The sequence below is a fragment of the Physcomitrium patens genome, chromosome 24, assembly GCF_059467195.1.
Source record: "Physcomitrium patens ecotype Gransden chromosome 24, ASM5946719v1, whole genome shotgun sequence".
Lineage (NCBI taxonomy): Eukaryota > Viridiplantae > Streptophyta > Bryopsida > Funariales > Funariaceae > Physcomitrium > Physcomitrium patens.
This window is the reverse complement of record NC_143433.1, coordinates 4,222,777-4,365,352: the sequence shown is the minus strand read 5'-3', so window position 1 is coordinate 4,365,352 and position 142,576 is coordinate 4,222,777. Positions and strand designations below refer to the sequence as shown.

At 35.1% G+C, this 142,576-nt stretch overlaps 13 protein-coding genes and 2 long non-coding RNA genes across 47 annotated transcripts in view; 8 read left to right on the top strand and 7 right to left on the bottom strand.

The window, feature by feature from the left end:
• Positions 1-2,359: 2,359 nt before the first annotated feature.
• LOC112276971 (mitogen-activated protein kinase kinase kinase YODA) lies at positions 2,360-10,094 on the top strand. Of its 2 annotated transcripts, none has more exons than XM_024508828.3 (12): positions 2,360-2,660; positions 4,222-5,495; positions 5,682-6,437; positions 6,583-6,670; positions 7,042-7,104; positions 7,228-7,388; positions 7,534-7,609; positions 7,867-7,926; positions 8,084-8,191; positions 8,366-8,605; positions 9,096-9,190; positions 9,345-10,094. In XM_024508828.3, exons 2-12 carry the CDS (start codon positions 4,957-4,959, stop codon positions 9,823-9,825), a joined length of 2,667 nt encoding a protein of 888 aa, XP_024364596.1. In that variant the 5' UTR covers positions 2,360-2,660; positions 4,222-4,956; the 3' UTR covers positions 9,826-10,094. The 2 variants fall into 2 exon arrangements, with proteins under 2 accessions (XP_024364596.1, XP_090103152.1); XM_090247026.1 differs by lacking the exon at positions 2,360-2,660 and adding an exon at positions 3,035-3,219.
• A 4,721-nt stretch (positions 10,095-14,815) lies between these two features.
• On the top strand, positions 14,816-21,245 carry LOC112276468 (amino acid permease 3). The gene is made up of 7 exons (XM_024507833.3): positions 14,816-15,680; positions 16,695-16,928; positions 17,928-18,021; positions 18,378-18,592; positions 18,947-19,101; positions 19,318-19,545; positions 19,905-21,245. Exons 1-7 carry the CDS (start codon positions 15,551-15,553, stop codon positions 20,322-20,324), a joined length of 1,476 nt encoding a protein of 491 aa, XP_024363601.1. The 5' UTR covers positions 14,816-15,550; the 3' UTR covers positions 20,325-21,245.
• Positions 21,246-33,640: 12,395 nt separating this feature from the next.
• LOC112276429 (exonuclease V, chloroplastic) lies at positions 33,641-37,551 on the bottom strand. Of its 3 annotated transcripts, none has more exons than XM_024507722.3 (9): positions 37,415-37,551; positions 37,229-37,284; positions 36,055-36,762; positions 35,737-35,841; positions 35,348-35,469; positions 34,993-35,142; positions 34,708-34,861; positions 34,506-34,588; positions 33,641-34,184 (listed from the first exon to the last, which is right to left on the bottom strand). In XM_024507722.3, exons 3-9 carry the CDS (start codon positions 36,613-36,615, stop codon positions 33,896-33,898), a joined length of 1,464 nt encoding a protein of 487 aa, XP_024363490.1. In that variant the 5' UTR covers positions 36,616-36,762; positions 37,229-37,284; positions 37,415-37,551; the 3' UTR covers positions 33,641-33,895. The 3 variants fall into 3 exon arrangements, with proteins under 3 accessions (XP_024363490.1, XP_024363491.1, XP_090103242.1); XM_024507723.3 differs by having other exon boundaries at positions 37,431-37,532; XM_090247116.1 differs by having other exon boundaries at positions 37,229-37,543.
• Positions 37,552-48,896: 11,345 nt separating this feature from the next.
• On the top strand, positions 48,897-51,624 carry LOC112276654 (cyclin-U1-1). The gene is made up of 2 exons (XM_024508145.3): positions 48,897-50,210; positions 50,519-51,624. Exons 1-2 carry the CDS (start codon positions 49,672-49,674, stop codon positions 50,880-50,882), a joined length of 903 nt encoding a protein of 300 aa, XP_024363913.1. The 5' UTR covers positions 48,897-49,671; the 3' UTR covers positions 50,883-51,624.
• Positions 51,625-54,128: 2,504 nt separating this feature from the next.
• Positions 54,129-57,895, top strand: LOC112276653 (cyclin-U1-1). The gene is made up of 2 exons (XM_024508144.3): positions 54,129-55,388; positions 56,138-57,895. Exons 1-2 carry the CDS (start codon positions 54,862-54,864, stop codon positions 56,541-56,543), a joined length of 933 nt encoding a protein of 310 aa, XP_024363912.1. The 5' UTR covers positions 54,129-54,861; the 3' UTR covers positions 56,544-57,895.
• Positions 57,896-59,573: 1,678 nt separating this feature from the next.
• LOC112276313 (acyl-coenzyme A thioesterase 2, chloroplastic) lies at positions 59,574-63,390 on the top strand. Its single transcript, XM_024507498.3, has 6 exons — positions 59,574-60,407; positions 60,834-61,011; positions 61,253-61,491; positions 61,696-61,929; positions 62,114-62,242; positions 62,529-63,390. The coding sequence occupies exons 1-6, from the start codon at positions 59,688-59,690 to the stop codon at positions 62,691-62,693; spliced, it is 1,665 nt and encodes a 554-aa protein (XP_024363266.1). The 5' UTR covers positions 59,574-59,687; the 3' UTR covers positions 62,694-63,390.
• Positions 63,391-65,531: 2,141 nt separating this feature from the next.
• LOC112277002 (nicotinate phosphoribosyltransferase 2) lies at positions 65,532-72,080 on the bottom strand. Of its 2 annotated transcripts, none has more exons than XM_024508916.3 (15): positions 71,251-72,080; positions 70,441-70,588; positions 69,634-69,753; positions 69,204-69,338; positions 69,023-69,084; positions 68,569-68,644; positions 68,337-68,438; positions 67,992-68,108; positions 67,721-67,779; positions 67,377-67,551; positions 66,997-67,131; positions 66,797-66,895; positions 66,560-66,668; positions 66,150-66,259; positions 65,532-65,825 (listed from the first exon to the last, which is right to left on the bottom strand). In XM_024508916.3, exons 1-15 carry the CDS (start codon positions 71,466-71,468, stop codon positions 65,748-65,750), a joined length of 1,743 nt encoding a protein of 580 aa, XP_024364684.1. In that variant the 5' UTR covers positions 71,469-72,080; the 3' UTR covers positions 65,532-65,747. The 2 variants fall into 2 exon arrangements, with proteins under 2 accessions (XP_024364684.1, XP_073387201.1); XM_073531100.2 differs by having other exon boundaries at positions 70,446-70,588; positions 71,251-72,062.
• A 3,862-nt stretch (positions 72,081-75,942) lies between these two features.
• Positions 75,943-81,368, bottom strand: LOC112276948 (aspartic proteinase 39). The gene is made up of 10 exons (XM_024508782.3): positions 80,645-81,368; positions 79,727-79,856; positions 79,059-79,303; positions 78,550-78,762; positions 78,025-78,184; positions 77,614-77,696; positions 77,222-77,318; positions 77,009-77,087; positions 76,612-76,683; positions 75,943-76,251 (listed from the first exon to the last, which is right to left on the bottom strand). The coding sequence occupies exons 1-10, from the start codon at positions 80,917-80,919 to the stop codon at positions 76,061-76,063; spliced, it is 1,545 nt and encodes a 514-aa protein (XP_024364550.1). The 5' UTR covers positions 80,920-81,368; the 3' UTR covers positions 75,943-76,060.
• A 3,722-nt stretch (positions 81,369-85,090) lies between these two features.
• On the bottom strand, positions 85,091-88,865 carry LOC112276945 (uncharacterized). Of its 2 annotated transcripts, none has more exons than XM_024508774.3 (6): positions 88,587-88,865; positions 87,573-87,736; positions 86,843-87,073; positions 86,602-86,692; positions 86,128-86,467; positions 85,091-86,013 (listed from the first exon to the last, which is right to left on the bottom strand). In XM_024508774.3, exons 1-6 carry the CDS (start codon positions 88,754-88,756, stop codon positions 85,594-85,596), a joined length of 1,416 nt encoding a protein of 471 aa, XP_024364542.1. In that variant the 5' UTR covers positions 88,757-88,865; the 3' UTR covers positions 85,091-85,593. The 2 variants fall into 2 exon arrangements, with proteins under 2 accessions (XP_024364542.1, XP_024364543.1); XM_024508775.3 differs by having other exon boundaries at positions 86,843-87,067.
• Positions 88,866-90,386: 1,521 nt separating this feature from the next.
• Positions 90,387-94,415, top strand: LOC112277042 (serine/threonine-protein phosphatase PP-X isozyme 2). 2 transcript variants are annotated; one of them, XR_002968222.3, is made up of 8 exons: positions 90,387-90,833; positions 91,777-91,929; positions 92,221-92,283; positions 92,502-92,587; positions 92,836-92,911; positions 93,215-93,480; positions 93,563-93,660; positions 94,011-94,415. XR_002968222.3 is itself a non-coding variant. In XM_024509005.3 (8 exons), the coding sequence occupies exons 1-8, from the start codon at positions 90,693-90,695 to the stop codon at positions 94,059-94,061; spliced, it is 915 nt and encodes a 304-aa protein (XP_024364773.1). In that variant the 5' UTR covers positions 90,387-90,692; the 3' UTR covers positions 94,062-94,415. The 2 variants fall into 2 exon arrangements, 1 of the variants encoding a protein (XP_024364773.1); XM_024509005.3 differs by having other exon boundaries at positions 93,582-93,660.
• Positions 94,416-95,855: 1,440 nt separating this feature from the next.
• On the top strand, positions 95,856-97,272 carry LOC149986363 (uncharacterized). The gene is made up of 3 exons (XR_016500720.1): positions 95,856-95,965; positions 96,420-96,502; positions 96,685-97,272. It is a non-coding gene; the product is annotated as an uncharacterized LOC149986363 (long non-coding RNA).
• An 11,128-nt stretch (positions 97,273-108,400) lies between these two features.
• LOC112276335 (uncharacterized) lies at positions 108,401-111,650 on the bottom strand. Of its 2 annotated transcripts, XM_024507563.3 has the most exons (6): positions 111,523-111,650; positions 109,942-110,202; positions 109,796-109,851; positions 109,350-109,454; positions 109,109-109,156; positions 108,401-108,956 (listed from the first exon to the last, which is right to left on the bottom strand). In XM_024507563.3, the coding sequence occupies exons 2-6, from the start codon at positions 110,114-110,116 to the stop codon at positions 108,717-108,719; spliced, it is 624 nt and encodes a 207-aa protein (XP_024363331.1). In that variant the 5' UTR covers positions 110,117-110,202; positions 111,523-111,650; the 3' UTR covers positions 108,401-108,716. The 2 variants fall into 2 exon arrangements, with proteins under 2 accessions (XP_024363331.1, XP_024363330.1); XM_024507562.3 differs by having other exon boundaries at positions 109,796-110,202.
• Positions 111,651-114,523: 2,873 nt separating this feature from the next.
• LOC149986362 (uncharacterized) lies at positions 114,524-115,994 on the bottom strand. The gene is made up of 2 exons (XR_016500616.1): positions 115,757-115,994; positions 114,524-115,583 (listed from the first exon to the last, which is right to left on the bottom strand). It is a non-coding gene; the product is annotated as an uncharacterized LOC149986362 (long non-coding RNA).
• Positions 115,995-127,737: 11,743 nt separating this feature from the next.
• Positions 127,738-137,445, bottom strand: LOC112276600 (autophagy-related protein 18h). Of its 26 annotated transcripts, XM_024508049.3 has the most exons (12): positions 136,689-137,445; positions 136,394-136,452; positions 135,453-135,499; positions 134,679-134,994; positions 133,990-134,463; positions 133,205-133,660; positions 132,742-132,987; positions 131,815-132,639; positions 131,372-131,544; positions 130,935-131,143; positions 130,080-130,337; positions 129,160-129,917 (listed from the first exon to the last, which is right to left on the bottom strand). In XM_024508049.3, the coding sequence occupies exons 4-12, from the start codon at positions 134,880-134,882 to the stop codon at positions 129,910-129,912; spliced, it is 2,853 nt and encodes a 950-aa protein (XP_024363817.1). In that variant the 5' UTR covers positions 134,883-134,994; positions 135,453-135,499; positions 136,394-136,452; positions 136,689-137,445; the 3' UTR covers positions 129,160-129,909. The 26 variants fall into 26 exon arrangements, 20 of the variants coding, with proteins under 20 accessions (XP_024363817.1, XP_024363813.1, XP_090103039.1 ...); XR_012216673.2 differs by adding exons at positions 127,738-128,018; positions 128,517-129,101 and having other exon boundaries at positions 129,812-129,917; positions 134,679-137,445; XR_016500486.1 differs by adding exons at positions 127,738-128,873; positions 128,994-129,101 and having other exon boundaries at positions 129,812-129,917; positions 134,679-137,445.
• A 4,232-nt stretch (positions 137,446-141,677) lies between these two features.
• LOC112276637 (ras-related protein RABA5c) overlaps positions 141,678-142,576 on the top strand; it is a 1,671-nt gene continuing 772 nt past the window's right edge. The window contains exon 1 of the mRNA XM_024508114.3: positions 141,678-142,486. Within this exon, the coding sequence (XP_024363882.1) occupies positions 142,153-142,486 (334 nt within the window). The 5' untranslated portion in view covers positions 141,678-142,152. The remainder of the gene's footprint in view (positions 142,487-142,576) is intronic.

Sequence of the window (142,576 nt, the reverse complement as noted above, 5' to 3'; positions counted from 1 at the left end):
ATAAAAGATGTAAAAATAGAGAAATTAAGGTCATTTTCTAATTCTTAGATTTATAAAGGTTTGACCATTAGATGAATTAAAAATTTGAAATATTGATGCAAGAAGTGGGATTTAAGCCACATACTAAATTACAATAAAAATTAGTGATACTAAACACATGATTTAGCTACAACATTTTTTTGCCAAACTTAAAATAAGAAGCTAAATTTCATCAATAGATATTTTTGGCATTATTTTTATACTTGTAAGTTTTATCTTTTTTTAAAACTTGTATATTAATATATGACTTATAGAGCCCATAGTGCGAAAATTTTAAACTAATCTAATGGTCTAATTAGGAGTTGTTGCCTATTGCTTAGAAATAAGGATCTCTAAGGATTTTTGTAAGACTTAATGAAGATTTTTTTATGGTTGGCTTTAGATTTCTTAATGCTTCTTTATGATTTTCTTTTGATTTACTTTAGATTTAACTTTGATAGCATACATTTTTTAGGATTTACAAAGCATAAAATTTAAGCTTGATAAGGATTGGAATATAAGATTTATGACAACTTGGATTTAAGATTTCTAAAAGGATAAAGAATGTTAAGTAGGATATTTCTAAACAATTTGATTATTATTTTTATAATCATAATACAATTATATGTAATAGATTATTTTTTCCCACATCCAAATGTCTACTGGATTTTTTAGTTACACTTTGCAAAAGGCAATAATAGATTTTTAACAACTCAGATAATAATAATAAATTTAAAAACTTAAAACTTATTATAATTGATTTTCAATTCCTAGATCATTTATATTTATTAATTATCTAACATCAATATTATAAGATCTTATTTAAGAATAAAATAAAATAAAAATTATTATATTTTATTTTTTATTTAAGATTTTATTTCTTCTATTTTAAAACATTAACATCTAAATATGTGAAAATTTCTAATTTAAAATGTGTGCATTTTCATAAAAATATTTGTATCTCAATGTACAAAAATATTTATTTTAATTGTATATATAAAAAATTTGCAAGAATTTTTTAATACAAATTAAAATAACATGTTTTAAATCAAATAAAAAATTATTTAAATATAAAGTGGAGAAAAAGAAAGAAAGATATATAAATTAGACTAAACAAGATGATGTGAGGCAATGCAAGCAAGGCACTTATAAATACATAATTATTAAAATACAAGCATGTAAACTCTTTAGCTTTGTTCTTAAAAACATTTATTAAGAATATATCTTTATACATGATAAAATTATTTTATTCTCTTGCTATAAGGTTAATAATTTAAAATTTTCTATTATATGGATCTTCATAAATAATGATCATGTTAAGTTTTTCCAATGGGCTTGTATAAAATCATCTATCCATATACTAATATAACAAACTAATATTTTAAATCTATCAATTTTATTTTCACTATATTCTATGAGAATCTTGTGGCATATTTTTAAAATATGTAATACAAAGTTATTAAGCTATTATAAAAAGAGTTCTGAAAACAACAAGAAGATGTTTAAAACCCTTTCAGAGATACCTTAAGGAACATTTGATGGTTAAAAATCAATATTTTGAGCAAAAAAAAAAAATGAGAGGTTGTAATATGCTTTGACATATCATAACTGTTTCAATGAGATAAATGAAGATGCCATTTTTAATGGTTAAGTCTATAATATAGTATTATCATTGATTTATTCTATGTAATATTTATTCTATATATTTTACAAGATATTTATTTTTATTATTATGTATAATATTTATTCTATTAAATATTATTAAATAAATAGTTTAATAGATTATAAAACATTGAGGATCCTTTAAAGCTTTTTCATTAAAGCTTTTTCATTTAGGATCCTTTAAAGCTTTAATTTCGCATTTTCTTTAGTTCATTTCATCTTAAGCTACTTAATTTTTCCGACATTACATCCAAATGAAGAATTATATGGAATTAACTCATGTAGATTTAACCTTTATTATTCCCATATCTTATTGTATTAAACTACTACAAATCTCAAACATCATTATAACACATTTCCTAGTAGTAGATCTAAAAAATAAAACACTGTAATTCATGTGTAAATTGAGTATTTTTTTACATCAAACTTCCCTCATTCAATTTAATTTATTTGAAATGCTGTAAATTTTATTAACAAATCAAGGGACAAATGAAGGTAAGAAAGGACTCCAAGAAACTCACGCACAACCGCGGCACGTTGCGTCACTTGGCGTCACGGCACGGTACGACGGGCAGCGGCAGCGGCAGCGGTCACACCGCCGCGCTCGTTGCGTATGTATCCATCGCTTATACTTTTAACCTCAAGTAGATTTCATTTAAGTGATCCAGTGTTTCGATGCAGCATTGTACAGTTTCGCACATCACTGTGGCGTTGGTCCATCTCTTCTACTCCCTCTCCCTTTCCTCTCCAAGCGCTCATCCACTATTTCGCAATGTGCTTTGTAGCTTAGTGAACGAGACAGAAAAGGAATGGAAAGGAAAGGAAAGGAAATCTAATGGGAGAGCGAGAGTTGAAGAGGAAGAGGAAGAAGAAGAAGAAGAGGACGAAGGAAGTAGTTACCGCTTGGTTTGGATTCCATTGTCTTCATCTTCAAACATAGAAATCTCATGGACAGAGGCTCCAGCTGCCTACGTTTCGCGGTAAGAGTTGTGGGTCCTCACCCACCAGATGAAGATGCCAACTGCTATTAGTGGCCATGGCCGTGAATCTGGGATGATCCTCAGATGCATCATTGTGTCGAAGGGACGACGGTTTCCCTCTGACATTCCTGGGATATGTGATGGCATAACATGGTCGAGTGAGGAGTTTCTGCATACCGAGTTCATGAGAGTTTACATGATCGAGAGTGTCCGTTTATCAGGGAAACAAGTGATTGTAGGTGGTTTGCCCTAGATTCTGTACTTTCCCTGGGGGATAGTTTTGGTGTACGTTGGTGCTTCTCGTCTTCTCCATTTCGAACTGCTGGGTATAGGGTTGAAGTCCCACGCACAGATGCACTTCGTCGGTGTAGGTTTTTGATGCGGGGTGTTCCTCGCGAAGAGTGGGGTAGCGTAGATTTATCACCTCGCAGGGAGCTTGCATTTGAGTACTGTCCATTTTCACACTCTTGAGCTGGGTCCTGATCTTTTCAGCACGTTTGCATTAGAAAAGTTCACTCGAGTTAGCAGCTTCTCTCGATTGGTAGTGCGTGGTATCCAGGTACCAAACCTTCATCGTTGCCGGTCCTCCACGTACCTGCATTTTCTTGGACGTTGGCTATTGGCATTGCAATCTGTTGAATCAGTTCACTCATTTTTAATTTTTTTTAAAAGAATCTTCCTCAGCTGTCATGGTTTTCGAGTCACTTTGGCAAACATTAGGGTTTTCAGTGCTAGAGATGTACACATCCAGAGTTGTTAAGCTCCATTAATTTGGTGCGTTGTGGCCTATGCTTTATTTCGTGATCAAGCTCTTTATGAATACGCTCAGGTTTACGTCATTAGGGCGCAATCTGTGTAGATGCTCATCACTGACGTTGGGATTCCCTCTCAACGTTCATTCTAATGTCAGATTTTTAGATTCGGAAGCAATCTCAATTCATATTTCTACGACTGAATGTCTCGTGGTGCTAGCTAATTCACCTGACAAAAATTCACTAGCGGAGATGATTTCTACACACGCTGGCTTGTCTAGACTCCCTGGTCTACAACTTTCTAAATTCTATTGCTTGATCTGACAGTATCATCCCCGCAATCTGAGTTTTTTGCAAGTTTGAGTTGGGATCATATAATCCTAACCTACTCATGGTAATATTATCAATGAGGAGTTTTATGCCTTGAGGATATACTCTTTGCCATGTGGTGAACAATTGATTCCGTTCGTCAGCTAATAAAATTAATCGCACTTAATCTATCTTTGTGATTACTTCCAGAGAGTTGGGATATGATTGGGTGCCTGGTATGTCTCAAATTATCCCTTCAAGAGAGTTGAATTGAAAAGTCTAGTGATTAGTGAGGTTTTTAAAGATTTGTTTGACCTGTATTGGAAAGACTGTCAATGTTTATGACTTCTACAATCAGCAGTCTAAAGTAGTTGAACTTGAAAGGTATTGTAAGAGTTTTCTATAAGGAATTGGCTTGACGTATTTTTTTCACTTTGATTGACTGTTTTGTATTGGCATTTGGGTCAGTTACTAATTGTGTTTCTACTTGATCTCGGCAGACCTGAACAATTCGAAGTCAAGTTGCTACTGGCTCACGTCTTTCAAGACTAAGAGGTTGCATGTATTCGGATGAGGTTTAAGCTTCTAGGAACAGAAGCTGGGACAATCGGTGCAGATTTACAGGCCTCTATCTGAGTTGCTGATTCAAGCCCGCACTAGCTGGTTATGGAATTCTGGTCCGACCGTTAACAATGGCATGTTTTTTTCCATGGTCTCGCATCGATCTACTTGAACCGGAAGGGTTGGGTTTTTGAGAAAGCTCAATGCAGGAGAATATAGCTAGCTTATAGCCTATGGATTCCGGACAGATTCAAATATTTGATTATCTAGCCGGTTTTTGTGGAGCATCACAAGGTCTATTTATGTGGAACATGAGAGAAGGGCTGCTTGCGTTAATACACGAGTGATGTGGGTCACTTGAAGCGCTCTTCTATTGGAGGAAATGTCTCGGCTAGACTTGAGGTGTGACTGATTGCCGTGAATTTGCTTCTGAATTCGTCGATTCTCTTTCGCGTGTTAGTTTCGAAATGCGGTTCTCTCATTCAAACGAAAAAGTCGCAATACATCTTCATTGCGGCTGCGTTTCAAGTCTCGTTTTAGTAAAAAGTGACTACAAGAAAATGTGTGAGTGCATTGACGACTGTCGCATACTTCCAGCATGTGGTGGGGGGAAAACTCATAAATATTTCTTGTAGTGGAGCCATATTCAACCAGCAACCATTTCGGCTTTAAAGATGCCCTGGTTTTCCAGGTCGAAGGATAAGAAGAAACCTACGACCGGTGGTCGTTTATTTGATGGGCGACGGTATAGACGGTCACATGCGGGGAATGAAGACTTTAGAAGTAAGATCAACACCCGCCATAGTTTAGATTTGGTTTCGGGGGCAGGTTTTGGCTCCGGTAAAGGTTCGCGATCACCATCTCCTTCATCTCCTAGTAACAGCAGAGGAAGGCATTCTTGTGGACAGCCTCTTCCGTTGCCATGTGCACCTCCCATGAAATCCATGGAGCAGACCTACCCAGGGAGTCAGTGTTCCAGTGCTCCTTTAACTCCGTTGCATCATTTGTCATTTATGGCGTTACCTTCACCAACCCAGGTCGTACTGCCGATGGAATTCCCTGCTGAAGCTGATTATGTATCTGGGTCTTCTAGTGTAAGCTCGCTTGGCAGCGTTGAAGTAGCAGATTGTCGGCATGGGCGACTAATGCCGTTTAACTCAAATCTCAGACCAATGCAGCAGGAACCTCCCGATCAGCCACGGCCGGCATCTCAGTAAGCGCAACCACCTTACTTTGACTTCATTTCTTTAATTAAAAGAATAATTTTATTACATATTATGTTACATTTTATAATAATTTTTGCGGTGATCTTTCTAGTAAGAGTCCACCAATTGAGTTTTCACTGTAAAACTTGATGACTGTGCTTGTGCTAGTTCCCTAATAAATTCTCCTTTGTCAGAACGGGTCAAATCTCAACAACACCGCGGGGAAGAATGGCTAGAAATGCGCCACCACGTATTGAGACATCCCGCTCCATGAGTCCTCTCCCCGGGAGTCGCCAACCTGTCTCCTCTCCTACGTCACGGGTTTGGTCTCCAGTATGGCAGGGAGAAGGATTATACCCCCCACCTGTTCTGAAGATTCCTCAATCCGACAGCTCAATGTTGAGCCCCGTCCCCAGCCCTCGCAGTTTCTTGCAAGCACAATGCAGTGCAGAGCCTGTAATGTCAGGATCAGTTAGTCCTCGCTCAGGCAACACTTCCTCGTACAATTCTTGGCAAGGTGATGTAGCCCCTCCGTGGCCACCTCATCAATATGAAGAAAGGTCTCCTAGTCCCAGTCCACAGTTTAGAAGTCCTGGTCTCAGCCTCACCCCTAGTGCTACTGTTTCTCCTCTGCATCCACGAGCTGTAATTCGAACTGGCGGCGGACCTGACTCACCCACAACTCGGCAAGAGGAAGTTCAGGGTCGGTCCCCGTACCCACCAATGCCATTGCCGCTGCCTCCCGTGCCCATGGGCAATAATAGCCCTTATTCTTCTCCGCCTATTACTTCAGGACCAAGCACACCGACTGTGCACTCTCGTCATCCATCCAGGACTTCGGAACCTTCCAGGAGTGCGGATTCACCTGTATCTGGGACCCCAACAAAATGGCAGAAGGGGAAGCTTCTAGGGAGTGGAACGTTTGGAAATGTTTATGTGGGTTTCAATAAGTAAGCTGCTATCCTGTGACCACCATCGCTTACTTCAATATGATTATTGGGATTTCTCTTGATGTGAGTTGAGGTCTTAAATCTCAACAAAATCAAAAGCAGTTTGAAGCGTTTAACATCTAGTACTGTATTGTGCATCTTGCAGCGATAGTGGAGGCTTCTGTGCCATGAAAGAGGTTCTCTTGGTTTCTGATGACCAAAAGTCGAAGGAAAGTGTTAAACAGTTAGGGCAGGTGCGTTGAGCCATTCCTTATATGGCTGACGGTTCTCTGATTTTTGCTGTTTGTTATTAGATAATACATGCAGGTGTTCAGCATTCCGTTATCTCGCTTCAGCGTGGTCTGTAGTGATTTGCTCATGATCTGTCTACACTGTTGTTTTATCTTCTGCCTCTTGGTGAACATCCTTGAATAGCATTGAGTGTCAAGAGTTGCTAAGGAGTACGTGTTTTTTGGTGTGCTATTTGTCTTTTAATAACTGTTCATCTATTATCTACGCATTTATTATTATTATTTCAACATCATCTGAAGGTGATTCTGATATAGCAAAGCTTGTTGAAAATGTCACGGTTTCTTACGAGTTGATTCTATGTGTTGTGGACCAGGAGATTAGTTTGTTGAGCAAATTAAGGCACGAGAACATTGTACAGTATATTGGCACTGAAATGGTACATCTAAAACGTTTATTTGCTCATAGTTCTCGACATGACTGGGGTAACATCCTGGTGAATTTCCGCTGCTGTGGGGGATTAATTGTCTTGATCTGATTATGTTGCTGGGAATCTGTGCAGCTGGAGAACAGGTTGTATATATATTTAGAGTACGGTTCAGGAGGATCAATCTATAAACTGCTCCAAGAGTATGGCGCTTTTAAAGAACCAGTTGTACGAAATTATACTCGCCAGATCCTCTCTGGCTTAGCTTATTTACACAACCAAAACACTGTCCATAGGTACTTCTTGAATTCAATTCATTATTTAGAACTTTTGTTGTTTTTATTCCACATATTCTTCAGTGCTACTAAAACGGTTAGTGGTAGCCATAAATTGTAATGATTGAGGTTGGTTCTAAAAAGACACGATGGACTATTCTTTCAGGGATATCAAGGGCGCCAACATTCTTGTAGACACCAACGGGATGGTGAAACTTGCCGACTTCGGCATGGCTAAGCATGTATGTCTGCCCCGTTGTTTCTGGGGGGCCGAATTTTGCTGTTTGAAATTTGCTCAATCAACTATTGCCTTTTGTAAAATAACCATGACTACCGTTGCTTCGCGATTTTTTAAAATTTAGTTTTGAGTTCTTTCAAGACGGGTGCTTCCAGATTCATGTTAAGTCACGTAGGATAGGCCTTCGTGTTCCTCACTGTCAGCAGTCCATGCTGTCGCAAGAGTATGGATCTCACGTGCTCCTGGCACGTTGCTCTGCAGATTTCTGCTCAATCTTTTCTCCAGTCTTTCAAGGGAAGCCCTTATTGGATGGCTCCTGAGGTAAGTGATAAATGCACACTTGGCTAGTTTCATTTGTATAGAAAGCATGTAGATGCTCTTCAAGATTGATTGTATTTTGCTTATCTTCTATACAATTAGTTTTGTTGCTGTTAGGACTTCCTCTCTAAAAGAGCTTCACATGGCTCTCTACTGGCAGGTGATCAAGCACACTGGAGGTTACGATTTAGCTGTGGATATTTGGAGTCTTGGTTGTACTGTCCTTGAGATGGTGACTACTAAGCCTCCATGGCACCAATACGAAGGGGTGAGCAACACAGATTCCAGTTTTGTAATCACCTAGGTTTACTGCTACGCATTATCTGGACTTGTATTACGATTTGAAACCAGGTCTTGTCTATACAATACTAGATTCGTTGCTCAGACATTTATTACCTCCTTTTGGTAGAACCAAGCACTGAGTGCTCAGTATGTGTAACAGGTTGCAGCAATGTTCAAGATTGGGAACAGTAAAGAACTGCCTGCTATTCCAGATTCATTGTCCACAGAGGGACAAGACTTTGTGCGGCTGTGCTTGCAAAGAGATCCTGCACATCGGCCTACAGCTTCTTACTTGCTACAACACCCGTTTGTTCAAGATCCCCCACGTGTCTGTAGACCAGATGATATTCTTGCCGGAGCCGATTTTCCTCCAAGTACCGTTATTATAAACAAATCTGCGGTAAGCAGCCCTATCAACCCGTTCAATTGTTTCTTGCTCATCGTGTAGCCGTAGCATTTTCTCAATTGTTGTTGAATCTGATTGCTGTACTGGTGTTCTCTCCTCATCTTGTTTCATGTCAGAAGAGTGTTTTTATGTCAGAAAAGTCTTGTGATTAAACCCTTCCTAATCCATACATCGACATGTCAAGATGATTTTAAAGAACCTCTATTGGCTTAATCATGTATTTTCGTCCGAGAAGTCTGTGAGATTTTACACTTTAATATTAATACAGAACTGAGGTGAATCAACCGCCTTTCGAATAATATGAAATGTATTTCTTGATTGTGTACCATTAAAGGTTCACTAGCAAGGTAATACAGAATCTAAAACCATCTATGGAAGTACATCCGCGTTTATAACTTTCACTTCATTTCTTAATTATTCTTGTTCCATTATTAGTTCTGCTGTAACGTCATCTAATGTGCCTACTCGATGGGAGTGACTGCAGAATTCGACACCGAATGCGGGACGAGGAAATGTGTCTCCTTTGCATGACACTGATGCGGTCAACTCTACCCAACATAGGAAAGTGGCTTCGACCAGGTTATATTCGCATCCTACATATCGATCCATCCAAAACCTGCCACTGAATTTCTGTTGGAACACACGGCTTTTGGGATTGTTGCTCTGTAGAGTGAAGGACTCAAATGGAAGTGCTATTGAAGACGTGGCTTAACCGCTGTTTGCTTTTGTGCAGTGAACTTTTACCGCGAGGGCATGGTCTATCTTCACCTTTCACTCTTAACGCCAAGGCCTCAGGAACTCGAACAGGGCACCAAGCTTTCAATGGAACGGCAACCCAGATGATGAGCTCTGGGTTGTCGACTCCGACCCGTGGAGGCTATGGCAACTCATCCCTACCCCCAAATCAGGTGGTGTATGGCGTACAATCTACTCATTTCAATGAGGGGTATTCAGGTCAAAGGGGACAGAATGGAGGCCATGCAGGCCTCTCCATGATGAACGGAGGTGGTGGGTTTCCTGATCCTCGAAAAGACTATTCTCGGAACACACCTCCCCAACAACGGACACCAGAAGGTAGCCCAAGGGGACGTTCACGTTATAATTCTAATGTAGATACTAACCTGTTAGAGATTAACATATTTGCTCTAGGTAGAATGACAGTATCAGAAGATGAGACGCTGCGCCTTGGGCATGGAGCTGTCGGTGAGCACTAATTCCCCTCAACATACTCTCCATAGTCAGCCTAGTCTTACTATTCCTCCCCCACAGCAGCTTAGTTGATCCAAGAGCCCATGAATCCAATCACCCACTTAGCCATAACCTTGAGTTTTGTAGTGCTAGAGGGGAGCCCAGACACATTACCTGTAGGTGATGTGATTAAATTTGCTTACCACATTTTGTAGTAGAACTGATGATTCTATTTGTGGATGGTCTAAATTTGATATGTAAGAATTGGGACTGAAAGCACGATCCTCGTTTCTCAGTTTTGTAGTTTATGGATCATCTGCTCTGAAACTGGATGGCTCCAATTCTAGTCTTGGTTTCTCCTCTCCATATATGACGTCGGGCCCAAGTGATTGTTAAGTGCTCTCTGCCTTCGATTGAGAGTAAGTCAATTGAAACTTGACATTACTGTTTTTTTTACTGCTTTGTGTCGAGGAATTCATGCTTGCTGTTCATTGTTGTGAAAGATTTCAAGGATCTGGTTTTTTCTCCCAATCTTAGCAAACTTCTTATTTTTGTTTGGATCCTTGAAGGTGGACATCAATTTGTTTAAATTTGTATTTATTATTATTATTATTATTATCATTTTTATGTGTTTATTTTTTAGTGTACTTAGTGTTTTACTATGTTTTGGAAAATAGTGCCAAAACAACCTATGTTGTTTTCATTTGCTTTGTCAATTTTTTCTATGTGTCCTTATATAGATGCTAACAAGTACGGGGGAATAGATATTGTAATAATATATTGTAATGAACAAATCATTTCTTATTAGTACTTAACAAAAATCTCTTTACACACAAATTCACACAATGAATTTTTGGTGATAAGATGTAACTGTTATTGTTATTATATTATTTTGATTTCATGCATATGTTTTTCTGTGATTAGATTTATTTCACAGGTGGTGTTTAGATTTAGAAGCCCCTTTTGAAAAATCATGATCCAAAAACTTTACTAAGATCTCTTATTTGGCAAAGAATAGAAACAAGGAAAGACCATAAAATAGATCAAATCAATTATTTTATTACAAATTTAAATATCTCACCTTATATCTTAATTCTAACAATTATACAAAATATAAAAAAGATTGATTTCTTCTTAATGGTTGTTATTTATAGCATTTTTAAAGACATCCTTCCAGTTTGATTATAAAACCTCTTCTTGACATGGGCCAAATAGGAATTCCAAGAAATAACATCATTCATATCATGTAGAAAAAAAAAAAAGGTACATTCTAACTTATTTTTGAAAAGTGAGGCTTCATAACCATGGCACTTTAAATTAGTGAAAGCCTTGAAATTAGCTTATTCTAGAGTTGCAACAACATTTTATTTTAGATAAACTAGAAATGAATAAAACTTTGTTATAGAAGTGTCCAAAAACATCTTTATCCATCAAATTTGACAAATACAATTGAACTGCTTCAAGTGCAAAATGCTCTCAAGCAAAAAGTTGATAAGGCATTGACAATAACTGTCTTTCTCTCATCCAATCACAAAGAAGTCTGATTCAATAATATTGGTATTAGGAAAGATGGAGGCCAGCCTACCATAGAACCTTTGAAGTTGTGAAAAACAACTATTGCAATAAGCCCATCCAACATTAAAATTTGTTTGCAAAACATTGCACTTGTCAATGGTGGCCTTGAAGGCACTTTCCTTTCGGAAGGCACACACCATTGCTCTATGGTTGTTCTCAATATCCTTGATTGCCTAGGTATCCTATCCAACTGATTCCAACTATATCTTATATTGACAAATCAAAATGCATAAAAAAGAAGTCCGTAGTTGACAAAGATTGTAGGGTAGGATTTTGGGAATATCATCATTATTAGCATCATTGTTTTGATCACATTGGACAATAATGGTAGAGATGCCATTGATGAGACCAACAAACAAACTCACCACTGAATGAACTACCCATTCAACATCTTCTTGAGAGTTTCTTTATGAATGACCAACACATGTCCATAAACTTTGGTCATGTACAATCCATCCTTCTAATAAGATTGAACTGCTAGTAAAGATAAAATATAAGGCATGTCAAGATGTTCACAAACTTGTCATTATATAACTTTAGCTACTCCACTTGGACCATGAGGTCAAGTTAATGTAGAGCACATCACATATAAACAATATTATCAATAGCCATACTGACTATCCTCATCATGATGCCAAAAAGTCACCTTATCATCGTTTACTTGTCATTTGTGCTACTCACAGCAAAGATGATGTTGATTGTCTTGCAATCAAATAGCAGAATAGTAAGAAGCTGGAGGTTGTGCAACTTTGTTTGATGCTCTAATCAAACTTAAAAGTCAAGATATAAAGTGCCCTACTTTAAGCCAATGTCAAGAGTAAGAAAAACTACCTATTAGATGCACAACAACTCCGTGATCTTCTGTAGGTTCATGACATAGACCACTTTGAGAAACAAAGTAGTGGGATTTTTACTACACCTACTAAAACAGCTTATGTGCAATACAATTTTGGTGACATCCACAAGACATGCTACCATTTGGAACAAAGCTCCACAAGACAGGAAACTGATAAAAAGATAGAACAAATGTGAAGATTTAATTTTGACCTTGTATGCTTCCTAATTCAGGTCTTACTCTCTAGTAAATTCATTGCTATTGACATTTGAAACTTGGAAGAACTTGAAGATACTAAGTGCTTATTCACATATTAATGTAGATTCTTTTTATCAACATTGAAAAATATATCACCAATAATGATGTCCACAATATCTCAATTGATTATAAACATGAGTGCATTCTCGTTGTCAAAATGAATTGTAAGAATATTATTGAAATTCATGCAATCAAAGAATTGCTTCTTTTTTGCAACAAGAAGCAAGCTATACTCTGCCTATGCCTTAGCATGCTACAACTTCATATGTGCCATGATATTGTTAATATAGAATAGAATTATAAATAATTTTACATTCATTGTCTGCTTTTGCTTATGCCCTATGAAATTGATTTCTTTATGGCCAAGCTTCTTATAAAACAAGCAACGTGGTGAAATAATAGCATCAGTGTTTTCATCTTGTGGATTAGGTGCAAGACCAAACTTGGTCCCTACAATAGCTTTCTAAGGTGTTTGCAACTCCTTTACTATTGTGAAATTGATGTGTATATCCTAGAATGTGATTGGTGTGACTGTGCAGTTATTCTAAGGTTCCTCCTCAACCATGCAGAGGAAGACTATTGAGGCTTTATTTTAAGGCAACTTCCAAAGCTTATTCTGAGAAAATTAGGGCATTTGTCCAAAAAATCCTAATTTAAAGTGGCATACTTATAACTTCTCACCTAATGTCTTAAATGTAAAGATCCCTACTATAACTCTATTTTTATTTCAATCATTTCAATTTTTAAGCAATAGAGTCTTGAATTATTTAAATGCATGTTGATATCCTCATTACAATCTCAATTAAAGAATAATATATGTAAAATAAAAATAATTTTAAATACCAACGAATAAAAATAGGATTATTTTTTAATTTTAAAATTATTATGCGATTTACTGAATAATTTAATTTCTTAAATAAATCTGTTTGTTATGTTATATTTGTATTTAGAACCATAATATTATTATTATTATTATTATTAATTTTTTTACAAAAATCAGCACTGCAATTCAAAATAGATGGTTTTTTTTGTCAACATTATTAGTAAGAATTATTTTGGTTGATTAAATAATTAAAAATATAAACCAAAGTAAAAATATAAGAAATAATTTTTAACTATAAAAATAGCTAGCAATAATTTTGGAATTGCAATTATTTATCATTGAGTTCTATAAAAACTCAACTATAAAAATCATGATTCATACATAAATATATAAATATAAATATATCACACCTGATCTGATTCACAAAAATCAATAACTAAGAGCAAGGTAAGAATCTCCATAATAGTTTGAAGATATTTTGGCATTCACATCATTTTTTGTAAATTTAATTTTGAGTGTCAATAATAATAAGTTGTGAATCTTTGCTTGTAACTTGTAAAGTTTTTCCAAGTAAGTTTTATTTATTATTTGATTCTATTAATTAGCAAATTGACTATTGATAGTATAGTATTAGGATTCAATTGTTTAAAATAAATAATAAAAAAATTCAATGAAATATTTTGTCTCTTAATAGAAGCATCTTCGTTATTCAGAAACATATCTTTTGCTGATTTTTTTACCTGGAAATGGTGTAAAAATAGAGCATATTCAAGTTTTAATGTGCTTTTGAAGTTTTATGTGAACTAGTGCATTGTTTCCCAAATAAAAAAATACAATTACATTGCAGATTTGGGTTTGACACAAAATTATCATAAGCATAAACCATCCACGTAAGCATAAACCATTCACATAGGCTTAAAGCATCCACATAAGCATAAGTCATCCACATCAGCGCATATTTTGAATGGGTGGTTGAGTGAGAGGACGTGACGCAATTCAGAATATGCGCTGATCAAGTATCCCTGGAACCCATCATGGGACAGAGTGAAAGAGCACTCATGGGCTGAAACTCTCTGGACGGCATCCAGCCTCCTCCATCCAACGACGATTAGCCATCGATGAATGAATGATCATGGAATGATGACGACGACAGTCCCCCGTAGCCGCCCGCCGGATGAAACGTCAACGACGACCGTCACATCGGAGACAAGAACCCCGCCATTCTTGGATGAACGCACGATGACATCCGTGGGCAGTAATGACTCCCCCATGCTACAGTTCACGGTAGCTGTCGCTCTCCACGCACGTCTCTGTCCATTAACGGACGACGAAGAGGCCCGCTGGCGGATGAGAGTCCAACGATGTTCGTGAAAATATGAACGTAGATGGAAGAGTCGGTGGCGCCAGTTTCAGTTAGGCGCCCCCCCCGCCCCGCCTTTCCTCTTCCAATGGCGTTCTAACTAACCCACTAATGTAACTTCCTTTGGTACTCAGTTGCCGTCTTCTGATGATACAAGCGCGCTTTGCCTTACACACTCCAGTGACCTTGCGACACCTGCGAAACTCGATCGGCACTTCTAGTGTGGCGACGATCAAGCTCGGCAGGCCGTAGGAGTGATCCGTCCGGTCTTGGTTAGTCGTAATCTGGAAGTGGAAGGGACTGGTTTCGATTAGTAAGGGAGCGGTTGGATTGTGTTGCAGCTGTGCGGGACAGGGAAGATTTGATTTCATTAGAATGCATGGGGAGAGTAGGTTGAACTGGTGGCTCGTGGCGTCGTCGTAGGGGTAGTGAGTTTTTTTGTAGAATTGTGTGTTGTGGTGAGAGGGGTTTGGATGTGTAGGATGTAGGTGAGTGGGCGTTAGGATGGTGTGGAGATTTGGTGGTAGGGGAGATATTATTTTTCAGACTGTGGGAAGTTGGGGAATAGATGCGGTGGGGATCCGAGGGTCGGTCGACACGGGTAGGGAGCTCGTGAGAGGCGTTTCATAAGAAGTGGTCGTGTTTTGATGAGCGAGAGTTTGTAGAGGGTTAGTAGGAAGTACTTGGGGGAGGATATTGAGAAATTGTGAAGAAAGTGTGGGATATAAGCTGGTCGCAGTTATGAGCGTTGGAGTCGTTTGGTTCGGTAGGTGTCTGGGTTGCCTTGACGCTGGATGAGGGGGAGGAGAAAGTCGAGTAGGAGTTTTCAGTTGGGAGGGGTTTGTAGAAGGCGAAGTTCCGGTGCGGAGAAGTGATACAGAGGAGGATATTGGATGCAAGATGATGGCGCAGTGGCATGGAGATCATGACAAACTTGAATTAGGAAGAGTAAATGCTTGTATTGTCAATGCTGCACCGCCCTATGATGACAGCAACAAATTTGATGATGATGGGAAAACGCGCCGCACAGGCCTGGAACTTCTTTCTTTTCTTTCTTTATTTCTCTGTCTTCTTTCTTTCCCAAGTGAATTCCCATTTTATTGTTTAATGGTTTCTGTTGACAAGGCTGCGAAAGCTGTGCGCTGGTATCTGATTCCTGGTCGAAGTCTCAACAAGTTTGTGAACTTTTCCTCTGTGGCAAGTTTATGTTCTGGTTTTCGATCATACTAGTAATGACATTCCGACGAATATAAAAATCAATATGAAATCACGAGGGGAAAAGGTCCGCCAATATGGATGCTCATGACCTAGTCTGGGGATGTCCGTGTCGCTGCAAACCGGAACATTTTTGAAATTTTTGAGGGATCTGAGAGATCAGTATATTCGAGTTTCACGTCGCAGTTGGCTTCGTCGTTTGTTTCGAGAAACACCATGAGGACTTTCGTGATAGAAGTATCTACATTCCCCTCGGGTATCGTAGTGCCTATATTCAACTCATATCCAGATGACTTTTTAAGTAGGTAGAGGAAATACGCTTAGGTGAGGAGCACCAGTAGTCAGAAAGTAAACTTGCAAGGTTGTAGCAGCATGCATGAAGAGTAATGAAGGAGGAGGTTAAATTTAAAAGAGTAGGTTTCGCCAGTGCTTTGACAATGGGAAAATATTGACACCTGCATGAAGTAGCAACTGGAACAGTTTCTTCGTCCCGAATTCTTAATTAAAAAGTTTTTGTCTGGAAATGCTTCTAATAACAGATACGACTCAGAGTCCGTATTCATCACCAATTTCTAATGTTGCGGACAGCCAGAAGTGGATACTGAGTTTCAGTCTGTTTACCCTTGGGAGAGCCTGGAGCACTGTTGTCGGGGTTATGACAATATCCTCGTCACAGCTTCCGTCCCCTCGATTGTTCATGTCCCTTAAAAGTAGTGCTCAGATAGCTGCAGATTGGTGGTCTTCCTCAACTATTTTAGAAAAATTATATTACACTCATGCAGATGGAATTCTGTAATGTTAACAAGAGTAGGTGGCTTACATTGTACAGGATCTTTCTGGACAGCCTCCGCGCATGTAATAACTGCTGTGATAGGGTCCGGGGTGCTATCCCTAGCGTGGAGCATGGCACAAATGGGGTGGGTGGCTGGGCCCTTGGTGCTTCTACTTTTCTCATTCGTGACTTACTATACATCTTCGTTGTTGGCGGACTGCTATCGCCACCCTGATCCGGTTACTGGCAAACGTAATTACACCTACATGGATGCTGTGAAAGCTAACTTAGGTATACTACGCCAACTCTCTTCAGTTTATACAAAAATCAGATCCAGATTACTTGAAAAGTTTGATTAAGAAATGTAGTGAGAGTGAGCCAATTCCAAAATTTTAGGCAGCCGGACGAAGGGGAAACTGTTTGCTACATGCACTGCTGTTTAGGTTCTTGCTGTAATCATATTGTATTACAGAAATGATTCTCTTGAGTGTATATTATGGATTGAGTTACACTCGTAGTCTCTTAAATCCTCCCAAGCAGGTCGATAAACTCCTCTTTCTGTATCCAAGGAGTACCTCTTTCTCTTCCAAACATTCGTTATCTGCCTCAACTGCCCAACACTTGCTCACCAGAAACTTGCGTAAATTAAGGAAGAGTAGAATTGTCAATTCCTTTCTTCCCTTCTACTCCTAGCTCTGTTTTCCTGTTCTAGAAGCTACATACTCTTTTATGCTCAGTTAATGGACATCACATGTATCACCCGTCCCTTGAACATTATCCTATCTCACTCTGAATCATATTTCAGAGCGAAGTAGGTCTTCCTTAAACAGCCGTCCTTTAAAAAGATAATTAAGTTCCCCTCACTGGTGTGCATGAAGTTCTGTAAGGCAACCCAGGCAATCCTAATGTGCCACAGGTCATGAGGACCAGCATGCAACTCTCTACGTTGAGTCCAGAACTCATCGTTTTCTTTCTAGATAGTAAACGTTAAGCACACATATTGGAAAAAACTAATTTCTACTCACCAGAAGAAAATTCCTTCAGCAACTTCCCAACATCTTTCTAGACAAATAATAATGAATAAATAATAGGAAAAAAGTGTAGAGGGGAACCGCGGGCAGAAAGGGCGGAAATCGTTATGAACAAAAGGATTACGAGAAGAGAAACATAGAACTGAGTAGGCACTTCAGACATGATTTGAAGTGATAAGTAACAACTCTAGAAAATAATGAATTTGTAGTTTCGAACTGGATACCGAACTGACGGCATCTTTCCTTTGAATTGATGCAGGACCTCGACAAGTACTGCTTTGTGGTGTGGTGCAATATGCTAACCTCTTGGGAACTTCAATTGGCTACACCATTACTGCAGCATCAAGCATGGTGTACGACATATCACTCGCTTGCTCTTAAGCCTTAACTGCCATGAAATTTGTCTTTTAATGGCCCTAGTCATTGTTAGCTTCACAAGAGACCATCCTCACGAATCACAACGAAATATGTTTAGATATGTTCAGACAAAATTTGATACTCATTCTACTAATTTGAATTCGTGCTGTGCACATTTTTTGGAAAGAATATCATATCATTCTTCGGGAAAAGGAACATTCTGCTGCAGATTGAGCTTCATCCTGAAAACTACATGTAGTCAGTGGAAGTCCATCCACTTCCAAGGTTGATACATGTGTTCAACTGGAAAAATCACTGTATTGAGGGTGAACTTTCGCCTTTTTGGGTTCAGGGCTATTACAAGATCGGACTGCTTCCATCACAAGGGTACCAAAGGACCATGTCAAGCCTCGAACATTCCATACATGAGTATGTTTGGTTTCGTACAGATTATTCTGTCCCAGATACCAGAGTTTGGAGAGCTGTGGTTCCTGTCTGTACTAGCTGCCGTAATGTCCTTTCTATATTCCACAATCGGCTTGGGACTCGGTATCGCCAAAGCTGTGGGTGAGAATTGTGACTTTTTTAATTCAAGCCTATCTGTCATTGTTGCAAGATAATCAATGGAATCGTTGACGATGTGCAAGCAACGAAACGAAAACTATCAGTACTCATTAGCGCATGAAACAAAGCTTTATGTATTGTTGAGATCTTCACACTAGCTTTGTCAAAAAAGGGACACTTAAGAGCACGCACTACGAGGAAAGACCCCCCTCGTTTGATTAGAAATTTCCTCGCAAATCGTTTAGAAGGGTATGATCTAATTTTAAGGCGTGCTAGTGAGCTCATCAACTCGTCTTCGTCTCCAGCGTTAAATTTGCCGTGCTATTACTCAATCAAAGCGCTCCATGATGATTGCAGACCACCAGCATGGATATGGGTCAATAACCGGGATTTCAGTTGGCGATCCATCGGTAGGATATGTCTCCATGAGCAATAAGATTTGGGGGATATGTAGCGCACTCGGCAACATAGCATTTGCTTACTCGTTCTCGATGATTCTAATCGAGATTCAGGTATCTATACTTCTAATTATATTGTAACTTTATTTTGGTTCCCTGTTGAAGTTTGTAGCCTCTATTTTTAAACTTTAAAACGAAAAGTAAATAGATCAAACCACGTCGCAGATCCTCACTTAAAGAGTTCAAATTAGGTGGGGCAATGTTAATACACTGATTTTGTTCTCATTCCCACCTCATGTGCATTACATTGCATTCCATCTTTCTGATCAGGACACCTTGAAATCTTCGCCCCCTGAAAACAAAACAATGAAGCGGGCTAGTCTGTTTGGTATCATTACCACCACCATATTCTACATGTCGGTGGGATGTGCTGGGTACGCAGCTTTTGGAGATAATGCCCCAGGCAACTTGCTGACCGGATTTGGATTCTACAACCCCTACTGGTTGGTAGACTTCGGCAACGCTTGCGTTGTTGTTCATCTGGTTGGAGCCTACCAGGTATGTATATCAACCATGTATGGTAATTTGTAGAATGAAACGAATGACTTCATGAACCATAAACTTTTGGGGTGGTGGTAGTTTTAAGCAACCTTGATGTCAGCAGTACGTTCTTTGCGTGATTGGAAAAAAAAATATATATAGAATGCGACACATACTGAAAGGAACCGTGCCTCATGCTTCAATTTCTTACTAAGTAACTGGAATTTCTTTTTTTAGTTGTTCAGCGGCCATATCAACCAGAATAAAATGTGAAAAAAATTCTTGCAAGAATATATGGATTTCCTTGGAATGATCACAAACTTTCTGATGAAGTTTCTAAATTTTTTAAGTTATTGGAAAAACTGAAATGAATGCAGGTGTATACACAACCACTGTTTGCATTCTTCGAGAATACGCTTTCAAGCAGATGGCCTAAGAGTCAATTCATCCATAAAGAGTATTATTTGAAAGTTCCATGGGGTGAACCCTTGCACTTCAACCTCTTTCGATTGGTATGGCGTTCCATGTATGTGGTTGTAACCACGGTGCTGTCAATGGTTCTACCTTTCTTCAACGATGTTATGGGTCTGATTGGGGCATTTGCATTCTGGCCTCTAACTGTCTACTTCCCAGTTCAGATGTTCATCGTGCAACGACAGGTCCAAAGGTGGAGCCCAAAATGGTGCTGGTTACACCTTCTCTCGGTTTCCTGTTTTGCTGTTTCCTTAGCAGCAGCATTGGGATCAAGCGAATGTATGATCAGTGATCTGAAAAAATACAAACCCTTTCAAGGTTAGGTCAAGCCGGAGGGGGGTCACGTCGCACTTCACTGAGATTTATTTTGTTCCTTGGAGATAGATATTTATCTGGTACTCCTCAGAAATGTCTGCGACCGAGAACCTCAGTTAGCCTGCATACCGTTGCTCTGGGTAATACGGTAGGCTACCAATCATCGTCGAACATGTCAAGGTCTCTGTTACCTATTGTGTTACAATTGGCGGGTCCTGCCACCTTATCTATGTAGGTGGCATTCGAGTCTCGAGAGACACGTTCAGTTGTACCATTCCTAGTTCTAGGTTCCCCTGAAGCCCGGGTTAGTCCAAGCTTCATACTTTATCTGCTAAATACAAAAATTTGTAGAGTCCAACTTGAATGCTTTCTGTGAGAAATCGTGGTCATTTTCTCAATGTAGTTGGAGAAAATTTAGAGGTTGAAATTGTATATTGTCTGTCTATCCAACGTCTTCCGTGCGTGTCTAGATTTCTGCATGCTAGATCACCTTTGTACAGGCCTTTGCTTAAGGCTATGTGGACAACCCCTGTTGTAGTTGTACTCTTACATTTATCCTTGTACTCCTCGCTGTTTGTCTCTAGCGAAACCTTTTTGAGAAGAGGTAGAGCTATTCAGGTCTTCTGATTAGTGATCACTTGCGAATCGTCGATCTGATCCTGCGTTTAATAGAACATTTGCTTCTCAAATGCTGTGCTTTTGATGCTTTCTTGGTTTGGGTTCGGATAAATTCTTGAAGCTGCAGGAGGTTGTAAAGTATTGACGGGTTACAAAGTCGGAAGTCCAGTTTACCTTGTCCTTTTATTCCGGACCTCAGTTGAGGATGTGGTTTTAAGTATTGTTTATAAACAATAATGAATGTTACTTAGGAACATCTGTAATCCTGTAATTCTGTAAATGTAAACTAATGTAAATATTGTGTTTCTAAATGTTTGCATGTAAGCACAGATGTACATGTCAAAGTCCTATTTCTTCTAAGTATATATTCCAAGCTTATTTCACTTCCATTATGAGTCTACTCTTGCTACTACATGATGCTTTGCTCCAAGTTGTGTAGAAACCTCACTGCATGTCCTCGTCGTTCCATGAAGTATCTATTCTACGAATCCTGAGAGTAAGCGCCAACGAGCTCAAAAAATACTCACTGAACGGGCCGCAACGGATCTAATCTCTGAAACTTTAAGGGCTGCATCTTTCTTCCATCTAATTTGAGATTCTAATGTTTTCAACACTTTGTAGTCTTTCTGATACTGCTGCTGTTCAAATCCAAGTAAAAACTAGAAACTATTCAGAGAATGGAAAAAAACAAAACAAATCAAACAATAACACCGTAAAACCACATCACCCATCATTCAGTGACAGGCATCATTCTAAACCTGCTTAAGTACAGACAATAAAAAACTGGGTAAAATTCCACTTTTTGAACAGGTGGTAAGTCTTTGCATGATATACCAATCTACTGCCCATTTTATCCTACAATGTGGGTTAGTGTCCTTTGTATGGTTCTACTGATGCGATTTTACAAATAAATCTCCAAATTTAATTTGTGGATGAATATTATAGGATGTTGCTAATACCACCATGGTTTTTGCTATTACCACTACAACTTTTTTATTTTTTATTCATATTTTTTTCTATATAATTTGAAAAAATATATATTATAAATATTAATAATTTTATTTTATTGGAATACAAAAAACTAAAGAATTATGTTGAATAGATGGCAAATTGTGCTGGCAATTACAAAAATTGTGGTGGACATTACTTGTATTATATATCAATAAAATTAGATGAACATTGATTTTTAAAATATATTCTTTGTAATGTTTAGTGTAGGATTCATTCTCATATGCCTAAAAAATCCATACACACTTATAATTCTTTAACTTAAAATAGTGAAATATATATTAAAAGAATACACTTGTTGTCATTACAATCATATTCAAGATTATGCAAGATTCTTTAAATATGTTCTTGATCCTATTATATGTTGCTAAAGAAGAAGCAAAATTTTAAATATAAATTTAATAAATTATTATATAATAATCATAAATATATTTATTATAAATAAATGATAATATTTATCTTTTATTTAGCATTGATGACTTAGATTTTTATCAATGACCAATGGCAAAGTAGAAAGTCTAAACTTTGGACTTTGAGCTAATTCTATAAGACTTGCAAATGTCACTTAGGTTGTACTATGTAGTTATAATCCAAGATTATCTATATCAATATAGAATGAAGTAAAGAATATTAGTTTTGATTTGATATAATTAATATATATATATATATATATATAGTATTTTTAAAGCTAGGGCAATAAAGATGGCAAAGTACATTGAGTCATTTAAGCTTTATATCAAATCCGTGATAATATTTGATATATATGTATTTTTTTTTATATTTTTATTTATTTAGATTATAGAAGATCTTATTTCAATATAATAAGGCTCTATCTAAAGCCAAAGGCTAGATTAGATTATATACTTTAGAAAGAAATTAACTACCTTTTGTTGTTATCCAACTTCTTATATAATATAAAAGAATAGAGGAAGATAAAAGGTTTCTTTTTCTTTAATTTACAAAGATTAAATATTTCTAATATTGGCATTAATAATATTAGCTAATCAAGAAAATCAATCCACAATAGATAAAGAGAATCAAATTGAGAATTATTTTTTAAATTGTTAGAGCGGCTCTTAAAACAAGTCTTATAAAGAAAGGAACTAATAGACTTAATTTTTTCTATGGTGTGGAAGTTAAATTTAATTTTTATCCTAAATCATATTCTTTGGCTACGAGAAGAGATTTAGTAACCTACTTTGTCAAGCTTGTATAAAAATTAATGTAAAAAAACTTTCTGTCTTGTAATATTATAATAAAAAAAAATCAAACATTCTACTTAATAATTACTTTTTTTTGAAATAGAATGACATTTAGTCTCATCCTTGTGTTTGTATAAAAAGCTATATTCATTTGACTCACATAGCATAAAAAATAGCAAATAACACATAAAGAGGACAAGTTAGCTTGTATATTGACATACATTGTGCTATTTGCTTTCCAAATGTCCAAAACCATCTTGTATTGATTTTGACAACGTAACCAAGTACATAAAATTTGGAATTGATCCACTTCCATCTTATATAAATTATCGATTAATCTTTAGAAATATAAACCTTCAAAAGCCTTCACATAAAAATAAGCCATATTTGCTAAATAGATATCATATTATTTTAAATAAGTTTGTAAATTTGGTCTCTATTGAAAGGACTTTATTTATAGACCATATAGATTAAAAGAAATAAATATATGTATGATAAGAAAGTATTGAGTGATCTCCACATTAGAACCATAATTTAATAAAATTTAATTGAATATAATTAAATTTATTAGGTAATTATAAGAAATTAAAATAACACCTCAATATTAAAGCTAACATCCCTAGGTAATGGAACAAGTTTTGGATGCAAAAAAATTGATAAGATTTAGAGTATAATAAGTAATCAAATAAAACTTTAGAAAAACAAAAGATAATTATAAATAACTAATTTTTAAAATCATAGATTTAGAATTTTAAGATAATAATAATAATAATAATAATAATAATAATAATAATAATAATTTAAAGTAAAAAAATCATTTTAAACTTAAAGTATTTTTTTAAAAATTAAATCATATTTATTTAATACTATTAATAGTTTTAGAATATTACAGATTTAAATTTTTTACTTTTTACTTTATAAATAAAATTTATTTTTTATTTTTTTTAAAGTAATATATATATATATATAGTAAAATTTTAAAATATAATTTAAATAGAAATAAATAATCTAATAAAATATTAAAGAATATAATTTTAAATATATTTAAGATTTTTAAAAAATAAATATAAATAAAATGATTATATCTAATAAATCTATCAAATTAAATATTAAAAAAAATATATTTTTAAGAAAATTAAACTTTATTCAAAATAGTCTATTAAATAAATAAAAACTATAATATAATTTTAAAAATTAAAATATAATTTTTTAATAACATATTTAAAAAAACCAAAAAATTATATACAAATAAGCCATGTAATAAAAGAAGAAAGTATAATCTAAAGATAATAAGAAAATAAAAACAAACAAATAAACCAACTAAATAATTAACTTATTAATTAATAAGATGATCTATTAAGAATAAAATATGGTAGATGTGTGTGAAAATTATAAGTGAACCTATATATTAAGATTGCTTAAAGAGAAAAGTAGTGGCTTTCATTCACCACATGCATCTCTCTTGGTTTTTATCAAATACTCTCTAATTAGTTGCATGCCTTATCAATTTTATCAAAAGTAAAACAAAAATGTAGAATTAACTCAAATTTTTATCAATAAAAAATCAAGCAAAGTGCCTAGATCACTAAAAATTTATTAATTATTTTTGAATTGCTTCAAATCCATAAATATACTTACAAGAGTGTATGTGAGCTGATTTATTATTTTTTTGGCAGCATCAAAAGTAAGAGTTGAAAATTGTGCTATGTCAATACTATTTTTCTTTTAGAAATAAAAATTATTATAGATTATTTAATAAATCATGTCAATATACTGCTATTAGATTTGATTATAAATTTTCTGACTAAAAATAAAATTGATAAGAACATCTATTTTTTCAGTAAATAACAAGAATTAGTTTCTTAACCTTTACTGAACAAACTATGGTCTTATAAAGGTGATTATATGTATAGTTGCAAGCCTTGGCATGTAGTATTAAAGAATTAAAATTTTCCATTTTTGAAATTAGATGTTGATTGCTTTAATTTTCAATTGGTAATTTTAAAGCTTATCAATTTTGGATGAGTATAAAAAAGATCACACAATCTATACATAGATACAAGTAAATTTGTGGTTTGCATATTAGGCTTTGATGTTTGTAAGAAGCTTTTGTTATATTTTCTAAATAGAATAAAGATTTTGGTTGTTTAGAATTTGTATGATTGAATGTTGGTTTTTTTAGTTTTTTATCAACGGATTTAAAACTTATCAATTTTAGTATTATTTTCTTAAGAGAAATAGAGTGATGATTCAAAGTTTATTATGCTTATTTGCATATTTTGAATCCTTTTACAAACTTGCATAGCTTCCTCTAGTAAATATTGCCACAAACTAAAGATTTTGAAGTAAGATAAGTAAGCATGTTCCTCAAATTCTAACATTGCTTATTTTTCATATATTTTCAAGGATTTATATATTTGATATTCAAAAATGTCTAGATGTAAATATTGCTACCAATACTTTAGATAAATAGATTGCATTGCAATGATTTGAACATACTAGAAAAGTTTAAATTAAAAAACTTTAGATTTAATTAATTCTTATAGATTTCATCAATATTATGTAAAGCTATTTTGAAAAAAATTGAATGTCAAAGATCTACAATCATTGGAAATTTATAGCTTTGAATTAAAGAGCAAGAAAAGAAACTTCATTGTGATAAGAAATGAGGTTGGAGACAAGCTAGAACCAATTGGAGTTGTTTAGGATAGCACCACTCAATAAGGCCATCTAAAACTTCATAACTAGAAAGAACTATAGAATTGGATAAGTAAGATTGATCTAAATTGCCTTCCTCAAGCTTAACATTACCACATCAAATGAAGTCCTATTATGAGGCTCTAGAAATACAACATCAATATTTGGCTGCTTCATTATATTAGTCAACTCAGTGCCTAATTATCCACTCCTTGCTTAGCATAATGTCATCTAGCAAACATATATATTAAATGGACAAATGATCATTAAATTTAATTAATGTGATATAATGATATGCAAGTCCTCAAAATTGCTAAAGAATCCGTTATCTTTAGCTACTTTTGAAATAAGTACGATATAGTTAGAGGTGAAGAAGCTTAATGTGAGTGTAGAGCAATTGTCTATTATAATTGCTAATTATACATTCTTCCATATGATAGGGCTAGAAACATTGTTCTAAGTGATATAGAATTTAATTTTAGAACTATTTTTATTCAAATCAAACTCCAGTGAAAATATTGTGGATCAAATTGTTTGTCACCAACTCATTTTATCACACTTTAAATGATGTTTTTAACAAGATAAGACTCTATCTATGTTGTCGTCAATGATATTATTATGAATGACATTATATTAATAATATTGATTTTTATCAATGACATTATATTATTGTAACAACCAATGATATATAGAGTTTATAAGGCTTATTTTTTTTCTACAACTGAATGCAATTGAAGGTGAATGCATGATTGAATGTGAGGCACAAGTTGTGAGAAAAGAGAGGTGATAGGCATGTTGCATAATAAGAATAAAATTTTACCTCAATCCATCCTAATAAGATTATTTTTCAAGGTCAAGTATGTTGCATGTTGCATGTTGCAAATTTAGTCAATTTATAGAGAGGGTGGAGAATCAATATTTGTTATTATATCATCTTTGTTGCTACAAAATTTGTATATTTTTTTTTGTCAATCTTGACATTGTGACTGCAATGACAAAAGCCATATTTTTTTTGATTGTTAGAAGACATTATTGATGTGGAGTAGAATAAGGAATTATTAGAAATTGCAGCAAGGAATTGTAGTGAAACAAGTGTTGAGAGGAAGTCCAAAACTTACTCAAGAGCACTCTGAAGTAGACAAAATTCTTGAGCAAAACTCTTTTATATTATATTTCATATTATATCTTCAGAGTGCTCTTGAGCAAAATACTTTTAAAATTTCAATAAAATTATAAACAAAATTCTTGAGCAAAAAAGTTTTATTGAAATTTTAAAAGTATTTTCAATTACAATAAGATTTGCTATACAAAAATTTAATTGTAGGAATTTTATTTCCTGCTTTTATATAACAATTTTTATATTCAACTTCATACGTGTATATATATATATATATATTTATTTATTTATTTAATAAATAAATAAATATTTAAATATTTATAAATTCTATTTTTATTTTTATTTTTAAAATGTAAAATTTTGAAAAAATTGAGTTTTTTGATGTAACAAGTTGTTGTAAAAATATATATAATCCTAATTACTAGGAACGCATGTATATAAAATATTTTTGTTAAAGTGCTATGGCATTATAATTTGATTAATTAAGCTATACATGCTCATTTTTATTTTATATGTATTATATAATTTTAATAAAATACTTAAATAACAAGATTTTATTAGAATTTTATGAAAGTGTATTTTGGCACTTACAAGCTCATTCAAATTTATTGATAGAACTTGTGCTATTGTAAACGGTACAACTTTAACAATGAATTGGAAAGCAACAACATAGGAAACATGTGAGAGCTTAAAGAGAAGCTGAAATAGTTACAAGTCTTAAAGCTATACATAATCTATAGAAGATGAATATTTTGTATCTTCATTCCAATGCATTGGATTAGTTTGATCTAATTTTAGCTCAATAACTAAAGGAATTGCCATTATTTGGATAATTTTATCATCAAAGAAAATTTTCTCTACCATTTTTATCTTCTCCGCTTTTGCTTTTGACACACTTATTTGAGAACCAAGATGTAAGAGTAAGGAAGTCCTAAAAAAACATCCATCAATAGAATGTTGTATAAGTGTTTACATCGTTAGGTACAAATATTGATCAATCTTTGTTTTACAAAAATACTCCATACAATTTTAGAATAAATAGAGAGTTGTACTATTTAATAGAAGCATTGTTATCCAAAGAAGGTATCAATCCAACTTATGCACAACTCTATATCGATGATGCATCATTTGCACAAGATAGAAGAATGAATCATAATCGTGGTTTATTGAGCCAAACCATGTAAAAAAATTAGAAACATTTTGAGGAAGAATAATCCATTTATTAGATCATATAGATAGGTATTTAAAATACTATCTCAAGCATGGAATGAAGGAGTAGTAGAAATAAATCTTATTGCTTCTTTGCACTTTATGAATGATAGTAATAGATGCTAATATAATTTTTTCACTATTTTTGAAAACATTGTTGATATATTGCCTACGGATGGATCAAAGCATAATGCACTTTGTGGTATTATTATTTGCTAGCATAGAAATGGGCTATAAGAAAGAATTCATGAAGCTTATCTTGTTTATTTGTCTCTTTATTATATTCTCTTTTTTCTATATAGAATCCTTAGATGACATTTTAACCTAAGAGTGCAAAATATAATAATGGATATCATTGAAGAAAGAAAAGGTGCTAGACAAGAGAATTGGAGATGCAACAATCTTATACAAATGGATTATTTTGCTTATTAATTTTTTTTAAGGCCTACCAAGTATTTCACAATTTGAAACTCATTTCAAATTTGTAAAATTAAAATATGGGTTCAAACTCAAATATGTATGAAAAATTTGTGAAACTCAAATACAAGATTTATTAAACTCTATGAAATCTATTTCAAATTTGTGAAACCTCAAATAAAAAATCCCTAAATTTGTGCAATCATAGCCCTTATAGATATGCTTATAGATATACTTGACAATACAAATAGATAGAAATACTTCAATATCTAGATGAATTTTTATTTTTGTCACAAAAAGTGTGATTCAAATGAATCATTGTTTGAGTCAAAGAATATTTTTTAAATATTAATATAATATAATATAATACAAAATGAAAGAAATAAAATATACTATAGAAATTTTAACTATGAAGTAGGACATGTAAATCCATATTTTTGTCACTAAAACATCAATGTGACAAGAAAGACATGGATGTTATAAAAACATAAATTTGATATTTAAAGATTATATTTTGTAAATCCGGCAATAAAAGAAAGATTCTATTATTTGAGGCTTCTATTAATCCACATTAAAGCTCCACAATTATTTGAGCACTTAAAGACTATTAAGAAAATTTTCCATCCAATATTTAAAAGTGCATGTACAACTTTATAATTGTTTGAAGTTGATGGAAAGTAACAATGATGTTTGAAAGAGACATCAAAAATACAAACTAGATCTCAATTGAGGGCATTCTTTGTTATTTTGCTACTCCACAAAAATTAATTAAATGTATTAAATCTATGAAAAAGGTTTTGAAAAAACATCTTAAATGATCTCAACGCCCATTTGGAAAGAATACATGGAATTTGCAATCCAATAGAAGAACAAATTAAGGATTTTTGACTTTTCTTACTGGATTAGATTTTGCAAGACTCTGACAAAATGCTTGCATAGTTTCTTCAAATGACATTATCAAAAAAACAATTGAAATACAAAAATTAATGGAAATTAATTTATTATTGATGAGAAGACATGAGATATTTAATAATTAGAAGAAAATTTGGAGCAATATGTTCTACAATTGAATCTTCAACAAAGAAAGGTATATGATGATATTGTGGCCTCTATAATAGAAGAACGTAGCCACATGTTTTTTTTCTAAATGAACATATAGGAACTAGTAAGATATTTGTGTACAATACTTTGGCAATTAAAGTTTGATTGATGCAAAAGATTGTCATATGAGTTGGATTATTAGGAATTATTGCATTACCACCTGAAGAAGGAAGAATTACCCATTCTACATTTATAATTCCATTAGATTGTAACAAAGATTCTTTTTGTTCAATTACTAAGAATTTCAACCATATTGAATTTATTCTCCAAATTTTGCTTATTATTTGGCATAAACTTCTAATGCAATATCATTATTATTTTGAGGCAATTGATTGTTCTTTTCAAGATATTTGAAATATTGATTGTCCATTTGGAGGAGCTACAATAGCTTTTGGTGGAGATTTTTGTCAAATATTGCTAGTAATTATAAAAAGAATTTGAAAAAAAATTATAGTAGCATCTTTTTGATATTTAACTTTTTGGACTCAAATAAAAATCCATACATTAAAAAAAACATAAGGTTGAATTCAAGAGCATTTCAAGTAGATATTGAGTTTCTTAGTTGGCTTCTTTAGATATAGAATACATACATTTATTATATATATTAATTATGGTACATTTGAATTCTTTATGGTTGTATTATTATTGATTAATTTTTCTATTTTTTACTTATCAAATTAAAAATAGTACAAACTTATTATCCAATAATGTAGTTATACTTTTTGATCACATGATTGTTGATTAATAATTAATGTCTTTAGTTGATGTTATTTATTCAAGGCTAACAAAAGATACTATAGCAAATGATGCCGTTCTAAGAAATAGAATCATTTTATCCAAATGGAATGATGATGTAAAAGATATTAATGAAAAGATTATGGCCATATTTCTTAAGAAAGAACAAGAATATCTAAGCACCAATGAAATTCTTATAAAAGATGGTGTCAATAATAATAATAATTTTTATCTAGTTAAATTTATCAAGTCACTTAATCTATATAGAATGCCTACATCAAGGCTTTGTCTCAAGATTGAGACTTTGGTGATTCTACAAAGAAATATTGTTCTTTGCCAAAGACTTTGCAATAGAACTTGATTAGTAATTACATGACTAATGGATCAAGTTCTTGAAGCAAGAATTCATGGTAGAAAAGTTGTTAAAAACTTGGTGTTTATTCGATGGATTATATTAACTTCTACAACAAAAGAACTTCCATTCATTCTAAAAAGAAAGAAATTTTTAATCTATCTTACATTTGCAATAATAATAAACAAATCCCAAAGATAATCAGTGAAGTATATTGATTTGGATCTATGACAATCTATTTTATTTCTTTCTTTTTATTTATAATATATATTTTATTTTATTTCTTTCAACTTATTTTATATTATATTTGAATTTAAAAAATATTCTTTGACTTAAAAAATGCTTCATTTGAATCACACTTTTTGTGACAATAAGACAGTGTCATGATGTAATACAACAATATGGTGAAAATATAATCAAAAATAAATTTTTAATTAATATTTAATTATCTTGATTCAATTATAATTCAAAATATTTAAACATGGATTTTATAAAAGCTTCTTAGTTTATTTTCTTGTCTTAATAGTTAGTAGGCTAAAGATTGGTTAATAATTTTACCTTATAGATTATAGAGATTCTTTTACAACATTAGAAAGACCATAAATTAATAAAAATTAGATTAGAAGAGATAAATAATTAGTATAATTGATACTAGAATTAAGTTGAAGGTAGGTTTGGATTAAAAAATCGCTAGGATACATTAGATTGATATCCAAGGATCCACCATTTGTGAGATAGGATCAAAATCAGACATCTAGCCACTAAAACAATGACCTAGAGCAAAAGAAGGTTTCATTTGAAGATTGGCAATTAGAATTCAGGAGTTAGCTTAGAGCTTGTTTTAGAAAGATAAGACTTGTTTTTATAAGATTTTTTTAGATTTAGAAATTTTTATTCAAAATCAAGGTTTGTATTGGCAACTTAAAATTTATACAATACAATTAGAGCTAGTACTCTTGGCTAGTTTGTAAAACTAGTATCACATCTATGGTTCAAAATTTGATAATACTTGGTTCATTGGATGTACTAAGCGTTTGTAAAATTTGTGAAAATCTAACGGTGCAATTGAAAGATATCTAGATTTTGATACAAGAAGGTATCAAAAATTGGCAATTTTGGATTAGATAGAATTTCTATGATATCTGAAGTTCTACTTTTTGGATCAAAGTAAAATTTGGCATGGTATTAGAAGACTTGAAGATCGAGTTATATATCAATTTTGAGTTGAAGTTAATAGTTGTAGAAGGAGAAATCACTACTAGAACATATGCATCAACTTTCAAGTTGGTAGCCGAGTAACATCAGTGTAGTTTTTGGGTGTTTTCTCACAATCTGTAAGTTGGATTGAGATGAATTCTTTTGAGCACATAGAAGACTTATAGTGGCATTTGTATATAAAATTTTGCTCCAAGTAGACGGTTGATTAGGAGCTACAACTTACTAAAGCTTATTGATTAAGATTAAGGTGTGCAAAGAAAAATCAAAATTGCCTAATTATGAAAGTAACAAAGCAATTGGAATTTATATATGGTTGAGATTACAAAGAAGAATGTTTTTGAGCACTTTGTATTGGATTTAAGCACTTTTGAATTAAAATTCAAATTGCATTCTTCTTATAAGGGTGAAATATATTAGGATTTTTTTATACTTGTAAAACACAATCCCACCTTCCACATCCATATGCCCTGTGTATTTCCCAACAAGACAATATGTAATACAATAATGTGTTCATTTAGTTATAAGATTGAAGATGCTAACAAGATTAAAATTATAAAAATAAAAAAAATAAAAAAACTTTGTTTAAAGTCAATAAAATCTATTTGTTAGATTATTATATTATTCTTCTCTATCAATGTCTAATTTTCAACCTCTAAATTATTCAAGAATCTCATTTTTTAGATTAGTAAATCATCTTGTTCTTGTCTCTCTCTCTCTCTCTCTCTCTCTCTCTCTCTCTCTCTATATATATATATATATATATATATATATATTACTAAGAAGGTTTTGTAGAAGCTACAAAACTTGTGATCTAAGCATAAAGTTTTGAGTTGCTTCTAACATAATTTCTTAAAAATAAAAATAACTTGAGAGAAAAATTTCAATGGTTACACAATGTATCTATAAAAATCTGATGATCTAATTTGCATTTGGAAAACTTCTTTAAATTTTCTTATAGAAGATATTATCTACATAACATATTCTACTTACTTTTATTTGTTTCTATTTCTTTAAGTAATATAGGAATTTTTTATAATCTTTTTAATAAATTTCATAAAAAATTAGTTAAGAATCTTTTCATAAAACTATAATTTTTTTAACCTTGCAAGTAACATGAGTAAAAATAATATTGAAGACATCTTCAATCTTTCCAATTGTCTTCTTATATTATATTTTTTGTTGTTGGCTAAATGCATTGCTATTTCATAATTGATATTCTATTGTTGTACTATAAAAATAAAAATAAATTATGCTTTTGCTAACAGGACTCTATCTTTTAATATACAAAAAAATTATTGGAAAACAATTAATTTCAAAATTGACATCATCACAACATTACTAATAGATTCATATGAATAATTATAACTAATATTTAAATGAAATATAAAAATTCAAAATAATGAACAATAAAATCACTGATCTCAATATCTATATAATTAAATAAAATATAAAAAATCTTAAATTTAACATTTGTAAGATTCAAAATAAAATTATATTGCCTATCCTGTAATAAACTATTTAACAAAAATTCATTAAAACTTGCACTACCTATTTTCATAAATATAAACATAATAAGGTTGTGATTTAAATTCGTATCATTGAAAACATCATTAATCAATTAATTAACTAATTGAACAACTTTTAAAACACTACTGAGAACAAGGCTTCAATTATTACAATTGAAGACCATATAGATTTAAAATAAATTGTGTACAAATACCAATAATAACAAATACAAGTTGGATTCAACTTCAAGTGAGAAAATAATGGATAGTCCCCATCTTCACAGGGAGAGCCAATAATAGATGTAAATACCCAATTACCAAGCTGTATGTTGTCATAATTTGATGTTCAATTTGAACTTTTGAAACTCTATTTTTTAACTTGTCTATTAGAAATATTGGATCAAGGCTTTTGGCTGTGCCCACTGCCACCATTTAGCTGAGAGTTCTGATTTTGTGTGTTCTGTTCCATAGCCTTCGGTTCATTGCCCAGGCTGAGTGCTTGAACTGCTGGGCATAACTCAGCGAAGGTGCAATAGCGACATTTCCAAGTTTCATCTTCAGGTACATAGGCCGGCTCCCTAAGCCCATGCCAGAACTCGAGGTGCCAGTTTATTCGGAGATCCAACCACTCACGCTCGATGTCAAACTCATCCTGCCCCAACAATGATCGATCTGCTTGCCATTCATATCTGTCACACAACAAAAGTAGAACATGCAATTAGAGCAGATTTTGAAGACGAGAACTCTTACATCGTTTGCATGGTGACGAGTTAAGACCAAGGCTCAGCATCAGTAATACTGCCAATTTGCCAAAGAAGTTGGCCATGCGCAGTCATGGTATCCTCTTCAAACCACGATTACTCTTGTTTATGGACAAAATTTTGCACAACCCGACTTGTACATCAACCCAAAGTACACAAGTTCACTGAATCGCCTTTGTCCGACCAAAATTGAACACCAGTTCCTTGACGAATTGGTTGTGAGATAACAGAAAGAAAGCACACACGCACCTCAAGAGAAGCAAGCTGTGAGACTCTGGAAACGTAATACACTCTTTGGAGTACATCCGAGCAACATCTTGCAGATTTTCGACCTGCATCATATTATCAACAGGAAGTCTGAGATGAAGGGAAATAATAGGCAGCACCAGAGTGGGCAGTTATGAAACATTAAGAAGAAGATAACTGAACCTGAAGTGACTGCAAACAATACCTTTGCATCTGGAAAAACTTCTGCTGCATGAACCCTGATATCCTCCGAAAGAAGGTGTTGAGGACGCAACCTAAAGTGCTCAAAGAAATCGTTGAAAGGAATCCCCGATGTTACTATATTGTCCCACATGCATTTATACACCATGAGCTGCATCCTGCGGATATCCAAACCCTTCTGTGGAATATCAGAATGAATCTAGAAAAGAATCGTTCTGACGCCTATTCGTCAACAATGTGAAGTTAGATACAAATAAAAGCACTACAAAGCATGAACTTCTTTCAGTACCTTCCATTCTGTTTTTGAGGTGATGATGGTGGTGTAGGCTTGTTGCGAGTTTTTGTGTCTATTAATTGGGGACGGTGCATACCGTCTCGATCGCATAGCTTCAGTTCATCAATAATACCAACTACCCATGCCCCTCCAATCAAACCAACTCTGCATATCCGTGATTGATCGTAGTGTCAACAGAGTATCCAACATCAGATCTCACATCCAGGTTGTATTTGCTGTAGTATAATTCCAGAAAAACGCATCAATACTTTTCAGTCTCGTTGCTGTTTGAAAATTTAAATATCCAGCGTACAAAGTGTAATCCAGGGCCTATTGCGAGATTAATTTCAACATGTGTTGATCCACTTACACAGGCAGCTCTCGCGTCATTCCTTCGGCTAACATTTGTCGTGCACCAGTAATAAAATTGATTAGCCGCATTGCCCAAGAGTCCTCCTTGGACGTAATTTCTACTTCTACCTTTTTCAATACCTGTCTCACGAGTGATGAAATATGAATTAAAATCAACGACCAAAAAATTGAAAGAAAAACAAATAGATGGACCTGGCAAAGTAAAAGGAGACGCAGACTAAATGCGTTCTGAATCTCTACTAAGCGTTTTCATTATACAAAGAAGGTATAAACACTCAAAATGAGATTGATGGAAATACTTGGATTATAATCTGCAGAGTTTGTGTCGAACTAACGTGATCATTAAACGAAAACCCACTTCTGTGTGATCATACTAAACATTCTTACCTCTACTTCAAGTTCGGCGTGCCGAGCACTCCCTGCTTTCATGGCTTCCGTCTGTTTAGGCTTCCCCAGCCTCTTCGCAAATTCCACTTGTTTTTCACACCATTCCTGTCCAGTCCAATAGCACCTTATCCTTAATATGCCTCTCTAAAAACGCTACATTGGTCAAATTTCTTCCATGATAGATAAGACTAACATGATGACATCAAATACCACATACAAAGTAGCTTGACGTGTATGGTGCCACATTACCGCTAAAGAGGGACATCAAGTATCAAAAAAAAAAAAAAAAAAAAAAAAAAAAGGGACAAGACTTCTTACAAATGCAGTGAAATCCGTGACAGATAGGCATCTCGGCTTGGGCTCAGGAGGTGCCTCTTCTGCCTGGCTTTTATCTCCATCTTTGCAACATGGTAGGTCTTCAATATCCGGAGCTACTGTGTTGCCTACCTCATGAGTATCCCCTCTAGGTGGTTCAACTTGAATAGCTTCTGTCTCATCCTTGGAATCCAATGCTTTGTCCCGTGAATAACAGCACTCAACAGATGGGTGTAATGAAATTTCAGTGGAACGAGAGGTAGAGGAGGTGGAATGCACTCCGATGTGAGTCTCGGAATTCGTTCCTCCTTCTAGGATTTTTGCGCGGTCTTGTACGTTAAGACATTGCGTTAACCAATAATTGGCAGACTCCGCTAACGAGCGCACTCGTCGCAATGGTGGGTCACAAGTCAAAGGAACATAAGTTTTAGGATGGGACAGAGCGGACTGCACGGAAGAAACTTGGAGAAAGGCTGTCTCGATAGCAGCCAATTCGTCGTCATCCACAATCTCGATAGGGATGCTGCTATCCACAAATGTTGGCCTCTTGGTCACAGTCTCCATCGTGATGTAGTTGTGGAGTTCGGGAGTGACTCTCGCAACATCTCAGGTGAACCCAAAACAGTCATCCATCGATAACATTGCCAACATACCTCGTATTATCTTTCCATTTTATATGACCTCCCATAAGCCACTAGTTAATGAAGCTCACTGCATTCAAACATCCCACACATAACCAGAAATACTTAAATACCACTCACCCCATCAGTAAACAACGACCGAGTAAGCAATACGTAACCACATGGATACAACAGGCGAACATGAAACATACGACAAATCACCCTCTTCTTCGCATCCATGCCAATTTCAGAGCAATTCCTAAAAAAAAGAGGCTAAATTTGAGCTGCCATATTGTCCAATACCGGCAAGAGCCCAATACAAGCCCCAATGACTCACGGAAAAGCCCAAACATGACCCTCGAATGTTGAACCTAATCGAACCAGGAAAACACCATGACAGTTCCATACTCAATCAAACAGTGTGCAGTGCACTAGCACTTGCATGAGACAAAGCAGATTCCACGAGCAAAACAACCCACCTCTAATTACAACTTCATATAATCACGAACATCAAAAACTACTTCACCAAACACAAGAGAATGAGAGAGAGAACTTACTGAAACCGACGGCAGAAACATGGAAACAAAGCTCTAGAGTCCCATACAGCAACCACCTATTCAGCGCACATTCGGTGAAGCATTACTACGTGATCCTAGGGTTCGAATCGCTAATGGAAGCCAAATCACGAGGCTCAACACGGAAAAAAACAAACAACAACAACAACAACAAGGAATGTGCCACACTTCGTGCGAACCCAACTCGCATGCGAGCGCGGGCACGCAATCTGTGATTGTGGGGTGCCGGGATAAAAATGTGGAGGTGAGATCCAACGACGCTGTCGGCCGAAAATTTTCAAATCGCGGCACTCTGGGTGGGTTGGTCACGATCAGATTTGCACATTGGCCTCACTTGATCTCCCGGCACTTTCGTCGGATTTGGCGGGAATAGTGTGAAGCTTTGCCGCGAAGGGCCTGGTTCGCCCGCGCTTTGTTCAAAGGGACGTTCTCACGTTCCCAAGTGAAGCTTACTTCCTGTAACTAACCTTGCCTCGGAAATCCCACTCAACGAAATATTTAAATTCGAATTTCCTCAAAATATAAAAAATCAAGTAAGATTTTTACCATGGCCCGTATTTATATTTACTAAATATAAATAATGCATTAATTGTTTCTACAGGTAGCATGTGTTTTGATCATTTATTTATTCTTATATGGAACCCTTTTTGTGTGTGAAGAGCAAGCCAAAGAAAGTGGGTGTTCTAGGGAAGAAGAAAAGGACTGATGAATGTTTTGATATAAGAGAATTTAAAATGTGAAAATAATATTAACTCATGTAAAGTATTTGTTGAAATTTAGGTGCCTCAACTTACGAAAATTATTAATGAAGTCATCACAGTTCATATATCATTATTTTAATGTTATGGAATTATAACCAAACTTAGTCACTTGAGATTGCAGAAGCTTTATTAAAAAGAGATAGAGAAGAAAATTATGTGGATGCAATGTTTATATTTATTGGGTATTATTAGCAACAGTTTCACCATTTAGAATTTTTTTAAAATATATTTTTATTTTTAAGTTCTGATATCAAAAAAACTAATCTATTTATTTACGATAATTAGATTATTCTGATTTTACACCAAAAAAACAATGTACTGTCCAAAGTAAATGTTGTCCTTATAGTATACCATAGAAGTTACTAGTTAGTTGTTATGATTTTTACTATTATATTATACATTACTGTGCGTACCTTGCATTACAGTTTGAAATATTTACTAAATACAATTATCACTAAATTTTTCATCTGTATCTTGAATTTTAATTTCACAATATAATTTATCATATTACTTTTAGCATCAGGGAAATACAAACAAAAGAGGTGGTTCATTCAAATTATATTTTTACTGAGTATATATATAAATAAATAAATGTATTTTAATTTTATTTACTGTACCCTAAAAATATTTTATAAAAAATCTGTTTATTAAATAAAATCAACTTGACCATAATTATTCTTACCCAAATGCTTGGGCTTCCGGCATATAAATATTCTGCAACGTGCCCTTTTAAATTATGTTGATATTGGCTGTTCTGACACATGTGTCGACTTTTCTTGCTCATGACAGTATTTATTTACAGCATACTTTATTCAAACCACATGTAAATTTATCATTATAATTATTCAACGGTGCATATTTAACAATGACTGTTTTATTCAAAAATTAAATAGCATTTCTTCGTCAGAATGAATTAATGGCTTTTTAATGATGTTCTTTATATATATATTGTAATGTGTCAAAGTTTTGGTTTTCATTTCACTGAAATAAAAGCATGGATATGTGTATTGTCGAGAGTCTGTCAACGAAATCTGAATTTTTTTACAAAGTTTAAATGTAAAATTGGAACTCAAAGGTAGATTGGTAAAATTCTTATAAAATAAACGTAAAAAAATTAAATAAAAAACAAACAAAAAAAAAATCCTAAAAAAGAAATTTATATTTAATTAGGTGTTTATAAACTTCTAGATTAAAAAAGAAATTATATATAATTTTATATATAACAATATATATATATATATATATATACATACATTGTTATTTTTAATTAATAATATTATTTTCATGGCTTTATTTTTAGTATACTTAAAAATCTTTTATATTTGAAATAACATCAAGATGTAAAAGATTAGTCAATCAATCTTAGTAAGAAGACTTTAAATAAAGAAATGTCTTATTTCACAATACATTGTATTCATATAAACATGCATTTTTGGCACATGGACTTTGCATGATTAGAGATGTTAATCCTTAAACTTATAAAGAATCTATTACAAATAAGAGAGAGTATTCCATGGACTTTTTGTCATACTCCACAATAGCTTATGATATCACTAAAGGTCAATGTTGTTTCTTTCTAGACTAGGCAATGGATCTCAATACTTTAGTATGGATTTTTGGCATATGGCTTGTTGTTCAAAAATACCATGATGACCATTTATTTACTATGGAATTAGATGATAATGGTTAGGGGGTAGAGGAACCTAAATTTATTGAGGTTGAGAAATCTAATTTATTTTTTTGCTTAAAATGACATACAACTAAAGAGCTATAATTCAATGTGTTTTTGCTACTTTGACCAAAGATCTTAGAAAATCAAAGATTGGTTTTAGCTTTAAAAACCTTCAAGGCTATAGAGACAAACTTATTTACATCTAATTGGAATATGATTATCTAATTTTTTGATGACCTTACAAACTTAGTATCTTGAAAAAAATTGGTGTCAAGACTTATTATTAAGAATTATTGGTTATAGGCTATCATGGATATACTCTCATAGATATACATATTTACTCTAATATTTATTTATATGATTAAATAGAAGTAGTTAAAAGTAGTTTTATTTTATAATATTTTCTAAAAAAGCTTTCTTGAAGCTACATAGATGTTGCTTTGACTTTACATGTATTTGAAGTTGATTAGTAGATTAGAAACTTGGTCAATAAGTTAACCATGTATTGATAGCTTGTGAAATAAGTTAATTATATGGTGCACATATAAAAAACTTGCCTTGTAAGTTAAGATATGTGTCTTGCATAGTCAATATATTTTGGAGGTCTTATAGGACACCATCATATAGCTCCTAGTTAAGAGTATATATGGAGGTAAGAGTGAAGCCTTCTTCACTCTTGTCAATGACTTTCTAGTCTTTAGTCTTGTCTTAAGATTTTTTAGTCTTCTTATCTTTGGCAATAGCCATTCTAATTTAATACTATATCATCTTTGAATGATTTTTTAGTCATTTTAAGTGGCATAAGAGTGTATTGATATTTTAGTTCTTTGAGATTCATGTCCGTGACAGTTTGACAAGAGTCATAATTTATTATTCTTATTTTATTTTAAAAGTGAGTAGATTATCCGACTTCTATTGTTGTATTTTGAAGGTTATGGATTATCCACCTTTAAATAAACTATTTAAATTTCTAATACGATTTTTTTTCCTTAAAGACAATGGATTATCTTTCTTTGTAGAAATTTTCATTCAATATTAGAAGTTATACATTATCATTTTTTAATTTGATTTATAGATTTATTAAGTTATTTGGAATAGAAGAAAAAATTATGGATGCTATACTTGATAGAAGTAAGAATAGATTTGCAACTATTGCAAATCTTCACAAACTTGTCAACACTTTTAAAGTGAAAATTTCATGCATTATTAGCACCAATTATGAAAATATTAATCCTACACATATGGAAGAAGTTAAAAATCTACAGCAAGAAGTTGTATAGTTGAAGGAAGTAAATACATCAAGCTCAGGACCCAATTCAAAAAAATTTACTTCTATAAGTATGACAAGGACACAAATTAATATGCCCAATAAGTTTAATGGAACAAAATCAAAATTTTGAAAATTTTTGGAATAAATCAAACTCTATTTAAAGTTTCATCTCTTTCAATATCTTAATGGATTTATTGAAGTTGGATTCATAAGCATACTTCTATCTAAAAATGCTCTTTTTTGGTTTGTACCATTAATGAGAAAAAACTCACTACTCCTTTATGATTTGAATTGATTTAGAGAAGTATTTATGGCTATATTTGGAAATAATAATTAAAAAAAGTAACAAAGATCAAGCTCTTATTTTTACAATAAGAATCACAATCAGCTATCATATATACTGTTGAATTCCAAAAACTTGCTTGCAACATGGATTAGAATGTCAAAGCCCTCATCAATGAATTTTGATATAGGTTGAAGGATAATCTTAAAGATTTGTTATTGATAATGTTGAAAGCTAAATCTTTAGAATAATTTATTACTTCACTCATTGCAAGTAACAATCAATTATTTGAAAGGTATCAAGAACAAAGATTTGGTTGGAGAGGAATAAATGAAGTAATGACAACAGCTTTCATGTTTTTTGAAACTTATTCATCAAAGTTAGAACCAATACAAATTGAAATGGTACATTTTAAATCCCTCGTTGAGCAAAAAAAAACTTGATATTATTAAGAAGGTTTATGCTTATATTAAAGAGAAGTTAAATACACTCTTCAATATTATTCAAAGAATCAATACAATCACAAAATGATGAGTATGATTGCCAAAGAAGATAATATGTCAAAAATGAGTTTTTTTACCTACAATAGGAACTATGTAACTGAAATCATGTATAATACTTAGTAAAGGTCCTATTCTCTCTTTAGATCCTTCACCTTGTTTTACAATAGATATTTGTTTAGAACCTAAAAATCACAAAGTTTTTGCATTATTAGATTTAAGAGCCTCAACTTATTTTTATTGATTAAGACTTTATCAAGAAACAAGAAATATCTTTAGACAAGAAAACTAAACCAATACATGTGGAAGACATAGATGGTCATTTGTTATCTTTTAGAAACATTATTTATGAGACTATTTTTATAGATGTAGTAATTAAAGATAATAATAATGTAATAATATTTAATGTTATAAGATCTCTTTTTAATCTAATTATTTTAGGATTATTGTGGTTAAAAAAATATAATCCTTAAATAAATTGAATTTCTTATAACCTTAACTTTTTTGTAATTTAATCCAAAATTTTAATAGTGAAGTAGAAATAGATAAGTCTAATACATTCAAATCCTTACTAGTAGGTACAAGAGCTTTTATGCATGTGGAAAAAGAAAGGTCATCTTTTGTTATATATGCCACATTTAGTTCTGATAGTAGAAAGATGCCAAGTGGTATTTCTAACCAATATTAAGATTTTTAGGATGTTTTTGAAAAGAAAAATGCAGATATTCTTTTGGAGCATTATTCCAATAATTGTTCAATTGATCTATAAGAAAGAACTCAACCACCATTGGACCAATCTATAGCTTATTGCAAAATGAGTTATTTATACTAAAGGAGTAAATTGATGAGAATTTGGCTAAAATTTTCATACACCATTCAAAATCTTCAACAAAAGCTCCTAACTTATTTGTTAAGAAGAAAGATAGATCTTTGCAAATGTGCATAGATTATTGATGACTTAACAAGATCATAATAAAAAAATGATATTCCTTATCTTTGATTTCATCACTTCTTGATTAACTCAATCAAACAAAGATCTATACAAAAATAGATCTATGAATAGCATATAATTTGGCATACATTAAAAAAATAAAAAATAAAAAATAGAAGATTCTTTTTTGAACTAGGTATGGATATTTCAAATATTATGTCATGTCTTTTTGACTCACAAAGTACCAATTACTTTTCAACATTTCATGAATGATGACTTTCATGAGTTTTTTGATGATTTTATTATCTATTATTTAAACAACATTCTAATCTACTTTAAGAACATAAAAGTATATGAACTTCATATTCATCATGTGTTATAAAAAATTTAAAATATAAGATTATATGCAAAGATAGAAAAATATATATTCTATACTATTCATATTGATTTTTTAAGATATATCATTTCCAATAAAGGATTAAGAATAGATTCTAAGAAGGCTAAGACTATCATAGATTTGATGGTCCCAAAAATAATTAAAGATATGTAATATTTTTTGGAATTTTTTAATTATTATTGAATCTTTATTAAGAATTTTTTTTCAAGTTATAGCTCCTCTTATACATCTGATATGTAAAGACAAACTTGAATGGAATAAAGAAGCAGAAACATCTTTTTAAGCTTTGAAGATATCATTTATTTTTATATCAATTATGTATTGTATAAATTTTTATAAGGTTTTTTATATAAAAACAAACACATCAAACTTTGCTACAGATATTATTTTATCACAAATAGGAAAAAATAATAAGCTCCACATAGTTGCTTTTCATTCTAAATTTTTTTCAATAGCTGAGATTAATTACAAGTTCTATGACAAAGAACTTCTTGCAATTATAGATTCATTTTAAGAATAACATCATTATCTAAAAGGTAATTTTAGTCCAATTATTATATATATGGATAACAAGAACCTCAAGTATTTCATGTCAATATGTATTTTGATTTATTGTCAAGCTAATTGAAATATGTCTTTAGCAAGATTTGATTTTAAGATCACCTATAGACTTATAAAAACAACAAAATTTATCAGATGCGCTTTCTAGATATTCTTGTCTTACACTAAAAGAAAAAAATGGAGCTTTTGAATAACAATAAATAATTCTCTTAAAGCTAAAGCATTTTCATCTTTGAGCAATAAAATCAACATTGATTGTTGATTCAACCTTTGTTAAACAAATTCAATCAAATATGTCTTTTGATCTTATTGTTTGTGATATCAAGAATATATTTTTTAAATCTCATAATACTTCTAAGTTCAAATTTAAGAATAATCTATTCTACTTTGAGGGATGATTATATATTTTAGAAGGTAAAGCATAATTATGTATTCTTTAAGCTCGTTATAACTTTTCAACAGCTTGACATTTTAGATGCAACAAGACTTGAGAACTAATTACTAGAGATTTATAGAAGCCTCAAATGTAGAAGGCAGTTAAAGACTGTGAACAATCATGTGATATTTATTCAAGATCCAAAATTCTTTTTCATCAACTTTATAGACTTCTTTAGCCATTACTTATTCCAAAACAACCATAGTCTTCTATTTTTATCGATTTTATTATGGATCTTTCAATCTTAGGTTTGTATAATTTTATATTTATAATAGTAGATTATTTTACTTAAATGGAATATTTTATACCATATACAAAATCTATCATAAGTAGAGAAATGACTAAGTTTTTTCTCAACAACATCTATTACTATCATGGATTATCTAAAGATATTATATCAGATAGAGTAACTCAATTTTATATCAAGATTTTAGAAAATCCTTTCTAAGATATTAAAGGTCGATATAAATTTTATTTTGGCTTTTTATCTTCAAATTTGCAAATAAATAGAATGGATGAATGAAATTCTCGAGCAATATTTGAGGTATACCATTAATTATCATAACTACTTTTCCTTCTCATAAGTTGGACTATCGTAGGCTTAAATCTTTTTATATTAGTAAATAACTCAATCATATTGCTTATCAGTTAAATATACCAAAGTCTACAAAGATTCATCTTATATTCTATGTGTCTCTTTTTAAACCATATAAGACAATGAATATCTCGAGAAGAAGACAAATGCCACTTCTTTCTATAGAAATGGATAATAATCAAGAATTCAAGATAGAAGAAGTCTTAGATTCAATGCAACATCAAAATAAGTTAGAATATCTTATTAATTGGCATAGATATGATATTAATGAACATACATGAGAGCTAACAAAAAATCTTATAAATACAATAAAAAAGGTTGATATTTATTTTTATCAACGACATCCATCAAAATCAAGATAAAGAATAACAAATCTTTACTATAAAAGAAATAAGATTTAGAGAAGATAGAAATCTATCTTCTCCTCTTGTTTGGTACTTTTGTGCATTTGTGATGCTAAAGAGATGGAAAATCAACAACTAGCATATTCAACTCAAGAGCTATGACTTGCTGACTTATCAAACAAAATATTACAATTGTCACAACCTTCAAGATGATGTAATTGAGATAAAGATCCTCAAGAACAACACATTCTTCATCAAATAGATGGCAAGATATAATATATTTGGTATCATGATCTCAGAAGAGACTTCCAATATTTGGTGATTTAACTAGAAGTTAGAACAACTCATAATAGTCTTCCAAATGTTTTATTTGAAGGAAGTTACAAAGGCCTCAACAACAATCAAATAATAAGGTGGTCTTTTCACTCTAGTATGGGACACTATTAATGGTTGAGAGGACCTATCAACCATCTTTGAAGAGAATAAAGATCAGAGTATGTAATAAACATAAATTGCTGCATTTTAGATTTTCTCAACATATGATGATTATTCTTGTGAAATTCGTTACTAGAAGAGAAGAGTGGGTAATGTCACGGACATACATATATATTCTAATATTTATCTATATGACTAAATAGAAGTAAATAAAAGTAGATTTATTTTATAATATTTTTTAGAAAAGCTTCTTAGAAGCCTTGTAGATGTTGCTTTGATTTTACATGTGTTTGTAGTTAATTAGTCAATTAAAACTTTGGTCAAAAAATTAACCACATATTGATAGCTTGTAGAATAAGCTAATTATGTGGTATAAATATAAAAAACTTGTCTTATAAGTTAAAATATGTTTTTTACAAAGACATCACTTTTTAAAGGTCTTATAGGACACCACCATATAGCTCTTAGTTAAGAGTATATATGGAGGCAAGAGTAAAGCCTTCTTTACTCTTGTCAATGCCTTTCTAGTCTTTAATCTTATGTTAAGACTTTTTAGTCTTTTTGTCTTTAGCAATTGTCATTATAGTTTAACATTATACTATCTTTGAGTGATTTTTTAGTCTTTTCAAATGATACAAGAATGTATTGATATTTTTATTCTTTGAGGTTCATGTCCTTGATATAAGCTTGATTGAACTTTTCAATGGCAAGTATACTTGTGGAATAATTATATCTTCAAAAAATGATTATTTTAGCAATTAGATAAAAAATAATACATGTATAAAGATTAATATCTTATTAATTAGAAGAAAAGGCTTGTTTGATATCTAATGCCTATGCCAAAAAGATATTTTTTTCTTACAATAGGATTTTTTTGAGTATTAAACATTTTGGACTTAAGATCTACATTATGATGTAAAAAAAAATTCTTATAATCATAGTTCTTTAGAAAAAGACTTCATTGCAGCTTCATGGCATAGAAATCATGATAAAGAAACAATTTTTGGATTGTATGCAACTACATACATAACTTTAATGTTAGACTTTACAACTGTAATACATGATTAATGCTTAGATGAATAATTTGATAGAATCCAAATAATTAGCAATATGTTAGATGACCTTATCATCTTGCACAAGCTTCAACAAGAAAAATTTTCTTTGACTATCTTTGTTATGAAAAGAAATAAGACTAATCACTAAATAACAAGGTTTTGTTTGAATTTTATTTTTTTATTCTTTTGTTTATGGTTTAATAAAATTAAGCAAATAGTTTCAAGGCTAGATTAAAAAAATTCTTTGGTGCAACAAGTATATGAGGAGCTTAGACATTTTTGAGTGTACAAGATTAATTTTATATTATAAAACTAATATTTGTAGACTATCATATATCAAGAAGTTGAGTCATATGTTTTTGAATGTAAAGTGTGCAATTGAATTAAATCAAATTTTAATACTTTATCATATTAATTGAGGTCTTTACTTTTTATGGATTTGGATTACCATTAATCTTTGGAATTTTTTGGGCTACTTATTGTAACCTCATATAGAACTAAATATGTATTGATGGTAGAATATTTTAATAAGTATATTAAATTTATAGCTTTGCTACAAAAAAATTCAAATTTATAACTATGACTTTTTTGATTATGTGTTGGCACGTTTTAGAGTACCTAATAAAGTTTGAATACATCAAAAGAAAGAAGTCTTTGGAGCTTTTGATGTTTTGTATATTTAAGCTTTGATAGATCATTGCAAAATTTTTAAAAATCATTTGGAGGTAGATGGCTTAAGTGACCTTGTTTTTTAGACTATTAAGTGTGGTTTATAAAAGTATGGATTACTTCATAGCAACCATTGTGATTGAGACTTGATTTTGCTATAGATTGTGATAGATTATTACTTTAATAAGTATATATATATATATATATATCATAAAAATATATAATTAATATGTTTTAAAGTTAAAATTTAAAATATGTTCTTTTAAATATATATATATATATATATATATATATATATTTTATTTATTTATATTTCTTGCCAAGCTTGAACTTTTAAATTTTCCAAGCTTAAACTTTTAAATTTGCTACATATACATTTTTTTGTGCTGCCTTCAAATACTATACAAATTATCCAAGATTTTGCTATTAATCTTTCAAAGTTTTCTTCCTTATAAATTTGTTAATCAACTTGAAAGGTGACGTCTTCATATCCTAAAAATCCTTTGAGCTTTGCAAATAGCATCTCTAAAGCTTCAATAAATTGTCCAAGAATCACAATCATCTATGGCATCAAAACAAATTATTAGGCTTGAATTTATTCATTTATATATAAAAGTAGTTCAATGATGCCCTGCAATAAGATAAAGACAAGAAATTAAAGATTGCATAGAAATCCACTACAACCATAGAAACAACATTGCTTTTCACAACTTCAATTAGGAACTTCCAAGCTCCATGCCTAGTGATCTTGCAATACTACTCTTAAAAATTTGTAGTAACAACATATAGATGTTGATTTCTAATTCATCAAAAGTTGAATTGTGGCTTTACTTTTGCTTCACTTTTAATAAAAATAATAAAATATGTAATTAATGAAGGATGTTTTTTTGTCTCTTCCGGTTAATTCTCTTAGTTCATCTTTGTTAGCTATTTCATATTAAAGATACATGGTATAACTTTATTAGCTATTTCAAATTAACCATCTTAGAAATAAAAATACAAAAAAATATCATTAAAATGTTTCATATATATACTATAGAATATTTTAAATAATTTTTTTGAATTTCTTGTAATGTAATTTTTATATCAATTTGAATTGTATCCAAAACATATAAAGAGAGAAAAAATAAAAATAATCTAACTACCATCAAAATAAGAATTTTTATGATGTAAAATATAAAAATAATTTAAAAAAAGTAAAAAATCTAAACATAATCCTTAAGAAACAACACAATTAAATAACATAAAAATGCAACAACAAATATTCATGTGAAATTTTGAATTGCAATAGTAACAATATGGAATTATAAATTGGTAGAATCTCATATATTTGTTTAGGTTGTTTTCATTACACTTTCCTTGGCACAATGATTGGGGCTCATTACTCCAAAGAGTATCATTAACTCATTCCATGTCATTGTTGTCAATATTCTACCCTATTATTCTCTAAATGTGATGTCACATGAGGAGATATTTCTTGTGAGAGCGACCCTCACACCGGATCGAATGACTTTCATCCACATAGAATGGAAACCGTTTGGATGTACAGAGACATCGCCACACCGGACATGGAGGTGCAGATGGGCTACAACGGCAAAGTGGAGGTCAATGCAATCTGGTCAAAGGGGGAAGCTAGTGATGTGGCTGTAGGGGGAGAGGCTGGAGCGGTGACAGGCCTGAGAAAGTGCATCGCTTATTGTCGAGCATGGCACGTCACGCTGGAGCACTGCCGCGGCTATGGAGCAAAATAGCAGCAGCAGGAAGAGGAGCATAATTGTGAGCTATGCCGGCCGAGACCGGGCTGTATCAAAGAGAGCCAAATTTTTCCGGGCATTCGCTGGGCTGGATGGCTGTTGTGAAGGGATGGCCTAATCAGTGATTGGATTCTCTGAGAGTGGGTGGGAACATGTGTCGATGCTGGAGCCGGGCGGTGGTGCTCTGTTTCTCGTACTTTCTTTTTCCAGCAGGCTTGCGATCCGATGAAGAATATGCGTCCTTGTCTGATTCACGATGACGCAGAGTTTTCATGTGGAGGTTGCATAGTTTTTGTCGTCTTGAGAGGTTTCACGGCGTTGCCCGTGGGGCATATTCGAGATGTCGCTGTGTGCATCGGATTGTGAGCGATTTGAGTCGAAGCGAGGGGATTCGGTGGAGATGAGCAGATTTTGTAGGGAGTTGAGAGGTGTTGTTGTGGTGCGCGCGGAGGTTGAGTGTAGACTTCGCTGGAATGCCGGGCTGCGCAGGGTTGCATAGTGATGGGAGAACACGTCGCGCCGTGTGCTTGGCAGGGATAGTGATAGGGCATGGTGCGAGGTAGTGACCAGTCACAAATCTTGCCCGAGGAGGAACACGATGGAGCGTAGCGCGTCCTTGAGATGTGGTTGTTAGGTCTGTAACCCTAGTGTGAAGAATTGTAGCGTAGGAAAGAGCCCGAGTTGCTCTATTATTTTCCGTTGTAGATAAGCAGCGGCATAGAGATCCAGGCTGGGTGCGGAGATGGCTTAAAGCTGGCCAGAATGCCGCCCGCGTGCTCCGTACCTGCGCTTCTGGTGGAAAACGGTAGCACCGGTGAGGACGGAGTGCTCCATGCAGACGTATTGCGGATGCATTCCAACGGCAGCCATCCCAAAAGTGTGGGTAAAGGTTCTTCGAAAGACTCCTCTTCCCTTACCTTCGGCACTACTACAGACAATGACGAGGAGAGGGTCACGGCCTCCGAGCGAGAGATCCCCAAGGTGATCACTGTTCTAGCCTCAGTGCTAGACCGTCTTGTTGCAAGAAACGAGCAGTTCGCCAACACCCCGTCCCAACCAGGCGTCTTTAATTCGAAGAAGCTCACTATTTTTCACGGCCTGCGGGCGCCCAGCATTAGCATTGCGAAGTACTTGGAGCGCATCTTTAAGTATACAAATTGTAGCGCATCGTGCTTCGTTGTTGGATATGTCTTCATTGATCGTCTCATCCATCGTCAGCCAGATTTGCTTGTCACGTCTCTCAACGTACATCGTCTGCTGGTTACAAGTGTTATGGTGGCCACCAAAATTCTGGATGACGTGTAAGGAACACCTTTCGCGGCTTACATTTTTGCAATCATGCATTTTCTGGATTTTGTTTTTTGAAGGCTGAACTGCACATTAATCTTTGCTGTCATAAGCTTGAGGTGATGATATGAAGCATGCTCGTTAATGACTAGGAGTAGACATGATTCTTGATGCGACCATTGCCAACTTAACTAGAATAGGGTGGCATTCACTGCATGAGTCGAGTGCTTCCGAGAACTTCAGCAATTCTCATTGGGTTCTTTTCGACGCTGATCCTGCAACTGCGATGTCATGGATTGCTTCTGGATCGAATGTTTTGCAGGCACTTCAACAATGCTTTTTTTGCTCGAGTGGGAGGTGTGAGTGTGGGTGAGCTGAACAGATTGGAACTCGAGTTTCTGTTTCGCCTAGACTTCAGGCTCACTGTGACAGTCAGTATATTTGAGAGCTATTGTTCTTACCTTGAAAAGGAAGTGATGGCTACAGAGAAGAAGATAGAGCGGGTAGAACGAAGGCTGCCCGCGTTCGATAGTGCCTCCACAAGTCCAGGTGGAAAGTCACCTGTGCATTGGAAAAGATCATCACCTGGACGCCAGAGAGAGTCATTGGATTCAAACCAACTTCAGACAGAGTATCACCAGACTTTTGCCAGAATAATGGCTAGAGATTCGCCTCCAAGTTGTTGATATTCTCTCCTTTCTCTGTTATTAGAATATTTAGGTTAACAGAGAAAGAGATTCACGAGGAAGGATCATGTGACATCGAAGAGATAGTGTTCTTCAATTGCTATTTTCTGGGAATTGCATCTATGCATTCAGGTCGATCTTTTCTTTTTCAAGGATATATCAGTCGAAAAGAGCGCACCGGATGTTTTCTACGCTGTCATCGATTATGAGCACGCCTGGTACAGGCAATGCAATGTAGTGAGGCATCTGCAAAGTGGTGCCAGGGATGACCGACGAGTTTAAATTTTAAAATCTCATCGCCATCCTGTCTTTCAAGTCCTAATTTGGGATGAAGTTGTTTATCCGGTTAGGGAACATGTGTTGCACTATCATCTAGTTTGGGTACAAGGTAAGGAATTCAGCAGTTAGGGATTTATACTTGCATCAAATGCCTAGAGAGGGAACTTTGGCGTGTGTCCGTTCCTTCTTGGTTGTCAATATCAGAAGACACGTCCTTCTCATTCAGTTCAGTCTGTGTATGAAACGTCAAATTTATATACAGAAGAAACCGGATTAGAGTGTCAAGTGACTAGTTATGTAGTAGAGCTCAATTTTGAATGTAGCCGGAATGAATTTGGTGCGGGAATTTGTCGCCAATGACTGGCTTTGATTTTGCATAATGTGTACCACACATTGGGAGCATTCGACTATTTTGTACTTTTAATGCTCTTGTATCTACATAATTGATGTACTTGTTTAAGGAGTTGAGATTTCTGAGTGTTCCTGAATTTCATCCAATCTGCCACCAAGTCGAGTCAAGAATTTCATGTGCAGACTTGTTGATGTGACGATGAAAGCCATTCACCCTTAGATTTGCTTACTACCCATGCCAGGTGGTTTGCTTATTTGCTTTGATTCTTTGTTTCGGCTTTTGGTCGAATGTTGGGGGCTTTGGTCGATTCCTCTTGTGCGTAAAGTACTCGTTTCATGTGTTCGGGAGTGTAGACACACTTTTTATTCATTTTTATTTTTAAAATTTTTTGTTTTTGTTGTTTTCACACATGTGATACAGATCTATGATAAAATAGACGCTGTCTCCTCTGACGCGTTTGAGTAGCCAATCAATTCTCGAACTCAGTGAATGCCAGCAACGAATTATAGCATTCAATTGACACGGTTTCACCTGATTTTACTGTCGCTTTCGACAAATTTTGGAGGGCTCAAATTCCTTCCTAGTCTTCGTGATTGCCAGTGTGGCAGGATGAACTGTATCTGGAGTCGTATGGGGTAGACCCTTGTACAGCAGTTAAAGTATGAATCGTGTGATGACCCTGGATTTCCAAATAAAGATTAGCTGGAAGTTCGGCCTCAGAGGCTTTCTCGTTTGTTTTGCAGCTGGAACCAGAATTCAGGCCATTAATAGGAACCACCGAAGCATCCGATTAGGTCTCTTCAAAAGATGCACAGCATTGAACAGGAGAGTTAACAGTACGTGAACTTAAATACTCAAATCAAGTAGATGCAATGGGATTCTTTCATCCGAGATATGTCTTTCCAATTATATCCGCTACAGTTGATAACAGCACTGCGTTCTGGTGTCATCCACTGTGCTCGTCGTTTATGTTTAGCTATTACTTTTGGCACACTCTCGAATTAGAGTAGAAGCCCTATCGGTGGATCTAAAAAATCCATGTGCTCCAACATTTAAGCGGATCATGAATAATGACTTGTGCTATCTGTGACCCGACTTGACGATCCCAAGTTGGGCATCGTTTAATGTCATCTTCTTCCTCGGCACCCACCTGAGCCTTTCACCTATCTGCTGTCGCCGTCAGTCGCCGCTTAATCGGAGATAACTTTTCAAGAAGAAACTGAGTGTCGAAAAAAATAGTCGATTGAGCAATGCACTATCTCCTCGGTAGACCACAGAGAAGCTTCGCAGAACACCGAATTTGAGATGCTCAACTGTTAAAGTTGGGGGTCAGAAATTAGGGCATTTAACCTTTCTCGCCTACAAATATTTCAAGCTGAAGCCGATGTAGAACATGTCCAACTGGCTCACGTCATAATGGTTTCGGCGTGATAGTTCTCTGCAGTATTGTAAAAGAATTCAGACCATAAATACAGAATGTAGTTGAAGCTACATGCGAGGGAGGATAGGCCAAACGCCAGCAGGAGAACATTTGGGAAAACGAGTCTTAACAACTTAAGTGCAAAGTTCTAGCTCGGGGAGCTGGAGCTACGGTTAGGTTAGGGTAGGGCAGCTTGCTTCACCTCGATCGTCTGCCACTTCTCATCTCATCTCTGATTTTTAGTCTCATGCTTACTTGGACAAATCATTTTTTTCGTTGTGAAATGCAGACACATTTCTGAATCATGAAAGCTTTGACTGCGAATTCCACGGAATGATATGGTTAGATTGTCTTCTTGCTGCCAGAGACATGTTTGATGTAGCTTAATTGCCTGATTCATTCGCTACTTCAATTAGCTTCGCGTACAGTCCTATTATTCCTCGTCTTCCAGCTAGTTCCAGTTGCGTTGTATTGTTGCCTGTCTGTCAGGAAGAGAGTCAGAAACTATTGAAAACATTGAGCTGGAATTACAGGCTGCCACTGTTTCATCGAATTAACTTTCGACTTCAGTAACAACGCGAATGCTTACCCGGCGGTGCAGATTTCATCTTGTGCATCTGTGCGTTTGTCATGTATGGATTTCGCCCCAGCAGTCTGCACCTCTTAGTGTTGTTGGATCTAACCATTCCAACAATCCGTACCAGTCTCAAGTTCCAGGGCATAATGTCTTGTATGTATATATATATATATATATATATATATTTCTTCTTTCGGAAACTTTTGCGCGTTTCCTTACTTTTCAAGATACAAAATCAGTGGCTCTGCCAGCTTTATCAAAAGACTGGGCGTCCTCTCCATTGTTCTCACTTTCGCTTTCCCCCTGAGAAGCTTCCGATTGCTGGGAGTTTAGATGCCTTTCCCGATTCTCATCTAAGTTCTAAGTGCGGACGTCCAGGTCAAGAATATTGTGTGTTGGCGTTCGAAATATTTCCACAATTGTAGGATTTTTCACATGTGCTTCAAAGGAAAAGATGGGTGTGGCTGTCCAGTTTTCGCAGGAAAGGTGCGTGGCTTCTTTGTCTTAGAGCGCAGGGCTGCGACGAAGCGGTTGAATGTGGGCCCAGCAGACTCAATGATTCAGTGGTTGAGATCTTCGCAACCTTTTGTGCTTTCTTAGAATTCCATTGGTTTATTTGCCTTCCACATCTTTATAGTTATTATGCTACTTACTGACGTAGTCACCCCCTAGTGTTTCATTTCTGACAGCCGTAGTCCTCTACCACAAATCTCAGGGCCGGCTTCTTTTCGTCTCCCATCAACAACTGGATGATATGCAGCAACCATTTTTTCCGTGGGTTGTCAGCTCACAAACCTTATGAGTACAAGTCGTGTGTCTTCGTCGCTCTCAGCAAGCACTTGTCTCACTCTGGAAGCACTGCTCTCTCCTGCACATCCTGCCCCATGTTTCGCAATAGAACTATTGTAACTTATACACCTCGCAATTCGAAGCTCAATTCATCTGCCTGTCGAGGATGGATAAGCCTTTTTCAGGAGCGTTGAGTCCCTCTTATCTGGCTGGAGTGCTGTTTACGCACAAGTGTCTACGACAAGGTCTTTTGAACTGCTTGCAAGATGAAGGGTATCTACGACGACGATGTTGATCATTCTTTGGGGGGAATAATTATGCAGCTTGTCGAAATTCGATCGTAGTGGGAATAGTGAGGAAATTTGCAGGTGAAAATGGTAGAATTCATGAATCCTGTTGAGTGATGGTTATGGAGGTCGAGGGGAACGAAATGCGTGAAAGTGTTGCGGTCCCGAGCGGATTAGGCATCTGGGTAGGGTTGGACAAACAGCTTTTGACTTAGTTTGGAAGTGAGAAAGGGAGCGGAAGATAGGTTGTGACACAGGCATTCAAGACGGGAAGGATGCCCCCCGCTTGCAGAACACCGGGTTTCCTAGGGAACAATGGGAGGGAAAACGAGGACGATGTGCCCTACGTAGACGCGCTGCGGATGCAGTTGACTATCAGTACTGCCAGAAGCACTGGCAAGGTATCGTCCTCTCAAGGCTCGTCATCGCTCTCTATCGAAGCCTCTGATGCAGATGAAGGCCCCAATACAACTTCTGAGAGAGAGATTCCTAAGGTCTTGCATGTTCTCGCGGCTGTGCTTGATCGCCTCGTTTCCAGGAATGAACAATTTGCCAACGCACCGTCCCAGCAAGGCAAGAAGCTGACAATTTTCCATGGTCTAAGGGCGCCCAGCATTAACATCGCTAAATATCTGGAGCGCATCTTTAAGTATACTAATTGCAGCCCATCTTGTTTTGTGGTCGGATACGTATACCTTGATCGCCTTATCCATCGACAACCAGATTTGCTTGTCACTTCTCTCAACGTGCACAGGCTGTTGGTGACAAGCGTTATGGTGGCCACTAAAATGCTCGATGACGTGTAAGTCTCAGCTAACCAAAGTCGGACTGCTCTTACTCAATTCTGATGTGGGGAATCGTATTGTTTTGCAAACATGTCCTCACTCGTCAGTCTTCCTTATTTCCTTCCCGCTTATTTGAAGTTTGTTGGCCTTTAGTTAATTCTGAAGATGTCGTTTGAGAAGCTAGATACTTTTTCGGCGTATCAGTTTATTTGAAAGCTGTGTTTTTATCAGCTGTATTGATATGTCGTCTGTCATCTGGAGGAAGTTGTGCAGTGATTGTGAATTCGTCATGTTTTCTTTTGATTGTCATGGTCGTTATTGTTCATAGATAGAAATTTAGACTTAAACGTGGACTGGAAGCATCATCCATCGATCAAATCAAGAAAGTCAGTAATTTCGAGTAGCATGAAAATTCTCCTGCCTCGTGTGGTAACTTGGAAATCGACATCCTGTTTGTGTATAACAAATTTCAAGTGCAGTCGTTAAGATAATATTGTTTAGTGCTTGTCAAGGTTTCTGAAGTGACATGTCTCCGTGAGTGAAAATTGCGGTTGTTGTAGTTGTGATCGACAGCACGTTAGATCATAGTTATGGTTCCCGTGATTTGCTGAATTTTTGCCCAGCGTATGGTCTTTTGTTACACGTAATACTCCTTGTGTCAGTGTTGCCGATAGTTAAATCGTATAGATGAAATTTCTAGGCTTCTGACTGACATTTTATTAGAAGTTCAGCCGTAACTGATCTATTGTGAATCCCTTGTATGCAGGCACTTCAACAATGCCTTCTTTGCCAGGGTAGGAGGTGTCAGCGTTGTTGAGTTGAATCGCCTCGAGCTTGAGTTTTTGTTTCGCCTGGATTTCAAGTTATCCGTCACAATTAGTGTTTTCGAGAGCTATTGTTCATATCTGGAGAGGGACATAGCCGCTATCTCTGAGAAAAAACCGGAACGAAGCTTGCCAGCATTTGGCAGTGCACCTGTAAGTGCATATGGCACTGCCCCCGGAACCCCTCGGGGAAGTGCTCCACAGACCCCCACAGAGATGTCTCCCAGGTATAATAAACGAGTAACTTCTGGACTCCCAGCGTCGTATGTGGGCAGTAAGCAGAGTTCGTTGCGGTATCAGCAACCTCTGTCACAATATTTTGCCAGAGATTCACCACCTAGTCGTTGAAAGACTTCTTAACCAGTTCAATGCCTCCTGAGGCATTTAATGCCCAAGGATCCTCACAGCCCAGCTAGTGTTGTAGATATGGGGACTGCTTCCTTTACACACGGCGTGCTACTTTTAACTGTGCTGAGAGTCGATTTAGAGTGACAGTCATATGCAGCCACTGATTCCAGCAAGACTTTCTAGGGAGTTCTAAATATGGTGCCAAGAATGTGGTACCTGAACATATCAATGTGCAGTTCATGCTCAAGGTAATCAATGTCGGTATTCGTGGCAAAGGATCACCTCCTCAGTGCCGTGGAGGGCCCGACGTGGCGGGTACGCAATGCTGCGTATGGGAGCTCGCGTAACTTAAGATCGCTTTAACAGGGGGAGTAAATCTTCATAGGTAACGAAAACCGTTGGAGCTTCTAAGCAAGCATGAGAGTTTTATGTCAATATGCAATGTTCTGAAGCACTCCAATTCTTGGCGAAGCAAACGTGAGCTGCTTCAAACCATTCAGCCATGTCCTCAGAAAAAAAGCAATGAAAGAGACATCGTGCAAGTGTGTGCTCACATACGACGCTGCTCAGAAGCATTCATGACTGTTGGTAAAGGGCCTTGTTGCATTCGTAGCTACATCACTGGTTCAGCTCGTCCAGCAGGAATGGCTCCCGAGTAGTGGATGTGTGGGGTGCTAATTTACAGAATCCAGTTACTTGCGGGTTCAGGTTCTGAGGTGAAGACAAGAAAAGAGGGGGGGGGGGGGGGTCAACAACTGCAAGACGCTCCCGCTGCACAGCTGATTGCGAAGCACGGTAATTGCTTGAACACCAGGGTTGTGACGATTAGTGCTTCTCAAGAATCCTTCAGTGATTTGGGTTGCAAACTCGGAGATCCTTTGATCTCCAGAATTGGTACGCGCCCCACAACAGCTTTCGTAACTTAATCCTCTGGAGTCCAGGCAGCTGCAAGTAGTGAACCATTTTATATTTTAATGTACATTGCGAAATGCGAGACAGGTTTCTCGACATCGATAATTGGTCAATGATTGTAAACCAGTGGCATTGCGGCCTCGAATTGTGAGACCACTATTGAGAAACTATACTACAAGAGTTTCATGTATCAGCATGATGTTGTGAAAATTCTACTTGCCCTTTAAGTGTGAATCGTGACGAGATAGCTTGTTCTCTGATGAGAGACTTGGGTAGAAGCAATTAGGTTAGCTGATGTGTGAAGGGGCATGTGAGATGATTTTGGGATTGCAACGTGATGTCTCATTTAATACATCAAAGTTGATAATCTTTCTAAGTTGTAACGGAGGTCATTTTTCAAAAGAATAAATATTTTTCTCAGGGTTTACTGATTGAAAATAGCTGCAAGATTCATGTCTCCTATGCGTTTTTAACAGTTTGAAACTTTCTTTTCATTTCTTTTCTTTCAACAGTTAAGTATATGTCTTCATCAAAATAATGTGTGTACCAGTTATGTTATAGAGCTTGTAAACGAATTAGTGTTTGTAAGTATGGTTTTGTTGTCAGTAACTGTGTATTCGTAAGTGGGGGTTCGATTGACAAGTTTGTTTTTGGGTAGAGAAATATACTTTTGATTGTTGACAAAGAAACTGAAAACTAATGGTATAAAATAGTTTATATATATATATATATATATATATATATATATATATGTTTATTAGAGTTGCTTACAAATTAAATTCTTATTTTAGCTCACATAATATTTTACTTTGTCATTAAGATTTTATGTTTACAGGATATATACACATGTATGATATTTACTTTCAAAATTAATTATATTATTTTTTCAATTAAAAGTAAATTTCTAGATACTAAATCTGAAATTTAAAGAATTTAATTCTTCATCACATTAAACAATGAATCCAGGATTGTTGAATAAATTGTCAAAGTATCATCAAATTACATTATGTCTATATACTCTATTAGATTGATGCAATTTATGTTTACAAAGAAATTTAAACATGGGTTTTATATATATATATATATATATATTTTTATTTAGATGTTTAATCAATTGAAAAATAAAATAAAAAATTTCATTCTAACCATATATTTAAATAAAATTTTAGCATTTATTAATTAATAATCTTAATCAATCGTAACATTATTTAATTATTTATATTTATAATCTTTGACACTTCCATCTTGCATTAGAAAATATATTCACAAGTTTTAATTTTATAATTTCTTAATGTGGGACAATGTGCACTGACTTGCTAAAACAATTTTTATTGATATAATCTTGTTATGCCAAGATTTAAAAAAACTTGTAATGAAGTTCATAAAATCATCTTTACATAATCTAATTAGAATTAGAAAAATGTGTAAAAATCCAACTTACTTTTGTTAAAAAGCTTTGCTTTGTTACTATTTTGCACAAGTTATTGCAAAAATGTATATTTTTATTAGTACTTGAAATAATATTTTCTTTACAAAAGTCATCAGTATTGTTGTTGTTGTTGTTGTTGTTTGTTTGTTTGTTTGTTTGTTTGTTTGTTTTTTTTTTTTCCTTTTTTTTTTTTTTTTTTACTTCTAAATTATATTTATTATATTATATATAAAACGAAATTTCCAATTACCAACTCTTGCCACCATCATTTTTTACATACATACACATACATGTAATTGTGAGTCTTAATAACTACAAAATTTTTGTCTCACTCTTGAAATAGAACATTAAAAAACTTCAGAGAACATCATCATTGACAAATCAATTAGGTCAAATCTAATGAAAAATCAAAGATTCAAACCAATCCATTTTTTAAACTGAAAAGAAATTCGTTCGCATATTCCTCATCAAACTGCCTTATACATCATAAAATGACACTAATAATCCAGGCCACGAGTAAGCCATCGATACGCACAATCCTCGAATGTCTATGTATCCTATTAAATGTAACCCTAAATCCAGCTCAGCTGCCTTGGCTGCTGACGTGTCCAAGACCTTCTTCCCACGGTGTGAACAGAGCTACTTTGAAGGCGGCTAAGGAGACCGGCGAGGAGGAGGAGCTCAAGCAATCCCAACGTCCAGAGAGCCGATCTCTCATTTTTGTGAGGGATCGCAAGCCATTTCGCGGCATGGATTGTGTTGTGTTTGCGTGCCGTAGAATTTGTTAGGTTGCAGAGGCAGCAATGGCGCCATTGATTCGTGGCTGCGGGAAGAAGGACGCCATGAGGAGACTGGCGCTGCAGAATCGCGTGACGTATCATGCTGTGTTGAATCGGTGGATTTCGTGCGTGGCGGAGCATGTTGGATGTGGAAATCAGACGGAAAATGTCTGGGGAAATAATGGAGCGTTCGCTGAGGAGGTTAAGGTGGCGTTACCGAGAGTTGGAACTACGTTGCAAAAGGGATTGAGGTTGGAGGGGGGGATAAGAGGCGGACGTGATCGAGGCGCGAGGGCGACGGCATTTTCGACCTCTGCGAAACCGCCGTCGTCGGTGGAGGATGATGTTAGTGAGAAGCACGAGGGGCAGAGTGTTGTCCCGTCGCGGCGAGTGTCGTGGACCCTGGGCCCCGGGCAGCAGCCGGTGCCCGTGGCAGCGTCTGATGGAGGAGAAGGTTACGAGGATATGTCTTCGAGCTTGTGGCCTGGCATGTATCACTCGCCTGTGACAGCCGCATTGTGGCAAGCTAGGGCGAGCATCAGGGAACGGGATGGGAAGCGTGGTGCAGGTTCTTCCCCCACGGAGCTGATACGGCGAACGCCATCTACGAGCCGGACGACTGTGTTGTATGGGTTAGCGAGTGATGCAATTTTGAGGGAGCAATACCGGAATCCTTGGAACGGGTGCCGCATTGGAAAGCTGCTCGAGGATTTGGATGCATTGGCGGGTACCATCGCTATGAAGGTATCGTACTGATATCGTATTTTGTTAAAGCGTTTGTCTGAATGTATTAGTCCTTACGGTTTTCGGTTTCAGATGTCGGTGGATTGTTCTATGGATTGCGACAGCCATCTGGTCTGTCGGGATCTCATACGCCATTGGAGCTTATGCAACTGTATTTGGCTATGTGCTGAGCAACCCAATCTGTGACTTAAGGTCTACTAATTTTTATGTGCGTGGAGATCCTATTATCTTATTCAATCATTTGGAAAGTGTCTTGAATGAATGAATGAATATATATATATATATATACTTAATGCCTTTTCGTTTTTTATTTGAAATACAAGAGGATTTTGAAAATTTGCGCATTCTAGTGGAAATTGCTAAAATAAAAATGCTTGTGAGCAGTCCTGAAATTTTACTCGAAAATAAGAGCAACTATACTGGCAGCATTGTTCAGATGACAATCACATGACTCAGCCGCTGCTTTTAGTAACTGCCTCCGTCGACAAAATCAGCACGAAGAAACCCCTCAGCGTAGAGATGGATCTTATGATGAGAGGTGTAGTTGCATGGGTTGGTCGATCTTCCATGGAGATTCGGATGGAGGTTATTCAACCAGTAGCAGGTATGTTTCATGGAGCAAGAACCTCATCGAACCTATTTTCATCCACCGATTGTGTAGCTTGGGAAGGTCAAATTGGCTTTACCGGTTCTGCAATATGGAATTGATTTTTGTATTGAACGAAATTTTTGACTGAAGCTAGATATTCAAAAATCATCTTTATTTCGACATCAAAAAAGAAAAAGAAAAAGTATAGATAAATAGATATATAGATTTTCCTAGCTCACGTGCTCATAATTGACAGAGAAGCCTGAGAAGGAGAATATTGCCTTGGTTGCGAACTTCACGTTTGTGGCACGGGATTCTGAAACTAAGAAGTCAGCTCCTGTGAACCAGCTGGTTCCAGAGACAGAAGCGGAAATGAGCTTGTTCGCAGAAGGGGAGTCTAGAAATGAGCATCGGAAACAGCGTCGGCAGCAAGGCAGTTTAGACGCGTCCAAAGAAGCAGTAAATCAGAAAAGGCTCAAAGATATACTAGCTGAGGTGGGCAGAAGGTGCCTTAATGTAGCTAGTCGTATCTGTGGCAAGATCGTGTGGAAGTTCATTATCACTAAATTTCTTTAAGAGTAACTGTCAGACAAAGCACGTGTGGTGATAATAGATTATGAGAGTTTAAATGTGGACTCAACGGAGTGCGTGATACTTAGGTATTAATGTCTTCAAGGGTTCGATCCGCATTTTTGACAGGGCCGCATATTGTGCGACATGCCAGCGCTTGCAGACCGTGACACTGTGCTAATTCGCCAGACAAAGCTTGAGAATGCATTAATTTGTCAACCTCAGCAACGAAATATGCATGGACGGATCTTTGGGGGCTTCCTCATGCGACGTGCCTACGAGCTAGCTTTTGCTACATGCTATGTGTTCGCTGGGGCACGTCCTATTTTTCGTGAGGTTGATCATGTAGACTTTCGAAAACCGGTGCGTGAAGACAATCATCACTCTGCATATCTGTGTTCACATTTTTAGCCATATTATTTATCCAACTTCGTACGTTACAGCACTTCCTGTGGTGTAAGATTTTGCTGAGTTTGGCATGATTGTGTAACCCCATCGCAACCCTCTGTAGTCATCGATTCACCTCAAGAGGAGGTCTGTTGTACAGGTGGATGTTGGAAACCTGCTTCGATTCAAGGCATGCGTTCTTTACACGGAAGTAGACAGAGTGGATCGGCCTCTCATACATGTTGAAGTTGTTGCCAATGTCACTCAACCTGAAGCAAGAACCAGTGAGGTATGTTGCACAAAAAATCTTCCGGTCATTATTTTGATTGTTTCGATAACTTCTTTGGGTGGATCAATTCATTAGTAGTCTGAGTACGAGGAATGATTAGTGTTTCAGCAGTATCAACTTCATCTGCAATTTACTAACCTTATCTCTTGCCACAAGTTTATTATGCGTAAACTGGTTTATCAAACTGTCGTCGTGTACTCCTTATCGCATGCATCACTCGCTGGAATACAGCTCTCAGAAGCGAAAGTTCACCAGTGAACGACTGAAAATCCGTTCACTGTGACAGGTCTCCAACACTTTTTACTTCACCTTTTCAGTCGACTCTGAGATTTCAAAAACTGGAATCATGCCAGTGCGGCGTGTACTTCCAGAGACTGAAGAGGAGGCACGAGGTTATCTTGCACGATATGATGCCGATCACGTGGTCACACATACTGCGCCCTCTCCCTGACTTGTTATGTATTTAAATCAAGAAGCTTTGAGAGTTCTGCTTTGTGAAATTGAAAGTAAAGGCCCGTCCAGCTCAGAGGTTTCTTATGCCTGAATATCATCTCTTGCAGCGAAGGCCTTCCCTCCATGTGTATCTTATGTCAACCTCACTCTCCGCATTAATCACGATAGACAGCGGGAGGGATTTCAGGTGCATATTGACAATTGTGCGCATGCACAATTGTAGCGTACAAAATTAAAGATTTCTGGCATATTTAGAACCACACAGATAGGAAGACATATCTTTCATCCATGTATACTGTTGGGCCCAAGTACTGGTGCAGGCTTCCATCTCTAAAGACATGGAACAAGACCATTAGAGTGAGATGATCTTGTGCGTTTTGAGGGTTTATAAAATGCAATTTTGCATTTGAAAGGTGGATTGTCTGTTAGTTGCAAAAAAAAAAAGAAAAAAAAAGAAAAGAAGTTGATAGATGGTAACAATGAAGGAATGGAGAGTAGTAGGGCCAATAATCATTTGAGAATTTTAAAATCCTTGAAGAGTTTAGATTCTGAAATGGATCTTGTAGGTTCTTTAGATGGATTATTTACCATTGATCTTAAGACAAAGTTGACATAAGGGGTGGCAATGTGTTTGGGAGGAACTTACTTTTAACTTACTCATTTATGACAAAATCATTGGAAACGACTTGACAAAAGAGTTTTTATGATAGTCAGTGAACTTAATTGTACATCGAGCATTTAATGTACAGTAAGGCCTTATAAGTATCAAAGCCAAATTTATTGATCTATAACACACATCATATTTTATGAAACATAATACAACTTATTTGCCAAGAACATTAATTCTGGGGCTATGTCATTTCACAAACAATGAGTGCTTTCATACAATGCTAATTAATTTGCTAAAACAATTGTTATTATGATAATAACAACAATAAGAGGACTATTGTTTTTTGGAGCATGGTAGCTTAAGTTTAATCCAAATATAATCTTTATCCAAATCTAATTTTTGTATGTAAAACAAAGATCATCTACAACTAAAGTTCATTCACAATTTCATCTACCAAGGTTATTTGACTACAAATTTCATATTTGTTTGTAATCAAAGATGTACAATGGAAAGAAGTTGAAGTGTCTTTCTTTTAGAAAAAACTCAAGATTTAGTGTCAAGATCCCAAGTCTTGCTTAGCACCTTTTTAACTTAAGATCAAAGGTATTAAACAAAGCTTATTAAGAGATAGCCCAAAATTAAAATAACGCACAATGTCATTTGTCACATATCAATAGTAGAATTGATACCAAGTTTCCATATATTTTAATTGAGGTGAAATGTGTATTATGTAGATAATCCTACAATAATTTTGTATAATATTTATTCTACAAGGTGGCATATGGATTGTTTAAGTCCACTATTATAAGATTTTTTTTTATAGTAATTGGTCATGTCAAACTTTTCAAGAATAATGAACATTCAAAATATATGTGATGGTTTTTATTTGGATTATTTTTTGTGCCTCATGAAGTGGATATTAGAGATTTGTCAATATAAAAGAAACTTGAATATAAAGAAAGGAAGTAAATAAAGATGGTATTATTATATTTTATCTTTAGTTGAGATTTAAGTATTTAAATTCTTCCAATGCATCTTCCTTATTATGATGACAATGTGTTTTATGTATTTAGTCATTACATGTTGATATTGCAATTGTACATTATATTCTAACTATATAGTATGAATGTGTGTAGCTAAGACATGCTAATCAAGTCAGATAGTGTATGAAGTGGTTGTGGCTTATTATTAGAAGCAACTTGATGTAATAGTAGTATGGTTATTACTACAATTTACTTAGTGTAGAATATATGTGACTATTGCTAATTTTTATCAACCATGCAAATAGTATGGCAATGCACATGGCACAGGAAAATATATATATATATATATATATATATATATATTTTTATTAGTTATGAGATCATCAATTATCATCTGACTATGCAATGTGGCATTTGAATAATGTATTTGTGCATAACATGCCTAATATTTTAGAAGTAGACTAAAAATTGGATATTGTTTGGTATTTTTAGTTGGAATTTGCAATAGATATTTGATTATTGTTGATTTGCAATATATTGTTGATTATTCTTATATACATTAATATTATTTCTTTGATTCATATTCTTAGATATTTTATTAATTAGTTTATATTATACTTATTTTTATTAGTAATGATCTTTTATCTTGGTATTAACTTTTTCAACTTTCTTGTAGTAGGTACTAACTCACTATAGAAGAAAGAGTCTTTTAGTTTATAAAACTCTTTCCAAAATCTTTTTCTATAATATATAATGTCTTTCTAACTTCTCTTTGCAACAAGATTTAGGCTTAGTAGTAGAGATGGAGGGTAGATAGGGACACTTTCTTAGCAACAAAAGATCCATTACATACTATATCTAATAAATTATCTAGTGACTTCCTTGTAATAATAGTGTAACAAGATGCAAAAATATGGAATTTAATTTATTTTTTCTATTTGATATTAATTATAATTTCTTTCACAATGATATTGTAATAAGTAACAAATCAATTGTATTATAACTCACAAAATTAGTAGGTCTGCTGAAACTCGTTTGATTATTATGAAACCAAATAATCTAATTTGTAATAAGTATTTGATTATATAAAAGATTTTTTTTAAAATCAATATGTTGTATTGAAAGAATCTACTATAATTTTTATTCTCCCAAACCAATTTTTATGCAAGTATATACACTTATGTATTGTGTCTAATAGACATTGCCTTTTAAACATTGAAGAAGAAATAGGTTATAATGCACATGTATAATAGGTTTTAAAACAATTATTGAGCAAAACTTGTTACAAGGTAAATGTGCTCTGGCACAATATATATTTGAAAACAATTCCTTCACTACAATTTAGTACAGTAAAACGTAAAAAAGTTAAACCAAGAAGCTATCTAGTCTCAAAGTTTTTACACTATTGAACAAAAGGCACCAAGTGTATTAGGGGTTAACTAGTAGCTTCGTTATTTCGTTACTGCAACTCACCGACAGGAGCCTCATTTAACCACAAGAAGTGGATAAAATCATACAGCTTCACACTCACGCTCACCTGCAAAGCATCGAACACAACCAGCACTCAGAAAACTTCTCAAATTAACTTTTTGAAGCATAAATATAAACAAGGCTCATAATTCTACACTTGGATCTTACAATTGAGCAACATACTCAGGCTAACTGAATGCCACAGAACCTGAACATGCGATGTTACAATCACGAAGATGGAGCACATTTTAAAGTAACTCTTTCCCAAATCCTAGTAATCAGCTTTGCCCACATTCATGCCAATACAGGGTCTTGGAATATTTAAGAAAAGCAACTTGCTTTCACATAACGTGAAAAAAATACAAAAGGACAACATAAAGCAGGAAATAACCTTATAAGGGGTAGGATTAAGTGATCGCATGTGGTCTGTGCGCATTGCATCTAGTTGTTGCGAACAACGTTTTCTAAGCTCTACCAAGGAAGGTAAGCGCTCTCTTTTCCCTGAATAAAACAATGAACAAGTCCAGCACATTGTTAGTCTGAATGTAATAGTAGAGAAAGGTCTAACTATTATAATACCAGATTCAAAAACCAAACCTGTATAGTTGTCTGAGAATCTGACCACTGTCTACTGCACAATTGGAAGATGTTATCCATGTGCGCCATTACATTATTATAATGACATGAGTGGATGAAAATCTTAAGTAATGATCGCACAACAGATAGTTAATGACCCGTGAATGTCAAGAATCTCATGGAAATTGAAGACAAGATTCTGTAGCGTGGGAGAATCCAACTTACCACGTAAGCCATTCCAGTAGCACTTATAGAGAGGCTCAACACGAGTAGGCACAACGTATGCTCGCTTTGATTCACTGAAAGGATGGCGGCACAAAATCCGCTCACCAGGCTGCATAGGTTCAGTGCAGTAAGTTTTATCTTCCATAGCCATGGGTTTCAACTGATCAAAATCAGCACCATAAATGACCTAGCACAAATAATAACTACAAATCTTTGGTTAAAAGTAGAACATGGCACCTTGGGATTAGGTTCACTTTCTCCAATAAGGAGATCCACCAAAGCAACTCCTTCTTTTCCATACAACCTAAACGGTTGTTTCTTGCATGGAATCGTCACCTGCCACAACTCACGTTATTCAAGAGCTGGGTTCCCAACGCAAATCACCTGGGTTAAAATTATTCAAAAAAATGCAATAGTCTCAAGTCATGGTTTCACACCTTGGTTAAATCTTCCGAAAGTTTCATCCTTGGTTGTCCTCTGATTTCAACCAGCTTGTATACACAACCAAGTGCTGGTTGTGAGAAGCACGTAACTAAATGTGTGCCAATCCCGAACGCATCAATTTCATGAGTCTACTGGCCCATCATCAAAATAGTTAACATAATTTGTCATGGTTAGAACGAGTGAGGAATGCACCTACTGTTTGTGGTCATCAATGTTTCTAAAACTTTCAAAGACATTGATGGAAGTCCAAACAGACGACTCAAGCTCTAAAAAGAGACAAGCTCCAAGAGGATCCTACAACACAATGCATTTAGTACAGCATATTAATTGCACAATTGGCACCTCAAAAACAACTTAAAAGTTTGATGAGGACCTGTTTGTTCAAAGCATCTAAAGTTCCCTCGTTGATGTCACTACTAGCTACAATGACTAGTTTCCCAAATCCAGAGACATTGAACTCTTCCTCAATAATCCGAAAAATACGCCGTGTCTCAATAGAAAAATACGATAAATCACCAGAGTCCAGCCTGATCCCAAGAGCTTTGTATCTGCATGTACACAGAACTCATATCCAACGATTAAAAAACCTGAGTGTTGCAACTAAAACAGTGTTCTACAAGAATGTTATTGAAAGTAATTTAAGTTATTTATGAGCTTTATAAGCTCCATTCTATAAGAAAAGGAGTCAATCTGAGACCTGAAATATGACATCCCTACCCGAGGTCATGAAGTGCAAGAGCTACGGCACAAAAATTGGGAACACCGCTCCTTATTACCTGTGATAACACAGCAAACATCAAATTCCGGGAGTTATTTCCACTGGGGAGCAACCAAATTTATATTATTAGAATTTTTTTCACATACAAACTGACATTGTTCACATCACGAACAGAATGTAAGCAAAAAGTGGTTCAAATGCTACAGAACTTGGAACACAGGTTGTATCAAATAGTGAATTGTGCGTAAGGAACACCGTTAAGGTACATACATCGTACGTGTCGACAAGAGCTTGAAACGCTGTAGGGAACGCCAGGGCATACGAAGTGAAAGCTGCTAACTCGCTGTGATTGGTCTCAAGAAAAAATTCTCTTAGTCTAGACGATTCCTGGATCACACAACACGTGACAGCAAATTTACGGTGAAAACACGCAATAGCATATGCACTAAGTTTTCAAGCACAAAAGCGTACATTCAACTACAATTATTCCATGGTAGGAAAGAAAATCAATTGGAGGTAAGTAACTAAATGAGACTCAAGTAATCGAATTAACAGATGTTCTCTTGGCCCCTTTTAACAGCCTAAGTTTTCTATGATGGAAAATGTATAAGTTACCTGCATGCGGCTAAGCCACAATTGTGTCAAACGAACAAAGTCCTCACATTTGCTCCCGCCCTTAGCATATTCAAGGGACCTCTCTGTAATTTCATCAAAACTCTGCAGAGCAGCAATAAACGGTCATTGATCATGTAAGCTACGTAGTACAAGACCAGATTTCTGAAAAATGCGTTTGCTTAATCAATGAAGATGGAGGTAATAAATGTATAATCAAATACTCGTGCGTTACCGTGAAAGAGCTAACAAATGCATGCGAGTGTGTTCCTCGAACTGGAATCCCAAACCTTCGTCCTGCATCAACATTACTACAAGGACCTCACACCATCAGGCGTATCCTCTAATACTCTAGAACTGAATAGCTACAAGACCTTACTAATTATGGTCAATAGAAAAAAATCAAAAAAAAATCAAAAAAAAATCAAAATACAGTGTCACTACCTTAAAAATTCAAATATAACACATTTAAAATGCTCTGTTCAACAAACAAAGAAACACCAAAAATTTCAGCACAAAAATTGTGAGAAAAATACAGTAATAGATATCAACGTAAATTCAAGTACATGTTCGGCAGAAACTACGGACATTGTGCTTCCCCCGAGGCAACATCTTAGAGGTATCGGTGTATAGGAAACGAGCATCTAAAATATTCAAGCGTTTCAGCATAGAATATGATTGGCCTTTACCTAGTGGCATCGAATCCTCCGAGGTAACAATACTTTGATGCACTGATGCCCCCATCTGGACCCTGCACAGAAACGCTACCGTTACAACTAATTGATCTATGTGCAGATTTTAGACAAGCTATGCTCATGTTTGCCAACTGTAATTTCCAGAAGTGCACTTGTAGGGCTAAAATACACTTACCTGTGCTCGTCTCAACCCAAACTCTAGCAGCGTTTTGTCCTTTCCAGCAACACGACGATGCCTGGCGGCATTGGTGGCTACTAATGAGGCATAGTTGACCAGTGTCAAAAATGTGGTTTCTAGCAATTGTGCTATCTGCAACCACATGATCATACAGTATAAGCATCACACTGGCCCAACAGAATAAAAAAAATGGATTACAGGTGTTGTACCCCAATTATACTCCAATAAACAACACCATCCAAATATAAAATTCTAAGAACTCTGATGATAGCGAAATAACAGCAGCTGTAGATCCCTTCGTCACATGTCATGTAACAATCTATTCAAACCAGCCCACAACTCTCTCACGTAATATCAACGAACAAGATGCAAAACGACAGGATTCCAATTTACAAGGTAAAATTTGACATGAACAACAGAAACTAACCAGTAAGGGTCCTTCAACACGTATCAAGGGGACTCGCGGAAACACCACAGAGCCCTCTGGAATGGCATATATTTCGACTTCAGAGCAATCAACGCTTTTCAAGAACGTATAGAACTCGTCCTGCAAATTTCAAAAAAAAAGTATTTCATTGAAGCCGTAAAGATTTTAGATATATATATATATATATATATATAATGCATTACGTCATAAAGTTTGGGACAAGAATTGCCTTGGCTTCATTACATAGAAGATGACCTACAACACAATATATTGTTATTTTACCGATAATATACAAAATTAATTCGCCTATTTCAATTGAATATTATCCACATGTTTCTTAGGAATTGTAGTGAAATTGAGCATCGGAATTAGCCATGTCAGTATGTGCAGAATTATGACAAAAGTACTCCACTTTCACTGGACAACAGATCACCTTTATACCTATGCCAATCTTTCTTAACGACTTTTCACAAAACCATCATACTCTGGGACAGCATGAGTACAAGGGAGATACTAGTTGCCTATGCTAATAATATCTCTCAACCCTTCGATCTTAAATTTCTCCAGGTTTAGGCATTCTCTTAGACTCGGGATAGTGACCTGCCGAAGTAACAAAAAAATGTCTGGAATAGAGGGCACACCCAGTGACTTTCTATGAATGCAAGAAAGTTAGAGGTGGGTATTGAAGTCATTTAATTACGATAGTACTTGACGATACTAAAAATGAAAGTTCCCTTAGACGCTGTTCACGAACTGAAGGTCCGCTATTTAAGAAGTAAAAACCAGCAATCAGAAGCTTATACTGACCTCACATTTAGGAGGCATAATATCCTTGAGGTACTCGATGTCATCATCCGTAAACTTGAAATTAGCAGCAAACCGAATACATTCTTCAAGTCCAGCAAACACTGTATACTCTCCCCCGAATGGATTCTTCCGATGCAGCAAATCAAAACTGCGCGTTATAAGCACCAGGAGTTTGTTAAGTCAGCGATTTATAAACCACAGATTTATGTAATTTACGCACAAACCAATGTACAAACTTCTCGTTTTTCAGAATGGCCAATACTAGAAATTCAAATGATGCATCAACAACCGAGCTTATCTAAAGAGAATACGCATATCAATAGATACGACAAAGAGAAGACACATAACCGAGACGATTATCAAAAATAAAAAACTAAGATCAAAAATAAAAATGTGACAAATCAAGAATATGCAACTACTACGAATCCTGACAGCGAGAAGAATGTCTCCAACCGTGCTGCATGAGAAACGTTAAACCCGACAAGAGGCTGATAATCACAGAATCTTGTAACACCCTTACAGGATGCCCAAAAACTACTTGCATATTCACATGTCCATACGATGATTATTAGAATCCCTGGTTGGGCATGTGCAGGAGCAAACCACTTAAATTGCCTCCTCGTCAACCCCGATGTACCCGCTCTCCTCTACCGATGCAAATTCTCAACTGAGGAAGACATTCCACTAAGCTGAGACACACTGTCACAATCCTACTCGTCCAGAATTGAGGCTACACGAGCATTCCGAATTACAAGGCCACCAACAATTCGAGAATCTCGGCAAACAACTCTTCAAAGCACGGAAACGTACACTGCCCGATCTTTATGCTTTCCAGCTCTCCAGTACGCATACGCCATGGAAATTTGGTACATGTCTGTCAAGAGAGCGGACACCATAGGATTCGTAGGCGGACCCGGCACACTCTCAAATGCTTCATCTCCTTCATTTGATTTCGACTCCCCCTCCAAGTTTTCCAAGTCCATCTGCTTCAACTCCGTCTCCCGCATCTCCACCGATTTCGCCGCCATAATTTAACTTCACACTTCCCCTCTCTCTCTCTCTCCCTCTCTCTCGCTCTCACTCCCTTACTCAACCTCTCACGAACGACAAAATGATCAATGTACAACACTTACTCCAAATCCACACTCGTGCACGTCAACTTATAAACAATCACATAGAATAGTGCCAAATTGAATTGAACAACCCCCGCGACACGTTCCACCCTTAAGTCGCCATCAGGCAGCATCCCATGGAAAACTACGCCCATGAGCTTCACGCCGTGGCGACATGCTCGTAACAGAGACACTTAGTTACCAACTTGGTCGCCATGGTGGCCACGGATTCCAGGTTGGCTTCCGGTGGCAATGACGACCTGACGGAAAGTCTGCAGATCACCGTTGTTCACTCTGTCCCTAATCCCCGGTTACCCTTAATACCCTCATTCATGGCCCTCTAATCTGTAGCTATGCACTCGATACACTGAACCTCAACTCCGGATCTCGTTTCCCGATTTTTTCAACGGCGATACGAGGACTAGGAGTAAACTACCGTTGCTGTGGCCGCTGAGACAAAGCCCCCGCCTCGTTAGTGCGGATCGGTGCAGCAAAACTTGCCTTCGCAAAATCCGCAGGCCCTAAGAAAAATCGAGCCCTTCACGACTCTGTTCCCGATTTGGCTACCTCGGCGCAGCTGGCTTCGGTCCGAGACAATCTTTTACTTTTTAAAATCGGCATCAGTCGTCTTTTGTTCTTTGCGTTTTTTGCTTTTACTTTTGGATACTTTTCTTGCTTGGACGAGAAAGAGCCTAAAGAGTTTCTTCGGTTCATTAATTGTTTGGGTTCATGAACCGAAGTTTTGGATGACTTTCGTTGAATGGATGTCAATCCTTCTCTCATTGTTGTTCTATATCAGGTAATCCCAAAAAATTAATTATTTTAGCATTTTTCAAAATAATACATGGATTTCTTGTTTGCAAAAAAAATATTAAAATAATAGATTACATTTTATTTTATTTTTTAAAATTGAATTTTCGGAGTATTGACTTTTTAACACAATTGTAGTCAATATACTTTGGTATTTGAATACTTTTATTGTAAGTGTTGTAACCATTGCTAACACTATCACCAAGTTTTACTATTTTTCTTTATGAAAAATCTTACATGTGATATACATGTATAAATTTTGGATTGCAACAATATTTTAATTCTATAATATACTGTATAATTTATCAAAAGATTGTGATCTTCATTTTGACAATTATAATTATCAATATTCAAGATGGAATTGTACTTATAACTAAACTCTTGAAATGACATCATTACAGTTTATAATCTCAATTTATCTTTTACATATCATCATCTCACCAATATTATAATCTAACATAACAATTAAAATATTTATTAAAATCAAACTAATATTTCAATTTGCAAATATAAAAAAAATTGCTAGTAATGAGGCTCCAACATTAGCTATATTACTATTAGACTTCTCAAACATCTATTAGATAATAAACAAAAGTGAAGATAGAAAAAAAAAATTGCATTAATTATTACAAGATTTCATATGCTACTATTTTTTATTATTATTGTTGTTGTTGTTATTTGAACCATCTCTCTATATGTAAATAAGTCTTTAGTTCTCAAATATTTTAGTTAATTTCTAAGTTTATATGATCAATAAGTCTATTATAGCCTACTTGCAATTGATAATTAAAGTAAATAAAAATTCGAAATAACTAAAATTAAATAAGATAATATAACTTATAAAAAATCAAATAAATATTTTTAAAAGTTCATATTCTACAAATGCATCTTAACTAAGAATAATTCAATAAGATAATTTTAAAATGATATATATAACACTTGATATAGAATCCTTATAATTATAATTTTTAATAATAAAATATTATAATTATTCATATAAAAATCTAAATGTTTTTTATGCTTATTTATAAGGTGTTTCTAATGTCACTACAATTTTTGTTATTTCTACAACAATTTTCCATTCACAATATATCATTACAAATTTTGCTACTACCACTACAACTTGCTACTACTATTTTTGCTATTTCCACCACAATCTACCATGTACAACATCTCAATATAGTTTTTGCTATTGTCACCACAACTTGCCATCCACTAAACATGTTTCTTTAGTCTTAGTTTTTTATTCCAATCAAAATACTTATTAATATTTTCATGTGTTTTAAAAAACATATATATATATATATATATATATATATGATATTTTTATTTTAATAACACATCATTAGAAAATTAATAAGAATAAGTTATGGTGGCATTAGCAACACGTAATATATATATATATATATATATATATATATATATATATGTTCTCAAATTAATATATTCTATACAGTATATTATATAATTTCTTTTTTTAGATATAAAATGATATGTTTTACCTAAATACATATTAACTAAAGTAAATTTCTGAAATTAGTTTGTTTTAGACATCTCTTTTCATTCTAACATTAGCACATAAAAATAAAAAATATTTATGTTAAAGAATTTGATTTTTCTTGTTATACCTATTTTTTCTATGATTTTAATATAAAATAATTATACTATAATATATATTGCATAATGAACAATTTTTAGTAGAAAAAACTATATATATATATATATATATACTTGATTTTCTATTAATATATATATATATATATATTATTTTAAACATAATCGTTTAAAAATAATATATATATATATATATATATATATATATAAGACCAAATTATATGTAGTCATACACATTATTAAACATTAATAATCTTAGTTGTGTAGCAACTTTCTTATCTACAAATTTGTAAGTTCAATATCCTCATTTGCTAAAAATTAAAGAATTAAATGAATTTAAGACAATTTATTGTGTGCAAAGAAGTACAAAAATGATTATTATCAAGATTCTTTTTAATTTAAGAATTTTCATGTTATTATAACAATATTTTTAATGAAACTTAAGAATCAAAATCAAGTGATAACATATGTTTACCTTTTTTATTTAATTAAATAAGTTATTAAAATATAAATTTTATGTATTTATTCAATAAATAATTATAATTATAAAAAATGGTCATAAATGAGAACTTAATGTTTTATTTTATAAATACATTTGTTTTCGACTTAGATAAAAATTTGAGATGTAAAGAACATAGATTGATTAGAGTTTTGAATTATATTTTAGAAAAATATAAATTATAATAATACCAAAAGTATCAGTGTAGATATGAGATTTTAGCAACCAGTCTTGCAGAAGTAAAATAAAAAATTCAGAGAATATTTATAGTCTTTGTAAAGAAAAATTTACAAACATATTTCTAATTAATACTTCCTTTAAGACAAAAACAAAATTATAGAACTCAATAAATCAAAATTCTATTTCTACAAGTGATTTGATTCTTTATGATTTAATTTTTTTTTTATCAATTAATAATCAAAAGTAACAAAGAACATTTTTTAGAAATCAGGTACTTCAAAAACAATATTTTTCTACACTATTGTAAACTTGGTAGAGATTATATATATACATATATATATTCATTTTTATATCAAAAATCTAAAATATGCTTAGCATATTTGTATTCAACAATATTTTCTTCTACAGTCATCTAATCACTTACTATTCTTAAATAATTTTTCCTTTCTATTCTTATAAAGATTAGTATTTTCATTTGAATTTTTTATGAGAATCTTAAATAATTATCTTTTAATGAATATAAATACACAATAATATAATGCAATTTTGTCAACTTATGACTTTTATTTTTGAATTTTTGAATTTTGTTCTTTTTTGAATTATTTCTATATACTAATTTAACATTTTATTTTTTTTTCTTAATTTTTTTATCATTGCTTATACAAGCACTCTACTATATAAAATCTCCTTCTTACATGCAATTTGTTTGCAATCTAAACAAATTATTAGAAGCTTTTTATAATGTTGTATACAATTATTCTTCATAATAGTTTCACTAAACTTTTCTAAGAATTACACTCAATCCCATACTTTCCTTATATGCACAGAATTAGTCAAAGTTATTTAAATAAAAGAATCAAGATAAATTCTGTTCTATTAGGAATATTATATATGTATATTTAAAGGTCAGTAAGACCTTTGTAAGATTAGAATTAATTAGTTACGACTTTAAATTACAAAAGATGTGATTACAACATTATTTTTTAATTGCATAATTGCAAACATCCAGCGCTATAGTGAACCAAAAATCCTTCACATTTTTTCATCTTCCACATGGTTCAAACTCCGATTCAAAAACATTTTGTCGCTAAATCACAGGGAAGGTTACAAGGTCATTCTAAACTCACGAATGCTTGGCGATTCTAGTGGCTATGGTGATAATTCAGCCCAGTATGCAGTGCCTTCAGACTAGGTTAGCTATTTGCACTCATTAAATCGCAAGTATTCATTGAAAGAATATCATCTCACATCGTATTCATAATTTCTTCAATTACAATGGAAGAGATGGAAAATATGAACATCTAATATTTATTGCATGGAAGTTACGTCGTCATACTAAGGTCACAAATGAGGGCCAAAACACCACTCCCTTGTGCGGTTGAAATAAACTTAAAATAATAGCACGTCATGTGCCCCATGCCCATATTACAGAAAACAACGGCAAACTAGCGATGGTTATGAGCCAGTTGGAAAAGGAAGCACCATTGGAATGGGCATTATTGGTAGTGACGAAAGCACCCGGAGGGCCAGCTTTGCTTGGGAAAACCGTCACAGGCATGCTTGTTGCAGTGCTGCTCACTGATATTTCTTTAGTGCCTGTGGTAGCTCCACAATCGAACAAGAATTAGAATTTCCCTCAAGAAAAATTAGCCTTACCCTCCTAGTATAGCTGGACATGTAAAAAAGGATACGAGCAGCTCTAGTGAAACTACAACAACCAGACACATATACCAAAATTTTCGTCACATTGAAATTCGACAGAGCTTTAGTAGGAATCATGGGTTGAGAAATTGGATACAAGCCAGCTGCATAACAGCTACGCTACCAAAAACCCATTGTACACGCTATGGTGAGAGAAGAAAGTAGTGGATTAGCTGAATAACCTCCATCCAAAGTAATGGCTACAAGAAAAGTAATGTAGAAATAATAGGTCCAGTTCAGTGGTTCAGAACTTACAGTCGAAGTTCTTCCAGCCAATTCGATTGTTCACATTGTCGTACACAACCAGCTGATCTTTCAACACATTATCTGCCACCAGATGATATACAAGGAAAGAAGGCATTAGATCAACCACTCCATCTCGCACATATGATGACGAACTGAACGTAAACAACTAAGACCACTAGCTCCAAACCAAGGGCAACACTAACGGTATGAAAAATAAAACTCATCTGGCAACAGACCTTCCTGTACTAACCTCTTCGGCAACGATTTCTTCTACATTATCTATTGATCGGATAAAGATGGAAAAAGTCCTGAAGATTCAAACTAAACATGCCAGAAAGAAAGCGTCGCAAACCAAAATTTTCTTTCAACGTGTCGGCATCATTTCAGCACGAAAACAGGATTCTACCTCCAAATATTGTATAAGACAAGTAGCCATATACGCTCGTACTTTCGAGCCAACTAAAACAATACGCTGATAAACCAGTCTGCACGACATGCTCATGAATTAGTGCATGGTAACAAAGTAAAATCCTGAAAATATAACAGGCGATTTTCTTGGTGGTCCTCCTACTAAAGTACAACACACCATTTGGCTAGAGATTAAAGCAAACACGCATACCGTGAGCATTTCCTTATAGAGGTAACTACTCGGGCTCAACAACATAGCTGCTCCCCCAGCGAAGTAGAGAGTAACGTTCGGAAAATAGCCCTCTATTCTGCACATAGAGATTGGCAAGTTAATCGAAGAGAAAGTTGTATAAGCGTTGCAGACTGTGTGTAAATTGAAGTCGTAAATAAACAGGAAAAACCTAAAAATTTGGTAAATATGATCTTCAGAAATGTCCATACAGGTTAAGATGTGTAAGGAAAAAATAACTTTCAACTTTACATGTCGAAATCATACTTTTGGATCATAGGGTGGCTAGATTCCTACATCTCTTCTTAGAAAAATTACTGCAGCTTGACTCAACATCAAACAAGGTATGAAGTGCCCCATGAAGGATAACAAACCTGCCAGAATAAATAAAACAATATCTCTTGTTGCCTTGACTATCACTGATCTGACTAGGTGGGATAGGTGAAGCACTAATCACCTACCAGCACAATACAACATATAAATGTTACCGTCAGCACCACTTACCCACTGCAGTATTAACAGTTGAAGGAACTGAAAATCACACAAAAAACAGCCATGTATCGATTCTATCAATGCAGTAGCCGCACTCAACTCTTCAAATGTCAAGTACTACGATTGCTTAGGCTCAAAATCGACAATGACTTGTTGGGTGGAAGTAAGTCAACTGCACAACTTTTAGTATAATTTACCATCAAAAGATTATTGTAATATCATTCATGTAAACATTACGTGCAAAAGAATTGGAAAGCAACTGGAAGAACACCACTTCGCATACAGTCACGTACTTTCGCTTGAAATTGATCGTATGCTGGCTGCACCAGATACGTAAGAGTGGTTCCACTGTCCATAATAACACCGCCTGAGTTCGATAAATCGAAAGCAGTAGGTGTGGTGACATTCGTCCCACTAACGCCGATATTCAACAATTCTACATTGTAATGACTCCTGCATCCCAGCAGAAGATAAAAATCAGGCTTTGCATCCAATTTCTTCCTGTGTGATGCTAACATTTAATGCCCTCAATTCTGAACACCGCTATGTAATTCAACCGTAGTTATTCTATCAAATTTTAATACAAAGGACTTTGAGAACACCGAGGTCAAAGCCGTCGGGATCGCTATATTGAGCTAGAGATAGCCGAGTCCACGACAGCTGACCTATGAAGAGAAATAAAAGTTATTATTGTTATACAATATTGTAAAACAATTAACATATAATAAAGCGGAAGAAGAAAGAAAGAAAGAACAACTCATCCATGTCGTTCAATCTATCTCAGTCCTAGCCTCGAGAAAACACCGTCAGAAACTTACTGCTTAGGCACTATAGGAGTGTAAACCAAGCCAGGTTCACGAATGTGCCCAATGACAAGAGTGCCGCTTCCCTTATTGTCTCCTTGTAAGCAATGCGCAAAAATGTTAACCGAGACGTTCTGTTTGGATAATTGACTAGGTAAGGATACTTCTGCCTGACCGAAACCAACAAGGCCATCTGTTAACCATGTCCCTGTTTGATTAGATCCACACCTGTAACTCCAATCAACCCAATTTTACAGTAACTATGTATTCAAAAATGCAGCAGACAATGCGAATGTTGAAAAGACAGTAATTACGATAAAAACAGAAAAACCAAGGTTTTGACATCAAAGTGAGCAATGATTATTATTGCATTACACTTATCATCAACATTGAATTTTGATATTGCCATTTGAATGTCCGGCTGAATGGCAAAGCATCACGAAATCTTCAAGATCCACATAAAAATCTCCAAATTCTAAAAGAACGCCAGCTACTTCGGCATTGAGGGGGAAAGGCTTGCTGACCCAAAAGTAAGCCTCGCAGTACCACTTGTGGCGGTAGAATTGCCACTAGGAACTTGATTAAAAGATAATACGTCATTGATGAGGTATCCAGCCGTGCTGCTACCGTCCCCGTACAAAGTTGAATAAGGGCATGACATTGAATTAAAAGAGCACTTTGAGTTCGAAGCCAAATAACATTCCTCGTCTGTGCAGCTTATACTTGTTTTCGACGTCGACTTTTCAGGGTCGAAGATTGAAATCGGAAGCTACACATGTCACAGTTCCACCAGCTTGCATGTTTATACACGAGACTCCTATATGGTCATTAGCGCAAGTATTTAATAAGAGCCAATGCACACGGGCATTGCACAATTTCTGAATGTACTACCTGAACTCCTTAAGCCAAGCAGTCTGTGACCTGTCCTTTTAAATAACCAGAGAAGGTAAGCTGGTATACATTCCCACTCAAGGTGATGAGCTTTACAGCTTCAACACCTACATGTCCTCCTCAAAAACTAAGGAATTTCAACCCTATGGCTGACACCTAATAATGTGCAACTGGTGAACCCAAAATTTCGTCTTTCCACATAAGATAATGCAAGATTGTGAAGACATACTGTTCTCAGGTTTCAAATTGAGACGAGCTCCATGAATTGAAAAGAAAAACACATTCATTGGATTCAACATACCGCAACGTTGCTTGCACGCTTACAGTTGGTGCAAGGAACGCAATTCACCCATGCGACATCGCTGCCTGTGTCTACATGTACGTAAAATTGCTGTGGCGGTGTGCCTAGGTAAATTCGTGTATAGTACAATCTGAAAGAAGGGAACAAAACTTATCAGTTCAAATTTCACATCAAGGGAGTTCGGGTTGTACTCGTAGTTGACTAGTTTAATTCGGACTGTAAGACCACAAACTTCAGCCTCCGCAATAACCTTTCAACTCAAAAAATTGTACACTCGCCTCTACAAAAATTGACGGCCACTCAAACAGAATGCTGGGGTTCGAATTGCATGTTTTTCGCTAGAAATTGTTCTTGAATGACCCATGAAGGCAAGTTAGTCCTACAGTTTATGCTGTTTCCTTTGATGTCTCGCAATTGCGAAGACGGCACTCTACAAGTATACTTCAATCTCGACTAAAATGATATCCAATTCTAGTTCAAATACATGGTTACGTTAACCATATGTTACATGAACGCTACCCCAAGGTGCCCGTCCCCCCCCCCCAAAAAAAAAAACAAAAAAAACAAAAACAAAAACAAATGAACACTAACAAATGAACTGAAGCGAAAACAAAACAAAATCTCGCTTCCACAAACTTTCAAATCTGGTACTTGATTCACGCCCAGAGCAGACAAGGTCACCCAAGTCATCCAAAAGAATCAGGAAAAACACGGCGACTATTCAGAATACAGGAGCTTAAAATCCACGCAAAATTCAAGCGATTTGCATCACAGTTAAAGCAGAATCGAAGGTAAAGCTCGATCCTAGGAGGTCAAGGGCAAAATCGGCAGCACAATGGAACGCGTCGAAACCCCCCCCCCCCCAACCCTCTCTCTCACTCTTGCGCAACGATCATCGCTCTCAATCAAACCCATTACCCCGTGGTGAAGGTGTCATCGTCGCCGGAGATGGGGAAAGCAACAACTTCAGGCAAAATGCGGCGCAGGCGCCGCTGATCATGCTCACGCAGTGTGCGATAATACTCCGAGGACATGCCCCGACCGTGGGTAGCCATGGCAGTCGACCCATCCAAGTGCGAATACGCGTGAACCAGGTGGAACCGATGCTGGGCACTACACCGCCACACACTCGCCACCATCATCGCCACCCACATTACCCCCGCGACGAGGCCTCTCCGTCGCCCCATCCCCATCGCCTCCTCCTCTCAACTCCCTCCTCCCTGCGCCCCAATTCGAAATCCCGACACCATCCCCCAATGCAATGAAGTCTCCTGTTCTCTCTCTCTTGATCTCTCTCGCTCTCTCTTCCTCCTCCTCGCGCTTCAACGCTTCCGCATGCCCGGCTCGCGTCGGTGTGCTGCAGCAGCAAGCCCTGGCGCCGCGCCAGCTCCCCTCCTCTCTCACGTGATCCGAACACTCTGTATCAGTTTCCCTGTGGTGGCCCCATCAACCCATTCGTGTGGGCCTTGCTTTGCTTCGCTTCTTCGTCTTCTTCGTCTCTTCGTTCCTACTTCTACTTCTTCAGCTTCCTCTCCTTCTTCAGCTTCTTCTTCTCCTTCTTCTGCTGCTGCAGCGACGCGACGACGGCTTCACGGCATCGCAAAGCATCGCAAGTGTCCAGTTCCAAGGCTCCAACGTCATGACTCCTTTCAGCACCCATCACGGCGTAACATCTAAGGATCACATGGTGGTCCTGCCCCAAAAAACACATCCACCCCTATCCCCGCGCAGCGTTGATCACGGCGTAACATCCAAGGATCACATGGTGGTCCTGCCCCAAAAAACACACCCACCCCTATCCCCGCGCAGCGTTTGATGAATGTACCCCACTTCGGCTGGCTTCATCGGTATTTTATTGATTCGTCCAGTTGGGCTCTAAGGTTGCGGGCTTGGGCAAAACCCACTTGCTCTCCGGAGTGTGAGATTCTCACAACTACCCCCCTTACAATAGCCAAACACAATTAGGGTTTTGATTGAAGAAAACGCACACCACCACATTACTTAAGAAAACTTGAATCTTTGAGTGTTGCTTGGCCCCACAATGTTCGACTATGGTGATGTATTTGGGGTGTGAGAACTTTAAAGGTTGACCTCACCCCCCAACAATGTCCAAGCCTCCTTAAGTATGTGACTTTTAATGGATATGTCACATGTAACTTTATTGGAATGTGTTGTGTTTGAAAGATATCTCATTCCACAACTTCGACCAACTTCCATATTTGATATTGAGCTTTTCTAGGTCAACTTAGGTCATTAGATTGTATAACTTTTGAAGGGCATTTTCTTTCTTGATGGTTGAAAGCAATGAGGAGTAATGTTCTAGAGAAATTTTGATCCCCCAAAATCTAGCAACATGAGGATGTATGAACTCTAAAATGTAAGGTTCCAAATATTATTCAAAATGATTGTTGAATGTGGAGATTTAAAGACAATTTACAAGATGTTATTTATTGATTATAAGTTTCAAAATTTATTTCACTAAAATTTATTTTTAAATATATTATTAATTATTTCTACTTATTATTGATTTAGAATTTTATTACAATGTAAATTTAAATTTTATTACAATGCAATTATTTTATTATTATTATAATTATTATTATTTATAAACATATAGGCAAACCAATATATGTTGTAAAATTACAACATTAATTTAAAAGTTATTACGATTAAAATTATGCAATTTTTAAATATTCCACATTTTTTTTGTGTTCCACAACCTTTAGTTATAATATTTTTTATATTTATATTTATATTTTTTAAAACATTATTACTCATATTTACTATCAAAAAAATTAAAATAAAAAATATGATTTTTATGCAAATTTTTTAATTTTAAAAAATAAAATATTAATATGATTATTTTACATGCATTTGTTTGAAACATATGCATTAATCTTATTCATAAAATGACATAATATCTTTGATTTAAATTGACAATCTTGATATATTTTGTATGATTTATACAAAATATGATATATAAATAATATTTTGTATAAATATATATATATATTAATATATATTAATATATATATATTTATATATATATATATATTATGATACATAAATTGATTTTATTTTTTATAATATTTTATAATATTTTCTAAGATATAAAAAAATAGCACATTATTATAACAACTTGAAATTGTAATTCTAAAGTCACTCATGGTATATTTCTAACTCTCACCTGCATTAAGTTAAAATGCTTCTGGAATTACTCAATTGATTTGTAGTATCTTGTTCCTAAGTTTTGCTTGACAAAATTTTGTAAGGATTCTAATTCAAATTGTCAAGTTTTTCTATTAGGATCACAAATTAGACATTCAAAAAGCTATAACATAACATGTATATTTTAAGTGTATGTTGTGTTTGAAATGCAACTAACAAAATTATATACTATATTAAAAAATGCTTTGATAAATTATAATTATACACAATTGTAAGCCAGTTTTATGTGTGTGTATGTATATATATATATATATATATATATATGCATAGTATTACAAAAAAAAAAAAAAAAAAAAAGTCCTATTAGTATTTAATAAGGTTTATTCAAATCATTATGTAATTTAACTAGATAATTTTAAAAATTTGGTACTATATATTGAAAAATATTAAAAGATTTTATAGAAACTATTCTTGAAGAATTAAATAAGATTTGAATGATAAATACAAAAAACTCTAAATAAAAAAATATTAATGAAACTTCCTAAAATATGCATCTTTTATTATCAATTTAATGAAAATCTAGTGTCTCAAATTGCTAATTATTTTTTTATAGAAAAAATACTTTTAATTAAAATTTAAAACTTTAAATTTAAAACATTGTTCTACATACATTTATCAACCATATAATTGTTTAATTTCATGGTTTTTGAAATCAGTTTATTACAAAGCCTTTTAAAATAAGATTTTTGTAGTGTTTTATAGTAATATATGTGTGCATATTACTACATAAGTTCTTTAGTCTTTAAAAGAAATATGTAGATAGTTGAATATTAATATTCTATGTGTAACTTTGACACTGTTAAATATTGCAACCATTCTTCAGAAAGTAGATGTTAAATAGATATAATTTAATCAGTTGCAAAATAATAGAAGAAAAATATAATTAATTTAGAAGTTTATTCCAAGATCTAATTTCTTGGGCAAGAAATACCAAAAACTTTTGACATATTTGATAAAAGAAATAATTATGATTTTTTGTATCAATCTAATTGTGATTTTTAGATTTTGATAATAAAAGTTTAAAATTAAAGTTTTAATAATATAATTACATCTATAATTTATTGTTAATTACATCTATAATTTATTGTTAATTACATCTATAATTTATTGTTTAATTACATCTATAATTTATTGTTAATCACAACTTTATAGATCAAAGTTTAAAATATTATCAACTAATAATCATTCTTTTTATAAAAACATCTTAATGTTAAGTTTTGGCAACCTAATCTTTACTCTTTTGACAAGAGAAATTCTACTATGATAATTGAGATTTTAAAATATATCAATTAAAGATTCATCAATTAATATTTTTAACAACTATTTTTATTATGTTTTACTTGTAAATTATATATTTTTTTAATCAGTGATTTTTATTTGAATAATAGTAATAATAATAATATAATTGCCAATCCACATTACATTCTTGTGTATTAAAAACAATATTGTTGATTAATATAGTATTAAGCAAGACTTAACAATTATTGTTTTACTAGAGATTTAGGATCTTTTTCATTATTTATTTTATTAAAATAATATGTAAATCAAAGACCAAAATAGACTTAATGTATTATTTTATTTTAAATTAACATTTTCTTTATTAGTTACAATTCGTGTTTTGTCCAAGTAGAGATTTTTGCAACTCTTTCTTACATTGTGCATCACCATCACTTTATGCATTCAATTACAAAAAAATAACATTAATTATTTCTTTAGTTACATTGTCAAATTACATTTTGAGTGTGATCAAAAGCATTATATTTCATACTATATTTAGAATTAGCATGTTATGACAACTTAGGTATATGACTGATCTCATTTTAGTTGCAAAATTTGTCTTGCAAATACTGTATTTTATTCTCCATCTTTCTCAACTTGTGGCTATTTTTAAAAAATCTTATGCTCCTCCATTCCAAATATGAAGTTGAGATGTGTTCATTTCTGGCTTTCAGGTATAAAATTAAGTACCTTACTTGTAAACGAAAATAAGATCCATGATCAAGCATTGTTTTTCTGAACATAGTTACATTTTGATCTAAACTAGGAATTCATCATTAACTGTCAAATATTAACCAACTCATATTAATATCATAAAACGTAAAATTCCTAAACTTGGATATCAAGAGAAGCAAAGAGTACAACAGATGAATTAGAACATATGATTACAGTAGAAATCTTGGAAATCACAAAGCCTTGGTTACTTACCAAAAGTAAGTCAAAACAGTAAGAGCAGTTCTACTCCAAAAACATATTCCGATAACCTCAGTGTTGCGTCAAGCGGAATCTGAAGGCATCAAATAATACTTGCATCTAACATTGAGTTGGGGGTACTCTCCTATTCTCCGACCAGAAGTGACGCATCCAGTGAAGTGTCCAAAAAAGAAAGAAAGGGAGTAAAATGACAAGAAATAAAACTACCTTTCATTTCCACCTAAAGGAAATCCACCTGCGACTGTACTCATCCATGCTCCCATCTGAGTCCATGTTGAAAACAAATGGCGACACCATTTGGTTCCAGTGTACGTTGAACTGGTTAAGACAAGGCGGACTATCTGCATAATGGTGCCGATGTATGGATAGACTTTTAACTGAAAAGAATATTCGAGGGTCACACCAAGTTTGATCTTCCGTCTAAACCTTCAGATAGTGCCCTTATCTGCCTGTTTCACAGCACCATTTCCAAATCCAATTTGTGTTTCACCATTTCCAGTCTCATTCATCAACATGTCGAATGAACGCTTCTTGGATGGTTGACTGCTGTTGACAATTCCTGCTGGAACAACTGCAACAGGCTCTGCCCGTTTGATTCCCCGACCTACAACTCCAAGATCGGTTACAACAGCAGTTGAAGAGGTAAAATTAGCAAGTGTCGGCTGATCGAACCCATTAGACGTCTTGATGCCATCAGCTGTTGAAGACGAGGAGCCACCAGAATCACTCGCTTGACTTCCAGCGGCCAACGAGAAAAGTTGCTTCATGCTGGCTGCCGCTTCAGGATTCGCTGCTTGGAGCTGCTCCACCAAGGTTGGAGCTGATGCCATTTCTTTTAATTCTTGTTCCTGCAACCAGTAATAATGACCACCCGTAATGTTCCTTTCACAATAAAATCAAATTCATAATACACACACAAACCAGAACTACTGAAGAATTGATGAAATGCTACAGGACTTCACCTTGTCTTTGAGATCCACCAGTAAGTCTTCAATGTCTTTAATCTCATTAACCTTCGACTCCGCTGCAGATTTCTCTTCGGTAGGAGGATTGATAACCTCGTCATTATCATGTTCAGTAGCTTTCATGCTTCCATTCGTCTGAGGTTCGGAATGCTCGACGTCCACAACGGAGGCGGCCTCTGAAGTCCCCAGTGCATCAACTCCCTCAGTGTGTACATTGTTGATTTCATGCTTGAGTCTTTGTACACGAGCCTCGCATACAGCAACTGCATTACTACAGTATATGAGTGCCTCCTTAGGTTTTAAATCAAGTTGCTTGGCAATAGCGATCTTGAAATACCTGTCAAAAACATACGTCGAAGATTATGAGGACCAGAAGGCGTGCATTCTTCAAACTTAGATCCCTAAAAAAGAGATGAGTTCGTCTAGGCAAGCAACTGGGATACGAAGAGCCAGTAAAGAGTAAAGCATTACAGTTCCGCTAGTATCCGCGAATCTGGTTCAACAATTTGCTTGAGCATTTCCAACGCTTTAGCATAGTCTTCATAACATGCCTCGTAATTTTCTGCACACAGAAAGCCCAAGTCAACGAAGTTAAACCCAGTGTATATGGAAGCGTCGAGAGGGATATAATAATGATTGTGCTTAAATATGAAACATTAGCTGGACTGTAATCAAAATCTAACATAACTGATTCAGAGTCAGCCCCATGTACCTTTGAAGCAATTTACGTCTGCAAGCTTGGTTATGATATCAACAGCCTCAATTGTACGGCTGTCGAGCTTTTCATGAATGACTCGAGCAAACTCCAGCATCTTCCAAGCATCCTCCAGGTCTCCCTCTTCCTCTTCTTTCCCTTCCTCGCCCTCACCCATGACATCATCTTCGTCTCCATCATCATCTCCGCCAGCCTCCTCTACAGGGTCTTTGCCGGTGACCTCTGGTTCTAGTGCAAAGTCCGGAACCAAACAAATTCGTCAACAATAATCTCGAATAGCACAAGTAGTAATGTAAATCTAGTATCGAATCAACTGAACCTCAACTAGATTAAACAAGAACTGAACTGATCCAAAGCTTTGTAAACCCTCTCATACATTTTCAACACTGCCGAGTCAAAAAGGAGAAATATACACAACTCCATACGACTTTAATCCGAAGTTAGACATAAGTTCTTTTAAAAATCTTAAACAAATAAACAAAACAACAAACGAAACCTTACATGCAAATGTACATACTACGATGGAAACGTGAAATGAAAGACAAGTAACAAAACTCAGCGGAACTAGTCGGCTCTTGTCAGTGATCAATGCAGCAAAGTTCTATCTCAAACTTTAGCCTCGATATTCATCGAAAGCACACAATATTATTTTCAGATGACATTTGATTGACAGTGAGTTTCGTGGACTCCCAGCATGAAGTCGATAACAAGAAAGTTGTGGTGCAACCTTTGCCTGAAGATCCTTCTGGATGAGAAGATGGAAGGGCGGGATTTGGGTTGACAGTTTCGCCGAGAGGATCGGCCTCTTCCTGAAGTTTGTCGAATAAAGCGCATCCGTACTTAAAGTACGTTGTCGCACATTCAGGAGCAAGCTCTCCAAAATGTCGCACTCTACAGCATTCAAGCACATGGAACATTAACATGAAAACTAAGGTAGATACGTAGTTGGAACAATCCTACGAAAATTTGCGGTCTGATGTTTCTCCTACACGAAGCCAGGGTAGGTTTACGTTACAGCTGCTAGCAAAATCTAAAACCCTGGCCAAATTATCCGTTTAACAAATAGAGGTGGCAGCCGAGGACATATGAACATGTTCGTATCAAAGGCGAAACAACTCCTACTACAAAAGAAACCCAATATTACCTCCACGTGTGAGGTGAATATCAGGGACAGTATCTGGCATTCCGTCTCTTCGAACATCTACAGTGCAAAACCCTACATTTCCTGGCTAGATGCTGACATGAAGATTACGAAACTAAAAGTAGGGTTTCAAATGCAAACTATCCAGAAACACATTTTGCGACAGCGGAGGAGCCAAGACGTTTAAGTTCCATTAATCGCAGACGTGATGAGCGCATAAATCATCAATTGTGCACTAAACCCCTTTTTGACAAAGAAACTACCTGTACAAAATGGGCGCTTAGTAGCTCACTAAAAAGAAGTACGCAAAAAGGCCATTACAAACATGGCACGTGGACAACCCCTAGAAGAATCGACGCAACACCATCTCACCACACTGCGTCTTCATATAAACTAACGATGACAACTATTCGAAACAAAATGAACGATCCCGGCTACCTCAGGTTCGCTGCTCGAAAGGATACGAATGACAGAAATCACAACAAAAGCTCCCGGAATTGACATCAAACTCGAGCTGTGCACTAACAAAGCCGCCACAGCAACAGACCTCAAAACCTCAGAAAATAGAAGAATTAAGGAAAGACGGTGGCCAACGCTTACCGAATCTCGAGCGCCTTGCTGAAACACTCGGCAGCGTCTTCGAACGCCTCATTGTGCATGAACTCACATCCATCGTCGAATAACCGTTGCGCCTCCTCCAAATCCACGGCAGCAGAACCTTGCGTCGAAGTCTCTCCATTAGTGGCACCATTGCTTGAGCTCGCCTCCATGACTATGTCCCGAGAACCTTATCTGGCAATCGCTTGCACAATCAATCAATCGTCTGCGCGTTCGGTGCACTCTGCAATTGAATGCGCAAATGGCAAAATCAAATTGCGAGCACAACGTTCTGGAGCCCGTGGGGTTCAAGTCTCGTCGTTGTCCTTGCGCGCTCTTCCCAGCGTCAGCTTCCCCGCTTTCTTCTAAAATCCACATCCTTAGATGATACTAAACTGTGATAGATATCTTCTGGAATTGTAGATTCTTAGTTGTTGAAGAACACACGGGGAATTTAATACAGGTTTTCTTGATGCAACGGAAAACAAAGACACGATATTCCTTTGCACACGATGGATGAATAATGTGGATGAATACGTTGATGAATGTTATTGACTGAATATGACATCGTTTGGATGAGAACAGCTAAGATGACAGAAATCAGTCGTTTGGTTGCTGACCGAACGAATCAGGTACCATGGACTGATGTCATGGTCATGGAAGCAGGATATGAGGTTTCTATGACCGCGCGGTCTTAGGAGCAAACTTCAGGCGATTTATTGCAAGTTTGGACAAGAAGTAGAATGAAATGATTAAAAGCAATTTAATGATTAAAATGCGTAGAGTAAAATCTTCCATATTAAGGTTCTCTGAAAGGCTTCGTTATAAAAGATTTCCAGAATTATGTTTTTTTTTTTTTTTTTTTTTTTTCTTTTTTCTTTTTCTTTTCTCTGTTCACTTTTTTTTAATGTATGAATGTTTCATTATTTTTCCTGCAACCGTGTATAATGTATATGTATGTATACATATATATACATATATATATATATATATATATATGTAAAAAAATCTAATTGTCTCAGAAATGTGCATTTTGTATTTATGTGTAAGCATTATCCACAGCAAAGAAAAGAAAGGAAAAACGAGGAAGATTTCACGTGATATTTTTTATTGATAACAACGAGAAATCAATGACAAATAGTTTAAATATTCACACGACATTTTGTGCTGCTCATGTATACACAAGTCTCATTTTTACGTTTTTATTACTTTCGTGTTTATATAATTTGAATGATAAAACTGGACGATTTTTGAACACACTCAGTAGTTATTCAAAGCTCAACAAGGACCAGTTGAAACAGCGTGATCACAAATTCATATTTCACAAGTATAAAAACCACATTTCAAAACCAAAAAATACCCACATCAATCTAAATAGTGTACACAATTTTGGAAGGAAAGAAGAAGAAGAAGAAGGAGAAGAATGTAAGCTTAAAAAAACACACGTAGTGATAACCATTTTAACATCCCATCATGTTCCAAAAAGAATTACAACTTCTAACTCACAAGTGCAAAGTTCTTCAAACCACGCAAGAACTGCACACAACACAGTGTATACTGCCCCTAATATCAAATTATAAAAATCTACTAAGTTGCATGCTATAAGAAGAACAAAACGGATGAAGTCAAATAGGATGAACGCTGGATGGTGTTAATCGATACGCTGACTCTCGTCGAAGAGAAAGGACCGGGAAGGAGGAAGAGAGAGGAAAGGGACGAGAGGAGAGAGGAGGGAGGGAAGGGGGAGCCGGAGTGCGAGTGCCGTTGGGGGAGGGCTAAGTGAGGCTGTTGTGACGAAGTGGTGTTGGTTCCATGGCGTTAGGGTTGTGGCGCAATTGCTGCTACGCCCTTGCACTCCACACCCAGCGCTCTTCTCCTCCTCCTCCTCCTTCGTCTTATCCTTCCTCTGTCATGCGGCACCCCTTGTCCCCGCGTGCTTGGTGTTGACACCACCGACGCACGTCCGGATCACAACTAGGGACGGACGGACGTCCAGTTCCAGTTCCAGTTCCAGTTGGAGTTCCATTTCGAGTTGTCACTGTTTTCAGGGGGTGGAGGAGGAGAGGAGGAGCAGTGGCAGTGGAGGGGTCCGTCGGTCGGTCGGTCGCCATGTCGGACTTGGATCGTCAAATCGAGCAGCTCAAGCGTTGCGAGCCTCTCAAGGAGTCCGAGGTCAAGGCGTTATGTCTCAAGGCCATGGAGATTCTGGTGGAGGAGAGCAATGTGCAGCGAGTGGACGCACCTGTGACTGTGAGTGTTTCCGGTAGATCGGACTTAGTCCGTGGTCTCTGTGCGGTGGTTTTTCTTTGAAATGAAGTGGTATTCTTGTGCCGACGTTCTGTTTTTTGTTTCTTAAAATTTTTCGCCATATTTTCATGAAACTTAACTGCTGATCGACCAACTTAATTTTACGTGAAAGCGATGTCTACAGTTTCGAGAACGATTATGTTTTATTTTAATTAATTTATTTTGCCCCGATGGGTCCGTGTTGCCTATTGCTACTTTCCCTTCTTATGGCTGCTTCTTTTCAACTTTGAATATAGATTTTGTCGTGGATTGACTCAGTAAGTAGCTAGACCTTAAATATGGTTTTTTTTTTTTGTTGCAAACCTGGAATTTTGATGGAACATTTAATATGTGTGCCTCTAAGTTGGTCTGTTTGTGTTGCAAAGTACGTATTGTGGCTTTTCTTTGAATTGCCGCTTATGTGATTATCTCGTGCGTTTTTCCATGACATCGGACGTAAGGATCATGTCCGGATTTGTGATTAGGTTTTTGCAGAGCTGGGATGCAGTTGACTGTACTTGATGTTTCTCACGTATTTTTGTCAATGTATATCATTATGCTGTGAATGGTGTGGTCTTTTGTCCTTCAGTTTCGTCTGAACCGTGTTTTTGTTCTGTTTGCGAAGTTCTATGCGTCAACCGTGAATCTAGTCCACCTACATTGCTATTTCGGTGGGCAAATTCATTTGCTACTGGAATTTATTTATCTGAGATATTCTCCTGTTTCGGTTTCATTCGAAATTGCAATAAGTTTTTGCCGTATCAGTGTTACGGAGTCGGTGTTTACAACTTGAATACATTTTAGAGGTGATGATAAGAGCGCTTGTAACTGCTTTGCTTGATCTTGAAATCTGTTTTAATATCAATCGACGTCTCATCAGTTAATTTGGATGTTTTCTGTATCGCAGATTTGTGGTGACATACACGGCCAGTTTTATGACTTGAAAGAGCTCTTTAAAGTGGGAGGAGATTGTCCCAAGACGAACTATTTGTTTCTTGGAGACTTTGTCGACAGAGGATTTTACTCAGTGGAGACTTTCTTATTATTACTTGCTCTTAAGGTACTTTATCTTGGCGATTCATTTTAATGTATTACATTTTCGGGTTTTAAAAACTTCCGTATTCTTAAATATCTATGGAGGACACTTGGGTTGGGATTTTGTTGTTGCTTTGTAATTCCACGTCAATTGCAAGTGTTGTCAACCTTGCACATTTTTACTTGAATGCCCCACCTCAAATGGATCCTCCTGTCGAACTTTTAAGTTCTGTAGAGTGTCCAGTTGTCATGTAGTTGTTAGAGATGAAGTGGATCAGCTGTAGATGAGTCTGTTAATGACCATTCTTTCGTGCAGGTGCGGTACCCCGATCGAATAACTTTGATCCGCGGAAATCATGAAAGTCGCCAGATTACTCAGGCAAGTGTCTGGGCCTCGTTTCAGTGTTTTGACTGTCTTCTTTTGAATAATTCGGTTTTCGGTGTCTATTATTTTTGTAGTGCCTATTTAACTATCAATGTTGGAAATGACGGGGATCGATCATTTGGGTTACATTTTTACACTATTTTTCAGAAACCTTGTTATTTATTTTTTTAGCATCGTTTGTTTCTGTTTCGCGTGGGGTTTAACACCTACAGGTGTATGGATTCTATGACGAGTGCTTACGGAAGTATGGTTCAGTAAATGTCTGGCGTTATTGCACTGACATATTTGACTATTTGAGGTTTGGAACGTTCCTTCGCGCTTCAGCATTTAGAACACCCGCATCTTTATCAATTTATAGTCGATTCTTGGATGAAATCATTTATAATCTTCGCAATGTGCCTTGTATGCTTGTCTTGCCAAATCTTCATGTATGGTAGAGGAACCAATTTGTGCCGCGTAGGTTGTTTTCCATACATGCTCACCGTTATAATGTTGCATCCGTACCTGATGTATCCGTATCATTTTCTAACTCTCCATGTGCTATAGTCTTTCAGCACTAATCGACAATCGAATTTTTAGCGTTCATGGTGGATTATCTCCTTCCATCACCACCATTGATCAGGTTGGTTGTGCCTACGCTTGCTTGTTTATATCTTGCTTTTAATATTGTAGTTAACTTATTCTTTATTACATCCTTCTTGTTCGACGTTGAGCAGAGTTAGAGTCGTTTAGAATGTTGCTTACCGAGACACGCCTGATGTCTGATGCCTGCTGACCTCGTATCACAACTTTTCTTGATTCATCCTTTTTCTCTTACTTGTAGTTCATCTTTAGTAGTTTTTGGATCCTCGCTAACTACGTCGTTGTTATACTTGTTTTGCTCGTGACACCGGTTTTTGAGTGGTTGATAATGTGTGGGTGGCAGATTCGAACTATTGATCGCAAGCAAGAGGTGCCTCATGATGGAGCAATGTGCGATCTTTTATGGTCAGATCCCGAGGAGATAGAGGGCTGGGGACTTAGCCCACGGGGTGCAGGTTATTTATTTGGTGGTAATGTAGCCACCACATTTAATCACACAAATAAAATTGAGACCATTTGTCGAGCACATCAATTGGTTATGGAGGGGTTCAAGTGGATGTTTAACAACCAGGTTGTCACGGTATGGTCAGCTCCGAACTACTGCTACAGGTAATTTATCCTGCACGTAAGGTCAATCAGTTAAGATTAGTCAGATTTGAATTTGTTCATGCTTAGTATGTACTGATTTCAGAAATATCATCTTGGAGCAGATGTGGTAACGTTGCAGCAATCCTGGAGCTAGATGAGCATCTGAACAGAAAATTTACTGTGTTTGAGGCTGCTCCCCCTGTAAGTCTATCAATCTATTTGTTCATGCTTTTCTTTTTCTTTTCTTTTTCTTTTCTTTTATAATTTGGTTTAGTGCACAAGATATAAGGATTCTTCAGAAGAGCAGCTGGGCTCCATTCTACTGAGGAGTCATGTTCAATTCACAGTAAAACGCTAAGCTTTCAAGTTTCCTCGAACGAAATGGTGGCAATGTGACAACTTTAATATTGGTTGTCTCGCACGTACCTCTTCATTAGTGGACGTTCTTGGGTCCATCGCACAGCTATATACGCATAAATCTATGTACTTAGAACGAGATTTGATTTCTCTGAGTGCATGGAAGTTTGTCTCACAAGTTTTTGGCTGCACAGGAAGCCAGGGGGGTGCCATCAAAGAAGCCTGTACCAGATTACTTTTTGTAAAGCTTCTCAGAGCCCAAGGTTTGTAGGATTGAAATGATGTGAGGATTATTGCATGGCAGTTTTCTCAGTTTTGTAAATGGTTGGTGGGAGATTATGGACGTACTGCTGGGGTTGCAGTTGAGAGTTGTCACCACGTACTTATACTACTTTCTTTCTTTAGTACTTTGGTACATCCCGACCTCCTTGCAGGCAGTTGGTGATTTCGTTAAATATTAGCTCTACAGTTCGTATCATATTTGTAGCATATAGGGAGAGGATAAGGTTTCCACTTTCAGAACCATATTGCTTCACTCAGCCTCAGAGTCATTGTAAGGTCGTAATCTTGAATTCCACCGTGTACTTCAAGTCCTTGTATTTTGGAGAGCAAACTTCAGGTTCTTTGAGGATTGATGTGTATGTAGAGTATATTACTTGCACATGCTTTGCCTGACTTTCACTACCATAAATCTCCGGTTGACAGGAAAATGAATATTTTTACTCTCAAGTCAAAGTTTTTGAATCTTAATTTCGGGTTTTGGCCACTAAGTACCTACTAATCTGATTTATGTATAAAGGCTAGGTGTGAAGATTGTTTTAGTATCATGTGTTGTCCTCAACGTATATAACCAATATAACCAATCATATTAAAAGAATCACAAGAGACTCAGTTAAGAAAATATCACACATGCCCCTGAATTCTTCCGAAACATCTTGATAATAACAAATCTACTTTTTGTGATAATTGCAAAAATGCCCCTCGGAGTGATTACCTATCTAATTCCGGGTTTTTTTAGCTCAAACTGGGGCTCGGAACGGCTCTTTTCCGCACTGTCTGGGCCCCGCGGGAATCGGACGCCTCCCCCAGCTGCAATCGCTGATTTTCCGGCAGTATTGCCTAGTTTCCGTCAGCCAAAATCAGTCCTGATGTTTTAGAGCTAAGGAATACTGTGGAGTAGTCTCATTTTGAAGGATAAGTTTTATGAAACCATGTCACCACACCACATTCAGCAATGGATGTGCACAATCTGCGCATTAATTCTACTGAACAGACACGGAACTAACTCCTCGTTAAAGTGCTGATATTTTAACTGAGACCAATATTGTTCTAAAAGCCTTAGCCTTTGAACCAGCCTTCTATCCACGCAAGAATTCACCATGTAAAACCCATCGGAAATGACCCACCCATTAGAGCGGAGCAAGGAACAGGTAATGACAATACAAATGCCTCTGCGCACTGATTTTTAGGAGCATAAACATTCAGTTTGCAGAAATCTTAATGTAATCGATCGGCTTGAATCAACCAATGAACACGTCTCATACGACATCGGTTTGAATCAATCAATGAACACGTCTCATATGGGATTTTGTTTTCAAAAATTGAAAACAAATTACATCTTAAGTGATAAATGTTTTTAATTAATTTCAACGAAAATCAACAAAAAATTTACGTAACCCTAATGTTCATCTATCTTGTTAACACTCCATATTAATAAACTAAGTTTAGAATCAACTTTAAACACCAACAAAGAAACATCTGAATGCAAACTAAACAAACACAAGTACAACAAAAATTCTATTGTTTTCAGAAGAAACTTAAAAACTGGCTATCTCCAACTAATGCCAGGTGTTGCCACCCCCCCCACCAGTTAGGGCAACCACATTGTGGATGAATGCAGATGTCACGAACTAATGAACATCGACGAAAATGCTGACGGATGAATGTTGTTCGCGCGTCGGTGGGTCACCAGGGCGGCTAGACGACGAGCGTGAACTTGAATTGCAAGGCCAGCGAAAGAGTTTGGGATAAACCGGAGTGAAGCAGCTGCTCAGCAGAGCTCGTCGTCTTCTTCGTCGTCGGCTTGGAAAAATGTCGAAGAAAAATAAGCTGAGCACGCGGGTGAAGCAGCACATCTTCGACTTGAAGCGTAAGCCGACGACGCCCTTAACTTCACACTCAGTGTCTCAGAATTTGTCCTTCTACAAGGGTGACGACGAATTAGGGGTTTTTTTTTTTTTTTTTTTTTTTTTTGATGGATTGTTTATTTGTTTTGGCTGCCGGCGAAATCGTTTTTATTTTTTATTGTCTGGTTCTTTGATTCCGCGAGAGATTTCAAACCTTTGTTGTGGGTTTTACGAGGTTTTGGTTATTATGTTGGGTTTTAGTGGCGAATTAGGGTTTATGGACCACGAAAATGGTCCCCTGTGGCGGATGTGTCAAAGAGGGTTTTGGCGTATGCCGTGTGATACGCTTCTAGATTTTTTTTGATAGGTGCATTGGTTTAGTAAGTTTTGTGGCGTTGGCGAAGGGTGGAGTCTGCGAGACGAGGATGTGATGAGGCTTAGCGGATTCTTGAAGTTGATTTCGATTTTTTGGTGCAGGTGAGAAGGAAGAGCAAGAGAAAAGGGCTAAGAAAGCAGAGAAGCAGAAAAAGAAGGTAGAAGAGAAGAAGAACAGCATGAAGGTATGATGGAATGTTTTAGAGTACGAGGAGGGTTTTGTCGATATTTTTGCCCTATTCATACGTCTCAGAATTCGACACCTTTTCTAATCCATTGCGTATTATTTTAATTCTGTGCAAATTAAGAAGACCCTTATTGTTGTGGGGTCAGTGCATTCGAGGCTGATGTTTTATTGAATGTTCAGGTCGATTCCGGCCCGGGTAGCACAGTTAGCAAGGTTGGCAAGCAAATTAAAAAGAAATCACACAAGGTTGGTAAAAAGAGGGATTTTAAGCTCTCTGCGACAACGAAAGCGAAGGCAGCACAAGCAATGGCAATGGAAATTGAGAAGTAACAGACAAATCATGTGCCTTGCGCACGGAAGGATGAGTTCCATCAGCATTCATGCCGCAGATGAATCGAACTTGTCCCAAGCTTCTGCAAGTTCCACTGAAAGCTGCATTGGCATTGTAGTGGCACCTTCTAGGTTACATGGAAAATGGATTTATGATTAGACTTAGCAAGTGACTCGAGATCGGGGCCCGGGGCACTCATGCTCCATCGCATTAGCATCAGTACAGTTCAAGTGCGTAACGTAGTGCACTTTGCTACGAAGCTCTGGCCTTGTGCGCTTTGCCTTATCTGTAACCTCAAGAACTCGATGGATATGAATTTTTTCAAGTATCTGTAGTACTGCATGCGAGCTGTGGAAGAAGCCCACTTTTATACGAAAACCAATATTTTATTACACTCCACTAACGATGGAGGTGTCGTTAAATTATTATTACTTCTACGCCCCTGTTACTCTTTACTCTTTACTCGTGCAACTAAGAAGATAATCATATACTGTCCTAGAGTTGTATGTTGTCTTGATCATCTTATAAACTAATTTATTCATCTTCTCTTAGTCATCATATATCATAGACACCTGTCGTAAAATCGGATTCTGCAATCGATTCTGTCAGTCATGCGAGTTACCGCATGGTGGAATCTGAGAAGAATTTGAACTCCTCATTAGATCGTGACGTGCAATATCCATTTCGCGATCACCAGATTGCTATGTAGGGGTGTGTGATTGGAGAAAGAGTCTGTGTAGACATTAGATTAGCAATGGTGTCTGCTGCTCTCTTCTGGCGTCCAGCTATGTTGTCTCTTCACGAGCATCGTTGGTGTATCTAGGTATGCTGTCAGAGGTTGAGGTAAATGTGGAGAAGTTAGTCTCTGCTGCAAATGCGACAGTGAGCGTTACTGAGCGACAGTGTGAGTATTTCAGTACACTTTGGCTATGGGCAACGATTGATTGCGGATTTGTCCTCTGATGCCATTTTGTGCTGATTCCAATTATGCTCTGCAGGCATGTGGACCGTAATGGGCAGTTGAATGTAATAAAAGTTCCTGGAGGCCAACGCTTCCATTCCATTTGCTCTACAGCCCTAAGGTACTCTTATCCTTGTCAGTGGTTGATGTCCCCTGCAATACCTGCGACCTTTATCTTAAATGCAGTTTCTATTCTTGTTTTTGTCTTCACAAGGTTCATCTTTCGCGACGGATTCACTTTCCCTTGTTTTTTATTCGTTTTCTATGGATGTGTATTTTATTTCTCAAGTCATTAACGTTGAAAAGATTTTTAAAGTATGTATAAAATATAATTTATATATCTTTTTGACAGCATACATCTTTGAGGAACTAAATAAGATTATACTGGATACAGAAAGCAAACGAAAAAAACGAAAAAAGTAGTAACAATGGTGGTAGCAGATTCAACCTGAAATAGCTTCCGCTTATTGAGAGGAGGGTGGTGAGTACTGTTGGTGTGTTGATGTGCGGGGGGGCTGAAACCCATTTCCAGACTTTCCATAATATGTCAATAAAAGCAAAAAAAGATATGGAATATCCATGCCTGTCGCATGTGCAGTGAAATCTCGATCTAACTTTATCCGCGGAGTCTATATTTTCGGTGAGGATAGGGGTCACAGACCATGTTACAGATTCTTAAGGAATTTTCAACCTGGAATTAGATTAGACCCATCATTTAAGTAGTTCAATGTTCTGATGGAGCTTCTTGGAGTACTTTCGATGCTTTCCGGTTGTTCTTTCAACAGTTCAAGACACGACCCTCTTGATCTCTGTCGTTAGCAAGTGACGCCGATAGCAGTGTGGTAATCTTGACCATGGAGCCAACATCAGGAGTACCGTGAGGGATCTGCAGCATTGCGTGAGGGAGACCTTGCTACTAAGTTGGTTTAAGAACCATGTTGGAAAATAGCTTAAGTTAGACGCTTACCAGTCTTCATCGTACACACCAAACAAGAACTCCTCATGATGCAGATGTGGAAAGCATTACTGCGACGTATCCTGTGGCCCATCGATATCCGCACCGAAAATTTAGGTCACAAGCTAGTTGTCCGTCGCCATGTCCACGAGTAAAATGCTATAGCGTGAGGTTCACGATGATGTCAACAAGGTCAATCTACAGTATGCTGTAGGGTGTGTACGACCAATTATCTCATTGGGCTCGACAAGTCTAGAGTGCGAATGGTGGGGTTGCATTCTATGTTTTACTCCGCTCTTGATCAGTAAGTCGGAAGCAAGACTTTTCATTGGCCTTTGATGAATGGGTGAGCTGGTTTCGTGTTGGCTATTCATAGCTGCTTATTGGCTAGCATTTGTAGATTCCAAACAATTTCAGCTTGTATAGACTAAGCGTTACTTGTCTCATCTCCCCGGAATAGTATTCGATGCATAACTTGCCGTGTTGGGTTTTGCGTATTGAGACAACCAGTTCATGGTCGACTTCAGCCTGAACGAATGACACTGTCTATTAAAATCGATTTCAACAGGACTGCTCCCAATGGTCAACTCAGTCACAAAAACTGCACTTCACTTCAGTTGATTCGTATGGGACGGAGCTCCGTCACCTATTTCTGTTGTATAACTTGTGGAGGTTGACACCGCTAGTGTTAGCTGGTTGTGATGAAGCATGCTCAACGCATGAAAAAAGATTCACAAAGGCTCATGCACACAATGGCCACATCAATGGAGAGTTTGTACTGGCGTTTGACACAAAACATATCCTTTTTTCATTGTAATTGACAGTTCACACAGGTTAGAACACAAAGGAAAAATTATAAGTTGTAATAGTAAGTGATTACTTATGCCATCACAACAGGTCTGAATTGCAAGCCAACCCTCGTAATTATCTAAATGTCCGCTAATGGTCTGTGATCTACGTGAAAGGTCTACAATACATTCACAACCGATTTCGCAACTCATTCTTACAACTCTACGTTCCATCGGTTACTTACTACGATTTTCAAAAGATCCAGTCCCTGCCTTGCTTTACTCAAGTCTAATATATCTCCCATGCAAGGCAGCGCCGTATCTAGAATATGACTGAGAGCCTCCACTTCTTTCCACAAGGAACTTTGAGGTGGGACTTTCTCGCCGATAATCGTTTGAATGGTATTTATCTCCCTCCGAAGCCGGTGCACAACCTCTGCAGTGGATGTTACAGTAGGAGAATTAACTGGTGATGAAGCCAACGAGCGAGCATTGTTGTCCCTCCACCAATTCTCAGGTGGGCCTTTAAGTTTGTTGGCATCGAGCTGCGCACTCTCCATGAACGAAGCTGAAAAGGATCGGGAATGGCATCTCGTCGCCGGTGTTAGACCAAGTACTTCACTTTCAAATCGTTCAGTGTAGTTGCTGCTCTTCCATTTTCCAAACTTGTATCGGCGTGAAGATGGAGTCGAGTCTACTGAAGACGTTTGTGTCCGCACAGCGGAAGAGGGAGCTGAAAGTCGTTTGCTGTGATGACTATACAATGTAGGAGAACTGGAGTTATAAACTTTATCTCCAATATTGAGCTTCCTGAGGGGCGGCGATGGAGTAGCAAACTCAAACAGTGGATTGCACATGGAGCGAGCTTCGACAGGCTGGGGATCCATGCGAGGCGCAAAGGGAGTCAATCTTCCGGGAGTTGACTCTTCCTCCCATTTTTTTCTTCGAGTCTGCCAATCCTCTGTCAACTGGTCGGAAGTTGGGAAATTTTTTAGATACGTGGAAGAAGATGGATCCGACACAAGAAAAGGTTCCGAATCAATCTCTTCCTCAACCTGTTCTGAGCTTGAAACAGTATCCACGCTAGAGTTTCCGTAAGCAGTTCCACGAATTGACAAAAGCTCCCAACCATGTTCAGGAGATTCTGACGGCCATGTATAATCCGAAGTAATAAAACTACTAACAGACTGTTCCTTACTATCAGGTGTACATCCACTACGATTCTCCCTTGGGAGTCCATGTCTCAGATTCGGCCCTTTGTCATCTACAGATACACCGCTGAAACTAAGTCGTCTCGGGTGCGAACATGGTGATGAAGCTATTTTAATGTATGAACCCATTCTTCCACTTCCGTCAGCAACCATATTCTCTTCGTATTGAGCTGCATTCGTTGGTTGTAAAGGTGAGAAAACCTCTGCTTCATCGGTGCACTCCAGCAAATAGACAATGTCCTGCTCATTCATCTTGTCGGAGTCCCCGCCAACTGACTTCAGGCTACCCTCATCTTCTGATGCTTCAGAACTCCGATCCCCCATACATGCTACCCTCGCAATTGAAGATGACAAAACTGTGTCCTCAACTTCTTCTCTCCAGTGTCTAGCACGAGTCCTGTGAGAGAATGATTCTGAATCTGCACAGGCTGTACCTTCAAGGCTCATGAGTAACGATGAATATGATGAGGGAATGAAAGTGGGCTTCACGGTTGTTTCAATGAATTTCTCTCGTAAATGAGGAGAGATTTCTGGGGTCGATTCCTGTACGGAAAATTCACTTTTCTCCTCGAAAGGCTTGTAATTGAGTGCTTCTGCACAGAGTTTTTCCTTTAAACGCAAGGTTTGTGGCACGTTGGACACAGCTCTTAGGGTGACTTCTGCACGTAGTGGATGCATGTTAGAACATGAGGCTAATTCGGTACTCACCGCATGATTATCAGTTGACTTCCTATTCGCTCCTCGATTATCATTCATATCCAAGTCATGCCCAAGGAAACGTCCTGATACCTCTGAATGCTCACCATCGGAAGCAATAATTACACTGTGTTCAGTAAACACACACTTATCAGTTGCGTTTCCACCACAAGCTTTCGACGTAGAACTGCCATTTGAAGTACTTAAATCAGATGAACCACCCATCTCTGTTGTATGCCTTTCCTCAAGAGTGTAAACAGTTCCGCAGACTGAGTTGCAAGAGGAGTCCTTTCTAAGTAATCTGCTGAAAGGGATATCCATCGTTAAATTCTCCGCATCAGTTACATTGACCTCTCTTGAAGGACTAGTCACGTTAACAGCTGCTTCACTGGTACCGTAACACATCTTTTGTTCGCCTAGTGAATGGGACTTTCTAAGAGGACGAATAGCAGGTCCGCAGCTCTGAACAGCATTGGGCCTCTCTAAACAAGATAGCGCAGAACTTGAATGTGAGTAGCTCCGGTTAGCATAAAACGTGTCTACCCCTTTTCCTGGTGAAACCATGCTCCTGGCCGGTCCCCTTTGATAATATGATCTTGAGTGCTCATTACCCGTTACATCGGCAACTTCTCGAACGAGAGATTCTCCCACAAAACCATCCTCGACTACACTAAATGACCAAGCTCCTTCGTTCTGCAGCTGTTGCTGACTCTTCAAATTAGCTGATTGAAGAACAAATAAGGGTCCTGGGTCTTGAAACACTGCATACGGATAAGACGGCGGAGATTTGCGGAATGCCGCTTCCGACTCACCGGTTTTGTGATAGTCCTCAGACAAAACGTTCAATTTTGACGCATGTTGGAACGCACAATTCTTCATGGACGAAGAATCGGGACAACGACTTTCTTGAGAAGTTTTGAAAGAACCAAGCCCTTTTGTGATCCATAAGGGAAGAGAGAAGCTCCCAAAGAAGAGGTAATATGTTGCAGCTCCACAAAGCAGAGGAACCGATGAAAGAAATCCCACGAAGGTTAAGAACAAAGCCAAGGGAAATAGAATTGGCAAACACGCCAACACAAGCACGAACAATGCCCCACGTTTCCAGGATAGCCACATGATGTTCACGACCTCTTTTATACCCGAAATAATCCGCCTCTCTCTTCCATACCGTTGAGCCCACCAATTATCGAGCTCCCAGCGTAGATGCTCCATGACTCGTTTCATTGGCATTCACCGCTTCGGGTTTCGTAGAAGATGTTGACAGAGGCAGCAACTACCGCCATGTTAAAGAGGGAGTGCTAGCAAATCGCATGTAACTAATAACCAACCGCTGCCAATCCTTCCACACACATCCTGTTGAAGATAAAAGGTCACTGAAAATTCCCTCATATGCACAGTTCAGATGGTCAACCGTCATACGCACTGTCTTGATCGTCCCGTTGCAGCTTCAGAGTGTTACTTCAAGTACCTACACTGTCAGCTGCTCATTCAAGAAGGCCCCCTAACCTCGGGAATCCCGCAAACACGCAGAGCTCCAACAGGTGACGGTAGAGTTGCGAGAGAGGTGGCGTCTCCTCTCATCACCACTGTCACATGAATCCCACGCCAAATTCACATTACGCACAGCCACCTCTCAAGCCTAATCGTGTACCATCACGACGCCCAAATGCCTCCCCCGTTACCCCTATCCCCATATCCCGCCCACTCTGCAATCATTCACGCGCCCAAACTCACTCTCCCTCCGTACCCAAATGCCGCTCTTCTTCCTAAACCCTCGACAAACGTCACAACAGCGCTCTCACCCTTCTGTCTGCCTGCCTCACGCCATGCCTACCACGACGATTCTGCCAGAACTGCACCAACCGAAATTCAGCATTCCTGCCATTAAAATCCTGTCTACGCACACAATACCCACAAATACCCCTTTCTCCTGCCTTTTCTTCTTCCTCCTCCCGGTCCGGAGGCGGGCGACCGCTCTCCGCATTGGCTGCAAATCCGTAGCTGCCGGCTGCAGTAGCGCTGCGAGGCGGGCCCCGCGCGGGGAGTTGGCTTCCCATCTCCCAGCTCGGCACACCCTTAGCACTCACTCACACACACACACAGCTTTCACGATCCAGGATCAGCTTCCGCGCTTTTTCTCACGATTGATACATTCGTTTTTTGCCTTTTTTCGAATTCGAAGTTTGAACGGCACTCGGTCGGAGCAATGATTGCCCTCACCTGCAGAAGAAGAAGAGCGGCATCGATTATCCTGTCACTGTTGCCCATATTCGAAGGAGCTGTTGCGGGCTGCGGATAACGCAGAAGCTTGTTTCGAATTTTGAATGGCCTTGGTGAGGACGACAGGGACCGGGGCCCTCTCGCTGCCTCGGTCTTGGCTCCCCTGCTTTTGAAACTGCCGCGTCTTATTTTTCAAATTCGCTTTGGTTTGAAGTCCCGCCCTTGCGATGTCGATGCTCTGGTACTTTTTCCTTTCTTTTTTTTTTCTTTTTTTTTCAATTACTTTTCTTTTATTCCTTTGCGACATTCATGATTTGTATTATGTAAGAGAAGACGAAATCATTTGCATGGATTATTGATCAATTATTATATCTCGAGGATTTGTATGTTTTGGCTACTGGTGCAATAAATAAATAAATTAATTAATTAATAAACTAATGTATTTTTATGAATTGTGTGAAGAACTTTGTGGTTGTTAATTCACGTAGTATTGATAATTTTATCACAACTTAACAAGACAAAAAAATTTGTTCTACGCTTCGTAATCTAATTCATTAGGTAGTAGAGATTTAGATTTTTAATTGTGCTAATTTTTTTGTACTAATTATTAAATGATTGCCTTGGAATGTAACACCACTAAAAATAATGTAAAAACGTTTTGGTAACTTGATTACAAGATGTAGCTCTAAAACTGAGAAGAAAAAAATGGTAACAAAAGTAAAAATAATAATTAAAATAATTAAAATAATCACAATAATTTGATTAAATTTAGATTCTTGTGAGACATAATTGCATAGAGTAGTTGTAATTACAATGCCAATTTTTTGGCAATTATATAGAATAAATATAATGACAAGACATAACTTATAAAACTTATTCTTTTTGAATATTAAGTTTCTCAAAGGCTAAAAAAACTTACCATATGTTAAAATTAATAGAATCTGTAATAATTTTATAAAAAGATATGTATGTTATTTAAATTATAATAATTAAAATATTTAACAGTTTATTTATTTTTTTAATTAAAAATTTATTTAGATATTTCCATAATAGATTTTTTTATTTTGTAATAATATAAGGCTATATATCAATCAAATATTATCTAATATTTTATATTGATTATGTAGGTTAATAAAGTATGGTGAAATATCATTTTATATGGTAAAAAGGATTGAGATGTTTAGATAAAATACTTATTAAATATTAAAGAATTATAATGTATATCAAATAGAATAAGAATCAAATAGGAAATTTATTAACTAAACAACATTACTGATAGTTGTTTTTCTAATTTGTATAATTTATTTAAATAAATTTTTAGTATGTTATAACAAAGATTTGATTGGTTGTTTTGCTGTAGCCATTTCTTTGTGAATGATGTGGTGTAAAAATTATTCTTGCAATACATTAATAATCAATCATAGTTTAAATAAACAAATTAACAGTTTACTTGATCTATCCACTAACCAAGTGCAACAAAACATCAAACTTAGTGATAACTTATTTACACTATATATATATATATACATATATATTATAAAGATGCCTTTGGTTTAAAAAAATAATTGAATAATCAATAGTTCTAAGTATCAGGTAATAATCAATGGATTATGGTTATTTAAAAAAATATGTATATATATATCAAGAGTTTATCTAATAAATTAATTACACAAATAAAAACATAAATAACTCAAAATATAAATCTACCAGTTTGTTAGCATTGGTTGCAATTTCTATAATAACAATACGTATGTTAGTGCATGATTAACTCATAATTACTGACATTACTTGCACGACTTTGTTCCACATGATGTTAGAAAGAAATACCTTCTAAAAAGTGCCATCTATGAGTTTAAGGAAAGAGATATTTATTAGCAATATATTTATATTTTTGCAAGTAAAAATAAAAATAAAAATAAAAATAAAAATATATCATATGACTATTAAATAATATATATACATATATATATATATATATGTATTACATATTATATTCATATTTTTATTTTTATAGATTTTGCATAATATGGTAATTACCAATTAAATAAAATTTATTTAGTTGTAGTGGTTAATAATATACTAAATTATGGTGAACAAGTTAAAATTGCCTAGTATGGTCGAATTATTATTTGAAAATTTTCTAATTGGTATTTGAGATGATACATTGATGTTGTTGTATTCTTGTAAAGTTTAATAGAACATAAGAATTTTATATTCTATAAAAACAAGTGAGTAAATAAATATAGATTGTTATTAGACCTAATACTTAGATTTTTTAACCGTCTTTGGGGACGTGTGGGAACATGTGGGAACGGGTGGAACCTGTCTCATATTATATGTTCCCATCATGCTCCATTGAAATGGACGTGGAATTCCAGGTTTAATGTTTGTGTTTATGTGAGGATTAAAATGAGTTCCTCATTTAAAATAAGTATATTTTTTGAGTTGATTGGAAGACGGTGTAAGAGAGTGGATTAGTTGCTTGAGAGTCAATAAAGCATTATCTTTATTTATAATTATTTATAATTATGTTTCAAAGTAAATGAGAATAAAAGATATGAAAAATATGATTTACTACCTTGTGTGGGTTTTTAGAGTTTGTAATTGTAACAAATGCGTTTCTTTTAAGTTTATTAAATATATGGTATCAACTATCTTAAGAATGGGGTAATGTGAGACATGTGTAATATTTGTAAAAACCACATGAAACGAGTGCAAAAAAATACATGAAAGTATTTATTTTAAGTAATTCTTTGGGAAAAGTTACAACATAGAAGTGTGAGTGAATCACGTTGAATTACTAGATTTATAAAAATCCAAACATTTTTATCAAAGAACTGTGTATACATACATATACATATAATAACAAATATAACATTGCATTATAATTTAACTCGTCATGTAAAGTGAATTGAAAAAAATATCTATAAAATCAGATATGTGTTTTTAAATTAATAATAAATTACAACCTGTGTTGAGATGTCAAGGAGGAAGATGAATATTATAGATAATTATATTCATCATTTATTTTAGAGATATTCAAATTAGTTTTGAGGTCTTATTATTTGTGCTCGTAAGAACTAGAGTATATTTTTTCATTAATATTCTCTTTTCAAATATTGTTATGTATTTATTTATTTATATTGTTTATATAGTAAACTATTTGATAAATTTTTTGAACATAATTTACCATACTTTTTGAGTGTTATAAAATGAAAATGTATTTTTAATGGAATGAGATGGAAAGTGGGGCTTTACTTGGTAAAACATACCATCTAGCTTTTTGTTTTTTGGCTATCAAGAGTTATATCAAAAGTGCATGATTTTAATGTATATTTAAAAATAGTTGTATAGATGCCTTTGAATGTTCCCCATTAAAGAAATGCCTAGATTTGCCCTTGCCTTTTCTAAAGCCCACAAGAAGCTTTGTCTTATTGCTTTAAAGAGATAGGTAGAAGAAGTTTAGAGTTTTATATATGGTGAAGACCTATTATTATGATTTATCATTACTATTTGGATGTTAAAAAATATTCTTTGAAAACATATAAATTGGTATATTAGTGTGTTGAAATATCATGCATAACATAATTAAAAATCAAGAAATATAAAAAAAATCTTATTTTATTTAACTCCATCCGTTCTATCTTGCTTTTATATATTAACATATGACCTTTGAAAAGTTTTTTACTTTTATAAAACACAACTTAAGAAGGCTTTAAATGTTAGAGTTGTTCTAAGTCATTGATAGTTGTACTTTGATTCCTACCACAATTTTTCTTTTAGTTCCAAAAAACCACCACATAAACACCTTCCTTTAAAACACCCCCCTTTAATTGCATGGACAACCTCTCCATGCCCTTGCATATATACCAGAAGACTTTTAGTGATACTAATTTTTTTCATGGTAACTTCACTAAAAAATATTTATGTGCAATAAAATATACATATATTCACATGATTTTCAAATTTTTATAATATATTTTACATAGTTCTTTCATTCACTTTAAAAGCTTATTACTTTCAATTAGAGAATCTCTTGCTGTAAATTTATTGTAATTTTTTTTAGTATAAATAAGAGATTTGCTGTGTATGCGGGGGTGCATGGCATTGGGTGTCCACAAAGTAAAATGAAGATGTCAACCTAACAATTCACTAGTTATGTTTATTACAATTCTCATAATTAAAAAAAGGTTATTAGTTTTAGGAACCACTCTGTGTTATTATTTCCATGCTAGTTGATGAAGTTGAATGAGAATGAATAAAATGTTTACAAATTAAAAAAATGAATGTTGCAATAATCTGTTTGTTTCATGCGAAATTAGTTTAGAAATCTCATTTAGTTATCTTAAATAATGCCTGAATACTTTATTCTATCCAACATTTAAAATTACATTGTACAATCTTGACCAATAGTTCCATACATAATACTATGATTAGCCACGAACTTCACTATTATTAGCCTGCAGTAAATTATGAGCCAATCAATTCTTAACAGTACAAGCATTGAACTCCAGAACAAAATTTCCCCAAAAAATAGTTAATTCTATCACTACTCTCTTCTAGGATTGAATCTGCTTCAGGTAGTATGCTCAATCATGCACTATCATAAGTTGTATCAACTGATGATTCACCACCAGCATGAGAATACAAAATTAGTGTCACGTTCAAAAACTAGAAAAGAAGGATATAGATAATAGCAGTAATAATTTATACGTTCCAACAACTGCACATTAGTAGCATGAATGAGATGATATTAAGCACAAGCTTCATTGGTTCCAATCGTCCTACTTTGGGAACATCACACATTAGAGAAGCAGGATAATCTTACTCACCCACAGCATCTAAGCAATGAGCAAAGTTGGGTGATACCGTATTCATAAAACGTCAATTGTCCAGCCATAATTGGCACGTGCATTTCTAACATGTCTCCATCTAAGCCCCCGTGAACAATCTGTCTCTCATTTTGTACAATCTTCAGAGGTGCTCAATACAGAGCAGTATTTGGACATTATGAGTTAGGGCCTGCTCCTGTATGACTTCTGGAAAGCCTTCAGCAGAACATCGCCAACACCTTGAGTAAAGCAGCAATGAACTCCAGTTGACATTCCTGGTTGATAAAATGGAATGAAGGCACATGAACAAAGAGACTCTTCACACCACTCACTTGCGCATGACGCAATGAGTGATAATATACATAGTTACAGACAAAGCGGCCAGCATCGTAAGACTCCATCACATTGAACCCCTCCTTGGATAAGGCGCTCACAATATCCCTTATTGGTAGCGTTGTCTGTAAAATTCCATTAACATGGGTCTTATATCAACGAAAGATACTCAATGAATGTAAAGAACTAGTAGCAAAATGGAGCATTTTAATGAACCTGATTAACAAATCAAAACGATGAAATCAAGTGATTTACATGCAGGATTGAAGATGGGTACCTCACGAATAAAAGATGTTGGACCATCTTCTGGAACAATAGGCACTCGCTGCAAGGAAAGCGCAAAATTTACATGCAAATCAATTCCAAGTTATAAGCAATGCAGAAGACAGGTAAAAGAAATCCAAAGTCTACACGAATAGTGCAGAATTCTAATCAGAGAGAAACTAAAATCTAAAATCAGAGTACCACCACCCTGTTTCCTGCCTTGAGTTTCGGTGAATGTGATGTTAAAGACAAACCTGAGGTTGCCAACCAAGTTCATCGGAACAACCAAATGTGGCTTCATTCACAGCACGCCGTTCTACAGAAAAATTATTAGAAGCAATATTCACACCAAGATGAACCTGCACAAGAGTCAGCGGACAAAACACAAATAGCTCTTAGATTGACGACAGACTTCTCCATATTCCTTTATCTACCTTTTCGGATAAAGAGAAGATAACTTCCGCTTATTCCACGATAGGAAAGCATCACTGCAACTCCATCGCAACTATATGAAACAGTAGAAAGCCAACCAACTGATTGCTCTGACAATCTGTCCACTATTTCCTAAAGGGGTCACTGGCCAAGAAAACATGAACATTTTATAGCTTTGAGAGTAGAACACCATGAATTTACACAATCAAATCAAACAATATAATTAGGCGAACTACTAAAGTCTATATGCTCTAAAGACATTTCTTACCCAGACGATGCGCTTTGGAGGAACGGACAATGAACCACCACCCAGCTTTACGTCTCCTGAAGCTCCAGCACTCATAATTAAGGGCTTTTCAATCTCCTCGTGGGATGAGCTGAGTAATTGCAACAAGGGATCCAGGGCACCCTTACCTGCAGTTTCCAAGACAGTGCAACTTCCAAGTTGTGTGCCAGGGGCCATCCCATGCTTTCTCGAGTACTCTTCGATCTTGCCAACTAGTATCTCTGTTGGATTTTCAGGAACTAGATGGAATTTCCTGAACCCAGTAATGTGGAACTCAATCAACTCTGAAGCTTCTGAGCCCATCTCTTCTGGTACAAGCGCAGTGCAAAGCACACCACTCGAATTGCCTACTCAGCAGCTTGCCACGCTGGTCCAAAGTGGACTCATTTCTGCACCACACACAAGCATTCCGTAACATTAGCAAACTGCCAACATCACGGGGTGATCCTATGTAAGGTATCATAACCAATGCTGATGGTTTTCCCAACCCCAGACCCCTATAAACAGGTGAATAATTAAGGAACGAAAGCGATGATAGCTCCACTGTTGTCAGTGCATGAAAGATCCTAACGAAAGCGCTCCCTTTATCCTGTGAATCCATTCTTTTGGTGTGCAGAAAACTTAAATATTCTCCTCCAGTATAGAACAGCAATGTTCCACAAAAGTAGAAATAGCACCGGTTACGTAAACAAAAAAAAACAGAAAAAAAGAAAAAACGAAAAGGCATTGTAACAATATATCACTCGAGTAATATTGAATGATGGTCTGTGTTGCATCCAATTGAGAACTCTGAAAAACCCATTTTTGAAGCACGCAGTCATGGTTACTTGACTCCACCCAATGACAATAGAAAGTGCATGCGAGAGATCTATCAGAATTGTACGACCTGCATTGCAGATTGCTCCAAGACAAGCGCATAAGAAGGTTCCTAAAAACTCCCGATTTGATTCGGATATCCTCAAAGTGTACAAGTGAACGAGGTACATTAGGAACTTTTGGATTCAAAGCATCACAATCAAAGCACCCAGCAACGAATACTGAGCATCAAGAAGCAATATAGATGGGCATTACACGAATCACCCTAGATGCAGGATTGCTTCATAGCAGGACAAACTAATTCTTCACCTGATATCGTATGAACAGAAAAATTACATGCAACGACAGGGTAAAGACGAAAAACATTGTTTACCATGTTTCCGCAAGCAAACCAGACGAATTCACAAAACATTCCCTAATCTTGCACACAAGCCAATTTAGCTAACGGTCTCTAACACAGAAATTCCTCTTACACATGCTGCTAAAGCCAACGCCTGACGACAGTGTAAACGCGAACCGAAACTGTGAAGCTTACTCAACTGTAAATGGAATGTAAATTGCATTCAACGGAAATTTACATGTTCAAGAACATCTGTCCCTTTTGAAACCACATCCACTACCAAGCAAAGGAGACGATCTAAATGGAAGAAAAGACTGGTTCACACCACCGCGGCAAACGTGATGCAATGGCATTTGGGTTCAAATGTTTCGGAATCCCAAAAGCTTCTCAAAACGAATCCTTCGAAAATACTTAAACACAGACAGGTGCTTCGCGATTGGGTGGTGTTCTCACCTAGCACATGGAATCCAACACCGACTCATAAACAAGATCCAACAAAATTCGACTTCAAAATAGCGAGTGAGCGGGGATCTAAGAAGAAAATCAAGCAAACCTGGGTGAGTCATCAAGCTCCACGGATTTGCGCCACAAACACGATGGTCCTCACCAAGAAAATGGGCCCTGATCACGCCGGATCGAGATCGACGAGGATGCGGAGATTATACAACAAGAGTGAGTGTCACATGGATATACAGCAACGAGAGTTGATAAGACCCCATTATGGAAGCAGCCACCAGCTTCGACCGACACGAGAGATCCTCCTCGTGTCGCTTCGGCGGACGTTTCGTCGGTCATCGTCGTCGTCGACGACGACGAGATCACGGACGATCGAGTTCGTTCAGGTTCGTTCAGGTTCGTTCATGTTCGTTCGCGTCAGCGCTGACGAACGACTCCGTCGATCATTCTGCATTTCCGTCCACTACTGAAGGCTCAAAGCTAATTTGCGCCCGTTACGAGAAGGTTATGTTATGGTTGTTACACTATTGATGTGAATGAAACGTGGGAAGAAAATTTTGAAGTAACTTTTATCTAAAATTAAATCAACCTAACCATAGTATGCTTTTTAAAATTTAAAATTTTAAATGTATGTATGTGTATATATATATACATACATACAAATACATACACATACATACATACAAAGAAACAATTGGGTGTGGTTTGTGAATTAGGGTACCTTGTGAGAAGTTTGAAATTAAATATAAAAATCATTAAAATGGGAATAAATAGAAAAATAAATGTTAAGAAGTATTGTATTATGTATAAACTTCTAAAGTTCCAATGCATATATTGGTAATTTTTTCAATTATGGTTGTTAGGTCTAATATGTTAGAGCATGATAAGCCTACAACTTTAGTTGGTATATATATATATATATATATATATATTAGTTTCTTTTGAAAAGAATTGATTGTTATTTAATTTTAGGATTTTTTTTAATATACATGATTTGAATGTGTTTTAAATTATTTATGAGTTTTCAAAACCAAAGTACAACTTTTGATGTTTTATTCAATATCTATTATTGTACATAGAGTACCAAATCAAAATTAACTTAAAATTCTAGTTTATTTCTTTATTTCTTTATTATTTATTTATATCTCTCTTGTATCCTTTTAATGTAATATTGCATGTATAGTTTAAATAACTAGTGAATTAAGTTTGAATTTCTTAATTATAAGTTCATAGTTTGATATTTTGTCTAGTAATGGTTGTTAAATATAAATTGCTAGAACAAGATACATCTAAATTTTTTGTTGATTTTTTGTTGATTATTTATTTATTTATTTATTTATTTTTGATCTTTCTGATAGAATTCTTATGATATCTTATATTTTCAATGTAAATCAATAAAAAAGTAGTTGTGAAATGCCAATGTTTAGGTATATACTTTGATATTTTATTTAATAAAGTTTGCTAGACCTTCACTACTAATGCAAAGTAGATCTAAAATCCTATTTGGCAACTTTTTTCCTTGTAGAACTTTTGCTTGGCTTTTTAAGTCTATTTTATATGATGGATTTGATTACAAATATATAATGAAGTAATTATTTTTTACAATTAAAATAATATAAAAAAAATGAAGATTATTTAACAGACAAATTACTTAGAGGTGTTAGAATTACTCTTTTTTTTAATAAACTTGTGGTTGCTTTTTATAAAAGAGAAGAAATAATTACCACACTATTCTATAGCTCAATAAAAGAATTATAGATTAAATTGCTAATTTATTGGTAACAAACAAGAGATGAATTAATGATCTTTTTTTACAAAATAAAATAAAAAATAAACCTTTTTAAGCAATAAAAAGTATATTTTAACAAAGTAAAATGATAAGGGTTGTAATCTTTAGTTCATTGTTTTCACTATTAGAATTTTATTTAAAAATTAAAAAAATAAATTACAAATATGGTTATTTAGTACCATCAAATGATACAAAGTATAAATGACTACTGAATGAAACTTCAAAATTATTCACAAAACTTCAAAGTGATTATTCATGCACCACTTGACTAAAAGTCTAGCTAGTAAGTGAATTTTTCAATGGCACATGCTCTAAGACTGCCTTGAAGAGGGTGCTAGAGAATACATAGATGTATACATACACACATACACTTTTACAAAATCAATTATTTTGGATACACAACAATATACTATCCCCACAATGTTATGAAACAAAATCCACATCAAAATCTGATTTTTGCACAGTCTAGGTGGGCCACTAGCTTGACTGTAGTTCCCGAACCACTGCGGCGGATTTCACAATCCCCTGAAAGCCATTTGGAGGCGCACGCCCCAAGTCTGCCTTGGGGTGGGGGTGGGGATCTAAAGCCTGCAAGTCTTGTGCTATTCTTTTTCTTCAGCTCTGACAAGACCTCCTAGTTTAAGTAAAAATACAACAGAGACCAGTTAACAAGTGCTTTCTATTTACGGCTGCTTTCTGAAGACCCCTTCTGATCTGTTGGTTTCCGGTTACTTGCTTGTGCGGGGCTTTGTGTCAGGGCTTCACTCGGCGGCGTTTCTGGCCTAAATTTGACCACTGAAGCAGGAGACAAGGAACTTGATAGGGATATCAGACTGTTTAGCTCAAACCCAGAAATCAGGGGCTCACGATTTGGCACTGTTTCGGCATATTTGATGAGTTGAGTTGTGTGCTTAGTGCAGATTTCATCATTTAGAAACAGTGGTGTGATTTTTCTACTCTACCGGTAGTTTGGGTACTTGTGTAATTATAGTAATTGTTTTTGCCCTCAGTGAGATCTAGCTCCGCCTGTTAAGTGGGAATTACGTCTCCAGCAGAAATAAGATATTTTTGTGCTTAGTGCCATTGTTTCGTTTCATTCCTGGATTTTTTTGAGAGGAACCGGTTCCCTCTTATAACATCAATGAACCACTTTCTGGGCTTCTCATGTTCACAAGTGGTATTGTAGAATGCAGCATGCGAGACTTGACCACGATGCGAATCTAGAGTTGCGAATCTGCAGTTGCGAGACTGATGGATGCAAGTTTATCCTAAGGCTCGAAATGTGTGCATGTTAAAAAACGAGGGAAAAGAAAAAAAAAAGAAGAACTGCGTCTTTTTATTTGAGGATACTTCAGATTTTGAATAAGTACAGCTTTTCCTCATGATATATACGAGTGGACTGTCTTTTTCTTTGATTCTGTTTCGGTTGAAGTGCAAGTTCCTGGTTATGCTCGCTCGTTCCGCGATCTTCCTCCACAAGTTTTTAAGAACATGCTGACTTTTGCACTTGTAATTGGATCATATTCTATATAGATAACCGGAGTGTTCAAGTGCTAAGCTGAATTGAAAAGATACTTAAATTACCTCCAATTTATCCTCACTTGTGTTGTGCACAAGCTTCAACTCTACCACACGAGATTCTAAAAGTTGTGAAAGTGCCCCATTCATGCTCTTGAGAGCAGCTTTGAGGCAAAAGAACATCCACGATGGCAATGCAGGAAATCCAACGAGAGATTCCTCACTGGGCAAAATCCATTTCTGCAGCTCTGTCCAGGAAGACATGACAATTGTCAGAAACTGCAGGAGAAACTCAACTGGACACAATAGATGCAGATTTACCTGGTTTATGTATGGCTGAATGTGCGATTTCGCAACCATCTGATGGGCAAGTGGCTTCGCTCTTGTCCAATAACTTCCCTACAAGCAGAATTACTCACAGTCGTGCGTGCGGGGAAGATTTGCAATTTACTTCTACTTGATTTCCGGAACCCACACTGCTACAATGATAAGGATAGGAGATGGCTCACTTTCGGGTTATATCTTTTGGAGATCTCAATGTATGCGTATGGTTATTAATTCAACACAGCCATTGTTGTCAGATGAGAGCGATTCAGCTTGACGGTGTTGGGACATAAACCATGGAATTGTACAAAATTTTTGTCTCCTTTCACAGGCTCGTATACGTCCATCCCTCGAGTATTGAGTGGAAACTAACATATAGCTTCGCGCTCAAGTCCAACGCGGGGCCGCACGCATCCGAACATTTGAAAGGAGTCAAGTTTCTCGGTAATTTTCCCTTGTCTCTTCATGTCGCACAAGTAACTGTTCCTCCACAGGGTCTCAGTGGATGATATCCAGCTGGTTTGCATCTGCGTACAATAAACAGTTAGATTGTCCAACAATTTTTGCTTGAGAACAACATTAGCAACGATTGCATACACCATTCCTCACTTGCAAACCAAGAGCTTCATAATTTTTGTTCGAAGGCATGTTATTGCTTATGGCACTTGAAAGAGAGAAGGTGATCAAATTAATATCTTACCTCAAGGAATCTGCTCATCTCCGAAGAACACAAGTATAGCTCCACAAGAATCGTTTGTGCACCCATTTGCCTCCCAAGCCAGTCTCACACATTATCGGCATCGATCAAGATCAAATTGATCTAGAATCGGTCCACGGCTACTCTGTAATACTAAGAGACCTCGGATCATCCAAAATGTCAGACAGCGAAGGAGCCTACTCGGAGGAGAGTGTGCCTGAAACGGGCTCGGCCAACGACTTCTCGCTTCTGTGTTACAAACTTGTGAAGGCGGCTGTTTATACTCACATGCGACCATACGATCTCAGTGCATGCCAATGTACTGTCTTAGTGTATACCATACGTAAATTCGATGTATACGTGCATATTGAGATGAATATCGGTGAAGAGAAACCAGGGACCCTGTCGGAACTGGAAAATCCCCTTCCAAATTTCTTCAAAGAGATTCCCTCAAGATCAGAGCCACCTGGATATTTCTACCATTTGTTGACTGATGCAAATCGCCGTTGATGGGATGAACCCGACTCATACCGGTAAACCCATCCTCAACCCATACTGTGATCTTCTGCCAAGCCATTACTAAACTCAGGCCGAAGTTGGGCCCGACCTTCTCCTTCTGTTCTTCTTCTTCTTCCTTGTGATGTCTAGTGTTGCTTGTTCGACAAACAGAAATGCATAGCAACGATGAAGCTTAGCTTGTGTTTGCTGCGAGAGTCACCTCTTGCAAGGTATTATCCTTCTGTTGCTTTAGTCGATCCAAATATGAGATCTTACCACGACCAACATGGCGCCCTATGAGTTCAAAAGCCGGTTGGCGGTAAGTGACCACAACTCAACTGTATCGCTCCAGAGTTTTCCACCGCATTCAATTTCTAAGTGACCTTGGTTGTGACCGCTGCGGGGCCAGCTTTTGCATGCTCTTTGCGTACCATGCACGGTTTGCGAAGCTCGTAACTCGTATCTAGTTAGTATCAATCTGTCGCAGACTACGAACCTCTAATCTTCTAGCTCCGAGTGCACAGTCAAATAATTGGATGTTCTTTCCAAGAATGGATGGCATGGTCCCAGCAATCGAGCAACCAATCTCCCCAGCACTGAGCTCAGTCCACTGTGCACCACTCCATCGTCTTGAATCTTTCTTTCTCTCTCTCTTTCTTCCCGATGCTGACATAATAAACTTGCAGGGTCCTTTACCACGTGTGCCGCAGCAAGGCCCCGCTGCAACGCTCATGATGATCCACTTGCTCTAGGAGTCTCAACCCTCCTAATCCTGCTGCCTCCGCATTGGCCAGTCTTACCGCCTGCTTGTTCTCGTGCAAGGACATGATACTACTTCAGGCCGACGGCTGTCCCACCGGGTGTGGAATCCCAGCAAGCTACTCTTCCAGCCAAGCTACAGCACTACTGCAGCAGCTGCTGCTACAACTTTTGCAGTCTAGGCGCATCATTAACAAGGGGACTAACTCAAGGGTTTCAGTACTGTATTAATACTCCTGTGAGGTGATGAAGTAGAGTCTAGTGTGAGATTCATCTTCCAGATTGTTGTATTTTTTGTTCTTTTCGTAGGTGATGCTGATGATGATATTGATTCTTGGGCTTTGGGCATGGGATGGGGAGAACTGGGAGTGAGCTGAATAGGGAGGTGGGGTTGGGTGGGGATGGGTTGGTAGGGGTTCTTACACAATCCCAAGCGTGTGGATTAATGTTGTTTTGTTCTAGTAAACCAAAAGTAGTCCTTCCCATGGCAGTGCCCATCCCCTTGCTCCACATGCCTGCTTACTTTTGGTGAGCACCAGGAACTGTAGTTGGATTCCCTTGGGCCATGCTCTGCTTCACAGCTACAAAGACACATGAATCAGGGTTCCTTTCTCAGTTGGATCAATCCTAGAGGAAAAAAATGATAACATTGTTGATTTTGAGATAATCGATATGTGAGGTGAGCATATGTTTTTGAAATACTCATACATTATTGATGGAAAGTGCTACAGTGCAAAGAAATTAGTGGATAAGTAATTGACTAATTGGCACCAACTATATATATATATATATATATACGCACACTCTTGTATAATAAACTTTAAAACAAGAGTTGGCAATTACAAGTATCTTGGGCACACATTGTTTGCAAATAATGCAACGTTATAATAAGTGCAAATATGCTACTAATACATGTCATTTCTTAAAGTTACATTAATCATTTGAAAAAACTTTCATATGAATATGACCATTTTGTTGACTTGTATAAAAGTTATATACCTCAAACTTCTATTGTTAAGAAACACTTTTTGTGCTAATTAAGAATTTAACAAAATTTTATAAAATAAATAAATAAATATAATACAAGGTAATTTTTTCTGATAGTCATGCCTTTCTTCTAATAGAACATCAAATAAGCTTTGAATTATAATATTTTTTATTATCTTTTGAATACTATCTATCAGTGTTTTAAAAGTGTGTTTTGTTTTGTATTTTTTTTTAATATAATATATTTTATACATAATTTATTCAAATTACAAAAGTATCTATCTTATTCTATTAATTCTTTAAATCTATGTCAGAAGATTTTTTATTTATATATATATACATATATCAAAATCAATATCTTAAAAAAATTATATTGATATTATATTTTTTTTACAAATAAATATAATACATAAAGTATCTAATTTATGATAATTAAAATATAATTTTATTAAAAATAAATAAAAATATGGTATATATATATATATATATATATATATATATATATATAAAAATTAAGTTCATTTTAAAATGCAAATTCCAAGATGGCCCTAATTAAGAGTATTTTATAATTGGTAGTATAGAATAAAAGATATAGTTAAAAAGAAACAAAGAAGAATAAGCAAAAAATGTAAAAATAATGCAATCAAATAATTATACACTCCAAAAACTAATCATAGCTTGTATATTAGATTTTATCTAATAAAAAATTAAATCATAGATAATCTATATTTTTAATAGAGGATTATATTTTATCTTTTTGATAACATCAAAAAAATATAAATTTAAGTTATTGTGAATAAGTTTTGAAGTTTTAAACCTAGAGAGTAAAAAAATAAAAAAATTTAAGTAAATAGGTTTTACTAGAATAATAACTTACTTAAGAGATTAAGGATTTGAGCCTCACCAAAGATCATAAGTTGTGTATATAGATGCCTAAGAGAGGCCACAAGGCCTTAGTCTTATAATCCTACCCACATCCAAGGTACTACAATCCATATGAGACATGTACACTTCTCTTGCTATAATTACTAGTTTAGCTGCTAATCTTCTCATTTTTTAACTACTAAAATCAATTTTTTATATTTTTTTATTTAAACATGGTGTTCAAAAATATCTAATCAGCTTAAATCCTTCTAGGGCTTTTAAATCTTATTCCAATTTTTTATAGTGACCTCCAAAGGTATTAAAATTAATTTTACCAAAGTTCTAAAATGTTTTTAAAAAACATCTTAAATACTTTTAAATAAATTCTAAAATTTCTTTTAACTTTTTAAGATGTTAATTTCAATTTAATTCAATTTTTTTTAATTTCTAGTTTTTTATAATAATAAAATTAATTTATTTAATAAAATAAAAATCTATTTATTTTAATAAAATTTGTACAAATAATAATTCCTTCTAAAATTTGATAAATACTTAAAAAATTAAATAGAATTTTTAACCTTTATATTATTTTATGATTATATATATATATATATATATATATATATATAAGAGATTGATTTTGATCTTAATTTAAATAATTTAGATAAAAATAATATAAATATATTTATATATTTTAATTTCCAAATAAAAATATAATGTGTTAATATTTCTTATATTAATACTGATATGTATTTTTTATTTATTAATATAGATATTACAAATTATTTTTTACTTGTTAATTAGAATGTCGTCATGTATATATTTAATTTTTTTAGTATATATATAAAATTAATATAAATTATTATTGTAATTTAAAAAATTCATAGAGTATTATCTTCAAAAAAAAAGTTTAATAATATTTCTTATTTTAACAAATACCTAAAATAGAGATAGATTGTATATATAGTCTAAATAAGTTAACTTTCTATACAAACTTCTACCAAAACTTTTCTATCTTTAAAAAGCTATTATAAAAGCCATTTAAAACAAAGACACTTTTGTTTTTCTTTGATAGCTTATACATGGCCTTTGTGGTTGCTATTATATAGAGGCAAAACCAAGGCTATAATAATGTTAGCAATGCCTTTCTTGTGCCTAATATAGTTCAAGTCTCCATAATTTATTTCTATATAGCAAAATAAATGTTTGATTTTTTCTAAATTATATCCTTATCTGATTATATGTATATATGTGTGTGTGTGTGTATATATATATATATATATATATATATATTTCAAAACCAAATATCAAGCTTTATGTCTCTTATAGTGTGATTAGACTGATATATATAATATTAGGGCTTGATATTTCTTAATAAAAAAAACTATGTATGTTTTAATAGCATCAAATTACTTCAAGGGTTATAAAACACCATTTTTAACTTAAATATAATTTTGAAATTTTTTTCTTATATAAAAATACTTAAATTATAATATTTGTAGAAAAATATATAGAATAAATAATATTATAGCACAAATATAAGAAGAAAAAAAAGCTAATGCTTGCAATGCATCAACTTTATCTACTATTTCAACATGTATTAGAAGTGGCTAATTTAAAAGATACAAAGTTGGTAAGAGGTTTTTAACAATTTTATTACATGAAGTGAGTCATGTGAATATAATTAACAAAATTAGAAAGCTATAAGATATTCTTGTAGAGAAATTTATTTGAATTAGATCCAAGTTTTAATTTCTTATCAACAAAGTGCAACTTTTCATTGAGCTCCAATGTCTTACATATTTTATGTAATTTTTATGTAATTTTATTAAATTTAAATACATTAATATTAAAAGATTTATATATGTATAATTATTTTATAATATTTATGTATATATATATATATATATATATATTAACCAATAAAATATAAGTTTTACAACAAACAATTGGATTGTATTTTCACATGTGTTATAATAATAAATCCAAAAACTAATTTTAAGTAAAAAAGACTTGATGCTTATCGACATTTTATTTAATAGTTATAAAATTATATAGCTAAAACTTCTATCTCTCTCTCTCTCTCTCTCTCTCTCTATATATATATATATATATATATATATACACACACATACATGAAGAAAAAATTTAACATAAAGATAATATAAAGAATTTAATTTAATATAAAGAAAATTTAATATAAAGAAAATTTAACATTATATAATAACACTAACATCAAAAATACAAATTATGTTCATTATTATTGTTATTATTCTTTATTGTGTTGTGAGAAATAATAATAATAACAACACTAATATCAACAATACAAATTATATTTATATTATGAAGAACTAAAATATTTTATATTAAAAAGAAGAAAAATATATATATATATATATATATATATATAGTGAAAAATAAATTATATATATATTTTAAAAAATAATTTCTATGCTAAAATAGAAACCATGAGATTGGATTGTTATATAACACCCTCTTGTAAAGGTCATTCATAATGTTTATAATCTTTTGTTTTATTTTTTTATTGAATTTCTTAAAATTCTAAAAATTCTATCATTTTTACTTTTTTTTATTAGATCTTAATACCTTTTTTTTTTGCAATAATATTTTTTTTAAGAATTATTACTGCATAAGTTTTTTTTTGAGTTCGATAAGATTTTTTTTTAAGGCTTAGTTAGGATATTGTTAGAATTTGATTAGGATTTATTCCTAAGTTGATTAAGATTTTTTAGATTTTAAATTTAAAAATTCCTGAGTTTAAAATTTCTAAGAACATTAAGATTGTAAAGATAGATGTTTCTAATTTCTTATCTATTTGTTTTATAGATTATAAGAATGATTTTAGGATTTTGATAAATCTCTTTTATTGCCACTTATTTAATATATTCTTAAGCTAAATTTCACAAAAATTGGTCTCACATTCTAAAATAATTACATCTATTTTGAATATAACATCATGTATATTGAATTCAAAAATACTATAGTTTCTTTTTAATACAGAATAAACAATGTATTTTCAAATCTGTAAATAGTTTTTTTGTGTACAATTTAAATATATTTTTTTATTTCTAAGAGTAGAAAAAATATAAAAACACATTTGGCTTGTATTATAAAAATATAGAAATATAAGATTATATACTATGAAAGAAAATATATATATTTCACACAATTTATAATAAATTTTTGGAGATTATTATCTTAAATGATAGTATTTTAATGTCTAAAATTATTTATAATATTATCATTAATTAAATCAAAATTTTAAGAAAATCATGTTTTTGTAGATTAATCTCAAATTTAGCACCAAAATTTGGAATGCCCTTCTAATCTAATTATAATAATTACTATTTGCAAGGACCTCTAGTATTTTATGTCATAGCTTGCTTTGAATCATTCTTAAGATTTTTAGAGCATATCTTTGTTATAGTTTGTGTTTGATACTTGTAATTTGTACCAAATAAAATATAAAAAAACTTAATATAGATTTTTTATTGACATTGTATATTTTGACAAAGAAGGATACATTGCATATAATCAACAAAAAAGTATTGTTTTAGAACTAGGGAAAATTCATCTTTGAGCTAAAAAGTAAAATTTTTAACTCATATTATTTTTTTAAAAGACATTCATTTGAGTAAATTTAAAAATTATCTTATTTTTTATTTTAATTATCATAATAATTTTTTTAATAATATAATTTCAAAAAATATTTTTTCTTCACTATAAATGATGTTTACATATTCTAAAATATCAAATACAATTACATGTTCACTATGAAAAGCAAGATTTTTCAATAGCAAGATATTTTGAATACAAAAGATTTTAGGATCTATTTCAAAAGATTGTTAGTGGTTTTAAATATTAAAAATTGTGAAAAATTTTGTTTCAAAAAATCACTAGGTAGACCCCATCTTTTTAATGCATAGACATCTCCACTTACACAATCTTATAAAAATAATCTAGTATTGATCTTAAATTCGATTTTTTTACACTTTAATACTTAACATTGATAAATATAATAATAATAATAATAATAATATAGAATATTTGATGCTTTTAATATTAAAAAAATGATTTAGCAAATAATTTTAAAGACACAAGAATTTAATGTTAAGATAATAAAGAGCCATATTACACATAGATAAGGATGCATTAAATTTTATTATTAAAATAACAAATATAATAAGAATCGTGATTTAAAAATCATGATTTAAAATTAAAAGTAGTTTATTTTTGCATGGATATCTGTGTGGAAGGTGTAATATATTTTTTACCATATATAATTTATTTGAATAAAAAAATAGTACAATATCTAGAAATAGCATTAATTTTTCAATAATATGACAACTAACTAGAGATTCTAATTCATATTAATATTTTGGAAGATATTTTATAGTGAAATTAAATTCAACATTAAGTTTCTTACAACTTCTTATCTCTTAATTTAAAGTTAAAAAAGAAACTAATTTAGTATAAAAGAAGTATTTAAAATATAAGAATTTCAATCATCAATTAAGAAATTACATAATTGATTTCTACCACCGAAATTTCTATATAGCGATTGTTTTTTTTTTTTCGTAGTCAACAAAAATTATTTTTTTGAATTATGATTGTAATCTAAAATTTACTGATTTCCACTTTTTACAAGTTTAAAATTTTAATAATTAAAATACATATAAAATAAGGTATTAGAGCCATATATAAAAATAAAATAAAAATAATTCAAGAATTAGAAGAAGCATGTTAATATATATATATATATATATATATATATATATATATATATATATATATATATATATATATATATATATGTATATTTATGAATATTTTTCTAAATTTGGTAATAAAATATAGCCAATTTTTCATAACCTAAAGAATATTCAACAAAGAAAAAAATTAGTTTATTAAAGACATGTAATATTTGTAATTTTTAAGTAGATTAGAAAATTTTATTATTTGTTGCAATTAATTTAATGAACAAGAATTTTTATATATATATATATATATATATATATTGTGTATATTTTATTAAATATTTATTTTGGTTAATTCATAAGTATAGAAGTATTTATGAATACTTTCAACAAAAAATATAATAATGTAGAATTTAAAATAAAAGAATATTTAGATACAAGGTGGTGCTAATTTAGATTGGAATAACTTATATATTAGTAAAAATATGATATTATCAATCACACATAGAAGTCATTTTAAATTTATTATTAAATACTTAAGTTATTTTTATCTTTATAGTATTAGCTTTAAAATAAGGATCTTTAAGGTAATATATCTTTTATTAACTAGTAGCAAGCTAGGATGTGCTTGATACCACAATGTTGGCAAAGAATCTCTATGTGTTAATACTACACTTTTTAGCATTCTAAATGCATTATCTGAAAGCAATTATAAATATTGTAACAATGATTAAATAACTAAGTAATCTTCTTATCTAATGATAAAAAATATTAATAATTATGAGAACCTTACAACTCTTTTTATATAAATAATATATCAATGTTTATAGAAAAGACCATTTTTCATATTTTTACCTTTTTAAGTTTGTTAAATCTTGTAAAAATATTTTTTAGAAAAAAAGTTAATATAATTGATGACTATATTATTTAAATAAATAGAAGTAGGTAGAAATAATTAGAAATATGTGGAAAAAATACTATTATTTTTAAATAATATTTTTTTAACATAATAATTTAATCTATTCTTATAAATATATTAAGTGTAATAGATGTCCATATTAAAATAAATAAAAATACATAAAAGTACATAAAAATATGTTACAAACATTATTTTCTTCTCAAGAAGCTTCAAGAAATTTTCTTAGATCATGATTATATATTTAGACTTTTATAGGTATAGCATGTGTATATTAAAACTTTTTCCATAAGTTTATTATTTTTAGGAAGTTGCATTGAAAGCAATCTACACCTTAAAAAATTAGGCCATAAGCCTTGTGGTTTCTACAAAGTTTGTAAATAACCTTCTCCATAGCTAGTGTGTATGGAGGTAAGATTGATGCCATTTTTAGTCATCAATACCTTTGTGGTATTCTAGTCTTAATTAAAGGTTCTTTACTCTCTTTGAATTTGGAAATAGCTTTTTTAATTCTTTTCTATCTTTTAATTATCTCTTCATTTTTTATACTTTTTCTGGTCTTTGGCAACACATGAGTATATTGTCTTTTGGATTTTGTCTAGATTCATATTCTTAATACTAAATTACTATTCAAACTTGTGTTTTAATTTTCTTATCTTTAAAAAACTACAATAAAAGCCACATATAACTTGGACTCATAAACTTCAAGCCTTCTTGACTTCATAAAGTTTCTAAATAGCTTTTTCAATAGCTAGTATATATAGAAACAAGCTCAAGGCCATCATCAATCTTAGTAAGGTCTTTCTTGTGTTTTAGACTTTATTTAAGACTCTCTGTATTTATTAATAGAAATATTAGTTATTTTTCTATCTTATATATCTATATATATATTCTTTTTTTAGTAGTATATAATTCTATTATTAATTCAAAATATTAAGATTTATTCTTTTAATAATTAATATTATATATTTTTTATAAATTAATTGCAAATACCTCAATTAAAAAATATATTTTTTTATTATTTATTACTTATCATCTTTGGTATAAATAAATTATTTTTTAATAATTTAAAAAATATATATTATATAAAATTTATATTATAAATAAATTTAATTTAAATAATTTGGATTTTATAAAGTTTAGATTTTTTATTTTAAAATTTAAGTGCTAAATGATGAATATATTTAAAAATTATCTATAGTTGTAGAATCTTAAAAGATTATTATTAGAAAAAATTAATAAATGAAAAGACTAAAAAAATTGAAAGTTTTTTTTTTTTTTTTTTTTTTTTTTTTTTTGTTGAAACGAAAACTTGCTTAAATTATTGTGGCTTTATAATAATATACAAATCATATTTAGTAAAGTGTTATTTAAGGCTTGTTAGATTCAACTTAAGGCATCCTTAAACCAAAACCAAATGGACCATCAAATAAGAAATAATGTCTAAAAGTCTTCTAAATGTTTACAATAATGATCCATTTTCTAATCTTTTGATATATATTTTTTAGCTTTAATTTCAATATTTTCATACTTCTACATTCAGATTAGAGTTTAATAAATCAATTTTTTATATAAAAAGTCTTAGACTATTATATATAAGATTTATTATTGATATCTTTTATTTTATTTTTGTAATTATTTTATTTAGAATTTAATGTTAAAATAATATTTTATATTTAATTTCTATAATGAATCTTTTTAAGTTGTGTTTATATGAAAAAAAAATTAGCTATATGTAAAGAAACAATATAATTTTACTTAGTGAATGCACCTTAATCTATTTAAATTAGTATTTAATATAGTAAAATATTTAATTTAAAAAACTATAAGAGTGTATTTTTGAAGAGATTTAATTTTAAGAAACCGCTAGGTGGACACCTCCTATTTATTTCATATACACCCTCTATGCGTCCACACATATACACCTCTATAAAAGATAATTGGTTTTTATTTTAAATAATATTTTTCTTATTTTTATTATTTGAAAATAATATTTTGATAAAAATTTGTAAAAACTAAAGAATTGAAAGTTGTCATAATATGAAGCCATAGAATATAGATGGATAAGCATATACCAAATTTTGATATTACAGTAATAAATATGATAAGAATCATGATTTAATAATAACAATTTAAAATCAAAACCACTTGTTATTTGCAAAGATGTGTTTATAGGGGTTTTGTAGCACAAGAAGTTGTCCAAGTAGTAAAAGAGGGATATCCACCTAGCAATTCAGTAATTTTAATACCTCTTAATTCTCTTTGATCTTGTATTATTAAGTTAACTATTAATAATTTTAAAATATATATAGACTATATCTATACTATAATTAGAAATCTAATCACAAATTACTATCCATAGCTTGGCAATGACTAACTACTTGTGGTTGAATCAAGAGAAAAACTAGACAGTTAGATGCTTTATAAAAAAAATTTAAATTTTCCAATAGATAGATATTTTTAGAAATATCCATCTGTAATAGATAGTCCAATATTACAAAGACTAGAGATAGCTTATTTTTTCTTATAGATAATTTTTAAATGGTTCCAAATTTAAAATTAATAAATTAAATATAAAACTTTTTTGTATTTAAAAATTTTGAGTAATATTTATTATCTATATAATTTTTTAATATAAATTAAATTTATTTTCTTAGATATAAAATTTAATTTTTTAAATCTTTCATTCAAATAATATAGTCTTATTATAAATATAGAATATAGTCTTATTATAAATTATTATAAATTTATGTTTTTAATTTTAATTTTAAAAGATCTATCTAATCTGTAGTAAAATCTAGAATCCATTTTAAAATTTTTTAGAGCTTTGTTATAAGCATGTATTCACTATATATGTAAAGAACTTTCATAGCTATTTCAAAAATTAAAAGCTATAAATCTTATTTAAATAATAAAAATATATTGTAACGTATCTAATATAGTATATCTAATATTGGTAGCCACAACATATGGTTGATAAAAATGAATAAATATCTCATCTCAATATTTTTTGAATTAATTGAAATATTACGCTTTTTTAAAATTATTTACTTAAAATTATTCCTTCTTTAATAACATACTCCAATAAAAATCTAATTAATACTTAGTAAATCATATCTTAAAACACAAGTAAAAACACTCTTTAAAACATAAATACTATGCATGCTATTCTTTTGTATTTATCCTCAGACATTATTAATTTTTATCAACTATCAATAATAATGTACTCTAATTGATATTAATTATATGTTAGGATCATCATTTAAATCTCAACATTTTTGAAATATGATGTTGGATCTCTGGACCACTATGAACTAGACAACTAACTACAACCAAATTTGACTATAATATTGTAAAAACTTAAAATACTCCACATTCCAAGTCGGGAAAGTTCAACCTCAACATTAATAAAGCCAACGCTAATAAACAAAGGTCGGCCGCGCACACGATCAGCATCAGCTGTTGCATATGTCGACGTCAAGGTTCCAGATCAGGTGTTGAAGCTGCGACTTGGATCCATCGCCTGCAAGGAGAAGGTGGGGATGAATCAGCAACCGACGGAAGCTCCATCAGGAAGTCTATCAAAAATCCTTCGTCAAAGAAATGATAGCGACCGCCACTAAATTATTCGTCCCACTCAGCAGATCAGTCACCCCCTAATGAACCCTCACTGCATGACAAACATTTCGAAATGTTTTCTCGGAGACGGATGAGCTTTTCTGGATTCAGGAGTCTAGCTGATGAGGATGACTTGGGTTTAACAACGAAGATGATGGAATCTTCCTGGGGTTGCTCTGCTGGTAACTGACGCATGCTTTTATCCATCGACAAGCAGATCTGGTCAGTTCAATCGAGCAAGTGGGTATTAAACCATCAGTAGAAGCTATTATAGCAGATGGATGCCGGGATCACTGCTCTCAACCTCCGATCACAGATCAACAGTCGTCTTCTAGGAGACAGTAACGCCCATGACGATGGCCTCTGGTGATCAAAATGAGTTGAGTTGGGTATGTGAACTAACGCCAGTCACGCTCCGGAGTCCCATTTAGATTGCAGGTTAGCCTCGTTGCCGCTACGAGCATGCTGACAGGCTGAAGTATCCCCTAAGTTGTGGAAGTCGAAAGGAATAGCTCTCGAAGCTATGTTTCCAGTGCGGAGGAATGAAACAGGCCAGGATTTCGCGTCTTTCTTCGAACATCCGTCTTGATCAAGACCGAAGTGAGGATAGTCAACCACCGCAATTGTTGCAAAGTTTCAGTTAGATTGCTGTTGAGCCTTGACCTCGTGAACTCGGCAGGACCGAGAAGTGATTGTCTGGTACTTGATCATTCGATCAGCTCGGCAATGTACCGATCAAATTCGACTAAAATGGCGATGACTGTTGTCGTAATTCAGTACAAGATCAGAGCAATATGTTGCATCTTTGAGCAATGTGCGGTGTTGGAGAAGGGAGAGAGAAGAAAGAAATTGAGTGGGAGGAAGATTCCGATGGACTTACCGCAGGGACGGTCGTCGTCAAGGTGGGGACAGCGTGACAACAGTCTCTACTTTTGTATTCCAGCAGATTTAGAACTGCTGGCTGATGGAAGGTGGAACCTGTTCTATTCTGAAAGGTGAAGCAAAATCAAAATTAGGTAATGTCCACATGAATTTGCGTTCAGAAATTGCTTAAGTAGAGCTATGACGTATTGATTTCGTTGAAATGGAGAGCAATATGCTCAGGTAAGATTTGTACAAGGTTGAGATCGAGAGGCATGGAGTCGCCTGGCACAACCACTATGGCTATACTATTCTTTTACAACTTTTACAAGTTTAGGAATATCTTCACTGTCCTATTGAAGTGATGCCAAAAAAATTGTCGTCAACCTCGTTTAACTCCCATCTAGCTCTGTCGACATTGAATCACCTTGGATACATTCTTTTAGGTCTTTCTTTCGTTCATAGATTTCCTCTACATACTAGATCGAGTAACGGAAGAGGGCTGGCCGGGTTTATTGTACACCCAGCAAACTAAAATAACCTTAGATAAAATTTCGCCAGTGTGCATGTCAAAATGCTGCTACTGCCACTGCCACTAGCCCTCTCCATCAGTATGAACAGGTACTACCTCTAGTCAGATTCAACTGGGCCCAAGATTTTTGATAATTGTTTTTCTCACACTGGCACCTTCAGAAAATCTGGAAATAGAGAAAGACTAATGTTACCAGATAAACTGAAATAAGTACCATTTAACTAGGCACTATGTAGTGCTGTTGGCCTGAAATAACTAGGCACTTTGAATCTGCAAAGTCCAAATTCAATAATGAAGGGAGCTACCTCCACCAACGACAAGGGATGTGGCAGGTGCCAAGGAAATTGGCGATTTAAGTCTCGTCCAACGATGAACAGACCAGAATGGATACACACCCTCCAGCCTAGCAATCTGTTCCAAACCCAACGCAATTGCAATTCAAAAACTGAGGAAACTCTAAAAATGGCAGAAAAGAAGCATATTCTATAAGATCGACACATGACTTTAGGCAATCGTGTAAGCAAACTTCAACCTGCAACCATGATGGTTTTGTCGCGAACTGTAGGGACTCACCTTCACAGAAAGGAAACATTGGTTCCTCCAATACGTCATCCCCTTGGTCAAGATTTTCATTCCCATTAGTTTTGCTGTGAAAACCTTTTGTATCCACGGTCTGAGCATCCTCAGCCGTACCACTCACGTGTTCATGGGCATGTGATGCCTCAGATCTTCCTACTAGAAGCGGCTTTAATCCTTGAGGGGTTTGATGGAAATATGGAGGTGAACCAAACGATGAAGGTGGGGTGTCTGTTAGTACCACCTCTCGCAAATCTGCATCCAACAATCATTGCGAGGATTTAAAACATTGAAAAAACACAGGCTCCGATAAAGCGGTCATCTAAAGCCTTTCAGGAATGAGCTTCTCTATGATATCTGCCATTAACACGCCAAAAAGAAATTAACACGCGGCACTCAAGAACATGGCGACCTATAACAATGAATGTTTCTAAAAAATAGATTTATAAAGCCAGATTCTCTCACAAAGAAATTATTTCCACCTACGAAGAGAGGTATTTGTTAAACACTGCCACTGGAGGATATTGAAACGGGAGCACTGCAATTTAAGAATCGCAATGTGCAACAGCAAGCCTTCACTTCACTAGGGCGAATTCTTCACTAGCAAAATTTACAACACCTGCCCTTGCTACCAGGTTATGCGACCTTGCTCGAATATTGGAGATACGCGAGAAGAACTAAGTATGCCTCTATGATTTCAGTGTGGGAGCAAAGTGGAAGTCCACTACAAAGCATGGCCAATAAGAAAATTAACACAAACCTCGAAATGAAACACTACATACCACAATGGACTTGATTCTACCATCCTTCATGATATCTTTTGACAAAATATGGCACGTCAACAGGACAAACCTTGGTAACCATGATGATAACCATTCATACTATCTGAGCCAGCAGCAAGTGGAGCACCTTTCGAAACAAAGCTACAGCAACTATTGGAGCGTTGAATAGGCATGCCCTTCAAACCTTCTCCGTAAAACCCATCTGCTGCACTCTCATCCCCAAGAAGTTGGTCAGGAGAATTGGACACTCCAGGTAAAGTATCTGAACCTTCTATATACCTGTACAGAATATAGTTGAAACCAATTCATCAGTCGAGTTACACACTAACAGCCAAAGGACATATTTGAGTGGAATAGCAAACCAAGTTCCCAAGTGTTTTTACCATACTACAAAGTCCTATCAAACATATTAAGAAAAATCCGTCTTAATAAAGGGATGTAAAAAATAAAAAAGTAACTTGTGTTCACACGATTAGACATTAAAATAGTACCCAACATTTATCTCACCGAGAACCCTGCGCGTCGGTAAAGTTTTGAAGCCTTTCAATAACAGGAACCAGATCTTTTCTTCGTACTACGACGACCCGAGTAGAAAAATTTTCAATCTCAATCTCATCTCCAAAGAGGTCGCCAGCTTCAGGGTCCTTTGATATATCCGATAGCATCACATGGAATTGTATCTGAAAATAAGTGTTGTCCTAATAAGATTCTAGCATATAAAATAAAATGAAGGAAAACCAGGAATTAATACAACCTTAAACTTTAAAAATAAAGATACAATACCTGAAGTTCTGTGATGAGGAATACAAAACATAAAATAAACCAAAGAGTAAAAATAATATACACAAACAATTCAACTTGGACAAATATGTTCACGTAATGAGAGCAACGAATCACAAGAGCTGCAGAAAATTAATCAAATCTTGTTAAATACGCGAAGTTTCACATACCTTAGTCTTTGCCCAGATGGGCACAGGACTGGCTTGATGCGTCTGCACTTCAGCATTGGACATAAAAAACCGTTGCATCTCTTCGGTTGTCATACCTTCCTTAACTACAGGTCGTAAAGAAATACGCGTACTTCCGAAATTGGCCAGCACATCTTCTTCACGGTATGCACCTTGAGTCTCAACACACTCTTCTCGTTCAACCCAGTTTGATCGACGAGCAACATCCCACCTCTCTACAGGTTCAACAACAACCTTCAAATCTGACGAAAGGCCGGGGCTTCCTGGTGTGCACATTCCAACCTTTTGAGAGAAGTCATTGGTGTGACCACCATCAACACCGACAGCAGGACGCAGCAAGTAACGAAGAAGATGCCCTGTTGGGCACAAAACCCAGAGTTGATCCTTTAACGTCCTCACACCGACATAAGACTCCACACCTGTTCCACCACCGTCGTGAAAAACAGCAGCCACAGCGCCTGCAAGAGTATTGGGTCGACCGGTCGCTGTCACTGCAGCACTAGTTACAGTACCCCGCCATCCACCATTCCCATTCTTTATTCTACCCACGACATTGAGTGTTATGGCAGGAGGAGGCGGGTTAAGTGCTGGCTGATTCAGATTCAGTGGCTCTGTACCAGACCACCAGGAGAATGCAGGAACCGGTGTTGAAGGAGGCCCAATCAGTCCATTAATGGATACAGTTCCGTGCGTTTGTGGCCCCACTATCCCTCCAAAAGGAGATATAGCATACAAGTGGTTCGTTCCCCTTGAAGAGCTAACAGCAATCCAGTGACTGTCGCAACTGAAACTGATATCCTGAATCACCTGTGACAATATCAATAACCAGAAAATGTCAGGCTCGGCACGGAAGCTGACTTTTCTACAAACCAAAATACAGAGATGAAGAGGAAATTGCTCTCCACTTACCGCATTTGTGATCCCACGAGAGAGTTTGTAAAGATGCACAGCAGTCGTGCTTAAATCGTCACCAGTCCCGTTACCACCAGCTATTGAGGGTAAAGGCATGAGACGAAAGACATTGAGGCTGTGCCCATATATGGATGCTGTGACCAGAAGAGTGCCGCTAGGATCAAAAGAAAGTGCTGACAAAGGGCTAGAGTGAGCCCTGAATTGTGCCACTATATTTTTGCTCACAATGTCCCGAATGGTCACCTGAAATCCGTCAGATTTACTGCAACCTTTAAGATGCCGAAGAAATTATGTGTACGACCAAGGATGTGCAATGCAAGAATTCATGGGAAAGACCGTGTCTTCACCGAGATTGCAGCAGAAAGAGTGGCTGTCCAGCTCCAAGCAATGATAAGCATAGAAACAGGTAGCACTGAGGTAGTAAACCGTGCATGGGGTTCAAAAGTAACCTAGAACTTACGGTGCCAGCAAACTCTGGTTCGGGGACGATTCCTTCTCGCCATGGACTGTGTCCATTAATGCCATTCTTACTACTGGGATTCCTTTTTCCTGGAGAAGCATTGCTACTATCCGGTAACAAATCCGAGCAGTATCTAGATATTTTCCTGATACCAATATCACCCAATGCCACTACTCCTGCAACGATATGTTTGCTAGACTCCTTAGCATAATGAGCCACTACACTACTGTTGGCTGGAGAAGTAGATGGGCTTGCCACTGGAGACGGGGTCAAATGTTGAGGGGATACGCGGCTCGAGACCGTCGTAAGAGGCTGGCTGGCTGCATATGCTAGCCACCGAGGTCCAACTGCCATTGCACCGTATCCATAGTGACAGGATCCTAATGGGGTTGCAGGGGATGGATAAGTAAGCACACTAAAAATATTCTGAAGCGTCCCTGCATCAAAGCAACATATCTGGAAACTAACATGGATAAGCATCTCGATCAAAGCTCTCTCCATCAACTGAAAAGCGCAACTCTCACAAAATCCCACCTTCATCAGTAAAAGAGTCCTCAACTGTAACAACATTCAACAAAAAAGGACGCGACTTACAACTTTGTATCCAGGAAAATTGCAAAGTTTGAAAAGAAAACCGTAATGCCACTTATGCCACTCTACACCAGCTAAAAAGTAGTACTAATGGTAAACAACAAAACAAGGAGTAGCTAACGTTACACAAACGACAGAAACGTCAATTGCAATGACAAAATCAAAAATATAAATATTAGTAAAATCCCTATTACCTGAGACGCTAAAGCCACTGCGACGAAACGAGAGCTACAGCGGACTGCAAGAATTCCAGTGTGCAATCTTAACCCATGAACATAGGAGTGATTGCGAAGTGAATAAAACTGGATAACGGTTGGCACAAACTGTGGAGGTTCCAAACCCACAGTGGTGCCCCCGCTACCAGCAACATCGTCACCCGGGAAACCTGCAGCACTTTCACTTCCACAGACTGTTGCATCCGAAGTAACAACTAACAGCAAAGGTCGAGATTCCTTGAAATTTGCACATCCATCAGTTGATTCCTGAAGTATTGGTTTAGGTTGAAGACGCAGGAATGCGACTGGTCCATCACAGCGCGAGACCAGTTCATGCACATTACCCGCGTCTTGTACATCCCACACCTGAAATCTATTCAAATACGTCAATAATAGTACCTTTCGAACCTCGCCTGAGTCAAGCTCTAACTTGTCAAAACTTGACCACTGGACCTGCACAATCCCAACAATGATACAAATTTTAAATGAGTACAAAAGTTCCGATAAAGATAAGTCATCTGCATCAAATCACAGCTTCTATTCCAGGCTCGCTAGGGCAGTTAAGGCCTATCATTTAAATGTAGGAACGGGTGGCATCCATGTGCAAGCAACGGCATTACTGATCTCGGTCATTACATCTGCGCAACATGCGGCAACATCAACGTTACCTGTTCCCGCTGACGATCATCTTCGTTGAGTGAAACTCTCGAAGCTGCTGAGACAGCAGCTTGACGTACGGTGGATGCAGCAATGCTGCCCGCATTTGCAGAGACACTGCGCACGTATTTAGATATAGTGCGAAGAGAAGAAGGAAATGAACCGAACTTCCCCCCACGGGGACTATGCACATGATTGTCGGCATCGTTCCTCATCCCACTCTGTGCCTTGCTTTACAAAACTCGTTAGCCTTTCTGTGCGCATACCCGCGCTGCGTTTCTTTACACCCAATTAATGGCGTCAATACTTGGTGCTTCGAGCTTAGCTCTGGAAAAACGCCATGAATTCAATTTGCGAAGAATACATTTGCAGGTAAACCCAGCATCATTTGTTGATAGATTTGGCTTCTATGGTCACAAAACTTGTAACTAAAGGAAATCTTGTCTGAGATGAAAACACTGGAACGGCATTGATATAATAAACGACTAGAGAAGGATGCAAGCCAATCTAACATAAAGCGATTCTTATTGGAGAATGTGTTAGAATCAATATGCACTGTTGTCTGAATAACTTCGAGCAGAGAACTTCAATCTCACGACAATTGACGCGCTCATTTGATCCACATTCCTTTACAGAACCACTAAAAGCGAAATCTTACAGCTACTCACACGTTCAACCTAATTCCGAAGCACGCATTCATACAAAAACCAACGTATCAAAGTCGCTAAACTCGATTGCAACAAGAACGAGGCTGCTCAAATTGAAGCTTACTAGGAACCATTTACCTGGCAACTACTGACGAGTTTTGTCAGCCCGTTACGTCCTCAGAAACCTACGATAGATACATGTACAACATAAAAGCCCTTCCCAGTAGCAATATGCTGTTAGGTTATCAACCCAACCAATCCTTGTGCAATATGATTTGGTTTTACAATAACCGATCGGAAAAGTTATCCTTACCTAGCATGTCCCAGATAGACTAACTTTAAACACAGAATTCGAACTCAGAAAGAATGTTTACACGAGAAACTCTATTGCATGAACTCGACAACACTAAACGATGAGCAACGTAAACCGTGAAAGATAGTAAACATCCAAGCATACGATGTTCTCAAAAGAACAGTCTCCTAAAAGCATCGCACACTACCATGCCATGAATTATGAGCTGCAAAGAAAACTAAACGCTTCCAAGATTTCCAAGATCATTGGAAGTCGTGAAATCGCTCAAATTTCAAGTCGCATTAAGAGCACTTGTCGAATCATCAACAAAGGCAAGAGGACCCAGCCAGCGAAAATCCAGGTTCAATTCAACTCCCCTGACAAGACCGAGACGAGCACACAATTAACCCTCTTTCACGCAATCCACACACAGCACGAAAATTGAAACAAGCCTGATAACTGAATCAGCATCCACAAGCCTACCACGAAGAACTTTCGCCTCGCGACACACTACCCTTACCGAACTGCCAAGAGGATTCCTACACGTAACTTATACTACATGAATTTTGCACCAGGTGATTACACAAAACACAGCTAACTGCCGTCAAGTCCAATTCCCACAGAACAACATAACCTCTTCCCTCCCGCAGCGAATTGCCTCTAATCAAACAACCTAGAATCCAATGTAAGACCGATTCCAGACAACAATTGCAAAAGCCTCCCCTCTACATGCAAACCACGTCACATACTCTCCATTCACCACTGCAATCGATGTCCTCATCGCTACCTTTCGTTTACCCTCTGAATTTCCCCACCGTAGTCGCATGTAATCACAGACACCAAGCACTGCGATACACGATAATCCCCGTCAAGATCCGCACGATCCCCAGTATCATTTCATCATCGTCACCTCTCACACCACTGCGGACGAAATCCCTTCCTGCTCAGCTCCTTGCATACCACAAGCTCGCCTCTCCCGTCCCACGCAGAACACGACGAGTATCCCTCACGCAACGTAACTGATGCCATAAATTTTGCAAATCAGCAGTTGACGACACTACAAAAAATGGATCAGAGCTCACCTAGAGGAGCTTCCACCACTGCATCAGGATCAGGATCAGAATCAAATACAAATCTCACATTACAGTAACGAGAGGTTGAAGAGGTCGATGCGGAAGAGAGAGCTGGGGAGAATTGAGACTTTTTATTCTTAGGGCCGGAGTGGTTGCCTGCAGGGGTGGGCCACGGACGATTACTACCACGGGTGACGAACACCCTCCCCTCTGTCGCTCATTCTCTCCAGCCTCTCTCCACCCGCATCTCGAGGACACGCAATTCAAAAAAGAAACAAAAAATAAACAAAAATATTCATAATAATAGCAAAATCACAACAAAATTGCGCAAATTACATCAAATTGCGGCGGGATACCTACAAAGAGAACTAGTACAGTGGAAGGGATCCAGTAGAGCGTAGCGTCAACGATTGGTATATGAAGGAGAGAGCGAGAGACAAATGCGCACTTGCTTAAGCTGCTGAATCTGGAGTTTGGCAGCAACAGCAGCAGCAGCGGAAGATGGCGAAAACTTGTCGCGGCAATTCGAATTCTGTTGTTTTCTTTGAATAACGCAGTTCTCTAATCTTTCCTTCGCCTCCGCACGCAACGATGAGAAAGATGCGCCAAGTCCTTGCGCTTCAATTCCCACTTCCCTCCCCTGGGCTACTTCTTCTCCTCCTTCTTCTTCTTCTACTACTTCATCATCGCTTGGTTCTCCGCGAGCGGCACCAACTGGCAGCAACAGCCTGATCACACTCCCGCTTGTCAACTGGGACACAGTCGCTTCGTTCCTATTAAACTTTTGTTGATTTCCCAATGCCCACACTCATGCTCGTCTTCATCCATCCGACTTGCCGGGTCATCCGTATTAGTTCGTCCTTCATTCATCCTCTCCCCTATTCGTTCCTTCCCTTCCATCCATGAAATACATAAATGTTTGTTTGAACATGAGGCATCGAAGGTCAATAATGGAGAAGTTTAATGAACTCTCACAAGTGCTTGAAAGGCGAGTGGGCCATTTGTGCCATATTTGGAGTATGTAATAAGCCACAAAAATAAATTAAAGAGAAAAAAATAAAATAAAAGGAAGTAAAATTAAAGAGGGAATCATTGTGTTTGGAAATTTTGTTGTGACCAACTCCTATGGCCCATATTGTGGAGCTTTGAGGCCCCATAGCATCACATGTGGCAAGTTGTTTATTTGTTCTGGCATTTTTTGTATTTATAGCTGACTAGTACAATGTGTACAAATTGTAAAATTGGGAATGAATTTGGAAGAGTTGCTAAATAAAACACACTGGCACTCAAATGGACTTGATAGGAAACATCAATCAACACAATATTTTCTTTTTACTATGCTTAGAAACACAAAAAAAAAAAAAAAAAAAAAAAAAAAATCCTCACTTCTATATCATCAAATATATATATGTTCCACCTCCACTTGCATAAGTATCATGTTCATATATCACAACCTAGCTTTATAATTTAATATTTTAACATCTTCAACTTTGGCAATACATATAAGCCTTTAATTTAAAATTGTACATTGAATAGATTGATAATGCTCAGAAACTGTTGATAAAATAAATATATGAGAAACATGAAAATAGATAAATATAAACATTAGAAAAGGCATATAATTAGATTTATATTACATTGATCATATATATCACAACCATATAATTTGTAAATTAAGTATTGGGTATCTTTATTTATATATATATATATATATATATATATATACATAATTATGAAACTTGAATTATGAAACTAGAATGAAGTGGATAAATGAAATTATTAAAAAAATCAACCAGGATTATAATACAGACAAAATTATGTACAAAGAAAATGAAAATAAATTCATAAAAATAAAATTTTGAAAATGATTAACTTGAAGTATTGAACATTACGTTGCTTGCCATCTATCTATATATATATATATATAATTTTTCTATGTATGTCCTTATATATATATATATATATATATATATATATGTTATAATTATGTTATATAATTAGGTGTTTAGAAACCATCCTCTTTGAAAGCTCATGCTTTCAAGTTTTGAACAAGTATTTTTGCTTATCCAAAATTAGTGAATAATGGGCTGAATGTTCCTTTGGTAATTCTTTTACAAACTTGAATTCTAAAGAAAGGGAAAAGTGATTACATAAACAGGTTGTGGAGCTGGATTTATTAACAAGTGACTAATCTCATTAAAAAAATTAACATTCAAAAGAAATATATCTCAATGCATTTCTCAATGCACACCTAAAAATTATGGTAGTAGATCTTAATTCTATGCAATTCAAGCAAAATTTTGACTCATGATTATCTCAATAATTTTTAAAGTTTTTAAAGTTTTTTTTTTTTTTTTTTTTTTTCAAATACCGTAAATATCTTTTATGGATATTTATCAAATACCAGTATGATTAACATGTTTTTTTTCCAGTAAATTAACTGAAAAATGTTAATGTTTACACCAAGCTCTAAGTTTAAATATTTCTTAGAATTTGGAGTCCAATACAGTAATTAATTTTTTTAAAAAAATATATGCAAAAAAATAAAAAAAATAAAAAAAATTATGAAGTTGAAACATGTAATATTTTAATTATTTTTCCAGGTCAATTCAGAAAAATTAACGTTCCGTTAATTATATTTTGATTTTAGTTTTTTTTATTTTAATACTATCAGTTCTATATCAGAAAACATTTTAACGAGTTTTTTTTCATTAAATCACAGAATTAACTAATATTTTTCGAGTCAAATACAACACAATTTTCCAGTTTCAGAATCATAATAATAGTTAGCAGGTTTCCCACTTTATTCTGTATTAATGCTTTAAATAGAACAAATCATACATTTCCCATTGATTTCAATTGTATAATACTTTATACTGTAAGTTTTAACTATTCTTATTGCATTGTTTCACTTCCTTCCCTCTTCCTGTTATCTCAAAGACAAAGAAAACTAGCGCCGTTATTAATATTCCGAGGTAAAGCTTTCAGTTTCTTGTGACCAGAATTCACATTACAAATATCTTCTTTAAATCAGTTATTTTGTACAATAATTGTTTAAGATATTTAATTGTGTCATAAATAAAAAATTATTTTTTACATGCCATTTTCATGTAAGTAAAAGCCTAAGTGATAATTTTCAAAATTTTATCAAGTTATTCTTTTCAGTTACTCATGGAACTAAAATTAGGAGCATCTAGTCATCTAAATTTATCTTTTGAGCATTTAGAGCAATCTAAACTATGCATTTTTATCCCTATCTTGTCTTTAGAACCATTGTGATCTTTTTGGATCTTTTAAAATTAGAATTATTCTTGGTATATATGTACTTGTTTACATGTTTGTTTGATTTTAAATGTTTTATCTTACAAAGCATTGGTTCTTTTCTTCCTCTGTAAATGCAATGTAAGATTATAAATACCTGCAATAAGAATATCAATGTTTTCCAGAAAATAAAAATAAAAACAAAAATCTAAATCATAATCATAATAAAAACATGTGTGTGTGTGTGTAAATACAGTTATTTGCTCACAATTATAAGGCTTAAAATTAATTATTTGTTAAAATGATGTTTTCATAATTTCTATGTATTAGAAATTTACAATGTATTAAATTTCGATTGTTCGAGCATTGTTAGTTAAATGTTTTCCTGAACAAACTTTATCAAAAACCGGTATTATTTTTAAGTTTTCTAAATTGTATATATATATATATATATATATATATATTCTAAAAATATAATATGAATGTATCTAAATTTATATTTATTTATTTATCATACCATTTCTTATGAGGGGAGCATTTGTATCCATACCATAGAATAACAGTAATAACAACAGCATACAAATGAAAACTCAATTTTATTTTCTGCATCTTTTGCATTGTGTTTGAAAGAGTTTTTGACTTATTCATCAACAATTGAACAATAATATGATTGCTTTATTGTTTTTTGTGCAGAGCATTGTTTAGGATAAAAAATCATGAACTTTAGACAGATATTTTTATGTCTTAATTGATATATTCCTTTTTTCTTTTTTCTTGTATTTTCACATGTCTTGTTAATGTAGATAAGTGTATGTGTATATGAATAGCAACATATATTTATTCACAATCAGGTCATTTCTTTTAAATAGTTTGTGTACATTGTTTAAAGTGTCTGTAATACTTATTAAAACTAATGCATTTGAATTTTATTTATTCAACAATGACTCTTGTTGAGGGCTCCCAAAAGTTGTTTTCTGAAGTCGTAAATAAATAATTATTTCCAAAAATTAATATTTTTTTTGGACACGTGCATCCCCCCTCATCCTTTCATATTACATTTGTTAACAACTACGTTTTACAATACATATTATAAATGAAAAACGTAAAGATCTACTCTATTAGATTAGATTTTTTTTGTGGGTTGTTACTCCTAAACTAGAGTCAAAAGTTGTAAACACGACCCATTTCGTTTTGTAAAACAAATTGCCATGTAAACACGCTTTATCATTGCCCCATTGATTTTCATAGTCATGGAGTTTCAAACCACAGTCTAATCCAGCAAGCTTTTAACTTTAAAGCCTCCAAAATTGGAACCAATTTACAGAGCAACATTTCTCTAAACACGGTTAGAATTCTTTTAAAGTCTTATTTGGCTTTGGACATGATGCAAAATAGCAAAAACAAGGCAACTTGTGCAATAATGGAAACTGATGAGGAGAACTCTTAATTCAGACAAAGGCCAAACACCGTGCCATGGGGCCGCTATAAAACACCCTATCTCAGTCAATAATAACAAAAACAAAGAACACTGCGCATAGGCGATTATAATGATGGAGGGGCATTTCCAGTGGGTGGTTGGGGATGCTCTCACGCAGATCTGGAGAAAGGCGCCTATACCCGGCTTTAGCGCCCCAATACCCGGCGCTTGGGTTCACCGGGTGAGCCGGTTACTCTTCCTGTGCCCCTGGCGACCTGGTTTGAACGAAAGTAAGAGCGGGCCACAAGCGAAACGGGGGGGGGAGGGGAAGAAGCAGAGAGAGAGACAGAGACAGAGACGGAGGGAGGAGGAGGAGCGGAGCTGCGTTGCTCCATCGCGCGGCACGTCCATGTGTGGAGTCCAAGTCTCTCGCCTTGTTTCCGCTTTCCTTTCCACCATTTGAGCGTCCTCTGCTTGCAGCTCAGGCTTTCTTCGCTTAGGGTTCCGGATCAGTATTGCATTACGCCTCTCGCGCTGCGTGGTGTAACTCTCTGTTGCAATTGGCGGAAAACTGTGAGGTTTAGTATTTGTCGTCCTGTCGTCGCGTCGCATCGCGCGGGATTTTTTTTGTTTCGGTGGATCTGACGTGGAGAGTGTGGTGTGAGCATAGTAATGCGGGAGGAGTGCAGGGATCTGTAGGTTAGTGTTGCGACGTGGGAAGCGTGAGGTTTAGTGTTTCGACGTGGGAAGGCGAGGAGGCCGGAGCCGAGGGTATTTGATTGCTGGATCTAAAGCATGGCGTATAATGACGATAAGAGCGAGGACTATTTGTTTAAGGTGGTACTGATAGGGGATTCTGCTGTCGGGAAGTCGAATCTGCTGTCCAGATACGCGCGCAATGAATTCAATTTGAACTCGAAGGCGACCATCGGAGTGGAGTTTCAGACTCAGAGTATGGAGATCGATGGGAAGGAAATCAAGGCGCAGATCTGGGATACAGCTGGCCAAGAGCGGTTCAGAGCTGTGACTTCAGCTTATTACAGAGGTGCGGTCGGTGCGCTTATCGTGTATGATATCAGCAGGAAGGGCACATTCGACAACGTTGGTCGCTGGTTAGACGAGCTGAGAGGTACGTATAGATAACGTAAATACTGTCTCGAGGGTTCTAGATTACTACAGGACGTTTCATGCCGCTTCTTCAGTATTGGAATAGTTGCGC

Bases quoted from the DNA above. Each gene is read 5' to 3' on its own strand.
- LOC112276971 (XM_024508828.3), top strand. From the start codon at position 4,957: ATGCCCTGGTTTTCCAGGTCGAAGGATAAGAAGAAACCTACGACCGGT. The intron at 7,389-7,533 runs GTACTTCTTGAA...CTATTCTTTCAG, and splicing joins AACCAAAACACTGTCCATAG to GGATATCAAGGGCGCCAACA. The intron at 9,191-9,344 runs GTTATATTCGCA...GCTTTTGTGCAG, and splicing joins AGGAAAGTGGCTTCGACCAG to TGAACTTTTACCGCGAGGGC.
- LOC112276468 (XM_024507833.3), top strand. From the start codon at position 15,551: ATGATGGCGCAGTGGCATGGAGATCATGACAAACTTGAATTAGGAAGA. The intron at 18,022-18,377 runs GTACGACATATC...TTTTGGGTTCAG, and splicing joins ACTGCAGCATCAAGCATGGT to GGCTATTACAAGATCGGACT. The intron at 19,102-19,317 runs GTATCTATACTT...CTTTCTGATCAG, and splicing joins TGATTCTAATCGAGATTCAG to GACACCTTGAAATCTTCGCC.
- LOC112276429 (XM_024507722.3), bottom strand. From the start codon at position 36,615: ATGGAGACTGTGACCAAGAGGCCAACATTTGTGGATAGCAGCATCCCT. The intron at 35,842-36,054 runs GTAAGAAGTCTT...TGGACTGGACAG, and splicing joins TCACGGATTTCACTGCATTT to GAATGGTGTGAAAAACAAGT. The intron at 34,185-34,505 runs GTGCGTGTGTGC...GTTGTGTGACAG, and splicing joins CACAGCTTGCTTCTCTTGAG to ATATGAATGGCAAGCAGATC.
- LOC112276654 (XM_024508145.3), top strand. From the start codon at position 49,672: ATGCCGCCCGCGTGCTCCGTACCTGCGCTTCTGGTGGAAAACGGTAGC. The intron at 50,211-50,518 runs GTAAGGAACACC...AATGTTTTGCAG, and splicing joins ACCAAAATTCTGGATGACGT to GCACTTCAACAATGCTTTTT.
- LOC112276653 (XM_024508144.3), top strand. From the start codon at position 54,862: ATGCCCCCCGCTTGCAGAACACCGGGTTTCCTAGGGAACAATGGGAGG. The intron at 55,389-56,137 runs GTAAGTCTCAGC...CCTTGTATGCAG, and splicing joins ACTAAAATGCTCGATGACGT to GCACTTCAACAATGCCTTCT.
- LOC112276313 (XM_024507498.3), top strand. From the start codon at position 59,688: ATGGCGCCATTGATTCGTGGCTGCGGGAAGAAGGACGCCATGAGGAGA. The intron at 61,012-61,252 runs GTATGTTTCATG...CATAATTGACAG, and splicing joins GGTTATTCAACCAGTAGCAG to AGAAGCCTGAGAAGGAGAAT. The intron at 62,243-62,528 runs GTATGTTGCACA...TCACTGTGACAG, and splicing joins CTGAAGCAAGAACCAGTGAG to GTCTCCAACACTTTTTACTT.
- LOC112277002 (XM_024508916.3), bottom strand. From the start codon at position 71,468: ATGGCGGCGAAATCGGTGGAGATGCGGGAGACGGAGTTGAAGCAGATG. The intron at 69,339-69,633 runs GTTAGTTTCTGT...ATGTGGTTGCAG, and splicing joins GTGTTGAAGGACCCTTACTG to ATAGCACAATTGCTAGAAAC. The intron at 67,780-67,991 runs GTATGTACCTTA...GTGTTATCACAG, and splicing joins CTCTTGTCGACACGTACGAT to GTAATAAGGAGCGGTGTTCC.
- LOC112276948 (XM_024508782.3), bottom strand. From the start codon at position 80,919: ATGGGGATGGGGCGACGGAGAGGCCTCGTCGCGGGGGTAATGTGGGTG. The intron at 78,185-78,549 runs GTAAGTTTCTGA...GCTGGGATGCAG, and splicing joins ACTCCTATAGTGCCTAAGCA to GAGTCATTACAATGTAGAAT. The intron at 77,319-77,613 runs GTTTGTTATCCT...CTCTATGTGCAG, and splicing joins TGTTTTATTTATTCTGGCAG to AATAGAGGGCTATTTTCCGA.
- LOC112276945 (XM_024508774.3), bottom strand. From the start codon at position 88,756: ATGGAGGCGAGCTCAAGCAATGGTGCCACTAATGGAGAGACTTCGACG. The intron at 86,693-86,842 runs GTACATGGGGCT...TTCTGTGTGCAG, and splicing joins AGACGTAAATTGCTTCAAAG to AAAATTACGAGGCATGTTAT. The intron at 86,468-86,601 runs GTAATGCTTTAC...TGTTTTTGACAG, and splicing joins TCGCGGATACTAGCGGAACT to GTATTTCAAGATCGCTATTG.
- LOC112277042 (XM_024509005.3), top strand. From the start codon at position 90,693: ATGTCGGACTTGGATCGTCAAATCGAGCAGCTCAAGCGTTGCGAGCCT. The intron at 91,930-92,220 runs GTACTTTATCTT...TCTTTCGTGCAG, and splicing joins TATTATTACTTGCTCTTAAG to GTGCGGTACCCCGATCGAAT. The intron at 92,912-93,214 runs GTTGGTTGTGCC...TGTGGGTGGCAG, and splicing joins CCATCACCACCATTGATCAG to ATTCGAACTATTGATCGCAA.
- LOC112276335 (XM_024507562.3), bottom strand. From the start codon at position 110,116: ATGGGCTCAGAAGCTTCAGAGTTGATTGAGTTCCACATTACTGGGTTC. The intron at 109,455-109,795 runs GTAAGAAATGTC...ACTCTTGTGCAG, and splicing joins CTCCAAAGCGCATCGTCTGG to GTTCATCTTGGTGTGAATAT. The intron at 108,957-109,108 runs GTACCCATCTTC...GGAATTTTACAG, and splicing joins CAACATCTTTTATTCGTGAG to ACAACGCTACCAATAAGGGA.
- LOC112276600 (XM_024508037.3), bottom strand. From the start codon at position 134,882: ATGAGGAACGATGCCGACAATCATGTGCATAGTCCCCGTGGGGGGAAG. The intron at 132,640-132,741 runs GTAAGTGGAGAG...ATATTGTCACAG, and splicing joins CTCGTGGGATCACAAATGCG to GTGATTCAGGATATCAGTTT. The intron at 131,144-131,371 runs GTGAGATAAATG...TATTCTGTACAG, and splicing joins ACCGACGCGCAGGGTTCTCG to GTATATAGAAGGTTCAGATA.